Here is a 144179-nt window from a genome sequence, read left to right as displayed (position 1 = left end):
TGTCTTGGTGTGTTTGGACCATGATAGTTTGTTGGTGATGTGGACACCTAGGAACTTGAACCTCTCAACCTGTTCCACTACAGCCCTGTCGATGAGAATGGGGGCGTGCTCAGTCCTCTTTTTTTCCTGTAGTCCACAAACATCTCCTTTGTCTTGATCACGTTGAGGGAGAGTTGTTATCCTGGCACCACACGGCAAGGTTTCTGACCTCCTCCCTATAGGCTGTCTCATCGTTGTCGGTGATCAGGCCTAAAACTTTTGTGTCGTCGGCAAATTTAATGATGGTGTTGGAGTCGTGCCTGGCCATGCAGTCATGGGTGAACAGGGAGTACAGGAGGGGACTGAGCACGCATCCCTGAGGGGCCCCTGTGTTGAGGATCAGCATGGCAGATGTGTTGTTACCTACCCTTACCACCTGGGGGCGGCCCGTCAGGAAGTCCAGGATCCAGTTGCAGAGGGAGGTGTTTAGTCCCAGGGTCCTTAGCTTAGTGATGAGCTTTGAGGGCTCTACGGTGTTGAACGCTGAGCTGTAGTCAATGAATAGCAATCTCACGTAGGTGTTCCTCTTGTCCAGGTAGGAAAGAGCAGTGTGGAGTGCAATTGATATTGCATCATCTGTGGATCTGTTGGGGCGGTATGCAAATTGGAGTGGGTCTAGGGTTTCTGGGATAATGGTGTTGATGTGAGCCATGACCAGCCTTTCAAAGCACTTCATGGCTACAGACGTGAGTTCTACGGGTCGGTAGTCATTTAGGCAGGTTATCTTAGTGTTGTTGGGTACAGGGGCTATGGTGGTCTGCTTGAAACATGTTAGTATTACAGACTCAGTCAGGGACATGTTGAAAATGTCAGTGAAGACGTCCTGGTAATCCGTCTGGCCCTGCGGCCTTGTGAATGTTGACCTGCTTAAAAGTCTTACTCACATCGACTACAGAGAGCGTGATCACATAGTCATCCGGAACAGCTGATGCTCTCATGCATGCTTCAGTGTTGCTTGCCTTGAAGTGAGCATAGAAGTGATTTAGCTTGTCTGGTAGGCTTGTGTCACTGGGCAGCTCACGGCTGTGCTTCTCTTTGTAGTCTGTAATAGTTTTCAAGCCCTGCCACATCCGACGAGCGTCAGAGCCAGTGTAGTACGATTCAATTTCAGTCCTTTAGTGACTCTTTTCCTGTTTGATGGTTCGTCGGAGGGCATAGCGGGATTTATTATAAGCGCCCGGGTTAGAGTCCCACTCCTTGAAAGCGGCAGCTCTACCCTTTAGCTCAGTGCGGATGTTGCCTGTAATCCATGGCTTCTGGTTGGGGTATGTACGTACGGTCACTGTGGGGACGACGTCATCGATGCACTTATTGATGAAGCCAGTGACTGATGTGGTGTACTCCTCAATGCTATCGGAAGAATCCTGGAACATATTCCAGTCTGTGTTAGCAAAACAGTCCTGTAGCTTAGCATCTGCGTCATCTGACCACTTCCTTATTAACCAAGTCACTGGTGGTTCCTGCTTTAGTTTTTGCTTATAAGCAGGTGTGGTGTCCGAGACAACGATGCCGATTTATGCTGTGATGATAAGAATTCCGCTGATGCTGTACTTTGATTATAAAGATGTATTATTTCAAAGGATTCCAGCGTCAATTTACAGACATCTGCAGATATCTGGAGAATAACCGGACCCAAATCTCTGATAGGTTATTTCTCCCCGTCCTTTGTTCAAAACATGGTATTTATCCTATGTAACATAAGATGGGTGGTTTTTGACAGACCAATCCCCGGCTTCCACATATCTCCAAATGTCCTCTATTCCAAGAAGCCTATGTAGTAATGCTTTCCAGATGTTTCAGCAAAGCAGAGTAGAGTTCATCCATTACACCATTTGCAAATGTCAGCAAAATCATAGACCTTCAGACACTACACAGGAATCAGGAGGAAAGAGTTATGGTCAGATTTGTCAAATGGAGGGCGAGGGAGAGCTTTGTATGCGCCTCTGTGTGTGGAGTAAAGGTGGTCAAGAGTTTTTTTTCCTCTGGTTGCACATTTAACATGCTGGTAGAAGTTAGGTAGAACGGATTTAAGTTTCCCTGCATTAAAGTCCTTGGCCACTAGGAGCGCTGCCTCTGGATGAGCATTTTCCTGTTTACTTATGGCCTTATACAGCTCATTGAGTGCAATCTTAGTGCCAGCATCGGTTTGTGGTGGTAAATAGACAGCTACGAAAAATATAGATGAATATTCTCTTGGTAAATAATGTGGTCTACAGCTTATCTTGAGATACTCTACCTCAGGCGAGCAAAACCTAGAGACTTCCTTTGTATTAGATTTTATGCACCAGTTGTTGTTTACAAATATACACGACCACCACCCCTTGTCTTACCGGAGTCAGCCGTTCTATCCTGCCGATGTAGCGTATATCCTGCCAGCTGTATGTTATCCATGTCGTCGTTCAGCCACGACTCGGTGAAACATAAGAGATTACAGTTTTTAATGTCCCGTTGGTAGGATAACCTTAATCTTATGTCATCCAATTTATTTTAAAATGATTGAACATTGGCTAATAGGATTTATGGAAGAGGCAGTTTACTTGCTCGCCGTCGGATCCTTACAAGTTTAAATTCTATTTATCATAATATGTTTGTAAACTTACTGTCACGATCGTCTGAAGGAGGAGACCAAAGCGCAGCGTGTTGAGCGAACATCGTAGACTTTATTTAATTAAAGAAACCACGATAAAACAACAAACCAAATAAGACGAAAGTGAAGTTCTATACTGAATACGACTAACAGCAACAAAGAAACAAAAACCCACAAACACAAGGTGAAAAACACACAGAATATATATGGCTCCCAATCAGAGATAACGAGCCGACAGCTGACACTCGTTACCTCCGATTGGGAGTCATTGACCAATCACCACTAAACACAAACAAAATGAAACTCACCCATCCCCAACACCACCAAATGAAATACACCCTGGCTCTAACACACAGTCCCGGAGCCAGAGTGTGACAGTACCCCCCCCCAAAGGCGCGGACTCCGACTAACCCAAAAAATGGGGAGGGCTGGGTGGGTGTTGCTCCTCGGAGGCGGCTCTGGCACTGGTCGTGGTCCCCACCCCACCATAGTCACTACCCGCTTTAGTAGCCTCCTCCATTTGACCACCCTACAACCTAACCCACCTGGATTAAGGGGCAGCACCGGACTAAGAGGCAGCACCGGACTAAGGGGCAGCACCGGACTAAGGGACAGCACCAGGATAAGAAGCAGCACCGAGCTAAGGGGCAGCACCAGGATAAGGGACAGCACCAGGATAAGGGACAGCACCAGGATAAGGGACAGCACCGAGCTAAGGGGCAGCACCTGACTAAATGGCGGATCCTGGCTGGCTGGCTCTGGCGGATCCTGGCTGGCTGGCGGATCCTGGCTGGACGGCTCTGGCGGATCCCGGCTGGACGGCTCTGGCGGATCCCGGCTGGACGGCTCTGGCGGATCCCGGCTGGACGGCTCTGGCGGATCCTGGCTGGACGGCTCATGGCTGGCTGACGGATCTGGCTGCTCATGGCTGGCTGACGGATCTGGCTGCTCATGGCTGGCTGACGGATCTGGCTGCTCATGGCTGGCTGACGGATCTGGCTGCTCATGGCTGGCTGACGGATCTGGCTGCTCATGGCTGGCTGACGGATCTGGCTGCTCATGGCTGGCTGACGGATCTGGCTGCTCATGGCTGGCTGACGGATCTGGCTGCTCATGGCCGACTGACGGATCTGGCTGATCCTGTCTGGCGGAAGGCTCTGGCTGATCCTGTCTGGCAGAAGGCTCTGGCTGATCCTGTCTGGCAGAAGGCTCTGGCTGATCCTGTCTGGCAGAAGGCTCTGGCTGATCCTGTCTGGCAGAAGGCTCTGGCTGATCCTGTCTGGCGGAAGGCTCTAGCGGCTCCGGTCTGGCGGACGGCTCTGATGGCTCATGGCAGACGGGCGGCTTTGCAGGCTTTGGGCAGACGGGCAGTTCAGGCCCCGTTGGGCAGACGGCAGACTCTGGCCGTCTGAGGCGCATCGTAGGCCTGGTGCGTGGTGCCGGAACAGGAGGTACCGGGCTGAGGACACGCATCTCAGGGCTAGTGCGGGGAGAAGCAACAGGGCATGCTGGACCCTGGGGACGCACCGTAGGCCTGATGCGTGGTGCCGGAACTGGAGGTACCGGGCTGAGGACACGCATCACAGGGCTAGTGCGGGAAGCAGCAACAGGGCATGCTTGGCCCTGGGGACGCACCGTAGGCCTGATGCGTGGTGCCGGAACTGGAGGTACCGGGCTGAGGACACGCATCTCAGGGCTAGTGCGGGGAGTCGGAACAGGGCATGCTGGACCCTGGGGACTCCCATAACGCCTAGTGCGGGGAGCCGGAACAGGGCATGCTGGACCCTGGGGACTCACCTCACGCCTAGTGCGGAGAGCAGGAACAGGCCGGGCTGGGCTGGCGACGCGCACCGTAACCCTGGTGCGAGTGGCCGGAACAGGCCGGGCCGGGCTGGCGAAGCGCACCGTATCCCTGGTGCGTGGAGTAGGAACAGGCCGGGCTGGGCTGGCGACGCGCACCGTACACTTGGTGCGGATGGCAGGAACAGGCCGAACCGGGCTAGCGACGCGCACCGTACACCTAGTGCGAGGGACCGGAACAGGCCGGGCTGGGCTGGCGACGCGCACCGTACACTTGGTGCGGGTGGCAGGATCAGGCCGAACCGGGCTGGCGACGCGCACCGTACACTTAGTGCGAGGGGCCGGAACAGGCCGTACCGTACGGGGAACACACACTACTGGCTTCAACCGAGGATCAGGAACGGGCCGGACCGGACTGGCAACACACATCAGTCCTTCACGCCGTGCCACACACACTTCCCTCCTTCTACTCGCCAATAGCCCCCTTGACCTGGTAGCCTCCTGAATCCGTCCCTTCTCTGCCTCCGTCAGCCCCCTTAACCTGGCAGCCTTCTGACTCTGCCTTGTGGCAGCTTCCTGCTGCTCAGTCGCCCAAGCCATGTGCCCCCCCAAAAAAATTTATTGGGGTTGCCTCTCGTCCTTCCGACGTTGGCTCTGCCGACGCCGTTGCTCCTCTCTCCGTCGCCTCTCCTCTGTCTCGCTCCATGGACGGCGATCCATGCCATCCAGGATTTCTTCCCACGTCCAGGACCCTTTACCGTCCAAAAGCTCTTCCCATGTCCAGACCCTCGGCTCCTGGACACGCTGCTTGGTCCTTTGATGGTGGGTTTTTCTGTCACGATCGTCTGAAGGAGGAGACCAAAGCGCAGCGTGTTGAGCGAACATCGTAGACTTTATTTAATTAAAGAAACCACGATAAAACAACAAACCAAATAAGACGAAAGTGAAGTTCTATACTGAATACGACTAACAGCAACAAAGAAACAAAAACCCACAAACACAAGGTGAAAAACACACAGAATATATATGGCTCCCAATCAGAGATAACGAGCCGACAGCTGACACTCGTTACCTCCGATTGGGAGTCATTGACCAATCACCACTAAACACAAACAAAATGAAACTCACCCATCCCCAACACCACCAAATGAAATACACCCTGGCTCTAACACACAGTCCCGGAGCCAGAGTGTGACACTTACCATTAAAAAGTACCATAATGTTTGAGTGTTTATATAGCTGTACCATGATATTTGAACTGTTACTGAGTAAACCTCAAATTTTTCTCCTCAGTTCCACCCGCTTAAACCTCACCGCATCAATTATTGTGATTCATCCCATATTGTCCCTAACATCATTACCCCATATCAACTACTGTGGGATACATACACACACACACACTCATACACACTCCCCACCCCACAAACAACCACAAGCTTAGATGTTCAACAGTTGTTCCATCCCTGAGCCCAACTCAAGAAAATACTTGATGTGTGAATGTATATACAATTGTAGCTGTTTGAGAAGGCATGCAAAATTGAGCAAGAATGGGGAGATTTGATTAACCAATATCAACTCCTAGCTGATGGAGCTCAGATACATCACTTTCCCCTGAAACACACACACACTGGTCCCCCGTTGTGACCATTTTCCCAAGCATCTCTGTGCAGTCAGACCTTTTGATTATGTTGTGCCAACAGGGCCACAATAATTTGCCCCCTCTCTGATTATACGTGTGACCCCCTCCCCATGGGTTACTGCAGCTAGTGTTGCCAGCACAGCCACTACCTGGGTGGGGGCACCCCACCGGAATTTCTACTGGCTAGGTACAAGGTCGTCAAGGATCTCATTAGCAGCTTTGATAAATTCCTTGTATATTATGCTCACCCATCCGGGGGCTTTGTTGAACCAACCCTGTCAGGCAGGCTCAGACTCTTGAGTGGGTCTCTGCTTTAGTGGGTCTCTGACTGCGTTTATCTTTCTGTCTTGGCTGTGTATAGGCTACTTGCAGTAGGCCCATAAAACAGATAAGGACTTCTCCTTAGGGTCGCTCAGGTGGGTGTCTAGGGTATAGGGTTGGGGACCGTTCCATCATGATAGGACAGTAAATAAATAATATATTTATAATTTACTTAAACATGTTTATCCCATATCTGCACAAAATTTAAAGCGTTCTCTGTCATAACTCCTGCTCGCAGACACACATGGACACTGGCATTTGCAACCATTTTCCTTTTCACTCACTTAACTCCATACTTTTCCAAACACAAAAACACACACCCCATCTTCTATCACAATACACCCGCACATACCCACATACTGTGCCTTCGATGTCCTCTGTTTGCTGTGTTTTTATCCCTACCATGTTGATTCCTACCTAATTTCGGGCTTTTGAGCACTTTTGTGTTCCAGTTCCTTATATTTGAAGATGTATTATTTCAATAATGATCCTTTCTTCTAATGCTGTCTTTTATCTATTTATAAATACTATAAATAGAAAGTTGAATACTAATTATTTTACAACATTCCCTATGTTGAATGGTATAGTGTATTTGTAGTTCATTTCTTTATCAATTTTTGTATTTTATTGTTCTCCTGTTTTTTTTAATTACAATCCCTACCATGGATAGTATTGGGTGTTCAATTATTCGACTCCTCTATGGGAACTTTGTATTATTTAGAATAGCCATGGAGTAGTCTTGGTGTCTCGATACAGTTGGTTATCAATGTACAGTTTATCGACTACAAGAGCTACACGTTTCCCTTTTAGTCTATTCACCTTGAAGAGTGGGTACAAAACTTTGCGCCGTTCTGCAATTTCCTTCGGGAACTGATCATTCATGCCTATTTTCGTGCCAGCGAGTCTTTTGCCCAGGCTTTTAACCATTATTTTATCTTTAAAGAATGCAAATTCGGCAATGACTGGGCGCGCGTGTCGCTGTCCTCTCTGTCCGAAACTGATTTTGTCACTGAGAAAATCAAAAGAAATCAGCCAAGACCTCGACAAGTCTGGTTCATCCTTGGGAGCAATTTCCAAACGCCTGAAGGTACCACGTTCATCTGTACAAACCATAGTACGCAAGTATAAACACCATGGGACCATGCAGCCCTCATACCGCTATGGAAGGAGACGCGTTCTGTCTCCTAGAGATGAACGTACTTTGGTGCAAAAAGTGCAAATCAATCCCAGAACAACAGCAAAGGACCTTATGAAGATGCTGGAGGAAACAGGTACAAAAGTATCTATATCCACAGTAAAACTATATCGACATCAACCTGAAAGGCCGCTCAGCAAGGAAGAAGCCACTGCTCCAAAACCACCATAAAAAAGCTAGACTACGGTTTGCAACTGCACATGGGGACAAAGATTGTACTTTTTGGTGTAATGTCATCTGGTCTGATGAAACAAAAATAGAACTGTTTGGCCATAATGACCATTGTTATGTTTGGAGGAAAAAGGGGGCTGCTTGTAAGCCGAAGAACACCATCCCAACCGTGAAGCACAGGGGTGGCAGCATCATGCTGTGGAGGTGCTTTGCTGCAGGAGGGACTGGTGCACTTCACAAAATAGATGGATTCATGAGGAAGGAAAATTATGTGGATATATTGAAGCAACATCTCAAGACATCAGTCAGGAAGTTAAAGCTTGGTCGCAAATGGGTCTTCCAAATGGACAATGACCCCAAGCATACTTCCAAAGTTGTGGCAAAATGGCTTAAGGACAACAAAGTCAAGGTATTGGAGTGCCCGCTTGACCCTATCCCCTCCTCTCTTCTCCAGACCATTTCTGGAGACCTTCTCCCTTACCTCACCTCATTCATCAACTCATCCTTGACCGCTGGCTATGTCCCTTCCGTCTTCAAGAGAGCGAGAGTTGCACCCCTTCTCAAAAAACCTACACTCGATCCCTCTGATGTCAACAACTACAGACCAGTATCCCTTCTTTCTTTTCTCTCCAAAACTCTTGAGCGTGCCGTCTTTAGCCAACTCTCTTGCTATCTCTCTCAGAATGACCTTCTTGATCCAAACCAGTCAGGTTTCAAGACTGGTCATTCAACTGAGACTGCTCTTCTCTGTGTCACGGAGGCTCTCCGCACTGCTAAAGCTAACTCTCTATCCTCTGCTCTCGTCCTTCTAGACCTATCTGCTGCCTTTGATACTGTGAACCATCAGATCCTCCTCTCCACCCTCTCCGAATTGGGTATCTCCGGCGCGGCTCACTCTTGGATTGCGTCCTACCTGACAGGTCGCTCCTACCAGGTGGCGTGGTGAGAATCTGTCTCCGCATCACGTGCTCTCACCACTGGTGTCCCCCAGGGCTAAGTTCTAGGCCCTCTCCTATTCTCACTATACACCAAGTCACATGGCTCTGTCATATCCTCAAATGGCCACTCCTATCATTGCTACGCAGACGACACACAATTAATCTTCTCCTTTCCCCCTTCTGATAACCAGGTGGTGAATCGCATCTCTGCATGTATGGCAGACATATCAGTGTGGATGACGGATCACCACCTCAAGCTGAACCTCGGCAAGACGGAGCTGCTCTTCTTCCCGGGGAAGTACTGCCCGTTCCATGATCTCGCCATCACGGTTGACAACTCCGTTGTGTCCTCCTCCCAGAGTGCAAAGAGCCTTGGCGTGACTCTGGACAACACCCTGTTGTTCTCCGCTAACATCAAGGCGGTGACCCGATCTTGTAGGTTCATGCTCTACAACATTCGCAGAGTACGACCCTGCCTTACAAAGGAAGCGGCACAGGTCCTAATCCAGGCACTTGTCATCTCCCGTCTGGATTATTGCAACTCGCTGTTGGCTGGGCTCCCTGCCTGTGCCATTAAACCCCTACAACTCATCCAGAACGCCGCAGCCCGTCTGGTGTTCAACCTTCCCAAGTTCTCTCACGTCACCCCGCTCCTCCACACACTCCACTGGCTTCCAGTTGAAGCTCGCATCTGCTACAAGACCATGGTGCTTGCCTACGGAGCTGTGAGGGGAACGGCACCTCCGTACCTTCAGGCTCTGATCAGTCCCTACACCCAAACGAGGGCATTGCGTTCATCCACCTCTGGCCTGCTGGCCCCCCTACCTCTGCGGAAGCACCGTTCCCGCTCACCCCAGTCAAAACTGTTCGCTGCTCTGGCACCCCAATGGTGGAACAAGCTCCCTCACGACGCCAGGACAGCGGAGTCACTCACCACCTTCCGGAGACACTTGAAACCCCACCTCTTTAAGGAATACCTGGGATAGGATAAAGTAATCCTTCTACCCCCCCTACAACCCCCCCCCCCCCCCCCCCCCCCCCCCCCAAAAAAAAAAAGTAAAGTGGTTGTCCCACTGGCTATCATAAGGTGAATGCACCAATTTGTAAGTCGCTCTGGATAAGAGCGTCTGCTAAATGACGAAAATGTAAATGTAATGTAATTGGCCATCACAAAGTCCTGACCTCAATCCTATAGAACATTTGTGGGCAGAACTGAAAAAGCATGTGCGAGCAAGGAGGCCTACAAACCTGACTCAGTTACACCAGCTCTGTCTGGAGGAATGGGCCAAAAATGTATTGTGGGAAGCTTGTGGAAGGCTACCCGAAATGTTTGACCCAAGTTAAACAATTTAAAGGCAATGCTACCAAATACTAATTGAGTGAATGTAAACGTCTGACCCACTGGGAATGTGATGAAAGAAATAAAAGCTGAAATAAATAATTATCTTTACTATTATTCTGACATTTCACATTCTTAAAATAAAGTGGTGATCCTAACTGACTTAAGACAGGGAATTTTTACTATAATTAAATGTCAGGAATTGTGAAAAACTGAGTGTAAATGTATTTGGCTAAAGTGTATGTAAACTTCCAACTTCAACTGTAGGTGATAGTTAGAAATTCCTAGGTGTGAATATGTATATGTTGACTTGGTGATAGGATTTAGGTCAAATCCAACTATAAAGCCAATGGTTATATGATTGAAGGCCTGTAATTGTGTACTCCAGAGTGATAGGACGGTAAAGGAGAAGTTTGTCCTGGTTATTGATTGTGGGACGGTAAAAGAAACGTTTGTCCCTGTGTAATACTTATTGAATGTATTATGTTATCCTTTAACATGACTATTGATTAATGGCTGGATGGTGGGCTGAAAACTCCTGTTTGAAGAAAGGGTGTTTCATTTGTGGAGTGGACTTTTAGTAACAACGGACATCAGGCTAGGTGTGCCGCATTAGATCTTGATTTACATGCTAAAAAACTGTTATAGAAACTAACGACTTTAGTTATAGGTTGTCCTTGTCTGTATTGAGTGGAACTTCTTTTGAAACTGTTTTAGGGCCATTTCCAAACAAGAATTTGCCTGAAGAAGTTAGAATAATAATACAGACTAAACCTACTACTTCCCCAGTCCCTGTGTTTGTTGAGCCTTTTACCTTAGCCTGGCTGGCTAATGGCTGTAATACTGTTAAATTATCTGTTCGCTTAGACTGCATTCAGTTTAAAGTAATTTACCACCCTGTTTGTATGGGGATGGTGAGACATAGAACATGAAGCATTATACTGGTGTATACACTGTTTTTGCACCTTCTGTTTTCTTACCCCAAACTATTAATAGAGGTAGTAGTAGGTAGATAGTGTTAGGCACCCACTGATATAGGAAATACATTTGTATTTTAGCCCACATTACATGTAGGATGACCCCAATAAAAACTAGCAATCATGGCAGACAACATGGTTCCCACTCACATGCCCTCGGGACCCACACCAATGAAGCCTGTTACCCCTGTTGAGTATTTAACCCAACAATATCCAGCCCTCCAGAGAGATCTCATATGGATATTTAAGAATTGGCATGAATGGACAATTAGTCACAGGGAATTTCGGTTCCCCAAAGATGGGTCTTTTGACAATAATCGATTTAACATCGTCCATGATATAGTGGAGAAGAGAAAACAAGACAAGAAAAAGGCAGAGAAAAAAGCCACACTGGTATCTGTAACTGTTTTACAACTACTCCGGTCAGAGGGAACCGTGTTTTGGGCACGATCCAGGAAACCATCTACAGACTGTAGTCAAAATGGAAGAAGTAAATAAGGAGACGCCAGAAGAAAAATCTGAAAAGAAGCCCTATAAAAAATAATATCATGCCCTCCCAATAGAACCACCACCACCTGCCCCATTTGATGATTGTTCCGGATATAAAGGAGGTGCATTCCCTCTGAGACAAGCTGGCATGGAACCAGAACCACAAATAAAAACAGTCATTATTAGGGTCACCCTGGAAGAAACTGGAGAGGGAGAAGGGAGTTCCACAAACCCAGGGCCAGGACCCTCAGTGACAACCAAGCTAACAACTGAATTGAATAAGTTGAACTTGGATGCTAGAACCAAACCACTCCCAGCTACCAAACCGAAGTATCCGTATGTAAGGACAGGATGGTCGGTGATGGGAGAGCAACAAGAGGACCGGAGAAGAGAACAAGAGAGAAGGGAAGTACTGAAAGAAAGTGAAGCAAGATGGCAGAAAAATAAAGAATTGTTTGAGAAGGAGGATGAAAGACGTAGAGATAGAGAAAGAGAGGATGAAGAGAAAAGGCAGAGAAGAGAGAGGGAATACGAAGAGGAGAAATTGAGAAAAGACAGTGAATACAAGATAAGGTGGAAAGAAGACACAGAAGGCGCCATCTCCCCAGAAGCCCAACAAGACATGGAGGAAAGAATAGCAGCTGAAGAGATGGCGCTTCGATATAAATACTATGATGATCTGGACAAAATTAAGAAACTAGAACAGATGAAGCAGAAACTCCAGGAGGAACTTGCAAGGTCATTTAAACCCCAACGCTCTAGCAGTAGGTCCTCTTTCAGTAGTCCTCCAAAGCATGGAGTTTTGGAGATCTGGAGGCAGCTGCTAAACAGCTCCCCAGACTCAGCAAGGGTGCGGATGCATGGATATCTGAAGTAAAATCAAAGATCTGTGCCTCCAACACCCTATGTCTCGGAGACATGTCTTCACTCCTGGGAAAGGCACTGACACCGGGACAACACAAATCCCTGATAGCGAAAGCAGGGCTGGATGTCCAACCACTGGAGTTAGCCTTCAGATGTTGCAGAGGTGAACTCTATAAACAACTGAGAGAAATGTTCCCAACCACCAGGGATATCTCCAGGCTTGAAGACTACAAACTGGGACCTGAGGATGAGTTCGTTGTTTGGCTAGACAAAATGAAAACAGAATGGGGAAATGAGACTGGTGAAAGGTATAATAACACCCTAACCACTGAGGAACTATTCTATGATAGAGCCTGCCGAAACCTACCAGAAGTGGTACAACTGAAACTGAAAGAAGTGGTTGGTTGGGACCGCAAAGATGGCCCTGAAAAAATAACTACATGAGACACCACTGCAAATTCTGGAAGAAAACAAAGACAGAGGAGAGATTGAAGAAAACAGGCCTGCAGGCTCAACTGCAGAAGGCACAATTGGCAGCATTGGAGAAGAATAACAAACTAGACACAATGATGCTGAGCACCCCAGCCCAAGCACCTGTCCCACAGCCCTGGCCTCCCGCAGCAGCTCCAATCACACAGGTACAGTTCCCGCCTCAAACATATGGTAATCCACAACCATTCCAGTCCTATCAACCCTACCAGAGGAAACCTCTAGGCGAGCCTCTAGTCTGCTGGGGATGTGGTATAGCTGGACATATGAGACACCAGTGCCCTACTGCCATGGACCAGGGACACCATGGGCACCACAGCTGGGTTTCAGAAGAGGCAGAGGTGGAACAGGTTACCAAAACAGAGGAGGCCAACAAAGGACTTACCAACCAAGATCTTACAATCAAGTTGCCACCCATGCAGCAGCCACAACAATACCGACCCCAGCAACAGCAACTCCAACAAGGCAATGGGAGAGGCCAGCCCTGGCCCCAAGGTAATCAGAACACAAATGATTGCTGGTTCCCTCCCAACAACAACCAGGCCTGATGTGGCCCTGATCCCCTCCTCCAGTGTCCCCAGTACGTATTCCAGGATGGGCATGAGTAGCCTATAGTTGACTTGATGATTAATGGCACTTCCATCCCTTTTCTAATTGACACTGGAGCTCACAGTTCTTGCCTTGGCTCACCTGTAAAACACTTAAAGGTGAAGCTGATAAAGAAATCTGTAAATACCGTGGGGGTTATGGGACTACCTAGTTTTTTGTACTGGACTGAACCACTGGAGGTGACCATGGAGGGTGGTAAGACATTCTCCCTGCCATTTTCTAACACGTCTGTTAACCTACTAGGTAGAGATTTGCTGAACCAGATGAATGCAACTCTCTCATTTGTAAATGGAACTCTAGTTGCTAACATCCCAGGGGCCACACCAATCTTATGCCCCATTATGTACAACTCAACTCAGACTCCAACCACAATTGACCTCTGTTACCAGCTAAGGCTCCTTAATCTTTAAACCATAGCAGACTGGTTACAACCATTCTCAAATGTAATTGACACCTCAGCCTTCAAGTGCTTCATTGCACCATGAACTATGACACTGTGGGTGATGATGACTACAAGGTAGACTGGAATGATTATACGGCTGGAACACACCCCTACCTCATCATTGAGGGCTGCTACATAGAGCCTGAAGATGTAGCGCTGAAGATGAAACTCGATAAAACTGTTTGGCCGTTCTACCGCTTGGGGGAAACATCAACACCCCATGTAACACTGCTTGTCAACCCTGGATTTGAAGACCAAGACCTGGGTCCGATGGTGAAGAGACTCTCCAGAGACAGGACCTGGGTAAAAAGTGATCAACAATTCTCAGTAAGTAAACTTCATGAGAATCAAGACGGATGTTGGAAAATTGAAATTGAAAATGACTACACCTGCATCCCCTGTGTCCCTAAAGTAATTGCTTACCAAAGACCAGCCATGCATGTAATGCCTCTGACAGTACTAGAGGAAGAAGACTTATCCTCAGTACCAGGTTCTCTCTGGTCCCAGGAGGGACATGACATCAGCCTGATCAGATCAGCTGAACCTGTGGTAATACAATTAAAACCAGGCCTGGGTGGGCCTAGACAAAAAAAGTACGCAATGACAGCTGAAGGTGAAGAGGGAATTGCAACAACCATAGGGGAACTGAACTATGGAGGGGTGATCTTTCCTTGCATCAGCCCATATAACACCCCAATTCTCCCGGTAAAAAAACCAAGTGGGAGTACAGGATGGTTCAGGATTTCAGGCCCCTCAACAAAGTGGTGGATTCTGAATTTCCAGTGGAACCAGACCCTTCTACTATCCTGTCTAACATCCCTCCAACAGCCAAATGCTTCTCTGTGATTTACCTCTGTGGAGCATTTTTCTCTGTTCCCCTGCACCCATCGTGTAGTAACCTGTTTGCCTTCACATTCCGGGGAGTCCAGTACTCCTACAATTGACTTCCACAGGGTTATTGTGACAGCCCATCAATCTTTAACAGAGTCCTCCAGAAGGATCTAGAGGATATTTCTCTTCCTGGAGGGAGTACTCTCATTCAATATGTGGATGACCTACTTGTGGCGTCACCCTCAGCAGAAGCATGCAAACAAGATACCCTGCACCTGCTGAGGCAACTAGCAGTGAAAGGCCACAAAGTATCCAAAGATATTTCATACCAAACCAAGACACTCTCTGCTGAGAGAAAATAAGCAATCCTAGGAACGGAAAATCCTAAGAATGTGAAAGGACTAATGTCATTCCTAGGGTGCACCTCAGACCCCTTGTGAGACCATATGCTGGTGCGGTTGGCCCTGGGTTCCTCCTAATGCAAGACAATGCTAGACCTCATGTGGCTGGAGTGTGTCAGCAGTTCCTGCAAGAGGAAGGCATTGATGCCATGGACTGGCCCACCCGTTCCCCAGACCTGAATCCAATTGAGCACATCTGGGACATCATGTCTCGCTCCATCCACCAACGCCATGTTGCACCACAGACTGTCCAGGAGTTGGCGGATGCTTTAGTCCAGGTCTGGGAGGAGATCCCTCAGGAGACCTTACGCCACCTCATCAGGAGCATGCCCAGGCGTTGTAGGGAGGTCATACAAGCACGTGGAGGCCACACACACTACTGAGCCTCATTTTGACTTGTTTTAAGGACATTACATCAAAGTTGGATCAGCCTGTAGTGTGGTTTTCCACTTTAATTTTGAGGGTGACTCCAAATCCAGACCTCCATGGGTTGATCAATTTGATTTCCATTGATAATTTTTGTGTGATTTTGTTGTCAGCACATTCAACCATGTAAAGAAAAAAGTATTTAATAAGATTATTTAATTAATTCAGATCTAGGATGTGTTGTTTAAGTGTTCCCTTAATTTTTTTGAGCAGTGTATATATACATATATACATTCATACATGCATATACATATCCTTTAAAAAAATATATATATTCCCCTTTATTACTTTCCAACCCCGCCACCCTTTCCCCACTTGGAGTAAACTAGTGAACAACAACGCCTAGGCCTCTACTTCCAGCCCATACCCACTATCTACATTTTATGGACACAGTCATTTTTACAGTAATTACATTTTGTTTGTTCTTTCTCCTGAACTTCTTCTACTCTCAACCTCTCCGATCATTTTCATGATGTCCATCCGGTTTGCTTCTATATGCCATATCTTTCTAACTGTGCTCCTTCACAAAAGCTCCCAACCTACAACCAATACACTTATTATGGACACAGCGTGCCTACATAATTAGTTATCTTGTTATTGTTTGTTGTTAGTTGTTATTAGTCCCATCCTTCAATTCCATTCAACACCTCCCATCTATCTTTTAACACCATCCATATAGGATTTCTATTTGCCATATATATTTCAACTGTACTGTGATGTCTTACAAAAGTTCTGAACCTTTCTATTCTCATTGTTTCTACAGATTGTGAATTGAAAATAAACATTTTTGCTAATAGTATTATAATGTTATTGATCGATTGACTATGACTTTTCAGATCACCCAGTAATGCTATCTGCAGGGTTAGCTCCAGGTAAATATTGCAATCCTTTAGCCATTCCTGGACCTGTGTCCAAAAACAAGCTACAAATGGACAGTACCAAAACAAATTATCTAATGATTCTGTCTCTTCGCAGCAAAATCTGCAGAGCTGGGAAGATTGTATCCACCATATAAATAACATTCTAATGGTAGCAAGAATTTTATATAATAATTTAAATTGACAGATTCTAAGTTTTGAATCCGGTGTCGTTTTCCGTATCAGTTCATAAACACTATGCCATGGGATCGGTACGTCAAAAATCTCTTCCCAACTATTTTGCAATCTATATGGGACAGCTGTCATTCCTTTGGTCCTTAAATGAAACTGATATACCTTTTCATTTATCACACTTTTCCTTAACCAATTATGTTCATTAATGCAAGGCCGACAGACAAGTTCCTTACTTTCTCCTCCTTCCACTTTCCTCTTCCATTTTTGCGGTAAGGCTGCAATTATTTGGTTGTAATTTTGGGTAGAGCAGACATTTCCATATGTTTTTGTTAGCTGCATGTGCGACATAACTCCACCAGTCCTACCTATGATATTATTTACAAAGATTCTACCTTTTTTAAACATTTTGTCCCCAAAATTTTTTGTTGTTGTCAATTAGTATATTTCAGTTTAACCACAATATTTGTTGCATTATTTGTTCTGTCGTTTCTGGAGGATTAAATTGAAATTGCAACAGACTTTCTATGGCTTGTTTTAGAAATAGTGATATCTGGGTGTCAGGTGTTGAGTGTGGATGCGGTGAGGGAATCAAGCGCAGGAAACACGGGCGTTCGTCAACAGACTTTAGTAAACAAAAATGCAGCACCAAACAGGCGAACAGCCAACCCAACCGGGAAGCAAAGTACTAAATTACGCACAACACACACAGTGCGTAAAAATGAATAAAGCGCACACAGTGCGGACTCTCGGGAAAACAACAAACACGAGAGTATACAACAGAGCAACAGCTTGACAATGAACAATCACACATAACACCTGACCCAACACACGATAACTAAATAGGAAACAAAATCAAACACTAACAAGGGACAGGTGTACAACTAGACAAAACCAAACAAACATGAAACATCGAACGGTGGTAGCTAGTACTCCGGGGACGACGACCGCCGAAGCCTGCCCGAACAAGGAGAAGGAGCAGCCTCGGCCGAAACCGTGACAGTACCCCCCCCTTGACGCACGGCTCCAGCCGTACGCCGATCCCGGCCTCGGGGACGACCAGGACGACGCGGAGCAGGGCGCGTAGGATGACCCCGATGGAACTCGGTCAGCAGGGACAGGTCTAATATGTCCCTCCTCGGCACCCAGCACCGCTCCTCCGGGCCGTACCCCTCCCACTCCACGAGATATTGGAGACCCCCCATCCGGCGTCTCGAATCAAGGATGGACCTCACAGTGTACGCCGGAGCCCCCTCGATGTCCAACGGGGGCGGAGGAATCTCCTCTATCTCATAATCCTGGAGTGGACCAGCTACCACCGGCCTGAGGAGAGACACATGAAACGAGGGGTTAATATTCCTGTAATCAATAGGCAGTTCTAACCTGTAACACACCTCGTTCAACCTCCTCAGGACTTTAAATGGCCCCACAAACCGCCGACCCAGCTTCCGGCAGGGCAGGCGGAGGGGCAGGTTTCTGGTCGAGAGCCAGACTCGATCTCCAGGTGCGTACACAGGCCCCTCACTGCGGTGGAGATCGGCGCTCGTTTTATGCCGACGGATGGCCCGCTGCAGATGAACGTGGGCAGCGTTCCACGTCTCCTCCGAGCGCCGCACCCACTCATCCACCGCAGGGGCCTCGATCTGGCTCTCGTACCAAGGTGCCAGAACCGGCTGGTACCCTAACACACACTGGAAAGGGGTTAGTTGGGTGGAGGAGTGGCGGAGAGAGTTCTGCGCCATCTCGGCCCACGGAACGTATCTCGCCCACTCCTCCGGCCGGCCCTGGCAATAAGACCTCAGAAACCTCCCCACATCCTGGTTGACACGTTCAACCTGCCCATTACTCTCCGGGTGGTAACCCGAGGTAAGGCTCACCGAAACCCCCAACCGTTCCATAAACGCTCTCCACACTCTGTCAGGTGTTGAGTGTGGATGCGGTGAGGGAATCAAGCGCAGGAAACACGGGCGTTCGTCAACAGACTTTAGTAAACAAAAATGCAGCACCAAACAGGCGAACAGCCAACCCAACCGGGAAGCAAAGTACTAAATTACGCACAACACACACAGTGCGTAAAAATGAATAAAGCGCACACAGTGCGGACTCTCGGGAAAACAACAAACACGAGAGTATACAACAGAGCAACAGCTTGACAATGAACAATCACACATAACACCTGTCCCAACACACGATAACTAAATAGGAAACAAAATCAAACACTAACAAGGGACAGGTGTACAACTAGACAAAACCAAACAAACATGAAACATCGAACGGTGGTAGCTAGTACTCCGGGGACGACGACCGCCGAAGCCTGCCCGAACAAGGAGAAGGAGCAGCCTCGGCCGAAACCGTGACACTGGGAGATGATTTCCTTTTCAAATGAAAGTGAGTGGTTGTAATCTGAATAAAGGGAAAAAGCCATTCTTGAACATTGGGTGAGACAATCTTACTAATTTGCTAGAGAACCAGTTCGGATTTAAGTATAACTTTTGTATGACTGAAGCTTTTAGTGATAGGTCTAATGCTTTAATATTTAATAATTTCTGTCCTCCGAATTCATATTCATTATATAAATAGGCCCATTTAATTTTGTCTGGCTTGCCGTTCCAAATAAAATGGAATCTTTTTTTTCATATAATTAAAAAAACTGTTCGCAAGACCATAAGCAAATAGGTAAACTGGGATAATACTAAAGAGTTAATCAGGGTGATTTTTCCACAAATTGACAGGCACCCACCTTTCCATGGTAGCAAGATCTTATCTATTTTTGCTAACTTTCTATTATAATTTATTGAAGTGAGATCATTTATTTCCTTTGGGATATGTATTCCGAGTATATCCACATCACCAACAGACCATTTTATTGGTAAACTACATGGCAATGTAACATTTTTATTTTTTTATTGATCCAATACGTAATATAGTACATTTGTCATAATTTGGTTGTAATCCAGAGAGGTTAGAAAATATATCTAGATCCTCTATGAGGCTGTGGAGTGATTCTAGTTGTGGATTTAAAAGAAAACATGAATCATCAGTGCACAATGACACCTTTGTTTTTAAGCCCTGGATTTCTAATCCCCTGATATTATTGTTGGATCTGATTTTAATAGCTAACATCTCGATGGCCACAATAAATAGATAGTGGACAACCTTGTTTCACTCATCTTGATAGTTTAAAACTTTCTGAGAAATAGCCATTATTTACTATTTTACACCTAAGGTTACTATACATGATTTTGACCCATTTTATAAGAGATTCACCAACATTGAAATGCTCCAGCCATTTCTATATAAACCCCAGTCGTACTTTATCAAATGCCTTTTAGAAGTCTGCTATGAATAGCAGGCCTGGTTTCTCAGATTTTCCATAATGTTCTATTTTTTCCAATACTTGCTTTATATTATCTCCAATGTATCTTCCATGTAAAAAACCTGTCTGATTAGAATGAATAATATCCAACAATACCTTTTTAATTCTATGCGCTATACATTTTGCTAGAATTTCTGCATCACAACACTGAAGTGTAAGGGGTCTCCAATTTTTTTAATGGACTGGATCTTTATATTTTCCACTTTTATCCTGTTTCAGTAATAATGAGATCAGACCTTCTTCTTGAGTGTCAGATAATCTACCATTTACATAGGAGTGGTTAAAACATGCTAATAGCGGTCCTCTTAGTACATAAAAAAAGGTTTGGTATACTTCGACTGGTATGCCATCCAACCCTGCAGTTTTCCCAGACTTAAAGTCTTTAATTGCATCCAGAAGTTCCTCCTCTGAAATTTCACCTTTGTCTTTCTGTTTGGTTGTTAATTTTACATTATCAGTAGAAAAAAAATCTCTACAATTAGCTTCAGTTAGAGGAGATGGAGGCGACTGAAACGAAAACATATGCTTAAAGTACCTTATTTCCTCCTTCAAAATATAATTTGGTGAATCATGGGTGACTCCGTCAATTGTAACCAATTTCATTAAATTATTTTTGGTAGCATTCCTATGTTGAAGATTAAAAAATAATTTGGTGCATATTTCCCCATATTCCATCCAGTTTGCTTTATTTTTTATAATATATTACACTTGATCTTTCTTGAATAAGTTTCTCCATTTCTTTTTGTTTTTCCTCTAATTTATTCTGAGCCTTTATGTTACAGTTTTTATTGCCATCTATCTGTTCTATTAGACTTTCTATTTCCTTTCTTAGTATAAACTCTTTTGACCTAAATTGCTTTTGTTTTCGAGATGAGTACTGAATTGCATGGCCTCTAAAGGCACATTTAAAGGTGTCCCATACAATAAGGGGATTTGCTGTACCTATGTTATGTCGGAAAAAGTGAGTTATAAATTCCTTTGTCCTAGTAAAAAATTAATTATCATCCAATAAGCTTTGATTAAATCTCCAATATCCTCGCCCACGTGGAAATTCAGTAAGAGTAATGTATATGCCAATGATATGATGGTCCGACCGCATTCTGTCCCCTATCAACACTTTTTAAACTTTTGTCGTCAAGACGACTAGCTTGATTGGGTCTCCGCCATGTATATCTCACTCGATCAGGATATTTAAGCCTCCATATATCTACTAGTTCTAATGTATCCATGACATTCACGATTTCCTTAAGAGCATGTGGATGATTGTTTGTGGGTTGGGGTTCGATGTTGTGGGTTCGATTCCCACGGGGGGCCAGTATAAAAATAATAATATGTATTCACTAACTGTAAGTCGCTCTGGATAAGAGCGTCTGCTAAATGACTAAAATGTAAATGTAAATGTTTGTGGTGTGATTTCCTTTTCGGTCCATTGAGCTATTTAAAAGAGTATTATAATCCCCCACCATAATAATATTGTCTTGAATTGCTTGCAGGGTTGATAATTTATTATATATATTGTCAAAGAAGTGTGGATCATCATTATTTGGTCCGTAAATGTTAATGAGCCATATCTGTTTATTGTCCAATAACATATTTAAAATAATCCATCTACCATGCGTATCTATTTGGACAATTTGCACATTCGGATCGAAATTACTATTAATTAATATCATCACCCCTTTTGAATTTCTTTGCCCATGGGAGAAGTATATTTCACACAGCACACAGTGCCATGCACAAAACAGAAGCAGATTAACTGCCAAAAGCATTTCCAATGCTGTCACCTCTATATATAACTATTTAAAAATATATATCTATTCAAATATCTTGCATATCTTATTTTCCATCATTATCAATTCAAATGCGTACAGTGAGGGAAAAAAGTATTTGATCCCCTGCTGATTTTGTACGTTTGCCCACTGACAAAGAAATGATCAGTCTATAATTTTAATGGTAGGTTTATTTGAACAGTGAGAGACAGAATAACAACCAAAAAATCCATAAAAACGCATGTCAACATTTTTAGAAATTGATTAGCATTTTAATGAGGGAAATAAGAATTTGACCCCCTCTCAGTCAGAAAGATTTCTGGCTCCCAGGTGTCTTTTATACAGGTAACGAGCTGAGATTAGGAGCACACTCTTAAAGGGAGTGCTCCTAATCTCAGCTTGTTACCTGTATAAAGGACACCTGTCCACAGAAGCAATCAATCAATCAGATTCCAAACTCTCCACCATGGCCAGACCAAAGAGGAAGTCAGGGACAAGATTGTGGACCTACACAAGGCTGGAATGGGCTACAAGACCATCATCAAGCAGCTTGATGAGAAGGTGACAACAGTTGGTGCGACTATTTTGCAAATGGAAGAAACACAAAAGAACTGTCAATCTCCCTCGGCCTGGGGCTCCATGCAAGATCTCACCTCGTGGAGTTGCAATGATCATGAGAACGGTGAGGAATCATCCCAGAACTACACGGGAGGATCTTATCAATGATCTCAAGGCAGCTGGGACCATAGTCACAAAGAAAACAATTGGTAACACACTACGCCGTGAAGGACTGAAATCCTGCAGCGCCCGCAAGGTCCCCCTGCTCAAGAAAGCACAACCAAGTAATGTTTTGCAGAGGGGTCTTATTTCCCTCATTTCCCTCATTAAAATGCAAATCAATTTATAACATTTTTGACATGCGTTTTTCTGGATTTTGTTGTTGTTATTCTGTCTCTCACTGTTCAAATAAACCTACCATTAAAATTATAGACTGATCATGTCTTTGTCAGTGGGCAAACGTACAAAATCAGCAGGGGATCAAATACTTTTTTCCCTCACTGTAATAATGTCGGCAGTTCATACGTAGGATTTTAACATATAACCCGGATTGCCATTGTATTACATTTAATTTATTGACAAGCAATTATTATCCTAGCAAATAATTACCGTGGTCCATCCTGTACCTACCCCCAACATCCCCACCCCCCCACAACAGATACCGGACAAACACACACGCACATACTCACATACTCCAACACACTCATCCCCCCTCCTCCACAATCCACCATGAAATCAGATACTCAATGGTTGTTATATCCCAGAGCCCAACTCAAGAAAGGACCTGATTTACGAGTGCACATACAGTTACAGCTGATTGAGAAAGCATGCAAGATTGAGCAGAAATTGACAACAATGTCAGATTTGATTAATCTACTTAATCTATGTCAAGTCCTAGGTGATGGAGATCAGATCCACCCTCTTCACCTGAGACACAAACACCCTGGTCCCCTGTTGTAACCATTTTCCCCAAACATCTCAGTGCAGTCAGACCTTTGATTATTTTGTGCCACCTGGGCCACAATGATAAACCCCCTCTCTGATTGTCCGAGTGTGACCCCCTCCCCATGGGTTACTGCAGCCAGTGTTGCCAGCACTGCCACTACCTGGGTGGGGGTACCCCACCGGAATCCCCACCGGCTAGGTTCAAAGGTCGTCAAGGTTCTCATTAGCAGCTTTGAGAATTTCCTTGTATATAATGCTCTCCCACCAGGGGGCTCTGGCTTTTTAGGACCAACCCTGCCAGGCAGGCTCAGAATCTTGAGGGGGCGGTGCTGCTCAGGTAGGTCTCTGACCGCATTTATTTCTCTGTTTAGGCTGCATACTCACAGCAGGTCCATAAAAGAGATGGGAACTTCTCTTTGGTGTATGGGTCACTCAGGTGGGTGTCCATGATATAGGGTTGGGGATCTCTCCATCATGATAGGACAGTAAAACATTTGATTAGATCTATACTATATAAAAAAAATTTATATCCCTCATCTACACAAAATTGAAAGCTCTCTCTCACTACCCCTGCTCATAGATACCCGTCGACTCTCACTCAATTAACGCCGCACCTTTCCAAACACAAAAATGCACACCACATGGTTGACTGCGGAGGAAATGGGCCGAGCGTGCAAACGCACCCACTTCCCACACCTGCCGCAAGGGGGAAAGGACGCCAGGGAGAACACAGGACCAACCCCAACAACCGTCCGCCAAAACAACAATTGCCCGCCAAAAAAGCCATATTCTAATTAGTTGTATTTGAAGATGTATTATTCTGCTTGTTATCTTTTCTTGTTATATCGTTTTATCCTTTTTTAAATACTATAATTACTATAAATGTTATTTAATATACCAATCCCTATCATTGCTATTATTGGGTGTTCCATTATTCAACTCCTCTATTACAACTTTTAGAATAGCCATGGTGTAGTCTTTGTGTCTCTGAACATTTGGTTGTCAATATATAGTTTATCGACCACAAGTGCCACACGTTTCCCTTTTAATCTATTTTCCTTGAAGATTGGATACACTCTTTGTTGTTCTCTTGCTCAGTGTTAAGTACACCTTTACATTGTTGATTCCTGTGTCTGTGTCCTGCCTCTTCGTATCCTCAGTACTTGTCACAACACATAGAGCAGTCCCTTCCTGACCATTTCTCTGCACAACAAGCATAGTTACTAGCTCTCACCACAGCTTGTGAGGCTGCTGAGGGAAAAACAGCTAACATTTACTCAGACTCTGCCTACGCAATTGGTGTATGTTTATCATGTGCAGGTTTTTGGAAGGCTAGAGATTTCACCAATGCATCAGGGACTCCTATTAAGAACAAATCATACGTTTTGGCTCCTATTTCGGCTATGAAACTTCCTGCTAAATTGGCCATTATTAAAGTCCAGGCCCATACGGGTAACCAAGATGAGGCCAGTAAAAGGAAATGACCTTGCAGACATTGCTGCTAAAGCTGCTGCTGCAAGGTGTCACACCCATGCTGTGTATCTGGCTTCTGCTGTGGCCTCCCCTGTTGTTGATTTGCAACAACAACAGGCGACTGACCACATGTCTCACTCCCTTTGGGAGGCCAGAGGTTGCTCCCGGGGCCCTGATGGCCTCTGGAGACAACACCTTTCAGGTAAACCTGTGTTGCCAACACAGCTTATCCCGTCAGTTTACCGAATGGCACATGGGATGTGTCATTCGTCAAGAGGGTATATGGTAACCAAGATTTCACAAGATTGGTTTTGCCCAAATTTAACAGAACATGTGAAACAACACATTTTAAATGCATCACGTGCATACAATACAACATTGCCAAGGGGACACCACTTAAACCTGGTCATTTCCCCTCACCTAGTGGCCCATTTACACACATTGCAATGTATTTTATTGATATGACTGAAAGAAAGGAGAGAAAGCGCTATTGTTTAGTAATAATTTATTCACAAGATGTCACTAGAGGCATTTCCTACTACCCACTGTGATGCTAAAACAGTAGCTAAAATTCTGGTAAGGGAAATATTCCCTAGATTCGGAATCCCAGAAACCTTGTCCCAAAACCATAGCCCAAATTGCCCTTATGCTGGGGATAGATCAGAAATGTGTCTGTATCTATCACCCACAAAGCAATGGGGTTACTGAAAGAGCCAACCAGAACCTCAAAGGAGGACTGGCAAAGGCCTGCCACTCGACAGGTAAAACCTGGGTAGAGTGCGTACCTCTGGTGCTGATGAAAATGCGAAGCAGCCCCAACAGAGGCACTGGGTATTGCCCTCATGAGATGTTAACAGGCCATCCCATGAATGTCCCATCTCATAGGCCAAAGAATGACAAACAGACTGATCTGACTAGACTGGAAGATGACCTGTTAGGATATATGAAGGAACTAACCTCTACTGTTAGGTCTCTGTATTCTCACTCTAGGAAAGCCCAGGAGGTGCCAGACCGAGAGGACATAGATGAAATCCCTATCCAAATCGGTGACTGGGTGAAACTGAAGGTTCACAAGTGAAAATCGAACCAGGCCACCCCGACGGCTGTCAGAGTGACCGAGAGACAGGGATGGCATCACCTGTCCCACTGCCAGAAGATGAAGAACCATCCACCAAAAGCGTGAAAGGAGACCAGAACCGGCAATCTGATGAAGACCTCGCAATCCTATATGACCAGCACGGAAACAGAATGAGAAAATACCGTGAGCCACACCCACTGGGCCATGAATGTGCTGTGTTATTTTTAATAATCTGTACTCTGCTTGCATCTTCTGTCTCGGGGGTGGAGATACAGAACAACCAGATGAAGTCAACCAATACCTGGGTTAATATGCTGCAGGGCCTGTGAAGGAGGGCAACACCAAATGGGTCCAGAATAATGATGTTCCCCAGAACCTTCTTCAGCAGGTGAGCTATTTGGTACTATGGGAAAACCTCTATCAGAGGACGATATTACATGTGGATATCTCCACTTTATGCGACGAGATAAAGTTAACCAGGCATATTTATATATATTGCCACTGATATGGATAGTAACAGAGCAACTATCCTAGGGAGACTCTCTAACAATGTACAAGTCCCACACATTAAAGCTGATAACAAAACGAGGTATGAGGAATCTACATTTCGGCCAACCAGGGGAAATGGGAGGGGTAGGACAGCAGCCACATATACAGACTCTCAGGCAGCAGAGTGCCCTTACCCCACGAAACACCAATGGGCCACTCATTTGGGTAGAGGGACTATAGAACCTGTGGTGACGGGGATAGTACCAGCACATAGCCCACCACTATGCATCTGTAACCAAGGGAATGTCCCTATAGGAAAGTCACAGAGTTGTTTAAACTATGCAGGACTTCTAGATGAGACAATCAGAAAACAAAATGACTGAGTGGCATATCTTACAATTTGGATTCCCCATGGCCACATGTGGAGGAAATGGATACCTCCAGCTTCCGCTTAACTGGCAGAGGTGTTGTTATCTGGGAGGAACTATGCTCCCTATTACCTCAATCCCCCTTCATGACATGCTAGAAGCCAGAGAAAATATGACTAAAAGGACCACAGCTAAAAGAAGTGTTCCTGATAATGATAAAGCTTATGGCCATGTTCTTAAACCGGGGGAGATTGTGGGAATGGCACTGTTCCCAGGAGTTGGTGTTGCTATCCTGTCCAAATGGGTGAATAACATTACCTATTCTCTGCAAGTACATATGAAATTGACTGTTAAAGGTTTCACCCAACTCTCCCTTGATGTACAGAACTTAAAAGCTGTGGTAGCTCGGCAGGAAATGGCTTTAGTCTATCTCTTGGCATACCAGGGGGGATATTGCTCGGCATTGGGGCTAATCGTTAGTGGACAGTGTGTAATACTGCTCCCTGATTCATCTGACAACATGACTGAAATAATTAATGAAATAAACAATTTGGCTGATACATTAGCACCAAGCAAAAATGATTGGTTCTCTTCCTGGTTGACTTCCACCTTTGGGGAATGGGGAAACAAACTGCTCACCTGGCTGTTACCAATCCTTCTTCCCCTGTTTTTACTCCTTATTGGTGTTTGTGTTTTGTGTTGTATGGGAAAATGTATAATTAACAAATTTGTCCCTGGCCTTATGGTCCTCCACATAAACTCAGCAAAAATTGAAACGTCCCTTTTTCAGGACCCTGTCTTTCAAAGATAATTCATAAAAATACAAATAACTTCACATATCTTCATTATAAAGGGTTTAAACACTGTTTCCCATGCGTGTTCAATGAACCATAATCAATTAATGAACATGCACCTGTGGAACGGTCGTTAAGACACTAACAGCTTACAGACGGTAGGCAATTAAGGTCACAGTTATGAAATCTTAGGACTCTAAAGAGGCCTTTCTACTGACTCAGAAAAACACCAAAAGAAAGATGCCCAGTGTCCCTGCTCATCCGTGTGAACGTGCCTTAGGTATGCTGCAAGGAGGCATGAGGACTGCAGATGTGGCCAGGGCAATAAATTGCAATGTCCGTACTGTGAGATGCCTAAGACAGCACTACAGGGAGACAGGACGGACAGTTGATTGTCCTCGCAGTGGCAGACCATGTGTAACAACACCTGCACAGGATCGGTACATCTGAACATCACACCTGCGGGACAGGTACAGGATGGCAACAACAACTGCCCGAGTTACACCAGGAATGCACAATCCCTCCATCAGTGCTTAGACTGTCCGCAATAGGCTAAGAGAGGCTGGACTGAGGGCTTGTAGTCCTGTTGTAAGGCAGGTCCTCACCAGACATCACCGGCAACAACGTCGCCTATGAGCACAAACCCACCGTCGCTGGACCAGACAGGACTGTCAAAAAGTGCTCTTCACTGACGAGTCGCGGTTTTGTCTCACCAGGGGTGATGGTCAGATTTGCGTTTATCGTTGAAGGAATGAGCGTTACACCGAGACCTGTACTCTGGAGCGGGATCGATTTGGAGGTGGAGGGTCCGTCATGGTCTGGGGCGGTGTGTCACAGCATCATTGGACTGAGCTTGTTGTCATTGCAGGCAATCTCAATGCTGTGCGTTACAGGGAAGACATCCTCCTCCCTCATGTGGTACCCTTCCTGCAGGCTCATCCTGACATGACCCTCCAGCATGACAATGCCACCAGCCATGCTGCTCGTTCTGTGCGTGATTTCCTGCAAGACAGGAATGTCAGTGTTCTGCCATGGCCAGCGAAGAGCCCGGATCTCAATCCCTGTTGGATCGGAGGGTGAGCTCTAGGGCCATTCCCCCGAGAAATGTCTGTGAACCTGCAGGTGCCTTGGTGGAAGAGTGGGGTAACATCTCACAGCAAGAACTGGCTGAGATGCACTGTAATACTTAATGCAGCTTTTGGCCACACCACATACTGACTGTTACTTTTGATTTTGACCCCCCCTTTGTTCAGGGACACATTATTCAATTTCTGTTAGTCACATTTCTGTGGAACTTGTTCAGTTTATGTCTCAGTTGTTGAATCTTGTTATGTTCATACAAATATATACAAATGTTAAGTTTGCTGAAAATAAACACAGTTATCAGTGAGAGGATGTTTATTTTTTTGCTGAGTTTAGATCAACAGGTTGAGTTGAATTACTATGCTGAGACCTCTGGGCCTCCTTTGGTCCCTTCTGCCCACCTCTATGGGGACTCGGATGAATGGTGGTAAGACAACTGATATTTATATGGAATGATGTTGTTTTCACTGGATGGTTTTAAAATTCCTAGATTCTGTTGAGACTTAGATGTCTCAAAGAGGGGAATGATGGGGAATATATTATATATTATGCACATTTGCTTACATTATTAAAAACTATGGAGGCCTTGAAAGCAAAAAGTTCTCAGAAACCTGCAACCACAATTGCCACATTGTCTTTAGACATGTCTCATTTTATTGTCTGACACCTCACCCCCCGATATTGAGTTTGTGGGAAGACAGGATTAGGAAGAATACTTTGTTGTTGCTAGGACAAGTTCAGGGTCAGGGGTAAACATCACGCTATGGGAAGGGAGTGCTAATATAAAAATACACTTTGCAGAACTTTTGAAGAGCTAGATTTGGCTGTTGTCTCTGTATTAACTTCTGTCTGCAATTGCATTACTAAAGGTTTTTACATATATTTGGAAGTCGTATGTGTCATTTTCTTATCTTAAAGTCTGTTTTAATAACAAGAATCAGCACTGTGCAAAGAATCATCAACACAATCGAGGGCCTCTTTCTCAGGGAGAGCCTTCCCGGTCTGTTCTCACCCTGCCTCCCCCTCCTCCACCACTCCCTCCCAGTCATGTTGGTTAAACGTTAGCTAGCTAACTAGGTAGCTTCTAGCTGCCGCTAACCTAGCTTGCCCAATCAATAGCCTGCTTTAATAACAGAAGACCAAACTACCTACTTCAATTTCAATATTGAAATCATAGTTGATTCCCTTGGTTGGTTAAGGTTCTCTACTGAAAAACGATAGAGCTTACCTTTTTTCTAATTAATATTTTGTGCAGTAATGATGTTCTGCTATCTTGCTCGAAAAAACAATTATTAGGAATTGTTAATCATCAATTACCATGTGAATTGTTTCACAACCTTGAAGAGATTTGTTAAAAGGTGTACGTTTTTAACCAGTCCAATAAAATGTAATATTCAGTACCAGTCAAAAGTTTGGATACACCAACTCATTCAATGGTTTTTCTTTATTTTTACATTGTAGAATAATAGTGAAGACATTAAAAATATGAAATAACACATATGGAATCATGTAGTAACCAAAAAAAGGGTTAAACAAATCAAAATATATTTTATTTGAGATTCTTCAAATAGCCACCCTTTACATTGATGACAGCTTTGCACACTCATGGCATTCTCTCAACCAGCTTCACCTGGAATGCTTTTCCAACAGTCTTGAAGGAGTTCCCACATATGCTGAGCACTTGTTGGCTGCTTTTCCTTCACTCTGCAGTCGACTCATCCCAATTTGGCTGAGGTCGGGGGATTGTGGAGGCCAGGCCATCTGATGCAGCACTCCATCACTCTCCTTCTTGGTAAAATAGACCTTACACAGCCTGGAGGTGTGTTGGGTCATTGTCCTGTTGAAAAACAAAAGATAGTCTCACTAAGTGCAAACCAGATGGGATGGCGTATCTCTGCAGAATGCTGTGGTAGCCATGCTGGTTAAGGTTGCCTTGAATTCTAAATAAAACACTGTCACCAGCAAATCACCCCCACACCATAACACCTCCTCCATGCTTTACGGTGGGAAATACACGTGGAGATCATCCATTCACACACACTGTCTCACATAGACATGGCGGTTGGAACAAAAAATCTCAAATTTGGAGAAATTTCCACCGGTCTAATGTCCATTGCTCGTGTTTCTTGGCCCAAGCAAGTCTCTTCTGCTTATTGGTGTCCTTTAGTAGTGGTTTCTTTGCAGCAAATCGACCATGAAGGCCTGATTCACACAGTCTCCTCTGAACAGCTGATGTTGAGATGTGTCTGTTACTTGAACTCTGTGAAGCATTTATTTGGGCTGCAATTTCTGAGGCTGGTAACTAATGAACTTATCCTCTGCAGCAGAGGTAAATCTGGGTCTTCCTTTCCTGTGGCAGTCCTCATGAGAACCAGTTTCATCATAGCGCTTGCTGGTTTTTGCCAGCACTTGAAGAAACTTTCAAAGCTCTTGAAATGTTCCATATTGACTGACCTTCATGTCTAAAAGTAATGGACTGTCGTTTCCCTTTGCTTAATTGAGCTGTTCTTGCCATAATATTGACTTGGTCTTTTACCAAATAGGGCTATCTTCTGTATACCCCCCCTACCTTGTCACAACACAACTGAATGGCTCAAATGCATTAAGAAGGATCGAAATTCCACAAATTAACATAAGGCACACCTGTTAATGGAAATGCATTCCATCACTGCCAGCAAATCTGCCATCAAGGCAAAGGGTGGCTATTTGAAGAACCTCATAAAATATATTTTGAATTGTTTAACACTATTTTAAACTACATGACTCCATATGTGTTATTTCATAGTTTGTCTTCACTATTATTCTACAATGTAGAAAATAGTAAAATTAAAGAAAAATCCTTGAATGAGTAGGTGTTCTAAAACTTTTGACCGGTAGTGTACGTGTGTGTAGAGTGCGTGTGCTATTGCTTGTGTGCATATGCATATCTGTACCTGTGTGTGTGTCTGTTTACAGTCCCTGTTGTTCCATAAGGTGTATTTTTACCAGTTTTTAAAATCTGATTCCACTGCTTTAATCAGGTATCTGATGTGGAATAGACTTCCATGTAGTCATGGCTCTATGTAGTACTGTACACCTCCCATAGTCTGTTCTGGACTTGGGAATTGTGAAGAGACCTCTGGTGGCATGTCTTGTGGGGTATGCACGGGTGTCCGAGCTGTGTGGTAGTAGCTCAAAACAGACACCTCGGTACATTCAGCTTGTCAACACTTCTTACAAAAACAAGCAGTGATGAAGTCAACTCTCTTCCACTTTGAGCCATGAGAGATTGACATGCATATCATTAATGTTAGCTCCCCGTGTACTTTTAAGGGTCGTGCTGCCCTGTTCTGAGCCAATTGTAATTTTCCTAAGTCCCTCTTTGTGGCACCTGACCACACTACTGAACAGTAGCCCAGGTGCGACAAACCTAGGGCCTGTAGGACCTGCCTTGTTGATAGTGTTGTTCAGAAGGCAGAGCTGCGCTTTATTATGGACAGACTTCTCCCCATTTTAGATACTGTTGTATCAATATGTTTTGATTATGACAGTCTACAATCCAGGATTACTTAAAGCAGTTTAGTCACCTCAACTTGCTCAATTCACACATTTATTACGAGATTTAGTTGAGGTTTAGGGTTTGGTGAATGATTTGTCCCAAATATAATGCTTTTAGTTTCAGAAATATTTTGGACTAACTTATTCCTTGCCACCCATTCTGAAACTAACTGCAGCTCTTTGTTAAGTGTTGCAGTTATTTCAGTCGCTGTAGTAGCTGACGTGTATAGTGTGCAGTCATCCGCATACATACAGTGGCTTGCGAAATTATTCACCCCCCTTGGCATTTTTCCTATTTTACTGCCTTACAACCTGGAATTTAAATGTATATTTTTGGGGTTTGTATCATTTGATTTACACAACATGCCTACCACTTTGAAGATGCAAAATATTTGTTATTGTGAAACAAACAAGAAATAAGACAAAAAACTGGAAACTTGAGCGTGCGTAACTATTCACCCCCCCCCCCCCCAAAGTCAATACGTTATTAGAGCCACCTTTTGCAGCAATTACACCTGCAAGTCTCATCTAGTCTCATCTAGCCACTGGGATTTTTGCCCATTCTTCAAGGCAAAACTGCTCCAGCTCCTTCAAGTTGGATGGGTTCCGCTGGTGTACAGCAATCTTTAAGTCATTCCACAGATTCTTAATTGGATTGAGGTCTGGGCTTTGACTATGCCATTCCAAGACATTTAAATGTGTCCCCTTAAACCACTCAAGTGTTGCTTTAGCAGTATGCTTAAGGTCATTGTCCTGCTGGAAGGTGAACCTCCGTCCCAGTCTCAAATCTCTGGAAGACTGAAACAGGTTTCCCTAAATTTAGCGCCATTCCTTCAATTCTGACCAGTTTCCCAGTCCCTGCCAATGAAAAACATCCCCACAGCATGATGCTGCCACCACCATGCTTCACTGTGGGGATGGTGTTCTCGGGTTGATGAGAGGTGTTGGGTTTGCGCCAGACATAGCGTTTTCCTTGATGGCCAAAAAGCTCAATTTTAGACTCATCTGACCAGAGTACCTTCTTCCATATGTTTGGGGAGTCTCCCACATGCCTTTTGGCGAACACCAAATATGTTTGTTTCTTTAAATCAATGGCTTTTCTGGCCACTCTTCCGTAAAGCCCAGCTCTGTGGAGTGTACGGCTTAAAGTGGTCCTATGGACAGATACTCCAATGTCCGCTGTGGAGCTTTGCAGCTCCTTCAGGGTTATCTTTGGTCTCTTTGTTGCCTCTCTGCTTAATGCCCTCCTTGCCTGGTCCATGAGTTTTTAGTGGGTGGCCCTCTCTTTGCAGGTTTGTTGTGGTGCCATATTCTTTCAATTTTTTAATAATGGATTTAAATGGTGCTCCATGGGATGTTCAAAGTTTCTGATTTTTTTTTTTACCCAACCCTGATCTGTACTTCTCCACAACTTTTTTCCTGACCTGTTTGGAGAGCTCCTTGGTCTTCATGGTGCCGCTTGCTTAGTGGTGTTGCAGACACTGGGGCCTTTCACAAGAGGATATATATACACACACAGAGATCATGTGACACTTAAATAAAGTCCACCTGTGTGCAATCTAACTAGTTATGTGACTTCTGAAGGTAATTGGTTGCACCAGATCTTATTTAGGGGCTTCATAGCAAATGGGGTGAATAAATATATAGGCACCACTTTTATTTATTTTATTGAATTTTTTGAAACAAGTTATTTTAATTTCACTTCACCATGTTGGACTATTTTGTGTATGTCCATTACATGAAATCCAAATAAAAATCAATTTAAATGACTAGTTGTAATGCAACAAAATAGAAAAAACACCAAGGGGGCTTATTGGTCGGCTACTTGAGCCAGTAAAGGGGGCTTTACTATTCTTAGGTAGCTGAATTACTTTTGCTTCCCTCCAGGCCTGAGGGCACACACTTTCTAATAGGCTTAAATTGAAAATATGGCAAATAGGAGTGGCAATATCGTCCACTATTATCCTCAGTAATTTTCCATACAGGTTGTCAGACTCCGGTGGCTTGTCATTGTTGATAGACCATTTTCTCACCTCTTCCACACTCACTTAACAGAATTCAAAAACAACAATGCTTGTCTTTCATAATTTGGTCAGATATACTTGATGTGATGTCAGCGTTGGTTGCTGGCATGTCATACCTACATTTTCGAATCTTGCCAAAAAAATAAATAATAATTAGTTGGCAAGTGGTTTTCGTGATGAATTAGCCATCTGATTCAATGAATGGAGCAGAGCTTGCCTTTTTCCCCCCCAACATTTCATTTAAGGTGCTCTAAAGCATTCTTTATCTCATTTCTTTATTTAGTTTAGTCACATCTCAATTTGCAGTACGTTTGCCAATCGGTTGAGCTGCCAGACTTATTTGCCATGCATTTTGCCTCATCCCTCTCAACCATATAATTTAATTCCTCATCAATCCCAGGGGATTTAACAGTTCTACAGTCATTTTCTTACATGGGTGCATTGTTGTTAGTTACTGGAATAAGCAATTTCATAAGTGTCAAGTGCAGCGTCTGGTTGCGCCTCATTACACACCACAGACCAGCAAATATTATTTATATCACCATAAGAATCACTACCAAACTTATTGTATGACCTCCTACACTATATTAGGCCCAGCCTGTGGAACTTTGCTTTTCCTAGATATGGCTACTATATTGTGATCACTACATCCTATGGATTTGGATACTGCTTAAAAGCAAATTTCTACAGCATTAGTAAAGATGTGATCAATACATGATTTCATTTTGTAAGTACCCTGGTAGGTTGACTGACAACCAGAACCAGGTTGCAGGCACCGGTTACAGTTAGATGTTTTTTTCCTTGAGTGGGCAGCTTGCTGAAAGCCAGTCAATATTTAAAGATCACCCAGAAAATATGAAGAGCACACCTCCCTCTACTAATTGCTTAGGAGAAACCACTCCCTTTAATAAAACAAATTGACCTGCCCCTTGAGCCTGGTTGACGTGTCAATCTGCAAGTTATGAGTAGTCAGCAGTTCTCACACCCCATACATTTTATTTTCATGATTATTTTCCAAATGGGAAGGAACAGCGCAATATTTTTGTGACACTCAAATCAATAACCTATAGTCACATCATGCAGCCCTTATGTTTGATTTAAGATTTATAATTCAACTAAAAGTTGCCAAATAACTAAATCTAGCGTATAGGTTCTGTTTAAAATTCACTTAGGTCCAATTTCAGAGAAAGTGCGCATCTTTTTTATTCAGCTAAATTCAATTATATTCTTAGTATAAAATAAATGGCACAGAACTAATTACATCAATTCCATTTCAATTCAGGAAGTAAACTAAAATTCCAAATTTCTCAGTAACCACATTTATCCATTGTATAATTTGGTACCATTTTTTAAATGCAGACAATTATCGTTCGACATGTGAGACCCTTTTGACGGTAAAATTAATTAAGCAAGAAATTGTGGAGGAAACGCCTTTACGAGCAAATATTGATTATAACCACCACATTAAAGTAACATGATATGGTGTGTAGTGACTCGGGAAGCAATGCAGTTTATTAGGCTACAGATTAATTTAGGAACTTCACAGGGTGGTGGATGTGCACTGATGAGCTTGATGCTGCTTTCCAATAAATTATCGAGGGTATTAATATGATGATCGATGTGGAAAGTACAAATATTCTCACTCTTACCCATAATCTCATGTAGACTAGACAACCTGCACAGCATCTGCCAGCTGTTTGCTAGAGCACAGGTGCCAAGACCATAGGCACATTTGCTATTTAAACGCAACAGTTGACAGAACTATTGGTAGTTGAACACATTGAACTTTAAGTTCTCATGTACCGAATAAACTAAGTGAAAAAAAATACATTGTGTGCACCAAGTCATCATGCAGTGATTTTATCCACTAGTCAGTTTGGTGCCAACACCACTGGTGGGAAAATGCACATATGTTCTTAGCTTTTTTTTAATAGTCTCATGAAAACATAAATTGGATGGAAACCAAGCTAGTGGGAAGTATCAAGGAAAGTTTTAATTTCAGTTGACAATGACCAACACTGCTGCACTCCCTGGGGCCTGCATCCAACCACAGCCCTGTCCATGGACCTGCAGCTCAGTATCACTGCCATGCTGGCCTCACTTCGGCAAACCATCTGCTATAACATTGAGTCAGTTCTTCCTACAGGACATTGTAAAGCTTTTGTTTTGATACCAATTGTTTCTCTGGTAGTAGTTACTTTGTCCTAGACGGGAAATTGGTGCGCAACACTTACATCTGATTGCTTAACTCAGGTGGATGGTTCTGAGTTTACAGTTCCATGCTTACAAAAGGGTTGATTGATACACGTCAGATGACAAGCCTTGGTGTTAAACGCAAATAAAACATACAATTAAGGTAGCTCCAATGGTTATGATCAATGAGAACATTTGATCACATGCCTCTAGTTTGTTGCTAAGTCAGGAGTTATTTTGACATGCAAGTAAAGCAAACTGAATTGTTATATAGAACACTTTATTTGACATGTTGGAATAAAACACTACACCCAAAGAATGTAACCAGAAGAAACATTTAAATGATGCTCCTCAAATAGGTCTTTGACATGTCTTTGACCTGTTGAGAGAAAACCTATTAGTTCAGTTATGGGTCTAGGTTTGACAGTGACTGAAAATCTTTTTTTTTTTTTTTTTTTAAACATGCCATACCTCTTTTCGGGTTGTCCTGAGTCACACATTGTCCACTACAGGGGCCGCCAGAGGGACTACTGGCATCACAGATGACCACATCACAATGGACAAAGACCTAGGAATCAAATAGATTTGATCGTGTCAGATAAAAATAAATAAAGGGATGATTGCCACTCAAACATTAACCAATAAAAGAGTGTGAACTTTGTTACCCGTCCACTCGGGTCATCTGCCTCCTTGGTGAAGGAGAACATCTGGACCTCGAAGCGTTTGACGTGAGAGGGGAAGTGGACCCTGGCATCAGCTACCACCGGGTGAAAGACCACAAGGTACGGATCCGCCGGGTTTGCACAGCTGCCAGTGTACAAAGGGACCATGTTAGGAACAAGAAACGCTTTAACCACAACCCCCTTGTGTACGAAGTCTTATGGTGGTGTGTTGGTTTTATTTTCTGTCCGCTCTTCAGAAACAGCCTGATCAGGCTGGCTCGATCTGGCCGTGTCAAAATGTTGACAATAAACATTGTCCATTATGTCCCCTTGTTATGAGATCTACCGTATACATGTGGATGGAACTATTTCAGATTTAAAATAAATGTGCTGCTCAAAACAACACTTATCCCTTTAACAGACTTCAGCTGTGTTTAGACAGGCAGCCCAATTCTGATTTTATTTTTTACCAATTGGTCTTTTGGCCCATTAGATCAGCTCTAGAAAAATCTGATGTAGTAAAAAAAATTAGTTGGGCTGCCTGTGTGAACTCAGCCTTTTTCAAAAAAATTCAAATTAAATTCCTATTACTTACTCAACGCCCTTCATATATAAATAATTTCAACAACAGGGGGTCAAACTAGCAATGCCATATTAGAATGGCAATTTGCATAGCATTTTTACTCAACATAAAACATTACTTTAGATCTACTTCAATGGCTTTTATAGATAGGTAAGCATTGTTAAAATGAGGACTGTCAAATTTCAAACTGTACTTTGTATGTCCAACATGAATATTCAAATTACTTTGCCCAAAATGCATTTATGTGGTGTATAGTGCAATGTCCCTCAAAATGGTTCTTAAAATTCAAAATGATCCAGGTTCTTCTAGACTGTTTCCCACATGTTCCAACTAGCGGGTAGCTACTGGTAACTTTTTGCAACTGTGGTTAATTGTCTCCAATGTTACTTCATGCTTAAGAGTACCTGTGATTGAGCCAGCTAGCTGCTACCATTCAGCTGTTTTTCTAACCTCATCCGAGGCATTAACGTTAGGTGGTTGGTAGCTGCTGCACTTAATTACGGCTACTGATTGCAGTCTGCCAGTTTGGCTTTATACATAGTTTAAGCCTTACTCGACAAAGCCCAAGCTATGTATTTAGATTGTAGTTAGGTACTATAGGTAGGCATCGTGGGCTGTATATTATTAAGTAGTATAGGTAGGCATCGTGGGCTGTTGTGGGTAGCTGTTGTGTAGTTATTGTAGGTTACTTTTGTATTCGGCGGTGCCGGATGTAGCACGAAGCTAGCTAGCTAACTCACCTCCTGGATTAGCTGGCGAGTTGCTATTAGCAACGGTTGCAACTAAAAACAATATCCTTTTAGCCAGCTACATTCGTTCGCAGCGACGCCGTTTTCAAACAAAGTCAACACAGTAGCCATTGCTAGCCAGCCAACACTACCAGCTGGCTGTACTGTGGTAGCTAAATACAGTATCTTTGTGCTAGCTACCCAACGTTTAATCATTGCTGCGTTATGAAAGGTAAGCTTGGCTTCTTATATGGTGTTGAGTTAAGCTTAAACCATGTATTTAGATTGTAGGTAGGTATTGTAGTTTGGTATTATAGGTAGCTTACTCAGGTAGTTATTGAAGGTTATTGTAGGTAATTATTGTAGGTAAGGACTGTATTCGGCGGACTCCGGCGAAGCACGAGGCTAGCCTACCCACTACTTGGACCAACAAAGCTAGCTAGCTAGCGGGTAGCTACTGGTAACTTTTTGCAACTGTGGTTAATTGTTTCCAATGTTATTTCATGCTTAAGAGTACCTGTGATTGAGCCAGCTAGCTGCTACCATTCAGCTGTTTTTCTAACCTCATCCGAGGCATTAACGTTAGGTGGTTGGTAGCTGCTGTACTTAATTACAGCTACTGATAACAGTCTGCTGTAGTTTACAACAATTCTAATTTCTAAAGTGGAAGTTGGGAGAGTTTTACTCGGGTGGTTCAGTGAAACAATTATAGTTTCTGAGGTGGAAGTTGGGAGAGATATATATATATATATATTTTTTTTTTTTTTGGTGAGGGAGGCCTGCTCTCTCCTTTCCCTGATGTTTAGTTTATTTCATCCCGATCCTCTGCATTATTGTAGCCATCTGCTGCAGCCTGTCAACTATGCCTCTGCCTATCCCTGTTCTCTCCTCTCCGCACAGGCTACACAAACGCCTCACACCGCGTGGCTGCTGCCTCTCTAACCTGGTGGTCCCTGCACGCACCACACACCTGGAGTTCCAGGTCTCAGGCAGCCTCTGGAACTGCCGTTCTGCCGCCAACAAGGCTGACTTCATCCCAGCCTATGCTACCCTCCAGTCCCTCGACTTCCTGGCTCTGACGGAAACATGGATTACCACTGAAAACACTGCAACTCCTACTGCTCTCTCCTCGTCTGACCATGTGTTCTCGCATACCCCGAGAGCATCTGGTCAGAGGGGTGGTGGCACAGGAATCCTCATCTCTCCCAAGTGGTCATTCTCTATTTTTCCCCTAACCCATCTGTCTATCTCCTCATTTGAATTCCACGCTGTCACAGTCACTAGCCCATTTAAGCTTAATATCCTTGTCATCTATCGCCCTCCAGGTTCCCTTGGAGAGTTCATCAATGAGCTTGACGCCTTGATAAGTTCCTTTCCTGAGGATGGCTCACCCTTCACAGTTCTGGGGGATTTCAACCTCCCCACGTCTACATTTGACTCATTTCTCTCTGCCTCCTTTCCTTTCCACTCCTCTCCTCTTTTGACCTCACCCTCTCACCATCCCCCCCCACTCACAAGGCAGGCAATACGCTTGACTTCATCTTTAGATGTTGCTCTTCAACTAATCTCACTGCAACTCCCCTCCATGTCTCCGACCACTACTTTGTATCCTTTTCTCTCTCGCTCTCCTCCAACACTACTCACTCTGCCCCTACACAGATGGTAACGCGCCGCCGCAACCGTCGCTCTCTCTCTCCCACTACTCTCTCCTCTTCCATCCTATCATCTCTTCCCTCTGCTCAATCCTTCTCCCTCCAATCTCCTGATTCTGCCTCCTCACCTCCCTTTCTGCATCCTTTGACTCCCTGTGTCCCCTATCCTCCCGGTCGGCTCGGTCCTCCCCTCCAGCTCTGTGGCTTGATGACTCATTGCGAGCTCACAGAACAGAGCTCCGGGCAGCTGAGCGGAAATGGAAGAAAACTAAACTCCCTGCCGACCTGGCATCTTTTCACTCCCTCCTCTCTACATTTTCTTCATCTGTTTCTGCTGCTAAGGCCACTTTCTACCACTCTAAATTCCAAGCATCTGCCTCTAACCCTAGGAAGCTCTTTGCCACATTCTCCTCACTGCTGAATCCCCCCCCCCCCCCCCCCCCCCCCCCCCCTCTCTGTGGATGACTTTGTCAACCATTTTGAAAAGAAGGTTGACGACATCTGATCCTCGTTTGTTAAGTCTAATGACACTGCTGGTCCTGCTCACACTGCCCTACCCTATGCTTTGACTTCTTTCTCCCCTCTCTCTCCAGATAAAATCTTGCGACTAGTGACTGCAGGCCGCCCAACAACCTGCCCGCTTGACCCCATCCCCTCCTCTCTTCTCCAGACCATCTCCGGTGACCTTCTCCCCTACCTCACCTCGCTGATCAACTCATCCTTGACCGCTGGCCATGTCCCTTCCGTCTTCAAGAGAGCGAGAGTTGCACCCCTTCTCAAAAAACCAACACTCGATCCCACTGATGTCAACAACTACAGACCAGTATCCCTTCTTTCTTTTCTTTCCAAAACTATTGAGCGTGCCGTCTTTAGCCAACTCTTGCTATCTCTCTCAGAATGACCTTCTTGATCCAAACCAGTCAGGTTTCAGGACTGGTCCTTCAACTGAGACTGCTCTTCTCTGTGTCACGGAGGCTCTCCGCACTGCTAAAGCTAACTCTCTCTCCTCTGCTCTTGTCCTTCTAGACCTGTCTGCTGCCTTTGATACTGTGAACCATCAGATCCTCCTCTCCACCCTCTCCGAGCTGGGCATCTCCGGCGCGGCTCACTCCTGGATTGCGTCCTACCAAGTGGCGTGGCGAGAAGCTGTCTCCGCACCACGTGCTCTCACCACTGGTGTCCCCCAGGGCTCAGTTCTAGGCCCTCTCCTATTCTCCCTATACACCAAGTCACTTGGCTCTGTCATATCCTCACATGGCCTCTCCTATCATTGCTACGCAGACGACACACAACTAATCTTCTCCTTTCCCCCCCTTCTGATAACCAGGTGGCGAATCGCATCTCTGCATGTCTGGCCGACATCAGTATGGATGACGGATCACCACCTCAAGCTGAACCCTGGCAAGACGGAGCTGCTCTTCCTCCCGGGGAAGGACTGCCCGTTCCATGATCTCGCCATCACGGTTGACAACTCCGTTGTGTCCTCCTCCCAGAGTGTGAAGAGCCTTGGCGTGACCCTGGACAACACCCTGTCGTTCTCCGCCTACATCAAGGCGGTGACCCGATCCTGCAGGTTCATGCTCTACAACAGTCAGAGAGTACGACCCTGCCTTACACAGGAAGCGGCACAGGTCCTAATCCAGGCACTTGTCATCTCCCATCTGGATTACTGCAACTCACTGTTGGCTGGGCTCCCTGCCTGTGCCATTAAACCCCTACAACTCATCCAGAATGCTGCAGCCCGTCTGGTGTTCAACCTTCCCAAGTTCTCTCACGTCACCCCCCTCCTCCGCACACTCCACTGGCTTCCAGTTGAAGCTCGCATCCGTTACAAGACCATGGTGCTTGCCTATGGAGCAGTGAGGGGAACGGCACCTCCGTACCTTCAGGCTCTGATCAGTCCCTACACCCAGGCGAGGGCATTGCGTTCATCCACCTCTGGCCTGCTGGCTCCCCTTCCTCTGCGGAAGCATAGTTCCCGCTCAGCCCAGTCAAAGCTGTTCGCTGCTCTGGCACCCCAATGGTGGAACAAGCTCCCTCACGACGCCAGGACAGCGGAGTCACTCACCACCTTCCGGAGACATTTGAAACCCCACCTCTTTAAGGAATACCTGGGATAGGATAAAGTAATCCTTCTACCCCCCCCCCCCCCGAAAAAAAATAAATAAATTGTAAAGTGGTTATCCCACTGGCTATAGGGTGAATGCATCAATTTGTGAGTCGCTCTGGACTAGAGCGTCTGCTAAATGACGTAAATGTGCCCTTGAGCAAGGCACTTAACCCTAATTGCTCCTGTAAGTCGCTCTGGATAAGAGCGTCTGCTAAATGACTAAAATGTAAATGTAAAAATGTAGATGAGCCAGACAGCCTCGTGTCCACTTGGCCGCCTGAGGCATGGAGCAAATTTTAGCTAGTCTGTATTAAAATATATACACTGACTGTACAAAACATGACAGACTGACCAGGTGAGAGCTATAATCCTTTTTGATGTCGCTTGTTAAAAATCAACTTCAAAAATCAAACTAGATGAAGGTGAGGAGACCGGTTAAAGGATTTGAGCCTTTAGACATGGATTGTGTTTGTGACTGGGCAAGACAAAATATTTAAGTGCCTTTGAACGGGTTACGGTAGTAGGTGCTAGGCGCACTGGTTTGTGTCAAGAACTGCAAAGCTGCTGGGTTTCACACGCAACAGTTTCCCGTGTGTATCAAGAATGGGCCCCCATCCCTGTGGGCCCCCATCCCATGCCCAGATAAATTGAGGCTGTTCTGAGGGCACAACTCAATATTGGGAAGGTCTTCCTAATGTTTGGAATACACACCCACTTCATAAATATATGGTATAATTGCGTGATAGCATTTTCCAAACCCTGTCACCCAGATGAATGGTTTTGACCACTAAAGTTGTGTCACTACACTGCTTAGTGTAACATTAGCTGGAAACCACAAGTGTATCCAGATAATGAAAAGGCACCCGTGAAAAAATATTCAAGGAATGTAGTTGCATGTCTTTTGCAGCATGCATAATCATGGCCAAAGTCATTGTAGCCCATCATTTCACTTCTCCCGAGAGAAGTATGAGCACAGGCTGACTTGGCTTTGCTGTACCGCAGCCTAACTACCAAAGGTTGCAGTGTCCATTACAACGTAGAAATACAGTCATCTTTCAATAGTTATCCAATTTATGGAGGATGCCAAAATGCTAGATACTAAGATGGCGAAGTTAAAGGCCAGTGGTTTCCATCTGTAGCAAAGTTTCCCCCTAAAATCAATGCTTATGACAAATCCAGCTCACTAATCTTTTGAATACAGTGTAGTAAAAATATATTTAAAGCTAAAGACAACATTAGCTAGCTAAATAAGGTTAGCAAGATAGCTAGCTACACTTGAGCGGCATTGGTCATGTTAATCACCTCCAGGTGGAGGTTCCCACACCCAATTATTTATATAAATAATAGTAGCATTCATTCTTCGAGGTGGAAATTAAAAATGCATTTCCTCTAGGACAGGAAATTACATCGCAAGTGGCATCAACTTCCTCTGGGGGGGCCTTTAAACCGATCTTATTCACGTTTCAAACATTAAGTGCCATGCTGCACAGGTGTGAGTCATCCTTTAGGTTTAGTGCAATACTGTGTTTTAACACGAGGTCACTGTTATGCCTGAACTCAACCCAAAACCAACAAGTAGTATTCAGTCAGTGTTAAGAACAGTTGTATGAAACCAATCAGAAAGTCAAGCAAAGCTCTCAACCGTGCCAGCCATTCTTAATTTCTAGTCGACTGACCAGCAGTTCGGCATCTGAACTGTGCGTTAGATTGGCACAACACTGAACTGCAGCAAACCAACAGGATAACATTTGGAATACAACACCAAAGTGTCTTAACCTTCACATGCGTGTCCCAAATATCTTTGTCGCCCCAGTGTGAGTTTTTTTTTTTTTTTATGCGTGTGATGTCAGAATGCACTCACTGTTCCAAAACGTGATTGTTAAGCAGGACACTTAACCCGCACTGCCCTCAAACCAAGGCACACTGCCTGATAATTATCTATAGTCTGTTTCAACTTGCCAATTTCTAATTATCTATGTTTTATTTTCAAATGTGTCGCCTCATTAATTCACATAAGTAGCCCATTTCACTGTTGCAGACTATTTATGTTTGAGGCTTTAAATGAGCCGGACAAACTTCTCTTCGAAGAAAGTCCAAGCACTTCCCCAGATAAAGTGTGCAGACATTTGCACAGCTAGTCAGAACTCGCAAACTCTTTCCCCTGGTGCCCGCATTGCGTTCCTATTAAAGTGCCTTATTTTCTGTATAGCATGTTGTCGTTTCTACTGTAGCATACCGTATGTATGGAGTATAATGTATTTACTGTTTTATTCAAGTTTAAGTACTTGTGACAAATCATGCATGCCGATTCTTGCATATATTGTAATGACACGTGTGAAATACTTGAAGGTTGTACTGATTATGAGCTAATGCTAAGCTATTTGCGACTCCCAACGCATTCTGGTTATCACATAAGCGTCTGTCAGACCAAAGATATTAGGTGAAGGGATGTTCACTTAACTGACTTATGGTGTTTAAGACAACTGGGATCTCAGAGTAGCCAATTGTCTTGAATGCACTTTGTTGTTTCAAATTGTTTGATCATCTTGCAACCCTGTTCAGCTTTCGTGCTATGTTAGGCTAGGCAGTAGGCTTGTATTTGGGGTGATGACTATTTGCATTGTGATTAGTTTAACACTGTAAACGACTAGTCAAGTCACGTGCTCCGGATCTTGTAGACGCCGTAACAAGTATATATCAAAGATATGTAATATGCTGAAGAGTGCCCAGAATCTCCCATAAGTGTTCAGTTGGGTTGAGATCTGGTGACAGCATATGGCTTACATTGTTTTTATGCTCAACCCATTGTGACCGGTGGATGGGGCTTTGTCATCTTGTGGTGGCATAGCCATGGTAGCCAAAGGAAAAGGCCAAAATCCAACAAGTTACCCATTAATGATGAGATTCCATCTGGGTCGGGAGTCGCGGTCCTCGTTGAGGGTGGCCCAGCAGTGGTCAAGCACCAGCGCTACCTGGGGGTCAGTGGAACTGGTCAGCTCCGCCTCGAAGTGCAGAGGCTGTTTCAGGTACCTCACCAATGGATAGTCCTCCTCCTGGTGGAACGTGTTATAGGAGGCATCTGGAACACAGAACGAGACAACCGGATAGTGTTCAGTGGGCACAAAACAGGAAGGTACCATCTGAACTTGTCCATTAAGAAATGCTCGTTTTGGGATACTGTTGTGCCCCAATAAACACAACCCATTTATAGCTAACGCTATCCCAACTAGAGGCTGACGAATTCCCAAATCAACTCCTAGCCACACCTGTAGATCTAAGATTGTTGGATAAATGGACACAATATGGATTGGAAACATTTCCACCAAGCCAATCAGAATGCAAGAGTAACATACCATAATAATGCTTACATTTTGGGAATGGTTTTGTACAATTTATCAATGTACCAAAGGAGACCTTCCAAGTTCTCCAATATTATATTCAATTTTCAGGAGTTACTAGAATTTAGAGGTAAAGTTGAAATTCTGAATTTGTGCACTCTTACCCTGCGCGAGTCTCATTCTGACCATTATTCGACCGGTCCCAGTCTCGGCAACAGGCTCGTTGTGCAGCCTAGTACGGAAGGCCAATGTGTGAGTGATGTTGACCACATAGTAGCAGGAAATCTTTAACCTAAGAGGGATGGTAGACAACGTCAATAGGGGAAACATCAAGCAGTGAGTGGACACAGGCCTACACTGGTAGAAGAGGCACATTTGCCCTGTATACAAAGTTAAAGTATTGAGCAATTAGTTTAAAAAAAAATCTATTAGCTACAATTGTGATGTGTAATGCACTTACTGATATTCTTCCGCTGAAGAAGTATTGGAGTTAATCTTCACCTCAAGTTCATCTGGCAAGGAGATTTCGTTCTCATACAGCATGACATTGTTGATAAACTATGTAATAGAGGGGCATTGACTTATTACAGCCTGCAGAAGCAAACAGTCTGTAAATACAGTACCCATCACCTCAGGGTAATACAGTAATTTTACCTTCCTGGTGGTGCCACACGAGTTAACAGTGAAGTGGAAGTAGGCGAAGCGGTCGTCGCTGTAGGTGGGGCCACAGGCAGGGTCGCTCAGGGTCAGCAGACCGGGGTTCAGACTGGGAGCAGTCTCCACCTTCACCGCCAGCGCAGTCATCGTCCCGTTAGAGAAACACTCTTGGGGGGGGCAAAGGACAGGTAGCTATCAGACCTGGGTTCAAATAGTATTTGTTTATTGCCAATACTTAATTGAGCTTACCTAGCACAATAGAACAGCACCCAAAGTGCAAATCATGGCCATCTGGCACTATTAGTCTCAAACAGTAATTGGAAGGAACCCAGGTTTGGTAGCCATATCATATGACTAGTTATCTGAATTAATTGTTTGAGAACCAACCAGTCAGTGTTTTGAGGAAGCTGCAAGCCAGGGAAAAGTATTTGAGGGTCATGTTGTTGTAAGGATTCAAGAGAGCCACATCCAGTCTGCTCCTGACAGAGGACGAGTGAACCGACTGAGAACCGATGGGAGAGTTCATTAGTATGCATGTATACAGGGTAAGTAAAGCGAGGCTAGTTGCGTCAATTTGGTTAACATGTTGTTTTGGGAGAGCATCGTACCTCAAACACTGCGTCCGGCGAAGAGAAGGGTAACGTGATGGTGAAGTTTGCGTCGCCCTCTGTTAAATACTGTTGAGCAAGCTCATTGCTAAGCAGCCGCTTGCCAACCAAGACCACGAAAAAGGGCTCTTGGTTCCTGTAGTCCACGGTGATGTAGAAGTTCTCCTGATCACAGTTGCCAGTGACTGAGGGTGGCACTACAAGGACAAACAGGGTTGTGTTCATTAAGCACAAAAAACATGGAGGTACTACTTGAACTTGTCCAAGAAGAAACCCTTGTTCTCAGTTGAAAATGTTTTGCTATGGTGTGACTAAATGACCACGATCCTGGCAAATCAGGAACAGGACACTGGGTCCAAATACTCTAAAGCTTAATACTGTCTTTGAAGAGAACGCATAGGAAAAAACCTACGGTATGGCTAGTTGGGCTTTTAAGTCAACCATCTGGCTTTCACTGCCAATTTCCTTTCAGATTAATCATTAAACGAGAGGAAACCATTCAAGAGTAGTTTAGCGTAGTCCAGAGACCACAGTTAGATACCAATGTCCAGCAGTACAGCATCCACAACAGCAGAGTGAGAGAAAGTGGTGTACTCTGGCAAGATGACCAGGCCGTAGATCAGCTGTAGAGTGAAGGTTGTGACACCTTGTTCCGGCCTTTTCTGTAGTGAAGTTAAGAGCATTGGTCAATTGATAACAGAACTCTATTCAACAGCAAGTGATAACTAAGTACATATGGGGACTATTAAAAACGATATACTACAAAAAGTAATGTTGCCCTCATTCCTCTAACTTGTAGATCTATCATAAAATCAAGCACTATTGGCAAGTGAAAACGCATACTACTGCCAAAATAATGGAAACACTTGAGTAAATGAGGGATAGAAAGTATTTTTGGTACATTCTCTCCATTATTTATATTTTGTTGTTCACCCACTTTAGGGCATGCACAAATTACTGCATGTGACTTTGCTTTTACAGAAACACACCTCCTGAAAGACCACCGGGTCTGAGAAGGGCACCTCCATCCTGAAGGTCTTCAAGGTGTTGTCCAGGGATCGCTGCTCCTGAACATTGAAGCCTCTGGCGTTGCACTCTGCAACAGTTAGCACCACGGTGGGAAAGGTGATGTTCAGCAGCGCCACATCAAGGTTGAAGGTCCCCAACTCAAACACAAACACTGCCTGCTCAGGAACTGCGTCTAAGGGCGTGTCTGTTCAGTGGCAAACAAAAGAAAACATTTTGAATTGAGTTACAATGGAATTCGAAAATGAGCATTTGTTATTGGAGAAGTCCGGGTAAGGCCTCCCCGTTTCAATACATTTTCTTCAGTTGTGCCTAATGAACGACCCAGGCGTCCCAACTTCCCGTAGGCCCAAAAGCACCATTAAACTAAACTCACAGTTGCGAACTTGTGGCGGCCTGGCCATCGGAGGTGTTGTGATAGGGAAGAGGACTTTGTATCTGGTGTCCTCGTGTGCCACCTCCTCGATCCACAACAACTCAAGCATGGGCTCAATGGTGTAAGTGACAAAGTACTGGTTATCCTGAATATGGCTCTGTACGGGAGAGACAAGTGATGCATTTAGGAATGTCTGATCAAAATCAGGCTGTAATACACAATTGAGTGCAACATGTAAAATGTTCCTCATAAGCCAGAATGTTAAATAAAATTTAGAAGCTTACTCTACCGGTTATCTGTGTGGTTTGTCCTTCAGCCTCTCGTAATTTAAGACAAAATATCCAAAGGAAAGTATTGTTTACCAGACTTGAGGTGGTAGGTATATGTTGTCGGCTTGTATTTTCAGTCAACGGACTCACAAAGTAAATACTTGCACAATATGTAAATAGCAGAGCGTAACCGAACGTTGCTTGCATTCAGCGGCAAACCTACCAGCTCTAAAAAGTTGGGTCAACAATACTTTCCTGTGGATATTTTCTCAAATTTCAAGCGGCCGCATGACAAACTGCACAGACAAGCGGTAGAGTAAGTTTTAGTCAACTTTCTGGCTTGTAAGGAACATTTACACGATTTTGCAATCCAACGTGTCAGGCTGTATATACCAATTGTGTATTAGCCTGATTAAATCAGACAATTAGTAATTTTGCGCAAGAAACATTTTACACAAGACAATGTTTCTAGGAGTTTCCCCATCTCTCATGGGAAAAGGGTTACCGCAAAGCACTGACAACTGCTGCTGTAAAAAGGGCTATATAAATAAGATTTGATTGATTTACAATTAACAGAACATTCGTCATCCCATGCTGACCTTGAAATAGCCGCCAACCGCCCCCACCGGAATTTCAACAATAATATGAGCCTCCGTGACTAAAACCGAGTAGTTTCTGGCAGCCATTTCCTCAGTGTCCAGCCTCTTAGCGTCAATTCCCATGTAGACCTCCAACATGGTGAAGGCATCAGAGGAGATAAGTGGGTCTATGTGCCTGGGCATGTACCAGGTGATCACTTCTGGGGTAAATTCCACTGCCCCTGCAGTGAAACAAGAAGCCAAGGTCATGTTCAGTAGGCCAGTGCACATGTAACAGAACATTTTGCAACTGAAAACAAATGTGCCCCAATTGGAAAAATTGTTAGTTCCTCCCCATTTCAAAACATTTTCCCCACTGAACAATACCCAGATACTGACAGAAACTACATAAAACACAAATGAAAGTCTTGTCTAGAGCCAATTAATAACAGGATCGTAATTCTCCCCAAGTTCCGCCATTATTTCACACTCAACCTGGTGTTGGACAAACAGCCGTTGCATCTACTCGAGTAACCAGCCACTTCTGCGCAAAGAAGGTTGAGGTTGAGAGCACCCTCATCGGAACCCCAGCTACCTGTTCAGGGGGCAACCACACCAGGGCCGTGTTCAGTAGGGCACACCGTATTAAAATATGTTGCAAAAAAGTTGGTTCTTTATCAAGTTCAGGTAGGGCCACTGTTTCCAAATGGTCTCTCTACTGAACATGACCCAGTTATAAAACCAGGGTGGGGGGGGGGGGAGCTCATGGAAGAAGTCATCTTACATTCTGGAGGTACGTCTCCTCTGCATTATGGGGGCTTCTTAACACTAGCCTTGTGGGAGTGTTGGCTATTGCATAGCCCTTTCTTTGGACCTCATCCACCTTCATGACCTTCTTGCTAGGACTAAAGACCACTGCTGTCATTTTGTATCCTGAAGCAACAGCCTGTCTCAAGAAATTGAAACAAATTGTCAACAAACAAATTCTGTTCAGCGCCATCCTTACATTTTTGTAGTGAAATTACAGATACTGAAATATGGCTACCTCAGCTCCTCTCCGGAGGTCGCCGCTCCTTGCTTTCGGGCCTCCAATTGGCTGCTCAGGGAAGGTTTGGATGTCTGGAAGAGTCCTTCTGACAGACACCTAGGGGAGAAAGGCCATTATTCCCTAACCATTTTCTCCCTCCCGTACAATAAGAAATCAAGTCAAAGGCCATTTCTCAATCTGTGTCCACTCTCCTCAAATGCATTGAGAATAGGCCAAGAGTCCTCTCCTCTAAAGTTGTCCTATGTGCAGTTTGAAGAGGCGAGCAGAATCAAGGACACACAGTTGAGAAAGGGCCAAGGCCTCTACTTTGTTTCATAGAAGCAGACTAAATTAAACACTGGAGAGTTATAGGTCTAGACAGATCATTCATACAGGCAGTTAGGACAAGCTCGACTGGAAACATCTCCATTGGGGCATGCTCTGCTCACTTGCCTCCATGTAGTTGCGGTCGCACAGAATCTCTCGGGAGGACCAGCGGGTGTAGCTACAAGTTTTGCCCACTCTATACACAGGGTCTTCAGTCAAGTGGTTTCCTGGCAGCCTAAACTGTATGACCAAGCTGAACATCTTATCATCCTAAAATGAAGGAAATGCCTTTCATTATATAGCAGAAAATAAATAATTCAGTTGACATTCATGCCAGTTATAGACTATGGCAAAATTGTCTATGAACGCAGCTGCCACTGTATTGAAGCAACACTACACTTTACTATGGGAGATGGGCTCAGTAGTACACATCACTGCATTCTGTATCAGAAAGTAGGCTGGCCCTATGAAGTCTCATATCAATACATTGTACTGTTTTTAGAGTGCTCCTCAATACACTTCCGCTGTACTTTACTGTTAACTTACAGGTACGAGATACCAGACCCAGTCTCAGGGATGGCTAACTACGGAGATCATGTCGATAGCCAGGGTTAAGTAAATCTGCTAAAATGTTTTTGCCACCTTACTTGTGGAATAATCTAAGGCTCTAAAATTTGATGAATTAGTGCCTCTACAGCAATTCAAAAGGCTGATTGAGGTCCTTTTTACTGAATAATGTCTTTGTTTTCAATGATTGTTTTTCTTGTATTGATGTGAATATTGAGGTGTCTCTAGGGCTCATCTGTAAAAGAGAGCTTGGTCTCAGCATGACGCCATGTCAAAATAATGTTAAATAAAATGGTTGCAATTGCAGTGAAATTGCAACAAAATGTCAATTTGAAGTTCAAGCAAACACTAGTGTTTATAGTATTACCATGTTTCGGGAAAAGCAGTTTTGAAGAGAAGCAAAAAACATGGCATTCCCCATGGGGTCGAATTTAAAGCTGAATCCACACTGAGTAGCAAGTCCGGGCGTCAGGTGTAGGATTTTCGTGTTATCTGTTAGGGATGAGATGGTGTGAAAACAATAGTTAACAAACAAAATCAAACCATGAATTAGGAAAGATTCATAAAAGAGAGTCAAACTCACTAAAAACAGCATCAACTTCAAACTCTTCTTCAAAATGAGGAGCCACACTCAAACGTATAACGTTACCCAGGCATTCAGCATTGAGGTCATCTGGAACGGGAAAAGTTAGTCAATCAAAACAAATATTGTCCAACGTTTAGTGCTTGAATATGCCGGGTGCAAATTGCATACTTATAGAAGATGTCTGAAGTGGTTGTATGCCCACAGCTACCATCAACAGGGAAAACAACCTGTAAGGCATTAAAAAAATATTAAGATTGATTTAAAGGAGGAAGGACACACACAATTCAGATGTTTGCATCGCATAAGACTAGTCTAGGCTTGTTACTACTTACCCTGAGGCAAAAAAACAAACCATTGTAGATTTGTTTCGATAAAATACACAGCTACAGAACCTAATATTTGACAGATGCCCAGGGGTATTCAACTCTTACCCTACGACAGGGTTGCCCAGACTAAGTTCTCTGGACCCCAAGCGGTGCACGTTTTGTTTGTTTTCCCCTAGCACTACACAGCTGATTCAAATAATCAACTAATCATCAGCTTTGATAATTTGAATCAGCTGTTTAGTGTTAGGGCAAAAACCAAAACGTACACAAAGTTTGGGAAACGCTGTTCTACGAGGTCTGGAGCCTGCTGGTTTTCTGTTCTACCTGATAATTAATTGCACCCACCTGGTGTCCCAGGTCTACATCAGTCCCTGATTAGAAGAGAACAACGAAGAAAGGCAGTGGAACCGGTTTTGAGATCCAGAGTTGAGTTTGAGGGCTATAGCCAATCCTGCTCACCCGATACAGAACCAATCAGTCGGTTTAATCGAGAACAATCATCAGAAATCACGCAATATGAATCAGACAGTGGGGCGCCGCCTGACCACTAGATGGTCAGAAGGTTCAAATCAACGTTTCATATCGTAATTTCCGAGTAGGCAAAAAGCATAAACCACGGCTGTTATTACACCCCATATACGTTGGTGGCAGTAATGACAATTTGTATTGTGCTGTAACTAAAACTAGAAGAAGATCTTCTGACGTCCTTTCCATTCGTCAAAGGTACTTAATCGTAGTATATATATATTTTTAAAACTGTGATTTAAGGGCAGCGATATGGTATACATAGAAAATACAAACAGACAATACAAACAGAAAATATATATACAGTGCGTGTGAATGTAGTAAGTTATGGAGGTAAGGCAATAAATGGGCCATAGTGCAAAATAGTTACAATTTCGTATTAACACTGGAATGATAGATGTGCAAAAGATGATGTGCAAATAGAGATACTGGGGTACAAAATAAATAACAATATGGGGATGAGGTAGTTGGGTGGGCTAATTTCAGAATGGCTGTGTACAGGTCCAGTGATCGGTAAGCTGCTCTGACAACTGACACTTAAAGTTAGTGAGGGAGATAAGAGTCTCCAGCTTCAGAGATTTTTGCAGTTCGTTACAGTCATTGGCAGCAGAGAACTGGAAGGAATGGCGGCCAAAGGAGGTGTTGGCTTTGGGGATGACCAGTGAGATATACCTGCTGGAGCGCAGACTACGGGTGAGTGTTGCTATGGTGACCGGTGAGCTAAGGTAAGACAGAGATTTGCCTAGCAGTGATTTATAGATGACCTGGAGCCAGTGGGTTTGGTGACGAATATGTAGTGAGGGCCAGCCAACAAGAGCGTACAGGTCACAATGGTGGGTAGTATATGGGGCTTTGGTGACAAAACGGATGGCACTGTGATAGACTACATCCAATTTGCTGAGTAGAGTGTTGGAGGCTATTTTGTAAATGACATCAACGAAGTCAAGGATCGGTAGGATAGTCAGTTTTACGAGGGCATGTTTGGCAGCATGAGTGAACGAGGCTTTGTTACGAAATAGGAAGCCAATTCTAGATCTAACTTTTGATTGGAGATGCTTAATGTGAGTCTGGAAGGAGAGTTTACAGTCTAACCAGACACCTAGGTATTTGTAGTTGTCCACGTACTCTAGGTCAGACCCGCCGAGAGTAGTGATTCTAGTCGGGTGGGCTGGTGCAAGCAGCGTTCGGTTGAAGAGCATGCATTTAGTTTTACTAGTGTTTAAGAGCAGTTGGAGGCTACGGAAGGAGTGTTGTATGGCGTTGAAGCTCGTTTGGAGGTTTGTTAATACAGTGTCCAATGAAGGGCCAGATGTATACAAAATGGTGTCGTCCGCATAGAGGTGGATCCGAGCTTCACCAGCAGTAAGAGCAACATCATTGATATACACAGAGAATAGAGTCGGCCCGAGAATTGAACCCTGTAGCGCCCCCATAGAGAAGGCCAGAGGTCCAGACAACAGGCCCTCCGATTTGACACATTGAACTCTATCTGAGAAGTAGTTGGTGAACCAGGTGAGGCAGTCATTAGAGAAACCAAGGATATTTAGTACGCCAATAAGAATGCAGTGGTTGACAGAGTCGAAAGCCTTGGCCAGGTCGATGAAGACTGCTGCGCAGTACTGTCTTTTGTCTTGAGCGTGGCTGAGGTGCACCCATGACCAGCTCGGAAACCGGATTGCATAGCGGAGAAGTTACGGTGGGAATCGAAATGGCCGGTGATCTGTTTGTTAACTTGGCTTTCAAATACTTTCGAAAGGCAGGGCAGGATGGATATAGGTCTGTAACAGTTTGGATCTAGAGTGTCACCCCCTTTGAAGAGGGGGATGACCGCGGCAGCTTTCCAATCTCTGGGGGATCTCAGACGTTACGAAAGACAGGTTGAACAGGCTAGAAATAGGGGTTGCGACAATTTCTTCTGCTAATTTTAGAAAGAAAGGGTCCAGATTGTCTAGCCCAGCTGATTTGGTGGCCGGGGTAGTGGTAGCCAGGTGGAATGCATGGCCAGCCGTAGCAAAATGCTTGTTGATATTCTCGATTATTGTAGATTTATCGGTGGTGACAGTGTTTCCTAGCCTCAGTGCAGTGGGCAGTTGGGATCTACAGTGAAATAGTACAATAAGAAATAACCGAAACAGCAATAAGCAAGGCATATTGAAATGGGAGAGAGGCATAAAGCAATCACAGGTGTTATTCGAGAGCTAAGACAACAGCTGGTAATGGCGACAAAGTTTGGGCTGAGGCTGAACATAAACAGGATGCGGTACCGTATAAAGGAACAGTCCAGCAGGCATTAGCTGTATAGCTGAGTTATCATAAGGTCCGGTGAACAGCAATAGGAGAGTTTGGAGGTAGTTCGGGGGCTGCTATAGCACTAGCGAGCAAGAGGCCAAGGCTAGCATGTGCTAGCGGGCCGGGGCTAGCAGATTGATCTTCGTGGTCGACGTCGTAACTGGAAACCTTTTGTAATCACATCAGACGATTTTGTCGGCAGACCAGTCGTGTTGGATCGGCGGGGCTCCGTGTCAACACAAGGAGGTCCAGTCCGGTTGACAGAGAGGTAGATAGCTGGGAGAAGGCCCTGGCTCGCGGCTGATTAGCCAACAACAACGTCCATTTGATTACAGCTATCTAGCTACGATGATCCGGTGATAAAGGTCCAGTGAATCAGTGAGTCCGGCAGAAAAAACGATATGTTCTGGGTCGATAATGCGCTGTGCAGACAGTGCAGACTGGCGGATAATGGTCCAGGCTAGAGCTGGCTGGTAGGTAGTGCAGGCCACGGACAATGGTGAGAAACCGCTAGCGGTGGCTAATGGCAAGTAGCTAGTTAGCTGGCTACTCCCGTCCGGTAGACAGAGAGGTAGATAGCCGGGATATGGGCCTGGCTCAAGGCTAACTGGTGCTTGCTTCAGGGGCAGTGGTGATTAGCCAAACAGCAACATCCAATTCGGTTGGGGCTAGCTAGTTGCGATCCGGTGTTAATGTCCAGTGATTCAGTTATTCCGGCAGAAAATCCGATGTTCTGGGTGAAAACTGCTAACGGTGGCTAATAGCAAGTAGCTAGTTAGCTGGCTAGCTGGTATCAACTGGAGATTCTAGATAAAAGGTAAGTCAATAATAGAATCCGTTCCACATTGAGTGAGGCGGGTTGCAGGAAAGTATATTTTGTAGAAGGATGAAAAGTGTGATAGGGAAATATGTACAAAAAAATACAAAAAACAGGCTATTTACACAGACACACAACCAAGAACACGACCGCACTGCTATGCCATCTTGGAAGTGGAAGATGGCCAAGTGATAGAACATTTGATAGAAAATAAAGATCTGGTGTGCCTGAATGATGGCCGACGGACCAGGATTGATGTAGCCACAGGGAAAGAGTCTGCCTTGGACCTCACTCTGGTATCTAGTGCGATGGCAGGAATATGTGAGTGGGAGGTATGGGAGGAGTCGACAGTAGGGAGTGATCATTAACCCATTGTATTCACAGTAGGCCGGAGGGAGGAGGAGGTGTTAGTGGATGGAGTAGGCAGGTGGGTGTTTGGAAGGGCAAAGTGGGATCAGTTTCAGGAGCTGAGTGAGCAGGTGATGGCTCAGGTGGATATGAGAGGGGATGTAGATAGTATGAATAACTGGGTGAGAACAGCGTTAGTGGGGGCAGCTACTGATGCTATACCTAAGAGTTCAGGGAGGAGGAGGAGGAGGAGGAAAGCAGTCCCATGGTGGACGGAGGAATGTGGGGCAATGGTGAGGATTAGGAACAGTGCATTTAGAATATTGAAAAGGACGCATAACTTCCAACATCTGATTCAGTATAAGCAGGCCCAGGCCCTGGTGAGGAGATCTATCCATCAGGCAAAGAGGTCATGTTGGCATCGGTTCTGTGACACCATTGGAAGGGCGACACCTGTGGGAGAAGTGTGGGGGATGATTAAGAGGATGAATGGGATTATCCAGTGTTGATGAGTGGGGAGGATGTGGCAGTAACAGATGAGGAGAAAGCAGAGATGATGGCCAAAGCATTTGTCCAAGTGCATAGCTCTGCAAATCTGTCAAAGGAGGGGCAGAGGGGGAAAGAGAACACAAGAGATGAGCATCCTGGAGTGCTGGAAAGGAGGGAGGATGTAAATTATGCGTTGAATGCACCATTTACCAGGGCTGAGGTGAAAAGAGCAATAGGTAAGGGTGGGTTAACTTCACCTGGGAAAGATGAGGTGTGCTATGTTATGTTGGCCGATCTTAGTGATGAGGCACTGGATAAGGTATTGGTGTCGTACAATAGAGTGTGGGAGGAGGGGAACTACCAGGCAGTTGGAAGGAGGCAGTAGTGGTACCAATCCGGAAGCCCGGGAAGGATCCAACGAAGCCAACAAGCTATCGGCCAATAGCTTTAACATCATATGTACAGTGGGGAGAACAAGTATTTGATACACTGCCAATTTTGCAGGTTTTCCTACTTACAAAGCATGTAGAGGTCTGTAATTTTTTTATCAAAGGTACACTTCAACTGTGAGAGACGGAAGTTAAAACAAAAATCCAGAAAATCACAATGTATGATTTTAAAGTAATTAATTTGCATTTTATGGCATGACATAAGTATTTGATACATCAGAAAAGCAGAATTTAAAGGTTTCTGTACCAAATATTGTTTGCAATTACAGAGATCATACGTTTCCTGTAAGTCTTGACCAGGTTTGCACACACTGCAGCAGGGATTTTGGCCCACTCCTCCATACAGACCTTCTCCAGATCCTTCAGGTTTCGGGGCTGTCGCTGGACAATACAGACTTTCATCTCCCTCCAAAGATTTTCTATTGGGTTCAGGTCTGGAGACTGGCTAGGCCACTCCAGGACCTTGAGATGCTTCTTACGGAGCCACTCCTTAGTTGCCCTGGCTGTGTGTTGTTTCGGGTCGTTGTCATGCTGGAAGACCCAGCCACGACCCATCTCCAATGCTCTTACTGAGGGAAGGAGGTTGTTGGCCAAGATCTCGCAATACATGGCCCCATCCATCCTCCCCTCAATACGGTGCAGTCGTCCTGTCCCCTTTGCAGAAAAGCATCCCCAAAGAATTATGTTTCCACCTCCATGCTTCACGGTTGGGATGGTGTTCTTGGGGTTGTACTCATCCTTCTTCTTCCTAATAGTGAAGACATTACAAATATGAAATAACACATATGGAATCATGTAGTAACCAAAAAAGTGTTAAACAAATCCAAATATATTTTATATTAGAGATTCTTCAAATAGCCACCCTTTACATTGATGACAGCTTTGCACACTCATGGCATTCTCTCAACCAGCTTCACCTGGAATGCTTTTCCAACAGTCTTGAAGGTATTCCCACATATGCTGAGCACTTGTTGGCTGCTTTTCCTTCACTCTGCAGTCGACTCTTCCCAAACCATCTCAATTCTGTTGAGGTTGGGGGATTGTGGAGGCCAGGTCATCTGATGCAGCACTCCATCACTCTCCTTCTTGGTAAAATAGACCTTACACAGCCTGGAGGTGTGTTGGGTCATTGTCCTGTTGAAAAACAAATGATGGTCTCACTAAGTGCAAACCAGATGGGATGGCGTATCCCAGCAAATCACCCCCACACCATAACACCTCCTCCATGCTTTACGGTGGGAAATACACGTGGAGATTCACACACACTGTCTCACCAAGACATGGCGGTTGGAACAAAAAATCTCAAATTTGGAGAAATTTCCACCGGTCTAATGTCCATTGCTCGTGTTTCTTGGCCCAAGCAAGTCTCTTCTGCTTATTGGTGTCCTTTAGTAGTGGTTTCTTTGCAGCAATTCGACCATGAAGGCCTGATTCACACAGTCTCCTCTGAACAGTTGATGTTGAGATGTGTCTGTTACTTGAACTCTGTGAAGCATTTATTTGGGCTGCAATTTCTGAGGCTGGTAACTAATGAACTTATCCTCTGCAGCAGAGGTAAATCTGGGTCCTCATTTCCTGTGGCGGTCCTCATGAGAACCAGTTTCATCATAGCGCTTGCTGGTTTTTGCCAGCACTTGAAGAAACTTTCAAAGCTCTTGAAATGTTCCATATTGACTGACCTTCATGTCTTAAAGTAATGATGGACTGTCGTTTCCCTTTGCTTATTTGAGCTGTTCTTGCCATAATATTGACTTGGTCTTTTACCAAATTGGGCTATCTTCTGTATACCCCCCTACCTTGTCACAACACAACTGATTGGCTCAAACGCATTAAGAAGGATAGATATTCCACAAATTAACATAAGGCTGTTAATGGAAATGCATTCCATCACTGCCAGCAAAGCTGCCATCAAGGCAAAGGGTGGCTATTTGAAGAACCTCAAAATATATTTTGAATTGTTTAACACTATTTTAAACTACATGACTCCATATGTGTTTCATAGTTTGTCTTCACTATTATTCTACAATGTAGAAAATAGTAAAATTAAACAAAAATCCTTGAATGAGTAGGTGTTCTAAAACTTTTGACCGGTAGTGTACGTGTGTGTAGTGCGTGTGCTATTGCTTGTGTGCATATGCATGTCTGTACCTTTTGTGTGTGTCTGTTTACAGTCCCCGTTGTTCCATAAGGTGTATTTTTACCTGTTTTTAAAATCTGTTTCCATTGCTTGCATCAGGAATCTGATGTGGAATAGAGTTCCATGTAGTCATGGCTCTACGTAGTACTGTACACCTCCCATAGTCTGTTCTGGGCTTGGGAATTGTGAAGAGACCTCTGGTGGCATGTCTTGTGGGGTATGCATGGGTGTCCGAGCTGTGTGGTAGTAGCTTAAAACAGACACCTCGGTACATTCAGCTTGTCAACACTTCTTACAAAAAGAAGCAGTGATGAAGTCAATCTCTCTTCCACTTTGAGCCATGAGAGATTGACATGCATATCATTAATGTTAGCTCCCCGTGTACTTTTAAGGGTCGTGCTGCCCTGTTCTGAGCCAATTGTAATTTTCCTAAGTCCCTCTTTGTGGCACCTGACCACACTACTGAACAGTAGCCCAGGTGCGACAAACCTAGGGCCTGTAGGACCTGCCTTGTTGATAGTGTTGTTCAGAAGGCAGAGCTGCGCTTTATTATGGACAGACTTCTCCCCATTTTAGATACTGTTGTATCAATATGTTTTGATTATGTCAGTCTACAATCCAGGATTACTTAAAGCAGTTTAGTCACCTCAACTTGCTCAATTTCCACATTCATTATGAGATTTAGTTGAGGTTTAGTGAATGATTTGTCCCAAATACAATGCTTTTAGTTTCAGAAATATTTTGGACTAACTTATTCCTTGCCACCCATTCTGAAACTAACTGCAGCTCTTTGTTAAGTGTTGCAGTTATTTCAGTCGCTGTAGTAGCTGACGTGTATAGTGTGCAGTCATCCGCATACATACAGTGGCTTGCGAAATTATTCACCCCCCTTGGCATTTTTCCTATTTTGTTGCCTTACAACCTGGAATTAAAATTGATATTTTGGGGGTTTGTATCATTTGATTTACACAACATGCCTACCACTTTGAAGATGCAAAATATTTGTTATTGTGAAACAAACAAGAAATAAGTCAAAAACAGAAAACTTGAGCGTGCATAACTATTCACCCCCCCCCCCAAAGTCAATACGTTATTAGAGCCACCTTTTGCAGCAATTACACCTGCAAGTCTCATCTACTCTCATCTAGCCACTGGGATTTTTGCCCATTCTTCAAGGCAAAACTGCTCCAGCTCCTTCAAGTTGGATGGGTTCCGCTGGTGTACAGCAATCTAAGTCATACCACAGATTCTTAATTGGATTGAGGTCTGGGCTTTGACTATGCCATTCCAAGACATTTAAATGTTTCCCCTTAAACCACTCAAGTGTTGCTTTAGCAGTATGCTTAAGGTCATTGTCCTGCTGGAAGGTGAACCTCCGTCCCAGTCTCAAATCTCTGGAAGACTAAAACAGGTTTCCCTCAAGAATTTCCCTGTATTTAGCGCCATTCCTTCAATTTTGACCAGTTTCCCAGTCCCTGCCAATGAAAAACATCCCCACAGCATGATGCTGCCACCACCATGCTTCACTGTGGGGATGGTGTTCTTGGGGTGATGAGAGGTGTTGGGTTTGCGCCAGACATAGCGTTTTCCTTGATGGCCAAAAAGCTCAATTTTAGACTCATCTGACCAGAGTACCTTCTTCCATATGTTTGGGGAGTCTCCCACATGCCTTTTGGCGAACACCAAACATGTTTGTTTCTTTTTTTCTTTAAATCAATGGATATTTCTGGCCACTCTTCCGTAAAGCCCAGCTCTGTGGAGTGTACGGCTTAAAGTGGTCCTATGGACAGATACTCCAATGTCCGCTGTGGAGCTTTACAGCTCCTTCAGGGTTATCTTTGGTCTCTGTTGCCTTTCTGCTTAATGCCCTCCTTGCCTGGTCCATGAGTTTTGGTGGGCGGCCCTCTCTTGGCAGGTTTGTTGTGGTGCCATATTCTTTCCCTTTTATAATAATGGATTTAATGGTCCTCCGTGGGATGTTCAAAGTTTCAGATATTTTTTTTATAACCCAACCCTGATCTGTACTTCTCCACAACTTTGTTCCTGACCTGTTTGCCGCTTGCTTAGTGGTGTTGCAGACTCTGGGGCCTTTCAGAACAGGTGTGTATATATACACTGCTCAAAAAATTAAAGGGAACACTAAAATAACACATCCTAGATCTGAATGAATGAAATAATCTTATTAAATACTTTTTTATTTACATAGTTGAATGTGCTGACAACAAAATCACACAAAAATAATCAATGGAAATCAAATGTATCAACCCATGGAGGTCTGGATTTGGAGTCACCCTCAAAATTAAAAGTGGAAAATCACACTACAGGCTGATCCAACTTTGATGTAATGTCCTTAAAACAAGTCAAAATGAGGCTCAGTAGTGTGTGTGGCCTCCACGTGCCTGTATGACCTCCCTACAACGCCTGGGCATGCTCCTGATGAGGTGGCGGATGGTCTCCTGAGTGATCTCCTCCCAGACCTGGACTAAAGCATCCGCCAACTCCTGGACAGTCTGTGGTGCAACGTGGCATTGTTGGATGGAGCGAGACATGATGTGCCAGATGTGCTCAATTGGATTCAGGTCTGGGGAACGGGCGGGCCAGTCCATAGCATCAATGCCTTCCTCTTGCAGGAACTGCTGACACACTCCAGCCACATGAGGTCTAGCATTGTCCTGCATTAAGAGGAACCCAGGGCCAACCGCACCAGCATATGGTCTCGCAAGGGGTCTGAGGATCTCATCTCGGTACCTAATGGCAGTCAGGCTACCTCTGGCGAGCACATGGAGGGCTGTGCGGCCCCCCAAAGAAATGCCACCCCACACCATGACTGACCCACCGCCAAACCGGTCATGCTGGAGGATGTTGCAGGCAGCAGAATGTTCTCCACGGCGTCTCCAGACTCTGTCACATCTGTCACGTGCTCAGTGTGAACCTGCTTTCATCTGTGAAGGGCACAGGGCGCCAGTGGCGAATTTGCCAATCTTGGTGTTCTCTGGCAAATGCCAAATGTCCTGCACGGTGTTGGGCTGTAAGCACAACCCCCACCTGTGGACGTCGGGCCCTCATACCACCCTCATGGAGTCTGTTTCTGACCGTTTGAGCAGACACATGCACATTTGTGGCCTGCTGGAGGTCATTTTGCAGGGCTCTGGCAGTGCTCCACCTGCTCCTCCTTGCACAAAGGCGGAGGTAGCAGTCCTGCTGCCGGGTTGTTGCCCTCCTACGGCCTCCTCCACGTCTCCTGATGTACTGGCCTGTCTCCTGGTAGCGCCTCCATGCTCTGGACACTACGCTGACAGACACAGCAAACCTTCTTCCCACAGCTCGCATTGATGTGCCATCCTGGATGAGCTGCACTACCTGAGCCACTTGTGTGGGTTGTAGACTCCGTCTCATGCTACCACTAGAGTGAAAGCACCGCCAGCATTCAAAAGTGACCAAAACATCAGCCAGGAAGCATAGGAACTGAGAAGTGGTCTGTGGTCACCAACTGCAAAACCAGTCCTTTATTGGGGGTGTCTTGCTAATTGCCTATAATTTCCACCTGTTGTCTATTCCATTTGCACAATAGCATGTGAAATGTATTGTCAATCAGTGTTGCTTCCTAAGTGGACAGTTTGATTTCACAGAAGTGTGATTGACTTGGAGTTACATTGTGTTATTTAAGTGTTCCCTTTATTTTTTTGAGCAGTGTATATACTCTGAGATCATGTGACACTTAAAGTCCACCTGTGTGCAATCTTACTAATTATGTGACTTCTGAAGGTAATTGGTTGCACCAGATCTTATTTAGGGACTTCATAGCAAATGGGGTGAATAAATATACGCACCACTTTTATTTATTTTTTCGAATTTTTTGAAACAAGTTATTTTAATTTCACCTCACCAAGTTGGACTATTTTGTGTATGTCCATTACATGAAATCCAAATAAAAATCAATTTAAATGACTAGTTGTAATGCAACAAAATAGAAAAAACACCAAGGGGGATGAATACTTTTGCAAGGCACTGTACACACTGGCTTTACTCAGTGGCATGTCGTTAGTAAAGATTGAAGGGGCCTAAACAGCTGCGCTGGGGAATTCCTGATTCTACCTGGATTATGTTGGAGGCTTCCATTAAAGAACACCCTCTGTTCTGTTAGACAGGTAACTCCTATCCACAACATAGCAAGTGGTGTAAAGCCATAACACAAGTTTTTCCAGCAGCAGACTATGATCGATAACATCAAAAGCCGCACTGAAGTCTAACAAAAGTCCCCACAATCTTATACATTTCTCTCAGCCAATCAGTCATTTGTGTAAGTGCTGTGCTTGTTGAATGTCCTTTCCTATAAGCGTGCTGAAAGTCTTGTCAATTTGTTTACTGTATAATAGCATTGTATCTGGTCAAACGCCATTTTTTCCAGAAGGGTTGGTAACAGGCTTATTGGTCGGCTACTTGAGCCAGTAAAGGGGGCTTTACTATTCTTGGGTAGCTGAATTACTTTTGCTTCCCTCGAGGCCTGAGGGCACACACTTTCTAATAGGCTTAAATTGAAAATATGGCAAATAGGAGTGGCAATATCGTCCACTATTATCCTCAGTAATTTTCCATACAGGTTGTCAGACTCCGGTGGCTTGTCATTGTTGATAGACCATTTTCTCACCTCTTCCACACTCACTTAACAGATTTCAAAAACAACAATGCTTGTCTTTCATAATTTGGTCAGATATACTTGATGTGGTGTCAGCGTTGGTTGCTGGCATGTCATACCTATATTTTCGAATCTTGCCAAAAAAAAAAAAAGTAGTTGGCAAGTGGTTTGTGATGAATTAGCCATCTGATTCAATGAATGGAGCAGAGCTTGCCTTTTTTCCCCCCAACATTTCATTTAAGGTGCTCTAAAGCTTTTTAAGATCATTCTTTATCTCATTTCTTTATTTAGTTTAGTCACATCTCAATTTGCAGTACGTTTGCCAATCGGTTGGGCTGCCAGACTTATTTGCCATGCATTTTGCCTCATCCCTCTTAACCATATAATTGAATTCCTCATCAATCCAAGGGGATTTAACAGTTCTACAGTCATTTTCTTACATGGGTGCATTCTTGTTAGTTACTGGAATAAGCAATTTCATAAGTGTCAAGTCCAGCGTCTGGTTGCGCCTCATTACACACCACAGACCAGCAAATATTATTTACATCAACATAAGAATCACTACCAAACTTATTGTATGACCTCCTACACTATATTAGGCCCAGCCTTTGGAACTTTGCTTTTCCTAGATATGGCTACTATATTGTGATCACTACATCCTATGGATTTGGATACTGCTTAAAAGCAAATTTCTACAGCATTAGTAAAGATGTGATCAATACATGATTTCATTTTGTAAGTACCCTGGTAGGTTGACTGACAACCAGAACCAGGTTGCAGGCACCGGTTACAGTTAATGTTTTTTTCTTGAGTGGGCAGCTTGCTGAAAGCCAGTCAATATTTAAAGATCACCCAGAAAATATGCAGAGCACACCTCCCTCTACTAATTGCCTAGGAGAAACCACTCCATTTAATACAGCAACAAATTGACCTGCCCCTTGATCCTGGTTGACGTGTCAATCTGCAAGTTATGAGTAGTTAGCAGTTCTCACACCCCATACATTTTATTTTCCAAATGTGAAGGAACAGCGCATTATTTTTTTTGTGACACTCAAATCCATAACCTAGTCACATCATGCAGCCCATATGTTTTGATTTAAGATTTATAATTCAACTAAAAGTTGCCAAATAACTAAATCTAGCGTATAGGATCTGTTTAAAATTCACTTAGGTCCAACTTCAGAGAAAGTGCGCATCTCTTTTATTCAGCTAAATTCTATTATATTCTTAGTATAAAATAAATGGCACAGGACTAATTACATCAATTCCATTTCAGGAAGTAAACTAAAATTCCAAATTTCTCAGTAACCACATTTATCCATTGTATAATTTGGTACCATTTTTTAAATGCAGACAATTATCGTTCGACATGTGAGACCCTTTTGACGGTAAAATTAATTAAGCAAGAAATTGTGGTGGAAACGCCTTTACGAGCAAATATTGATATAACCACCACATTAAAGTAACATGATATGGTGTGTAGTGACTCGGGAAGCAATGCAGTTTATTAGGCTACAGATTAATTTAGGAACTTCACAGGGTGGTGGATGTGCACTGATGAGCTTGATGCTGCTTTCCAATAAATTATCGAGGGTATTAATATGATGATCGATGTGGAAAGTACAAATATTCTCACTCTTACCCATAATCTCATGTAGACTAGACAACCTGCACAGCATCTGCCAGCTGTTTGCTAGAGCACAGGTGCCAAGACCATAGGCACATTTGCTATTTAAACGCAACAGTTGACAGAACTATTGGTAGTTGAACACATTGAACTTTAAGTTCTCATGTACCGAATAAACTAAGTGAAAAAAATACATTGTGTGCACCAAGTCATCATGCAGTGGTTTTATCAACTAGTCAGTTTGGTGCCAACACCACTGGTGGGAAGATGCACATATGTTCTTAGCTTTTTTTTTTTTTATAGTCTCATGGAAACATCAATTGGATGGAAACCAAGCTAGTGGGAAGTATCAAGGAAAGTTTTAATTTCAGTTGACAATGACCAACACTGCTGCACTCCCTGGGGCCTGCATCCAACCACAGCCCTGTCCATGGACCTGCAGCTCAGTATCACTGCCATGCTGGCCTCACTTCGGCAAACCATCTGCTATAACATTGAGTCAGTTCTTCCTACAGGACATTGTAAAGCTTTTGTTTTGATACCAATTGTTTCTCTGGTAGTAGTTACTTTGTCCTAGATGGGAAATTGGTGCGCAACACTTACATCTGATTACTTAACTCAGGTGGATGGTTCTGAGTTTACAGTTTCATGCTTACAAAAGGGTTGATTGATACACGTCAGATGACAAGCCTTGGTGTTAAACACAAATAAAACATACAATTAAGGTAGCTCCAATGGTTATGATCAATGAGAACATTTCTGATCACATGCCTCTAGTTTGTTGCCAAGTCAGGAGTTATTTTGACATGCAAGTAAAGCAAACTGAATTGTTATATAGAACACTTTATTTGACATGTTGGAATAAAACACTACACCCAAAGAATGTATCCAGAAGAAATATTTAAATTATGCTCCTCAAATAGGTCTTTGACATGTCTTTGACCTGTTGAGAGAAAACCTATTAGTTCAGTTATGGGTCTAGGTTTGACAGTGTCTGAAAATCATTTTTTTTTTTTTTAAACATGCCATACCTCTTTTCGGGTTGTCCTGAGTCACACATTGTCCACTACAGGGGCCGCCAGAGGGACTACTGGCATCACAGATGGCCACATCACAATGGACAAAGACCTAGGAATCAAATAGATTTGAACGTGTCAAAAAGGGATGATTGCCACTCAAACATTAACCAATAAAAGAGTCTGTGAACTTTGTTACCCGTCCACTCGGGTCATCTGCCTCCTTGGTGAAGGAGAACATCTGGACCTCAAAGCGTTTGACGTGAGAGGGGAAGTGGACCCTGGCGTCAGCTACCACCGGGTGGAAGACCACAAGGTACGGATCCTCCGGGTTTGCACAGCTGCCAGTGTACAAAGGGACCATGTTAGGAACAAGAAACGCTTTAACCACAACCCCCTTGTGTACGAAGTCTTATGGTGGTGTGTTGGTTTTATTTTTCTGTCCGCTCTTCAGAAAACAGCCTGATCAGGCTGGCTCTATCTGGCCGTGTCAAGATGTTGACAATAAACATTGTCCATTATGTCCCCTTGTTATGAGATCTACCGTATACATGTGGATGGAACTATTTTAGATTTAAATAAATGCGCTGCCCAAAACAACACTTATCCCTTTAACAGACTTCAGCTGTGTTTAGACAGGCAGCCCAATTCTGATTTTATTTTTCACCAATTGGTCTTTTGGCCCATCAGATCAGCTCTAGAAAAATCTGATGTAGTAAAAAAATGGAGTTGGGCTGCCTGTGTGAACTCAGCCTTTTTGAAAAAAATTCAAATTAAATTCCTATTACTTACTCAAAGCCCTTCATATATAAATAAATCATTTCGTCAAACTATATATGCCATTTAGCAGACGCTTTTATCCAAAGCGACTTACAGTCATGCGTGCATACATTTGTGTATGGATGGTCCCGGGGATCGAACCCACTACCTTGGCGTTACAAGCGCCGTGCTCTACCAGCTGAGCTACAGAGGACCAAAAAAATAAAAATAAAATAATAATAATAATAATAAAAACTAGCAATGCCATATTAGAATGGCAATTTGCATAGCATTTTTACTCAACATAAATTACTTTAGATCTACTTCAATGGCTTTTATAGATAGGTAAGCATTGTTAAAATGAGGACTGTCAAATTTCAAACTGTACTTTGTATGTCCAACATGAATATTCAATAACTTTGACCAAAATGCATTTATGTGGTGTATAGTGCAATGTCCCTCAAAATTGTTCTTAAAATTCTAAATGATCCAGGTTCTTCTAGACTGTTTCCCACATGTTCAGACTATATTGTCATATTCTCAAAATGCAGCTAATTACCATTATAGGCACCCTTTAGTCTGAATATTGATTAATTGACCGCATGGCTCATGAAATGTGGTTTAACCAACGGTGCCGAATATACAGTAGGCATCACCAAAATAAGTACTTCATTTTAATTAATAATTTCATGCAGTGCGCCAGAGCAGTTCTTCCACCGTCAGAAAAGTTGACATATACACATAAAATAAATATCAAGCAAAAAGTTGCTTGGCTGCCACACCAACAGATGCACAATCATGGCCTCAGATACGCACGTGGAGGACTTGAGGGGAGTGGCTCGACTATTACACACCGAAGTAAATTAAAAATAGCCTATGCATTGACAGTTTACGCCTACTTTTTATTTGTCATAGATGTTTGATTTGCATCTTTGTGACATTAAATGTACTGTTCAACTGCCAGATATTAGCAAAAAGGATTTGTGAAATCTGAAGACATGTTACGTTAACCGAGACATTAAAACACCCACACCAGTAGAAATCCACTGTCGAGCTGAAAGACGATGGCCAGAGCTTTCTCATGTTGCACAACAATTTAAGTCAAGTAATTGTTTGTCAATGTATGATATATTTGCACTTGAAGTGTTAAATCCGAACTGCCCACTTCGTGCAAATGTGGTGCCTTTTCCTATGATATACAAAACATTTGCCCGTTTTTCTATTTTAGGGCTGGGTTTTATTTGAATGTTACCACCCACCAGCATGACATTGTTTATCTAAATCAGAAACAGCTGCAAAGTTATTCCCGTGACAGATGAGCCAAACAGCCTCGTGTCCACTTGGCCGCCTGAGGAATGGAGCAAATTAAAATAGAGGGTGCAAATGTAGTTTTTTGCACCGCCACGGTTTATAATCCATTGAATATCAATTCACTAAATTTGAGCTAGTCCGTATTGTGAGAGATTTATTATTTTCATAATTGATGGGATGACTAACTAAGAAAGAATGCATTCTGGACTGTGCTAATGTAGGTTGTGACACCTGGCAAGCTGTGATTGATGTGAAGAGCTGTTTTAGGGGGTAAAATGAGATAGGGATTTGTGTCTCCAGATACTGGAATATACTGGTTCTTTGTGATCTGTGAACCTTCCTTGGACGTAGGAATGGTGTCTAAGGGGGCTGGCTCTTCTCACTATGACAGGTTGTTATGATATGGACTTATGCCTGGCAACAGGGGTGCATCAACGGATTGGCTGAGTAAGTCTAAACCACGCTCAAGTCTCTACTCTAATTGGCCAGCAGAGAGGTGGGAAACTGTCAGAGTATTTGAGGAAGAACATGTAAACAATGGATTTAGTTCTGTCTGCCCTGCGAGGTTTTTCAGTGAGCCCGTATACGAACCAACATACATACATTTTGCATATAATAAATTTAGCTTGGATTGAAGATCTCTTGATTCTTATTCCAATACCAGATTTGAATTACGCAATTTCTAACAGTATTAAAATATACACCGACTGTACAAAACATGACAGACTGACCAGGTGAAAGCTATAATCCTTTTTGATGTCGCTTGTTAAAAATCAACTTCAAAAATCAAACTAGATGAAGGTGAGGAGACCGGTTAAAGGATTTGAGCCTTTAGACATGGATTGTGTTTGTGACTGGGCAAGACAAAATATTTAAGTGCCTTTGAACGGGTTAGGGTAGTAGGTGCTAGGCGCACTGGTTTGTGTCAAGAACTGCAAAGCTGCTGGGTTTCACACGCAACAGTTTCCCGTGTGTATCAAGAATGGGCCCCCATCCCTGTGGGCCCCCATCCCATGCCCAGATAAATTGAGGCTGTTCTGAGGGCACAACTCAATATTAGGAAGGTGTTCCTAATGTTTGGTATACACACCCACTTCATAAAATGGTATAATTGCGTGATAGCATTTTCCAAACCCTGTCACCCAGATGAATGTTTTGACCACTAAACTGCTTAGTGTAACATTAGCTGGAAACCACAAGTGTATCCAGATAATGAAAAGGCACCCGTGAAAAAATATTCAAGGAATGTAGTTGCATGTCTTTTGCAGCATGCATAATCATGGGCAAAGTCATTGTAGCCCATCATTTCACTTCCCCTGAGAGAAGTATGAGCACAGGCTGACTTGGCTTTGCTGTACCGCAGCCTAACTACCAAAGGTTGCAGTCTCCATTACAACGTAGAAATACAGTAATCTTTCAATAGTTATCCAATTTATGGAAGATGCCAAAATTCTAGATACTAAGATGGCGAAGTTAAAGGCCAGTGGCTTCCATCTGTAGCAAAGTTTCCCCCTAAATCAATGCTTATGACAAATCCAGCTCACTAATCTTTTGAATACGGTGTAGTAAAAATATATTTAAAGCTAAAGACAACATTAGCTAGCTAAATAAGGTTAGCAAGATAGCTAGCTAGCTACACTTGAGCGGCATTGGTCATGTTAATCAACTCCAGGTGGAGGTTCCCACACCCAATTATTTATATAAATGCCTTCATTCTTCCGAGGTGGAAATTAAAAATGCATTTCCTCTAGGACAGGAAATTACATTGCAAATGGCATCAACTTCCTCTGGGGGGGGCCTTTAAACCGATCTTATTCACGTTTCAAACATTAAGTGCCATGCTGCACAGGTGTGAGTCATCCTTTAGGTTTAGTGCAATACTGTGTTTTAACACGAGGTCACTGTTATGCCTGAACTCAACCCAAAACCAACAAGTAGTATTCAGTCCAATGAAACCAATCAGAAAGTCAAGCAAAGCTCTCAACCGTGCCAGCCATCCTTAATTTCTATTCGACTGACCAGCAGTTCGGCATCTGAACTGTGCGTTAGATTGGCACAACACTGAACTGCAGCAAACCAACAGGATAACATTTGGAATACAACTGCCAAAATAAAGGAAACACCAAAGTGTCTTAACCTTCACATGCGAGTTCCAAATATCTTTGTCGCCCCAGTGTGAGTTTTTTTTTTTATGCGTGTGATGTCAGAATGCACTCACTGTTCCAAAACGTGATTGTTAAGCAGGACACTTAACCCGCACTGCCCTCAAACCAAGGCACACTGCCTGATCATTATCTATAGTCTGTTTCAACTTGCCAATTTCTAATTATCTATGTTTTATTTTCAAATGTGTCGCCTCATTAATTCACATAAGTAGCCCATTTCACTGTTGCAGACTATTTATGTTTGAGGCTTTAATGAGCCGGACAAACTTCTCTTCGAAGAAAGTCCAAGCACTTCCCCAGATAAAGCGTGCAGACATTTGCACAGCTAGTCAGAACTCGCAAACTTTTCCCCCTGGTGCCCGCATTGCGTTCCTATTAAAGTGCCTTATTTTCTGTATAGCATGTTGTCGTTTCTACTGTAGCATACCGTATGTATGGAGTATAATGTATTTACTGTTTTATTCACGTTTAAGTACTTGTGACAAATCATGCATGCCGATTCTTGCATAGATTGTAATGACACGTGTGAAATACTTTTGAAGGTTGTACTGATTATGAGCTAATGCTAAGCTATTTGCGACTCCCAACGCGTTCTGGTTATCACGTAAGCATCTGTCAGACCAAAGATGTCATAAAATGAGGTGAAGGGATGTTCACTTAACTGACTTATGGTGTTTAAGACAACTGGGATCTCAGAGTAGCCAATTGTCTTGAATGCACTGACGTCTGAGATGAGTGGATTTGAACACGGCATCAGATTGTAAACTATGATACCGCAGGGTTGCCAGATCAGACCACCCATTTCCAGGGGTTTATTTGTATTTAGCTTATAAAAACATTGTTTAACCCCCAATTATTGATAAATCTCATCTCAGTAATATTTCCTGCATCATCCTCTCCACAATACCTTCCCCCTGGACTTGAAATCCTCCCACAAAAGTGAACCCTCAAATTGTTTCATCATCTTGCAACCCTGTTCAGCTTTCGTGCTATGTTAGGCTAGGCAGTAGGCTTGTATTTGGGGTGATGACTATTTGCATTGTGATTTGTTAAACACTGTAAACGACTAGTCAAGTCACGTGCTCCGGTTCTTGTAGACGCCGTAACAAGTATATCAAAGATTAGTAATATGCTGAAGAGTGCCCAAATCAAGTTAATATTTCAGGCAATGGGCGCAGCCATCGGCCTTTGAGTCTTATAGTGAATGGCGTTCTGGGATTAGGGAGTTTGCTTGTCAAACCCGGCTGCCATCCAAGAATTTAGCTGTTAGCTTACCCAACATCCCTTTTCTAAACAAGATTCCATTTCTCCCTTGTGCTCACCATTGTGGTACATTGTAAACAAGTCTAGCTGTTAGGTCTCTAACTTTTGGTCAGAGCAACCTGTTATTTAGGCTGGTTTGTGGAATGAGTTTAGCTGTGGATGTGTTCCGTGATGCTTGGATGATAGTTAGCATTTATTTTATAGGCAAAGGTGAAGTTGAGGAATAAAGTTGTGTAGACCTTAATTTCCCCATCAGTACAAAACCTTAAGACACTTTTCAGACAATGCTGTTTAAACGTGTGAATTTGATCGTACGCGTAAAAAGGTTAGTGCGTTGGGCCACCACAAACCAGAACAGCTTCAATGCACCTTGGCATAGATTCTACAAGTGTCATGAACTCTATTTCAAATCATGGCCTGCCAAGCATGATGGGTTCTTAATTAAGCAATTAACTCAGGAACCACACCTGTGTAGAATAACTTGGTGAAACAATTGGCCAAAATGCAACAAGTTACCCATTAATGATGAGATTCCATCTGGGTCGGGAGTCGCGGTCCTCGTTGAGGGTGGCCCAGCAGTGGTCAAGCACCAGCGCTACCTGGGGGTCAGCGGAACTGGTCAGCTCCGCCTCGAAGTGCAGAGGCTGTTTCAGGTACCTCACCAATGGATAGTCCTCCTCCTGGTGGAACGTGTTATAGGAGGCATCTGGAACACAGAACGAGACAACCGGGATAGTGTTCAGTGGGCACAAAACAGGAAGGTACCATCTGAACTTGTCCATTAAGAAATGCTCGTTTTGGGATACTGTTGTGCCCCAATAAACACAACCCATTTATAGCTAACGCTATCCCAACTAGAGGCTGACGAATTCCCAAATCAACTCCTAGCCACACCTGTAGATCTAAGAGGGTTGGATAAATGGACACAATATGGATTGGAAACATTTCCACCAAGCCAATCAGAATGCAAGGGTAACATACCACAATAATGCTTACATTTTGGGAATGGTTTTGTACAATTTATCAATGTTTATGAATGCACCAAAGGAGACCTTCCAAGTTCTCCAATATTATATTCAATTTTCAGGAGTTACTAGAATTTAGAGGTAAAGTTGAAATTCTGAATTTGTGCACGCTTACCCTGCGCGAGTCTCATTCTGACCATTAGTCGACCGGTCCCAGTCTCGGCAAAAGGCTCGTTGTGCAGCCTGGTAAGGAAGGCCAATGTGTGAGTGATGTTGACCACATAGTAGCAGGAAATCTTTAACCTAAAGAGAGGGATGGTAGACAACGTCAATAGGGGAAACATCAAGCAGTGAGTGGACACAGGCCTACACTGGTAGAAGAGGCACATTTGCCCTGTATACAAAGTTAAAGTATTGAGCAATTGGTGAAAAAAATTACTTTATAAAAAATCTATTAGCTACAATTGTGATGTGTAATGCACTTACTGATATTCTTCCGCTGAAGAAGTATTGGAGTTAATCTTCACCTCAAGTTCATCTGGCAAGGAGATTTCGTTCTCATACAGCATGACATTGTTGATAAACTATGTAATAGAGGGGCATTGACTTATTACAGCCTGCAGAAGCAAACAGTCCGTAAATACAGTACCCATCACCTCAGGGTAATACAGTAATTTTACCTTCCTGGTGGTGCCACACGAGTTAACAGTGAAGTGGAAGTAGGCGAAGCGGTCGTCGCTGTAGGTGGGGCCACAGGCAGGGTCAGCAGACCGGGGTTCAGACTGGGAGCAGTCTCCACCTTCACCGCCAGCGCAGTCATCGTCCCGTTAGAGAAACACTCTTGGGGGGGGGGGGGGGGCAAAGGACAGGTAGCTATCAGACCTGGGTTCAAATAGTATTTGTTTATTGCCAATACTTACACTTAATTGAGCTTGCCTAGCACAATAGAACAGCACCCAAAGTTCAAACCATGGCCATCTGGCACTATTAGTGCAAGTAATTGGAAGGAACCCAGGTTTGGTAGCCATATCATATGACTAGTTATCTAAATTAATTGTTTGAGAACCAACCAGTCAGTGTTTTGAGGAAGCTGCAAGCCAGGGAAAAGTATTTGAGGGTCATGTTGTTGTAAGGATTCAAGAGAGCCACATCCAGTCTGCTCCTGACAGAGGACGATTGAACCGACTGAGAACCGATGGAAGAGTTCATTAGTCTATTTAGTATGTATGTATACAGGGTAAGTAAAGCGAGGCTAGTTGCGTCAATTTGGTTAACATGTTTTGGGAGAGCATCGTACGTCAAACACTGCGTCCGGTGAAGAGAAGGGCAACGTGATGGTGAAGTTTGCGTCACCTTCTGTTAAATACTGTTGAGCAAGCTCATTGCTAAGCAGCCGCTTGCCAACCAAGACCACAAAAAAGGGCTCTTGGTTCCTGTAGTCCACAGTGATGTAGAAGTTCTCCTGATCACAGTTGCCAGTGACTGAGGGTGGCACTACAAGGACAAACAGGGTTGTGTTCATTAAGCACAAAAAACATGGAGGTACTACTTGAACTTGTCCAAGAAGAAACCCTTGTTCTCCGTTTGAAAATGTTTTGCTATGGTGTGACTAAATGAGCACGATCCTGGCAAATCAGGAACAGGACACTGGGTCCAAATACTCTAAAGCTTAATACTGTCTTTGAAGAGAACGCATAGGAAAAAACCTACGGTATGGCTAGTTGGGCTTTTAAGTCAACCATGTGGCTTTCACTGCCAATTTCCTTTCAGATCAATCATTAAACGAGAGGAAACCATTCAAGAGTAGTTTAGCGTAGTCCAGAGACCACAGTTACATACCAATGTCCAGCAGTACAGCATCCACAACGGCAGAGTGAGAGAAAGTGGTGTACTCTGGCAAGATGACCAGGCCGTAGATCAGCTGTAGAGTGAAGGTTGTGACACCTTGTTCCGGCCTTTTCTGTAGTGAAGTTAAGAGCATTGGTCAATTGATAACAGAACTCTATTCAACAGCAAGTGATAACTAAGTACATATGGGGACTATTAAAAACAATATACTACAAAAAGTAATGTTGCCCTCATTCCTCTAACTTGTAGATCTATCATAAAATCAAGCACTATTGGCAAGTGAAAACGCATTCTGCCAAAATAATGGAAACACTTGAGTAAATGAGGGATAGAAAGTATTTTTGGTACATTCTCTCCATTATTTATATTTTGTTGTTCACCCACTTTAGGGCATGCACAAATTACTGCATGTGACTTTGCTTTTACAGAAACACACCTCCTGAAAGACCACCGGGTCTGAGAAGGGCACCTCCATCCTGAAGGTCTTCAAGGTGTTGTCCAGGGATCTCTGCTCCTGAACATTGAAGCCTCTCGCGTTGCACTCTGCAACAGTTAGCACCACGGTGGGAAAGGTGATGTTCAGCAGCGCCACATCAAGGTTGAAGGTCCCCAACTCAAACACAAACACTGCCTGCTCAGGAACTGCGTCTAAGGGCGTGTCTGTTCAGTGGCAAACAAAAGAAAACATTTTGAATTGAGTTACAATGGAATTCGAAAATGAGCATTTGTTATTGGAGAAGTCCGGGTAAGGCCTCGCCGTTTCAATAAATGTTCTTCAGTTGTGCCTAATGAACGACCCAGGCGTCCCAACTTCCCGCAGGCCCAAAAGCACCATTAAACTAAACTCACAGTTGCGAACTTGTGGCGGCCTGGCCATCGGAGGTGTTGTGATAGGGAAGAGGACTTTGTATCTGGTGTCCTCGTGTGCGACCTCCTCGATCCACAACAACTCAAGCATGGGCTCAATGGTGTAAGTGACAAAGTACTGGTTATCCTGAATATGGCTCTGTAAGGGAGAGACAAGTGATGCATTTAGGAATGTCTGATTAAAATCAGGCTGTAATACACAATTGAGTGCAACATGTAAAATGTTCCTTATAAGCCAGAAAGTTAAATTAAATTTAGAAACTTACTCTACCGGTTATCTGTGTGGTTTGTCCTTCAGCCTCTCGTAATTTAAGACAAAATATCCAAAGGAAAGTATTGTTTACCAGACTTGTGGTAGGTATATGTTGTCGGCTTGTATTTTCAGTCAACGGACTCACAAAGTAAATACTTGCACAATATGTAAATAGCAGAGCGTAACCGAACGTTGCTTGCGTTCAGCGGCAAACCTACCGGCTCTAAAAAGTTGGGTAAACAATACTTTCCTGTGGATATTTTGTCTCAAATTTCAAGCGGCCGCATGACAAACGGTAGAGTACGTTTTAATGTAATTTTAGTCAACTTTCTGGCTTGTAAGGAACATTTACACGATTTTGCAATCCAATGTGTCAGGCTGTATATACCAATTGTGTATTAGCCTGATTAAATCAGACAATTAGTAATTTTGCGCAAGAAACATTTTACACAAGACAATGTTTCTAGGAGTTTCCCCATCTCTCATGGGAAAAGGGTTACCGCAAAGCACTGACAACTGCTGCCGTAAAAAAGGCTTTATAAATAAGATTTGATTGATTTAGAATTAACAGAACATTCGTCATCCCATGCTGACCTTGAAATAGCCGCCAACCGCCCCCACCGGAATTTCAACAATAATATGAGCCTCCGTGACTAAAACCGAGTAGTTTCTGGCAGCCATTTCCTCAGTGTCCAGCCTCTTAGCGTCAATTCCCATGTAGACCTCCAACATGGTGAAGGCATCAGAGGAGATAAGTGGGTCTATGTGCCTGGGCATGTACCAGGTGATCACTTCTGGGGTAAATTCTACTGCCCCTGCAGTGAAACAAGAAGCCAAGGTCATGTTCAGTAGGCCAGTGCACATGTAACAGAACATTTTGCAACTGAAAACAAATGTGCCCCAATTGGAAAAATTGTTAGTTCCTCCCCATTTCAAAACATTTACCCCACTGAACAATACCCAGATACTGACATAAACTACATAACACAAATGAAAGTCTTGTCTAGAGCCAATTAATAACTGGTTTATAGGATCGTAATTCTCCCCAAGTTCTTCCATTATTTCACACTCAACCTGGTGTTGGACAAACAGCCGTTGCATCTACTCGAGTAACCAGCCACTTCTGCGCAAAGAAGGTTGAGGTTGAGAGCACCCTCATCGGAACCCCAGCTACCTGTTCAGGGGGCAACCACACCAGGGCCGTGTTCAGTAGGGCACACCGTATTAAAATATATTGCAAAAAAGTTGGTTCTTTGTCAAGTTCAGGTAGGGCCACTGTTTCCAAATGTTCGCTCTACTGAACATGACCCAGTTATAAAACCAGGGTGGGGGGGGGAAGCTCATGGAGGAAGTGGAGAAAGTCATCTTACATTCTGGAGGTACGTCTCCTCTGCATTATGGGGGCTTCTTAACACTAGCCTTGTGGGAGTGTTGGCTATTGCATAGCCCTTCCTTTGGACCTCATCCACCTTCATGACCTTCTTGCTAGGACTAAAGACCACTGCTGTCATTTTGTATCCTGAAGCAACAGCCTGTCTCAGGAAATGGAAACATGAATTAAACAAATTGTCAACAAACAAATTCTGTTCACCGCCATCCTAACATTTTTGTAGTGAAATTAGATACTGAAATATGGCTACCTCAGCTCCTCTCCGGAGGTCGCCGCTCCTTGCTTTTGGGCCTCCAATGGGCTGCTCAGGGAAGTTTTGGATGTCTGGAAGAGTCCTTCTGACAGACACCTAAGGGAGAAAGGACATTATTCCCTAACCATTCTCTCCCTCCCGTACAATAAGAAATCAAGTCAAAGGCCATTTCTCAATCTGTGTCCACTCTCCTCAAATGCATTGAGAATAGGCCAAGAGTCCTCTCCTCTAAAGTTGTCCTATGTGCAGTTTGAAAAGGCGAGCAGAATCAAGGACATACAGTTGAGAAAGAGCCAAGGCCTCTAATTTGTTTCACAGAAGCAGACTAAATTAAACACTGGAGAGTTATAGGTCTAGACAGATCATTCATACAGGCAGTTAGGACAAGCTCGACTGTAAACATCTCCATTGGGGCATGCTCTGCTCACTTGCCTCCATGTAGTTGCGGTCGCACAGAATCTCTCGGGAGGACCAGCGGGTGTAGCTACAAGTTTTGCCCACTCTATACACAGGGTCTTCAGTCAAGTGGTTTCCTGGCAGCCTAAACTGTATGACCAAGCTGAACATCTTATCATCCTAAAATGAAGAAAAAGCCTTTCATTTACATTTTAGTCATTTAGCAGACGCTCTTATCCAGAGCGACTTACAGTTAGTGAGTGCATACATTCATTTTTTTTTTATACTGGCCCGCCATGGGAAACGAACCCACAACCCTGGCGTTGCAAATGCCATGCTCTACCAACTGAGCTACATCCCTGCCGGCCATTCCCTCCCCTACCCTGGACGACGCTGGGCCAATTGTGCGCCGCCCCATGGGTCTCCCGGTCGCGGCCGGCTACGACAGAGCCTGGATACGAACCAGGATCTGTAGTGGCACAGCTAGCACTGCGATGCAGTGCCTTAGACCACTGCGCCACTCGGGCATTCATGCCAGTTATAGACTATGGCAAAATTGTCTATGAACGCAGCTGCCACTGTATTGAAGCAACACTACACTTTACTATGGGAGATGGGCTCAGTAGTACACATCACTGCATTCTGTATCAGAAAGTAGGCTGGCCCTCTAGAAACAATGCAATGTTTTGATATGAGACTTCAGAGTGCTCCTCAATAAACTTCTGATGTACTTTACTGTTAACTTACAGGTAGGAGATACCAGACCCAGTCTCAGGGATGGCTAACTACGGAGATCCTGTCGATAGCCAGAGTAAGTAAAGTTAAGTAAATCTGCTAAAATGTTTTTGGCACCTTACTTGTGGAATAATCTCCAAAGCTCTAAAATTTGATGAATTAGTGCCTCTACAGCAATTCAAAAGGCTGCTTGAGGTCCTTTTTACTGAATAATGTCTGTTTTTCTTGTATTGATGTGAATATTGAGGTGTCTCTAGGGCTCATCTGTAAAAGAGAGCTTGGTCTCAGCATGACACCATGTCAAAATAATGTTAAATAAAATGGTTGCAATTGCAGTGAAATTGCAACAAAATGTCAATTTGAAGTTCAAGCAAACACTAGTGTTTATAGTATTACCATGTTTCGGGAAAAGCAGTTTTGAAGAGAAGCAAAAAAACATGGCATTCCCCATGGGGTCGAATTTAAAGCTGAATCCACACTGAGTAGCAAGTCCGGGCGTCAGGTGTATGATTTTCGTGTTATCTGTTAGGGATGAGATGGTGTGAAAACAATAGTTAACAAACAAAATCAATCCATGAATTAGGAAAGATTCATAAAAGAGAGTCAAACTCACTAAAAACAGCATCAACTTCAAACTCTTCTTCAAAATGAGGAGCCACACTCAAACGTATAACGTTACCCAGGCATTCAGCGTTGAGGTCATCTGGAACGGGAAAAGTTAGTCAATCAAAACAAATATTGTCAAACGTTTAGTGCTTGAATATGCCGGGTGCAAATTGCATACTTATAGAAGATGTCTGAAGTGGTTGTATGCCCACAGCTACCATCAACAGGGAAAACAACCTGTAAGAAAATTATTATGAAAAAATTATAAAAATTATTATGATTGATTTAAAGGAGGAAGAACACACACAATTCAGATGTTTGCATCGCATAAGACTAGTCTAGGCTTGTTACTACTTACCCTGAGGCAAAAAAACAAACCATTGTAGATTTGTTTCGATAAAATACACAGCTACAGAACCTAATATTTGACCGATGCCCAGGGGTATTCAACTCATACCCTACGACAGGGTTTCCCAGACTAAGTTCTCTGGACCCCAAGCGGTGCACGTTTTGTTTGTTTTTCCCCTAGCACTACACAGCTGATTCAAATAATCAACTAATCATCAGCTTTGATAATTTGAATCAGCTGTTTAGTGTTAGGGCAAAAACCAAAACGTACACCAAGTTTGGGAAACGCTGTTCTACGAGGTCTGGAGCCTGCTGGTTTTCTGTTCTACCTGATAATTAATTGCACCCACCTGGTGTCCCAGGTCTACATCAGTCCCTGATTAGAGGAGAACAACGAAGAAAGGCAGTGGAACCGGTTTTGAGATCCAGAGTTGAGTTTGAGGGCTATAGCCATTCCTGCTCACCCGATACAGAACCAATCAGTCGGTTTAATCGAGAACAATCATCAGAAATCACGCAATATGAATCAGACAGTGGGGCGCCGCCTGACCACTAGATGGTCAGAAGGTTCAAATCAACGTTTCACATCGTAATTTCCGAGTAGGCAAAAAGCATCAACCACGGCTGTTATTACACCCCGTATACGTTGGTGGCAGTAATGACAAATTGTATTGTGCTGTAACTAAAACTAGAAGAAGATCTTCTGACGTCCTTTCCATTCGTCAAAGGTACTTAATCGTAGTATATATATATTTTTAAAACTGATTTAAGGGCAGCGATATGGTATACATAGAAAAGAGAAAATACAAACAGAAAATACAAACAGAAAATATATATACAGTGTGTGTGAATGTAGTAAGTTATGGAGGTAAGGCAATAAATGGGCCATAGTGCAAAATAGTTACAATTTCGTATTAACACTGGAATGATAGATGTGCAAAAGATGATGTGCAAATAGAGATACTGGGGTGCAAAATAAATAACAATATGGGGATGAGGTAGTTGGGTGGGCTAATTTCAGAATGTCTGTGTACAGGTGCAGTGATCGGTAAGCTGCTCTGACAACTGACGCTTAAAGTTAGTGAGGGAGATAAGAGTCTCCAGCTTCAGAGATTTTTGCAGTTCGTTCCAGTCATTGGCAGCAGAGAACTGGAAGGAATGGCGGCCAAAGGAGGTGTTGGCTTTGGGGATGACCAGTGAGATATACCTGCTGGAGCGCAGACTACTGGTGGGTGTTGCTATGGTGACCGGTGAGCTAAGGTAAGATAGGGATTTGCCTAGCAGTGATTTATAGATGACCTGGAGCCAGTGGGTTTGGTGACGAATATGTAGTGAGGGCCAGCCAACAAGAGCGTACAGGTCACAATGGTGGGTAGTATATGGGGCTTTGGTGACAAAACGGATGGCACTGTGATAGACTACATCCAATTTGCTGAGTAGAGTGTTGGAGGCTATTTTGTAAATGACATCAACGAAGTCAAGGATCGGTAGGATAGTCAGTTTTACGAGGGCATGTTTGGCAGCATGAGTGAACGAGGCTTTGTTACGAAATAGGAAGCCAATTCTAGATCTAACTTTTGATTGGAGATGCTTAATGTGAGTCTGGAAGGAGAGTTTACAGTCTAACCAGACACCTAGGTATTTGTAGTTGTCCACGTACTCTAGGTCAGACCCGCCGAGAGTAGTGATTCTAGTCGGGTGGGCTGGTGCAAGCAGCGTTCGGTTGAAAAGCATGCATTAAGTTTTACTAGTGTTTAAGAGCAGTTGGAGGCTACGGAAGGAGTGTTGTATGGCGTTGAAGCTCGTTTGGAGGTTTGTTAACACAGTGTCCAATGAAGGGCCAGATGTATACAAAATGGTGTCGTCCGCATAGAGGTGGATCCGAGCTTCACCAGCAGTAAGAGCAACATCATTGATATACAGAGAATAGAGTCGGCCCGAGAATTGAACCCTGTAGTGCCCCCATAGAGAAGGCCAGAGGTCCAGACAACAGGCCCTCCGATTTGAAACATTGAACTCTATCTAAGAAGTAGTTGGTGAACCAGGTGAGGCAGTCATTAGAGAAACCAAGGATATTTAGTCTGCCAATAAGAATGCAGTGGTTGACAGAGTCGAAAGCCTTGGCCAGGTCGATGAAGACGGCTGCGCAGTACTGTCTTTTGTCTTGAGCGTGGCTGAGGTGCACCCATGACCAGCTCGGAAACCGGATTGCATAGCGGAGAAGGTACGGTGGGATTCGAAATGGCCGGTGATCTGTTTGTTAACTTGGCTTCCAAATACTTTCGAAAGGCAGGGCAGGATGGATATAGGTCTGTAACAGTGTGGATCTAGAGAGTGTCACCCCCTTTGAAGAGGGGGATGACCGCGGCAGCTTTCCAATCTCTGGGGGATCTCAGACGTTACGAAAGATAGGTTGAACAGGCTAGAAATAGGGGTTGCGACAATTTCGGCGGCTAATTTTAGAAAGAAAGGGTCCAGATTGTCTACCCCAGCTGATTTGGTGGCCGGGGTAGTGGTAGCCAGGTGGAATGCATGGCCAGCCGTAGCAAAATGCTTGTTGATATTCTCGATTATTGTAGATTTATCGGTGGTGACAGTGTTTCCTAGCCTCAGTGCAGTGGGCAGTTGGGATCTACAGTGAAATAGTACAATAAGAAATAACCGAAACAGCAATAAGCAAGGCATATTGAAATGGGAGAGAGGCATAAAGCAATCACAGGTGTTATTCGAGAGCTAAGACAACAGCTGGTAATGGCGACAAAGTTTGGGCTGAGGCTAAACATAAACAGGATGCGGTACCGTATAAAGGAACAGTCCAGCAGGCATTAGCTGTATAGCTGAGTTATCATAAGGTCCGGTGAACAGCAATAGGAGAGTTCGGAGGTAGTTCGGGGGCTGCTATAGCACTAGCGAGCAAGAGGCCACGGATAGCATGTGCTAGCGGGCCGGGGCTAGCAGATTGATGTTCGTGGTCGACGTCGTAACGGGAAACCTGTTGTAATCACATCAGACGATTTCGTCAGCAGACCAGTCGTGTTGGATCGGCGGGGCTCCGTGTCAACACAAGGAGGTCCAGTCCGGTTGACAGAGAGGTAGATAGCCGGGAGAAGGCCCTGGCTCGCGGCTAGCTCGAGGCTGATTAGCCAACAACAACGTCCATTTGATTGCAGCTATCTAGCTACGATGATCCGGTGATAAAGGTCCAGTGAATCAGTGATTCCGGCAGAAAAAACGATATGTTCTGGGTCGATAATGCGCTGTGCAGACAGTGCAGACTGGCAGATAATAGTCCAGGCTAGAGCTGGCTGGTAGGTAGTGCAGGCCACGGACAATGGTGAGAAACCGCTAGCGGTGGCTAATGGCAAGTAGCTAGTTAGCTGGCTACTCCCGTCCGGTAGACAGAGAGGTAGATAGCCGGGATATGGGCCTGGCTCAAGGCTAACTGGTGCTTGCTTCAGGGGCAGTGGTGATTAGCCGAACAGCAACATCCAATTCGGTTGGGGCTAGCTAGTTGCGATCCGGTGTTAATGTCCAGTGATTCAGTTATTCCGGCAGAAAATCCGATGTTCTGGGTGAAAACCGCTAACGGTGGCTAATAGCAAGTAGCTAGTTAGCTGGCTAGCTGGTATCAACTGAGATTCTAGATAAAAGGTAAGTCAATAATAGAATCCGTTCCACATTGAGTGAGGCGGGTTGCAGGAAAGTATATTTTGTAGAAGGATGAAAAGTGTGATAGGAAATATGTACAAAAAAAATACAAAAAACAGGCTTTACACAGACACACAACAAAGAACACGACCGCACTGCTATGCCATCTTGGAAGTGGAAGATGGCCAAGTGATAGAACATTTGATAGAAAATAAAGATCTGGTGTGCCTGAATGATGGCAGACGGACCAGGATTGATGTAGCCACAGGGAAAGAGTCTGCCTTGGACCTCACTCTGGTATCTAGTGCGATGGCAGGAATATGTGAGTGGGAGGTATGGGAGGAGTCGACAGTAGGGAGTGATCGTTACCCCATTGTATTCACAGTAGGCCGGAGGGAGGAGGAGGTGTTAGTGGATGGAGTAGGCAGGTGGGTGTTTGGAAGGGCAAAGTGGGATCAGTTTCAGGAGCTGAGTGAGCAGGTGATGGCTCGGGTGGATATGAGAGGGGATGTAGATAGTATGAATAACTGGGTGAGAACAGCGTTAGTGGGGGCAGCTACTGATGCTATACCTAAGAGTTCAGGGAGGAGGAGGAGGAAAGCAGTCCCATGGTGGACGGAGGAATGTGGGGCAATGGTGAGGATTAGGAACAGTGCATTTATAATACTGAAAAGGATGCATAACTTCCAACATCTGATTCAGTATAAGCAGGCCCAGGCCCTGGTGAGGAGATCTATCCATCAGGCAAAGAGGTCATGTTGGCATCGGTTCTGTGACACCATTGGAAGGGCGACACCTGTGGGAGAAGTGTGGGGGATGATTAAGAGGATGAATGGGATTATCCAGTGTTGATGAGTGGGGAGGATGTGGCAGTAACAGATGAGGAGAAAGCAGAGATGATGGCCAAAGCATTTGTCCAAGTGCATAGCTCTGCAAATCTGTCAAAGGAGGGGCAGAGGGGGAAAGAGAACACAAGAGATGAGCATCCTGGAGTGCTGGAAAGGAGGGAGGATGTAAATTATGCATTGAATGCAACATTTACCAGGGCAGAGGTGAAAAGAGCAATAGGTAAGGGTGGGTTAACTTCACCTGGGAAAGATGAGGTGTGCTATGTTATGTTGGCCGATCTTAGTGATGAGGCACTGGATAAGGTATTGGTGTTGTACAATAGAGTGTGGGAGGAGGGGAACTACCAGGCAGTTGGAAGGAGGCAGTAGTGGTACCAATCCGGAAGCCCGGGAAGGATCCAACGAAGCCAACAAGCTATCGGCCAATAGCTTTAACATCATATGTACAGTGGGGAGAACAAGTATTTGATACACTGCCAATTTTGCAGGTTTTCCTACTTACAAAGCATGTAGAGGTCTGTAATTTTTATCAAAGGTACACTTCAACTGTGAGAGACGGAAGTTAAAACAAAAATCCAGAAAATCGCAATGTATGATATTTAAGTAATTAATTTGCATTTTATGGCATGACATAAGTATTTGATACATCAGAAAAGCAGAACTTAAAGGTTTCTGTACCAAATATTGTTTGCAATTACAGAGATCATACGTTTCCTGTAAGTCTTGACCAGGTTTGCACACACTGCAGCAGGGATTTTGGCCCACTCCTCCATACAGACCTTCTCCAGATCCTTCAGGTTTCGGGGCTGTCGCTGGACAATACAGACTTTCAGCTCCCTCCAAAGATTTTCTATTGGGTTCAGGTCTGGAGACTGGCTAGGCCACTCCAGGACCTTGAGATGCTTCTTACGGAGCCACTCCTTAGTTGCCCTGGCTGTGTGTTGTTTCGGGTCGTTGTCATGCTAGAAGACCCAGCCACGACCCATCTTCAATGCTCTTACTGAGGGAAGGAGGTTGTTGGCCAAGATCTCGCAATACATGGCCCCATCCATCCTCCCCTCAATACGGTGCAGTCGTCCTGTCCCCTTTGCAGATAAGCATCCCCAAAGAATTACGTTTCCACCTCCATGCTTCACGGTTGGGATGGTGTTGTTGGGGTTGTACTCATCCTTCCTCTTCCTAATAGTGAAGACATTAAAAATATAAAATAACATATGGAATCATGTAGTAACCGAAAAAGTGTTAAACAAATCCAAATATATTTTATATTTGAGATTCTTCAAATAGCCACCCTTTACATTGATGACAGCTTTGCACACTCATGGCATTCTCTCAACCAGCTTCACCTGGAATGCTTTTCCAACAGTCTTGAAGGTGTTCCCACATATGCTGAGCACTTGTTGGCTGCTTTTCCTTCACTCTGCAGTCGACTCATCCCAAACCATCTCAATTCGGTTGGGGGATTGTGGAGGCCAGGTCATCTGATGCAGCACTCCATCACTCTCCTTCTTGGTAAAATATACCTTACACAGCCTGGAGGTGTGTTGGGTCATTTTCCTGTTGAAAAACAAATGATAGTCTCACTAAGTGCAAACCAGATGGGATGGCGTATCCCAGCAAATCACCCCCACACCATAACACCTCCATGCTTTACGGTGGGAAATACACGTTGAGATCATCCATTCACACACACGGTCTCACAAAGACATGGCGGTTGGAACAAAAAATCTCAAATTTGGAGAAATTTCCACCGGTCTAATGTCCATTGCTCGTGTTTCTTGGCCCAAGCAAGTCTCTTCTGCTTATTGGTGTCCTTTAGTAGTGGTTTCTTTGCAGCAATTCGACCATGAAGGCCTGATTCACACAGTCTCCTCTGAACAGTTGATGTTGAGATGTGTCTGTTACTTGAACTCTGTGAAGCATTTATTTGGGCTGCAATTTCTGAGGCTGGTAACTAATGAACTTATCCTCTGCAGCAGAGGTAAATCTGGGTCTTCCTTTCCTGTGGCGGTCCTCATGAGAACCAGTTTCATCATAGCGCTTGCTGGTTTTTGACAGCACTTGAAGAAACTTTCAAAGCTCTTGAAATGTTCCATATTGACTGACCTTCATGTCTAAAAGTAATGATGGACTGTCGTTTCCCTTTGCTTAATTGAGCTGTTCTTGCCATAATATTGACTTAGTCTTTTACCAAATTGGGCTATCTTCTGTATACCCCCCCTACCTTGTCGCAACACAACTGAATGGCTCAAACGCATTAAGAAGGAGTGAAATTCCACAAATTAACATAAGGCACACCTGTTAATGGAAATGCATTCCATCACTGCCAGCAAAGCTGCCATCAAGGCAAAGGGTGGCTATTTGAAGAACCTCATAAAATATATTTTGAATTGTTTAACACCATTTTAAACTACATGACTCCATATGTGTTATTTCAAAGTTTGTCTTCACTATTATTCTACAATGTAGAAAATAGTAAAATTAAAGAAAAATCCTTGAATGAGTAGGTGTTCTAAAACTTTTGACCGGTAGTGTACGTGTGTGTAGAGTGCGTGTGCTATTGCTTGTGTGCATATGCATATCTGTACCTTTGTGTGTGTCTGTTTACAGTCCCTGTTGTTCCATAAGGTGTATTTTTACCCGTTTTTAAAATCTGATTCCACTGCTTGCATCAGGTATCTGATGTGGAATAGAGTTCCATGTAGTCATGGCTCTATGTAGTACTGTACACCTCCCATAGTCTGTTCTGGACTTGGGAATTGTGAAGAGACCTCTGGTGGCATGTCTTGTGGGGTATGCACGGGTGTCCGAGCTGTGTGGTAGTAGCTCAAAACAGACACCTCGGTACATTCAGCTTGTCAACACTTCTTACAAAAACAAGCAGTGATGAAGTCAATCTCTCTTCCACTTTGAGCCATGAGAGATTGACATGCATATCATTAATGTTAGCTCCCCGTGTACTTTTAAGGGTCGTGCTGCCCTGTTCTGAGCCAATTGTAATTTTCCTAAGTCCCTCTTTGTGGCACCTGACCACACTACTGAACAGTAGCCCAGGTGCGACAAACCTAGGGCCTGTAGGACCTGCCTTGTTGATAGTGTTGTTCAGAAGGCAGAGCTGCGCTTTATTATGGACAGACTTCTCCCCATTTTAGATACTGTTGTATCAATATGTTTTGATTATGACAGTCTACAATCCAGGATTACTTAAAGCAGTTTAGTCACCTCAACTTGCTCAATTTCCACATTCATTACGAGATTTAGTTGAGGTTTAGGGTTTAGTGAATGATTTGTCCCAAATATAATGCTTTTAGTTTCAGAAATATTTTGGACTAACTTATTCTGAAACTAACTGCAGCTCTTTAAGTGTTGCAGTTATTTCAGTTGCTGTAGTAGCTGACGTGTATAGTGTGCAGTCATCCGCATACATACAGTGGCTTGCGAAATTATTCACCCCCCTTGGCATTTTTCCTATTTTGTTGCCTTACAACCTGGAATTAAAATTTATATTTTTGGGGTTTGTATCATTTGATTTACACAACATGCCTACCACTTTGAAGATGCAAAATATTTGTTATTGTGAAACAAACAAGACAAAAAAAACTGGAAACTTGAGCGTGCATAACTATTCACCCCCCCCCCCCCCCCCCCCCAAAGTCAATATGTTATTAGAGCCCCCTTTTGCAGCAATTACACCTGCAAGTCTCATCAAGTCTCATCTAGCCACTGGGATTTTTGCCCATTATTCAAGGCAAAACTGCTCCAGCTCCTTCAAGTTGGATGAGTTCCGCTGGTGTACAGCAATCTAAGTCATACCACAGATTCTTAATTGGATTGAGGTCTGGGCTTTGACTATGCCATTCCAAGACATTTAAATGTGTCCCCTTAAACCACTCAAGTGTTGCTTTAGCAGTATGCTTAAGGTCATTGTCCTGCTGGAAGGTGAACCTCCGTCCCAGTCTCAAATCTCTGGAAGACTGAAACAGGTTTCCCTGAATTTAGCGCCATTCCTTCAATTCTGACCAGTTTCCCAGTCCCTGCCAATGAAAAACATCCCCACAGCATGATGCTGCCACCACCATGCTTCACTGTGGGGATGGTGTTCTCGGGGTGATGAGAGGTGTTGGGTTTGCGCCAGACATAGCGTTTTCCTTGATGGCCAAAAAGCTCAATTTTAGACTCATCTGACCAGAGTACCTTCTTCCATATGTTTGGGGAGTCTCCCACATGCCTTTTGGCGAACACCAAACATGTTTGTTTCTTTTTTTCTTTAAATCAATGGCTTTTTTCTGGCCACTCTTCCGTAAAGCCCAGCTCTGTGGAGTGTACGGCTTAAAGTGGTCCTATGGACAGATACTCTAATGTCCGCTGTGGAACTTTGCAGCTCCTTCAGGGTTATCTTTGGTCTCTTTGTTGCCCCTCTGCTTAATGCCCTCCTTGCCTGGTCCATTAGTTTTGGTGGGCGGCCCTCTCTTGGCAGGTTTGTTGTGGTGCCATATTCTTTCCATTTTTTTTTTTTAGAATGGATTTAAATGGTGCTCCATGGGATGTTCAAAGTTTCTGATTATTTTTTTTTACCCAACCCTGATCTATACTTCTCCACAACTTTGTTCCTGACCTGTTTGGAGAGCTCCTTGGTCTTCATGGTGCCGCTTGCTTAGTGGTGTTGCAGACACTGGGACCTTTCAGAAGAGGATATATACACACACACACACAGAGATCATGTGATCGATCATGTGACACTTAGATTGCACACAGGTGGACTTTATTTAACTAGTTATGTGACTTCTGAAGGTAATTGGTTGCACCAGATCTTATTTAGGGGCTTCATAGCAAATGGGGTGAATAAATATATACGCACCACTTCTATTTTTTTGAATTTTTTCCAAGTTGCACTATTTCGTGTATGTCCATTACATGAAATCCAAATAAAAATCAATTTAAATGACTAGTTGTAATGCAACAAAATAGAAAAAACACCAAGGTGGATGAATACTTTTGCAAGGCACTGTACACACTGGCTTTACTCAAAGCCAGTGGCATGTCGTTAGTAAAGATTGAAGGGGCCTAAACAGCTGCGCTGGGGAATTCCTGATTCTACCTGGCTTATGTTGGAGGCTTCCATTAAAGAACACCCTCTTCTGTTAGACAGGTAACTCTTATCCACAATATATTAAGTGGTGTAAAGCCATAACACGTTTTTCCAGCAGCAGACTATGATCGATAACATCAAAAGCCGCACTGAAGTCTAACAAAACAGCCCCCACAATCTTATCAATTTCTCTCAGCCAATCAGTCATTTGTGTAAGTGCTGTGCTTGTTGAATGTCCTTCCCTATAAGCGTGCTGAAAGTCTTGTCAATTTGTTTACTGTATAATAGCATTGCATCTGGTCAAACGCCATTTTTTCCAGAAGGGTTGGTAACAGGCTTATTGGTCAGCTACTTGAGCCAGTAAAGGGGGCTTTACTATTGTTGGGTAGCTGAATTACTTTTGCTTCCCTCCAGGCCTGAGGGCACACACTTTCTAATAGGCTTAAATTGAAAATATGGCAAATAGGAGTGGCAATATCGTCCACTATTATCCTCAGTAATTTTCCATACAGGTTGTCAGACTCCGGTGGCTTGTCATTGTTGATAGACCATTTTCTCACCTCTTCCACACTCACTTTACAGATTTCAAAAACAATGCTTGTCTTTCATAATTTGGTCAGATATACTTGATGTGGTGTCAGCGTTGGTTGCTGGCATGTCATACCTATATTTTCGAATCTTGACAAAAAAAAAAAAAAAGTAGTTGGCAAGTGGTTTGTGTGATGAATTAGCCATCTGATTCAATGAATGGAGCAGAGCTTGCCTTTTTTCCACAACATTTCATTTAAGGTGCTCTAAAGCTTTTTACGATCATTCTCTCTCATTTCTTTATTTAGTTTAGTCACATCTCAATTTGCAGTACGTTTGCCAATCGGTTGGGCTGCCAGACTTATTTGCCATGCATTTTGCCTCATCCCTCTCAACCATATAATTTAATTCCTCATCAATCCAAGGGGATTTAACAGTTCTACAGTCATTTTCTTACATGGGTGCATTGTTGTTAGTTACTGGAATAAGCAATTTCATAAGTGTCAAGTGCAGCGTCTGGTTGCGCCTCATTACACACCACAGACCAGCAAATATTATTTACATCAACATAAGAATCACTACCAAACTTATTGTATGACCTCCTACACTATATTAGGCCCAGCCTTTGGAACTTTGCTTTTCCTAGATATGGCTACTATATTGTGATCACTACATCCTATGGATTTGGATACTGCTTAAAAGCAAATTTCTACAGCATTAGTAAAGATGTGATCAATACATGATTTCATTTTGTAAGTACCCTGGTAGGTTGACTGACAAGCAGAACCAGGTTGCAGGCACCGGTTACAGTTAGATGTTTTTTTCCTTGAGTGGGCAGCTTGCTGAAAGCCAGTCAATATTTAAAGACCACCCAGAAAATATGAAGAGCACACCTCCCTCTACTAATTGCCTAGGAGAAACCACTCCCTTTAATACAACAAATTGACCTTCCCCTTGAGCCTGGTTGACCTGTCAATCTGCAAGTTATGAGTAGTCAGCAGTTCTCACACCCCATACATTGCCATACATTTTATTTTCATTATTATTTTCCAAATGGGAAGGAACAGCGCAATATTTTTTTGTGACACTCAAATCAATAACCTATAGTCACATCATGCAGCCCTTATGTTTGATTTAAGATTTATAATTCAACTAAAAGTTGCCAAATAACTAAATCTAGCATATAGGATCTGTTTAAAATTCACTTAGGTCCAATTTCAGAGAAAGTGCGCATCTCTTTTTTATTCAGCTAAATTCAATTATATTCTTAGTATAAAATAAATGGCACAGAACTAATTACATCAATTCCATTTCAATTCAGGAAGTAAACTAAAATTCCAAATCTCAGTAAACACATTTATCCATTGTATAATTTGGTACCATTTTTTAAATGCAGACAATTATCGTTCGACATGTGAGACCCTTTTGTCGGTTAAATCAATTAAGCAAGAAATTGTGGTGGAAACGCCTTTACGAGCAAATATTGATATAACCACCACATTAAAGTAACATGATATGGTGTGTAGTGACTCGGGAAGCAATGCAGTTTATTAGGCTACAGATTAATTTAGGAACTTCACAGGGTGGTGGATGTGCACTGATGAGCTTGATGCTGCTTTCCAATAAATTATCGAGGGTATTAATATGATGATCGGTGTGGAAAGTACAAATATTCTCACTCTTACCCATAATCTCATGTAGACTAGACAACCTGCACAGCATCTGCCAGCTGTTTGCTAGAGCACAGGTGCCAAGACCATAGGCACATTTGCTATTTAAACGCAACAGTTGACAGAACTATTGGTAGTTGAACACATTGAACTTTAAGTTCTCATGTACCGAATAAACTAAGTGAAAAAATACATTGTGTGCACCAAGTCATCATGCAGTGATTTTATCCACTAGTCAGTTTGGTGCCAACACCACTGGTGGGAAAATGCACATATGTTCTTAGCTTTTTTTTAATAGTCTCATGAAAACATCAATTGGATGGAAACCAAGCTAGTGGGAAGTATCAAGGAAAGTTTTAATTTCAGTTGACAATGACCAACACTGCTGCACTCCCTGGGGCCTGCATCCAACCACAGCCCTGTCCATGGACCTGCAGCTCAGTATCACTGCCATGCTGGCCTCACTTCGGCAAACCATCTGCTATAACATTGAGTCAGTTCTTCCTACAGGACATTGTAAAGCTTTTGTTTTGATACCAATTGTTTCTCTGGTAGTAGTGACTTTGTCCTAGACGGGAAATTGGTGCGCAACACTTACATCTGATTACTTAACTCAGGTGGATGGTTCTGAGTTTACAGTTCCATGCTTACAAAAGGGTTGATTGATACACGTCAGATGACAAGCCTTGGTGTTAAACGCAAATAAAACATAATTAAGGTAGCTCCAATGGTTATGATCAATGAGAACATTTGATCACATGCCTCTAGTTTGTTGCTAAGTCAGGAGTTATTTTGACATGCAAGTAAAGCAAACTGAATTGTTATATAGAACACTTTATTTGACTTCGTTGACATGTTGGAATAAAACACTACACCCAAAGAATGTATCCAGAAGAAACATTTAAATTATGCTCCTCAAATAGGTCTTTGACATGTCTTTGACCTGTTGAGAGAAAACCTATTAGTTCAGTTATGGGTCGAGGTTTGACAGTGTCTGAAAATCATTTTTTTTTTTAAACATGCCATACCTCTTTTCGGGTTGTCCTGAGTCACACATTGTCCACTACAGGGGCCGCCAGAGGGACTACTGGCATCACAGATGGCCACATCACAATGGACAAAGACCTAGGAATCAAATAGATTTGATCGTGTCAGATAAATAAAAGGGATGATTGCCACTCAAACATTAACCAATAAAAGAGTCTGTGAACTTTGTTACCCGTCCACTCGGGTCATCTGCCTCCTTGGTGAAGGAGAACATCTGGACCTCAAAGCGTTTGACGTGAGAGGGGAAGTGGACCCTGGCGTCAGCTACCACCGGGTGGAAGACCACAAGGTACGGATCCTCCGGGTTTGCACAGCTGCCAGTGTACAAAGGGACCATGTTAGGAACAAGAAACGCTGTAACCACAACCCCCTTGTGTACGAAGTCTTATGGTGGTGTGTTGGTTTTATTTTCTGTCTGCTCTTCAGAAACAGCCTGATCAGGCTGGCTCCATCTGGCCGTGTCAAAATGTTGACAATAAACATTGTCCATTATGTCCCCTTGTTATGAGATCTACCGTATACATGTGGATGGAACTATTTCAGATTGAAATAAATGTGCTGCCCAAAATAACACTTATCCCTTTAACAGACTTCAGCTGTGTTTAGACAGGCAGCCCAATTCTGATTTTATTTTTCACCAATTGGTCTTTTGGCCCATCAGATCAGCTCTAGAAAAATCTGATGTAGTAAAAAAATGGAGTTGGGCTGCCTGTGTGAACTCAGCCTTTTTGAAAAAAATTCAAATTAAATTCCTATTACTTACTCAAAGCCCTTCATATATAAATAAATAATTTCAACAAAAGGGGGTCAAACTAGCAAGGCCATATTAGAATGGCAATTTGCATAGCATTTTTACTCAACATAAAACATTACTTTAGATCTACTTCAATGGCTTTTATAGATAGGTAAGCATTGTTAAAATGAGGACTGTCAAATTTCAAACTGTACTTTGTATGTCCAACATGAATATTCAATTACTTTGCCCAAAATGCATTTATGTGGTGTATAGTGCAATGTCCCTCAAAATGGTTCTTAAAATTCTAAATGATCCAGGTTCTTCTAGACTGTTTCCCACATGTTCAGACTATATTGTCATATATTCTCAAAGTGCAGCTAATTACCATTATAGGCACCCTTTAGTCTGAATATTGATTAATTGACCGCATGGCTCATGAAATGTGGTTTAACCAACGGTGCCGAATATACAGTAGGCGTCACCAAAATAAGTACTTCATTTTAATTAATAATTTCATGCAGTGCGCCAGAGCAGTTCTTCCACCGTCAGAAAATTTCACATATATACACATAAAATAAATATCAAGCAAAAAGTTGCTTGGCTGCCACACCAAAAGATGCACAATCGTGGGCTCAGATACGCACGTGGAGGACTTGAGGGGAGTGGCTCGACTATTACACACCGAAGTAAATTAAATAGCCTATGCATTGACAGTTTACGCCTACTTTTTATTTGTCATAGATGTTGGATTTGCATCTTTGTGACATTAATTTACTGTTCAACTGCCAGATATTAGCAAAAAGGATTTGTGAAATCTGAAGACATGTTACGTTAACCGAGACATTAAAACACCCACACCAGTAGAAATCCACTGTCGAGCTGAAAGACGATGGCCAGAGCTTTCTCATGTTGCACAACAATTTAAGTCAAGTAATTGTTTGTCAATGTATGATATATTTGCACTTGAAGTGTTAAATCCGAACTGCCCACTTCGTGCAAATGTGGTGCCTTTTCCTATGATATACAAAACATTTGCCTGTTTTTTTATTTTAGGGCTGGGTTTTATTTGAATGTTACCACCCACCAGCATGACATTGTTTATCTAAATCAGAAACAGCTGCAAAGTTATTCCCGTGACAGATGAGCCAAACAGCCTCGTGTCCACTTGGCCGCCTGAGGCATGGAGCAAATTAAAATAGAGGGTGCAAATGTAGTTTTTTGCACGCCACGGTTTATAATCCATTGAATATCAATTCACTAAATTTGAGCTAGTCTGTATTAAAATATATACACTGACTGTACAAAACATGACAGACTGACCAGGTGAGAGCTATAATCCTTTTTGATGTCGCTTGTTAAAAATCAACTTCAAAAATCAAACTAGATGAAGGTGAGGAGACCAGTTAAAGGATTTGAGCCTTTAGACATGGATTGTGTTTGTGACTGGGCAAGACAAAATATTTAAGTGCCTTTGAACGGGTTAGGGTAGTAGGTGCTAGGCGCACTGGTTTGTGTCAAGAACTGCAAAGCTGCTGGGTTTCACACGCAACAGTTTCCCGTGTGTATCAAGAATGGGCCCCCATCCCATGCCCAGATAAATTGAGGCTGTTCTGAGGGCACAACTCAATATTAGGAAGGTGTTCCTAATGTTTGGTATACACACCCACTTCATAAAAATGGTATAATTGCGTGATAGCATTTTCCAAACCCTGTCACCCAGATGAATGGTTTTGACCACTAAAGTTGCGTCACTAAACTGCTTAGTGTAACATTAGCTGGAAACCACAAGTGTATCCAGATAATGAAAAGGCACCCGTGAAAAAATATTCAAGGAATGTAGTTGCATGTCTTTTGCAGCATGCATAATCATGGGAAAAGTCATTGTAGCCCATCATTTCACTTCCCCTGAGAGAAGTATGAGCACAGGCTGACTTGGCTTTGCTGTACCGCAGCCTAACTACCAAAGGTTGCAGTGTCCATTACAACGTAGAAATACAGTCATCTTTCAATAGTTATCCAATTTATGGAAGATGCCAAAATGCTAGATACTAAGATGGCGAAGTTAAAGGCCAGTGGTTTCCATCTGTAGCAAAGTTTCCCCCTAAATCAATGCTTATGACAAATCCAGCTCACTAATCTTTTGAATACGGTGTAGTAAAAATATATTTAAAGCTAAAGACAACATTAGCTAGCTAAATAAGGTTAGCAAGATAGCTAGCTACACTTGAGCGGCATTGGTCATGTTAATCAACTCCAGGTGGAGGTTCCCACACCCAATTATTTATATAAATGCCTTCATTCTTCCGAGGTGGAAGTTAAAAATGCATTTCCTCTAGGACAGGAAATTACATTGCAAGTGGCATCAACTTCCTCTGGGGGGGCCTTTAAACCGATCTTATTCACGTTTCAAACATTAAGTGCCATGCTGCACAGGTGTGAGTCATCCTTTAGGTTTAGTGCAATACTGTGTTTTAACACGAGGTCACTGTTATGCCTGAACTCAACCCAAAACCAACAAGTAGTATTCAGTCAGTGTTAAGAACAGTTGTATGAAACCAATCAGAAAGTCAAGCAAAGCTCTCAACCGTGCCAGCCATTCTTAATTTCTATTCGACTGACCAGCAGTTCGGCATCTGAACTGTGCGTTAGATTGGCACAACACTGAACTGCAGCAAACCAACAGGATAACATTTGGAATACAACTGCCAAAATAAAGGAAACACCAAAGTGTCTTAACCTTCACATGCGTGTCCCAAATATCTTTGTCGCCCCAGTGTGAGTTTTTTTTTTTTTTTATGCGTGTGATGTCAGAATGCACTCACTGTTCCAAAACGTGATTGTTAAGCAGGACACTTAACCCGCACTGCCCTCAAACCAAGGCACACTGCCTGATAATTATCTATAGTCTGTTTCAACTTGCCAATTTCTAATTATCTATGTTTTATTTTCAAATGTGTCGCCTCATTAATTCACATAAGTAGCCCATTTCACTGTTGCAGACTATTTATGTTTGAGGCTTTAAATGAGCCGGACAAACTTCTCTTCGAAGAAAGTCCAAGCACTTCCCCAGATAAAGTGTGCAGACATTTGCACAGCTAGTCAGAACTCGCAAACTCTTTCCCCTGGTGCCCGCATTGCGTTCCTATTAAAGTGCCTTATTTTCTGTATAGCATGTTGTCGTTTCTACTGTAGCATACCGTATGTATGGAGTATAATGTATTTACTGTTTTATTCAAGTTTAAGTACTTGTGACAAATCATGCATGCCGATTCTTGCATATATTGTAATGACACGTGTGAAATACTTGAAGGTTGTACTGATTATGAGCTAATGCTAAGCTATTTGCGACTCCCAACGCATTCTGGTTATCACATAAGCGTCTGTCAGACCAAAGATATTAGGTGAAGGGATGTTCACTTAACTGACTTATGGTGTTTAAGACAACTGGGATCTCAGAGTAGCCAATTGTCTTGAATGCACTTTGTTGTTTCAAATTGTTTGATCATCTTGCAACCCTGTTCAGCTTTCGTGCTATGTTAGGCTAGGCAGTAGGCTTGTATTTGGGGTGATGACTATTTGCATTGTGATTAGTTTAACACTGTAAACGACTAGTCAAGTCACGTGCTCCGGATCTTGTAGACGCCGTAACAAGTATATATCAAAGATATGTAATATGCTGAAGAGTGCCCAGAATCTCCCATAAGTGTTCAGTTGGGTTGAGATCTGGTGACAGCATATGGCTTACATTGTTTTTATGCTCAACCCATTGTGACCGGTGGATGGGGCTTTGTCATCTTGTGGTGGCATAGCCATGGTAGCCAAAGGAAAAGGCCAAAATCCAACAAGTTACCCATTAATGATGAGATTCCATCTGGGTCGGGAGTCGCGGTCCTCGTTGAGGGTGGCCCAGCAGTGGTCAAGCACCAGCGCTACCTGGGGGTCAGTGGAACTGGTCAGCTCCGCCTCGAAGTGCAGAGGCTGTTTCAGGTACCTCACCAATGGATAGTCCTCCTCCTGGTGGAACGTGTTATAGGAGGCATCTGGAACACAGAACGAGACAACCGGATAGTGTTCAGTGGGCACAAAACAGGAAGGTACCATCTGAACTTGTCCATTAAGAAATGCTCGTTTTGGGATACTGTTGTGCCCCAATAAACACAACCCATTTATAGCTAACGCTATCCCAACTAGAGGCTGACGAATTCCCAAATCAACTCCTAGCCACACCTGTAGATCTAAGATTGTTGGATAAATGGACACAATATGGATTGGAAACATTTCCACCAAGCCAATCAGAATGCAAGAGTAACATACCATAATAATGCTTACATTTTGGGAATGGTTTTGTACAATTTATCAATGTACCAAAGGAGACCTTCCAAGTTCTCCAATATTATATTCAATTTTCAGGAGTTACTAGAATTTAGAGGTAAAGTTGAAATTCTGAATTTGTGCACTCTTACCCTGCGCGAGTCTCATTCTGACCATTATTCGACCGGTCCCAGTCTCGGCAACAGGCTCGTTGTGCAGCCTAGTACGGAAGGCCAATGTGTGAGTGATGTTGACCACATAGTAGCAGGAAATCTTTAACCTAAGAGGGATGGTAGACAACGTCAATAGGGGAAACATCAAGCAGTGAGTGGACACAGGCCTACACTGGTAGAAGAGGCACATTTGCCCTGTATACAAAGTTAAAGTATTGAGCAATTAGTTTAAAAAAAAATCTATTAGCTACAATTGTGATGTGTAATGCACTTACTGATATTCTTCCGCTGAAGAAGTATTGGAGTTAATCTTCACCTCAAGTTCATCTGGCAAGGAGATTTCGTTCTCATACAGCATGACATTGTTGATAAACTATGTAATAGAGGGGCATTGACTTATTACAGCCTGCAGAAGCAAACAGTCTGTAAATACAGTACCCATCACCTCAGGGTAATACAGTAATTTTACCTTCCTGGTGGTGCCACACGAGTTAACAGTGAAGTGGAAGTAGGCGAAGCGGTCGTCGCTGTAGGTGGGGCCACAGGCAGGGTCGCTCAGGGTCAGCAGACCGGGGTTCAGACTGGGAGCAGTCTCCACCTTCACCGCCAGCGCAGTCATCGTCCCGTTAGAGAAACACTCTTGGGGGGGGCAAAGGACAGGTAGCTATCAGACCTGGGTTCAAATAGTATTTGTTTATTGCCAATACTTAATTGAGCTTACCTAGCACAATAGAACAGCACCCAAAGTGCAAATCATGGCCATCTGGCACTATTAGTCTCAAACAGTAATTGGAAGGAACCCAGGTTTGGTAGCCATATCATATGACTAGTTATCTGAATTAATTGTTTGAGAACCAACCAGTCAGTGTTTTGAGGAAGCTGCAAGCCAGGGAAAAGTATTTGAGGGTCATGTTGTTGTAAGGATTCAAGAGAGCCACATCCAGTCTGCTCCTGACAGAGGACGAGTGAACCGACTGAGAACCGATGGGAGAGTTCATTAGTATGCATGTATACAGGGTAAGTAAAGCGAGGCTAGTTGCGTCAATTTGGTTAACATGTTGTTTTGGGAGAGCATCGTACCTCAAACACTGCGTCCGGCGAAGAGAAGGGTAACGTGATGGTGAAGTTTGCGTCGCCCTCTGTTAAATACTGTTGAGCAAGCTCATTGCTAAGCAGCCGCTTGCCAACCAAGACCACGAAAAAGGGCTCTTGGTTCCTGTAGTCCACGGTGATGTAGAAGTTCTCCTGATCACAGTTGCCAGTGACTGAGGGTGGCACTACAAGGACAAACAGGGTTGTGTTCATTAAGCACAAAAAACATGGAGGTACTACTTGAACTTGTCCAAGAAGAAACCCTTGTTCTCAGTTGAAAATGTTTTGCTATGGTGTGACTAAATGACCACGATCCTGGCAAATCAGGAACAGGACACTGGGTCCAAATACTCTAAAGCTTAATACTGTCTTTGAAGAGAACGCATAGGAAAAAACCTACGGTATGGCTAGTTGGGCTTTTAAGTCAACCATCTGGCTTTCACTGCCAATTTCCTTTCAGATTAATCATTAAACGAGAGGAAACCATTCAAGAGTAGTTTAGCGTAGTCCAGAGACCACAGTTAGATACCAATGTCCAGCAGTACAGCATCCACAACAGCAGAGTGAGAGAAAGTGGTGTACTCTGGCAAGATGACCAGGCCGTAGATCAGCTGTAGAGTGAAGGTTGTGACACCTTGTTCCGGCCTTTTCTGTAGTGAAGTTAAGAGCATTGGTCAATTGATAACAGAACTCTATTCAACAGCAAGTGATAACTAAGTACATATGGGGACTATTAAAAACGATATACTACAAAAAGTAATGTTGCCCTCATTCCTCTAACTTGTAGATCTATCATAAAATCAAGCACTATTGGCAAGTGAAAACGCATACTACTGCCAAAATAATGGAAACACTTGAGTAAATGAGGGATAGAAAGTATTTTTGGTACATTCTCTCCATTATTTATATTTTGTTGTTCACCCACTTTAGGGCATGCACAAATTACTGCATGTGACTTTGCTTTTACAGAAACACACCTCCTGAAAGACCACCGGGTCTGAGAAGGGCACCTCCATCCTGAAGGTCTTCAAGGTGTTGTCCAGGGATCGCTGCTCCTGAACATTGAAGCCTCTGGCGTTGCACTCTGCAACAGTTAGCACCACGGTGGGAAAGGTGATGTTCAGCAGCGCCACATCAAGGTTGAAGGTCCCCAACTCAAACACAAACACTGCCTGCTCAGGAACTGCGTCTAAGGGCGTGTCTGTTCAGTGGCAAACAAAAGAAAACATTTTGAATTGAGTTACAATGGAATTCGAAAATGAGCATTTGTTATTGGAGAAGTCCGGGTAAGGCCTCCCCGTTTCAATACATTTTCTTCAGTTGTGCCTAATGAACGACCCAGGCGTCCCAACTTCCCGTAGGCCCAAAAGCACCATTAAACTAAACTCACAGTTGCGAACTTGTGGCGGCCTGGCCATCGGAGGTGTTGTGATAGGGAAGAGGACTTTGTATCTGGTGTCCTCGTGTGCCACCTCCTCGATCCACAACAACTCAAGCATGGGCTCAATGGTGTAAGTGACAAAGTACTGGTTATCCTGAATATGGCTCTGTACGGGAGAGACAAGTGATGCATTTAGGAATGTCTGATCAAAATCAGGCTGTAATACACAATTGAGTGCAACATGTAAAATGTTCCTCATAAGCCAGAATGTTAAATAAAATTTAGAAGCTTACTCTACCGGTTATCTGTGTGGTTTGTCCTTCAGCCTCTCGTAATTTAAGACAAAATATCCAAAGGAAAGTATTGTTTACCAGACTTGAGGTGGTAGGTATATGTTGTCGGCTTGTATTTTCAGTCAACGGACTCACAAAGTAAATACTTGCACAATATGTAAATAGCAGAGCGTAACCGAACGTTGCTTGCATTCAGCGGCAAACCTACCAGCTCTAAAAAGTTGGGTCAACAATACTTTCCTGTGGATATTTTCTCAAATTTCAAGCGGCCGCATGACAAACTGCACAGACAAGCGGTAGAGTAAGTTTTAGTCAACTTTCTGGCTTGTAAGGAACATTTACACGATTTTGCAATCCAACGTGTCAGGCTGTATATACCAATTGTGTATTAGCCTGATTAAATCAGACAATTAGTAATTTTGCGCAAGAAACATTTTACACAAGACAATGTTTCTAGGAGTTTCCCCATCTCTCATGGGAAAAGGGTTACCGCAAAGCACTGACAACTGCTGCTGTAAAAAGGGCTATATAAATAAGATTTGATTGATTTACAATTAACAGAACATTCGTCATCCCATGCTGACCTTGAAATAGCCGCCAACCGCCCCCACCGGAATTTCAACAATAATATGAGCCTCCGTGACTAAAACCCGAGTAGTTTCTGGCAGCCATTTCCTCAGTGTCCAGCCTCTTAGCGTCAATTCCCATGTAGACCTCCAACATGGTGAAGGCATCAGAGGAGATAAGTGGGTCTATGTGCCTGGGCATGTACCAGGTGATCACTTCTGGGGTAAATTCCACTGCCCCTGCAGTGAAACAAGAAGCCAAGGTCATGTTCAGTAGGCCAGTGCACATGTAACAGAACATTTTGCAACTGAAAACAAATGTGCCCCAATTGGAAAAATTGTTAGTTCCTCCCCATTTCAAAACATTTTCCCCACTGAACAATACCCAGATACTGACAGAAACTACATAAAACACAAATGAAAGTCTTGTCTAGAGCCAATTAATAACTGGTTTATAGGATCGTAATTCTCCCGAAGTTCCTCCATTATTTCACACTCAACCTGGTGTTGGACAAACAGCCGTTGCATCTACTCGAGTAACCAGCCACTTCTGCGCAAAGAAGGTTGAGGTTGAGAGCACCCTCATCGGAACCCCAGCTACCTGTTCAGGGGGCAACCACACCAGGGCCGTGTTCAGTAGGGCACACCGTATTAAAATATGTTGCAAAAAAGTTGGTTCTTTGTCAAGTTCAGGTAGGGCCACTGTTTCCAAATGTTCTCTCTACTGAACATGACCCAGTTATAAAACCAGGGTGGGGGGGGGGGGGGGGGGGCTCATGGAGGAAGTGGAGAAAGTCATCTTACATTCTGGAGGTACGTCTCCTCTGCATTATGGGGGCTTCTTAACACTAGCCTTGTGGGGGTGTTGGCTATTGCATAGCCCTTCCTTTGGACCTCATCCACCTTCATGACCTTCTTGCTAGGACTAAAGACCACTGCTGTCATTTTGTATCCTGAAGCAACAGCCTGTCTCAAGAAATTGAAACAAATTGTCAACAAACAAATTCTGTTCAGCGCCATCCTTACATTTTTGTAGTGAAATTACAGATACTGAAATATGGCTACCTCAGCTCCTCTCCGGAGGTCGCCGCTCCTTGCTTTCGGGCCTCCAATTGGCTGCTCAGGGAAGGTTTGGATGTCTGGAAGAGTCCTTCTGACAGACACCTAGGGGAGAAAGGCCATTATTCCCTAACCATTTTCTCCCTCCCGTACAATAAGAAATCAAGTCAAAGGCCATTTCTCAATCTGTGTCCACTCTCCTCAAATGCATTGAGAATAGGCCAAGAGTCCTCTCCTCTAAAGTTGTCCTATGTGCAGTTTGAAGAGGCGAGCAGAATCAAGGACACACAGTTGAGAAAGGGCCAAGGCCTCTACTTTGTTTCATAGAAGCAGACTAAATTAAACACTGGAGAGTTATAGGTCTAGACAGATCATTCATACAGGCAGTTAGGACAAGCTCGACTGTAAACATCTCCATTGGGGCATGCTCTGCTCACTTGCCTCCATGTAGTTGCGGTCGCACAGAATCTCTCGGGAGGACCAGCGGGTGTAGCTACAAGTTTTGCCCACTCTATACACAGGGTCTTCAGTCAAGTGGTTTCCTGGCAGCCTAAACTGTATGACCAAGCTGAACATCTTATCATCCTAAAATGAAGGAAATGCCTTTCATTATATAGCAGAAAATAAATAATTCAGTTGACATTCATGCCAGTTATAGACTATGGCAAAATTGTCTATGAACGCAGCTGCCACTGTATTGAAGCAACACTACACTTTACTATGGGAGATGGGCTCAGTAGTACACATCACTGCATTCTGTATCAGAAAGTAGGCTGGCCCTATGAAGTCTCATATCAATACATTGTACTGTTTTTAGAGTGCTCCTCAATAAACTTCCGCTGTACTTTACTGTTAACTTACAGGTACGAGATACCAGACCCAGTCTCAGGGATGGCTAACTACGGAGATCATGTCGATAGCCAGGGTTAAGTAAGTCTGCTAAAATGTTTTTGCCACCTTACTTGTGGAATAATCTAAGGCTCTAAAATTTGATGAATTAGTGCCTCTACAGCAATTCAAAAGGCTGATTGAGGTCCTTTTTACTGAATAATGTCTTTGTTTTTCTTGTATTGATGTGAATATTGAGGTGTCTCTAGGGCTCATCTGTAAAAGAGAGCTTGGTCTCAGCATGACACCATGTCAAAATAATGTTAAATAAAATGGTTGCAATTGCAGTGAAATTGCAACAAAATGTCAATTTGAAGTTCAAGCAAACACTAGTGTTTATAGTATTACCATGTTTCGGGAAAAGCAGTTTTGAAGAGAAGCAAAAAACATGGCATTCCCCATGGGGTCGAATTTAAAGCTGAATCCACACTGAGTAGCAAGTCCGGGCGTCAGGTGTAGGATTTTCGTGTTATCTGTTAGGGATGAGATGGTGTGAAAACAATAGTTAACAAACAAAATCAAACCATGAATTAGGAAAGATTCATAAAAGAGAGTCAAACTCACTAAAAACAGCATCAACTTCAAACTCTTCTTCAAAATGAGGAGCCACACTCAAACGTATAACGTTACCCAGGCATTCAGCGTTGAGGTCATCTGGAACGGGAAAAGTTAGTCAATCAAAACAAATATTGTCCAACGTTTAGTGCTTGAATATGCCGGGTGTAAATTGCATACTTATAGAAGATGTCTGAAGTGGTTGTATGCCCACAGCTACCATCAACAGGGAGAACAACCTGTAAGGCATTAAAAAAATATTATGATTGATTTAAAGGAGGAAGGACACACACAATTCAGATGTTTGCATCGCATAAGACTAGTCTAGGCTTGTTACTACTTACCCTGAGGCAAAAAAACAAACCATTGTAGATTTGTTTCGATAAAATACACAGCTACAGAACCTAATATTTGACAGATGCCCAGGGGTATTCAACTCTTACCCTACGACAGGGTTGCCCAGACTAAGTTCTCTGGACCCCAAGCGGTGCACGTTTTGTTTGTTTTCCCCCTAGCACTACACAGCTGATTCAAATAATCAACTAATCATCAGCTTTGATAATTTGAATCAGCTGTTTAGTGTTAGGGCAAAAACCAAAACGTACACCAAGTTTGGGAAACGCTGTTCTACGAGGTCTGGAGCCTGCTGGTTTTCTGTTCTACCTGATAATTAATTGCACCCACCTGGTGTCCCAGGTCTACATCAGTCCCTGATTAGAAGAGAACAACGAAGAAAGGCAGTGGAACCGGTTTTGAGATCCAGAGTTGAGTTTGAGGGCTATAGCCAATCCTGCTCACCCGATACAGAACCAATCAGTCGGTTTAATCGAGAACAATCATCAGAAATCACGCAATATGAATCAGACAGTGGGGCGCCGCCTGACCACTAGATGGTCAGAAGGTTCAAATCAACGTTTCATATCGTAATTTCCGAGTAGGCAAAAAGCATCAACCACGGCTGTTATTACACCCCATATACGTTGGTGGCAGTAATGACAATTTGTATTGTGCTGTAACTAAAACTAGAAGAAGATCTTCTGACGTCCTTTCCATTCGTCAAAGGTACTTAATCGTAGTATATATATATTTTTAAAACTGTGATTTAAGGGCAGCGATATGGTATACATAGAAAATACAAACAGAAAATACAAACAGAAAATATATATACAGTGCGTGTGAATGTAGTAAGTTATGGAGGTAAGGCAATAAATGGGCCATAGTGCAAAATAGTTACAATTTCGTATTAACACTGGAATGATAGATGTGCAAAAGATGATGTGCAAATAGAGATACTGGGGTACAAAATAAATAACAATATGGGGATGAGGTAGTTGGGTGGGCTAATTTCAGAATGGCTGTGTACAGGTCCAGTGATCGGTAAGCTGCTCTGACAACTGACACTTAAAGTTAGTGAGGGAGATAAGAGTCTCCAGCTTCAGAGATTTTTGCAGTTCGTTACAGTCATTGGCAGCAGAGAACTGGAAGGAATGGCGGCCAAAGGAGGTGTTGGCTTTGGGGATGACCAGTGAGATATACCTGCTGGAGCGCAGACTACGGGTGAGTGTTGCTATGGTGACCGGTGAGCTAAGGTAAGACAGAGATTTGCCTAGCAGTGATTTATAGATGACCTGGAGCCAGTGGGTTTGGTGACGAATATGTAGTGAGGGCCAGCCAACAAGAGCGTACAGGTCACAATGGTGGGTAGTATATGGGGCTTTGGTGACAAAACGGATGGCACTGTGATAGACTACATCCAATTTGCTGAGTAGAGTGTTGGAGGCTATTTTGTAAATGACATCAACGAAGTCAAGGATCGGTAGGATAGTCAGTTTTACGAGGGCATGTTTGGCAGCATGAGTGAACGAGGCTTTGTTACGAAATAGGAAGCCAATTCTAGATCTAACTTTTGATTGGAGATGCTTAATGTGAGTCTGGAAGGAGAGTTTACAGTCTAACCAGACACCTAGGTATTTGTAGTTGTCCACGTACTCTAGGTCAGACCCGCCGAGAGTAGTGATTCTAGTCGGGTGGGCTGGTGCAAGCAGCGTTCGGTTGAAGAGCATGCATTTAGTTTTACTAGTGTTTAAGAGCAGTTGGAGGCTACGGAAGGAGTGTTGTATGGCGTTGAAGCTCGTTTGGAGGTTTGTTAATACAGTGTCCAATGAAGGGCCAGATGTATACAAAATGGTGTCGTCCGCATAGAGGTGGATCCGAGCTTCACCAGCAGTAAGAGCAACATCATTGATATACACAGAGAATAGAGTCGGCCCGAGAATTGAACCCTGTAGCGCCCCCATAGAGAAGGCCAGAGGTCCAGACAACAGGCCCTCCGATTTGACACATTGAACTCTATCTGAGAAGTAGTTGGTGAACCAGGTGAGGCAGTCATTAGAGAAACCAAGGATATTTAGTACGCCAATAAGAATGCAGTGGTTGACAGAGTCGAAAGCCTTGGCCAGGTCGATGAAGACTGCTGCGCAGTACTGTCTTTTGTCTTGAGCGTGGCTGAGGTGCACCCATGACCAGCTCGGAAACCGGATTGCATAGCGGAGAAGTTACGGTGGGAATCGAAATGGCCGGTGATCTGTTTGTTAACTTGGCTTTCAAATACTTTCGAAAGGCAGGGCAGGATGGATATAGGTCTGTAACAGTTTGGATCTAGAGTGTCACCCCCTTTGAAGAGGGGGATGACCGCGGCAGCTTTCCAATCTCTGGGGGATCTCAGACGTTACGAAAGACAGGTTGAACAGGCTAGAAATAGGGGTTGCGACAATTTCTTCTGCTAATTTTAGAAAGAAAGGGTCCAGATTGTCTAGCCCAGCTGATTTGGTGGCCGGGGTAGTGGTAGCCAGGTGGAATGCATGGCCAGCCGTAGCAAAATGCTTGTTGATATTCTCGATTATTGTAGATTTATCGGTGGTGACAGTGTTTCCTAGCCTCAGTGCAGTGGGCAGTTGGGATCTACAGTGAAATAGTACAATAAGAAATAACCGAAACAGCAATAAGCAAGGCATATTGAAATGGGAGAGAGGCATAAAGCAATCACAGGTGTTATTCGAGAGCTAAGACAACAGCTGGTAATGGCGACAAAGTTTGGGCTGAGGCTGAACATAAACAGGATGCGGTACCGTATAAAGGAACAGTCCAGCAGGCATTAGCTGTATAGCTGAGTTATCATAAGGTCCGGTGAACAGCAATAGGAGAGTTCGGAGGTAGTTCGGGGGCTGCTATAGCACTAGCGAGCAAGAGGCCAAGGCTAGCATGTGCTAGCGGGCCGGGGCTAGCAGATTGATCTTCGTGGTCGACGTCGTAACTGGAAACCTTTTGTAATCACATCAGACGATTTTGTCGGCAGACCAGTCGTGTTGGATCGGCGGGGCTCCGTGTCAACACAAGGAGGTCCAGTCCGGTTGACAGAGAGGTAGATAGCTGGGAGAAGGCCCTGGCTCGCGGCTGATTAGCCAACAACAACGTCCATTTGATTACAGCTATCTAGCTACGATGATCCGGTGATAAAGGTCCAGTGAATCAGTGAGTCCGGCAGAAAAAACGATATGTTCTGGGTCGATAATGCGCTGTGCAGACAGTGCAGACTGGCGGATAATGGTCCAGGCTAGAGCTGGCTGGTAGGTAGTGCAGGCCACGGACAATGGTGAGAAACCGCTAGCGGTGGCTAATGGCAAGTAGCTAGTTAGCTGGCTACTCCCGTCCGGTAGACAGAGAGGTAGATAGCCGGGATATGGGCCTGGCTCAAGGCTAACTGGTGCTTGCTTCAGGGGCAGTGGTGATTAGCCAAACAGCAACATCCAATTCGGTTGGGGCTAGCTAGTTGCGATCCGGTGTTAATGTCCAGTGATTCAGTTATTCCGGCAGAAAATCCGATGTTCTGGGTGAAAACTGCTAACGGTGGCTAATAGCAAGTAGCTAGTTAGCTGGCTAGCTGGTATCAACTGGAGATTCTAGATAAAAGGTAAGTCAATAATAGAATCCGTTCCACATTGAGTGAGGCGGGTTGCAGGAAAGTATATTTTGTAGAAGGATGAAAAGTGTGATAGGGAAATATGTACAAAAAAATACAAAAAACAGGCTATTTACACAGACACACAACAAAGAACACGACCGCACTGCTATGCCATCTTGGAAGTGGAAGATGGCCAAGTGATAGAACATTTGATAGAAAATAAAGATCTGGTGTGCCTGAATGATGGCCGACGGACCAGGATTGATGTAGCCACAGAGAAAGAGTCTGCCTTGGACCTCACTCTGGTATCTAGTGCGATGGCAGGAATATGTGAGTGGGAGGTATGGGAGGAGTCGACAGTAGGGAGTGATCATTAACCCATTGTATTCACAGTAGGCCGGAGGGAGGAGGAGGTGTTAGTGGATGGAGTAGGCAGGTGGGTGTTTGGAAGGGCAAAGTGGGATCAGTTTCAGGAGCTGAGTGAGCAGGTGATGGCTCAGGTGGATATGAGAGGGGATGTAGATAGTATGAATAACTGGGTGAGAACAGCGTTAGTGGGGGCAGCTACTGATGCTATACCTAAGAGTTCAGGGAGGAGGAGGAGGAGGAAAGCAGTCCCATGGTGGACGGAGGAATGTGGGGCAATGGTGAGGATTAGGAACAGTGCATTTAGAATACTGAAAAGGACGCATAACTTCCAACATCTGATTCAGTATAAGCAGGCCCAGGCCCTGGTGAGGAGATCTATCCATCAGGCAAAGAGGTCATGTTGGCATCGGTTCTGTGACACCATTGGAAGGGCGACACCTGTGGGAGAAGTGTGGGGGATGATTAAGAGGATGAATGGGATTATCCAGTGTTGATGAGTGGGGAGGATGTGGCAGTAACAGATGAGGAGAAAGCAGAGATGATGGCCAAAGCATTTGTCCAAGTGCATAGCTCTGCAAATCTGTCAAAGGAGGGGCAGAGGGGGAAAGAGAACACAAGAGATGAGCATCCTGGAGTGCTGGAAAGGAGGGAGGATGTAAATTATGCGTTGAATGCACCATTTACCAGGGCTGAGGTGAAAAGAGCAATAGGTAAGGGTGGGTTAACTTCACCTGGGAAAGATGAGGTGTGCTATGTTATGTTGGCCGATCTTAGTGATGAGGCACTGGATAAGGTATTGGTGTCGTACAATAGAGTGTGGGAGGAGGGGAACTACCAGGCAGTTGGAAGGAGGCAGTAGTGGTACCAATCCGGAAGCCCGGGAAGGATCCAACGAAGCCAACAAGCTATCGGCCAATAGCTTTAACATCATATGTACAGTGGGGAGAACAAGTATTTGATACACTGCCAATTTTGCAGGTTTTCCTACTTACAAAGCATGTAGAGGTCTGTAATTTTTTTATCAAAGGTACACTTCAACTGTGAGAGACGGAAGTTAAAACAAAAATCCAGAAAATCACAATGTATGATTTTAAAGTAATTAATTTGCATTTTATGGCATGACATAAGTATTTGATACATCAGAAAAGCAGAACTTAAAGGTTTCTGTACCAAATATTGTTTGCAATTACAGAGATCATACGTTTCCTGTAAGTCTTGACCAGGTTTGCACACACTGCAGCAGGGATTTTGGCCCACTCCTCCATACAGACCTTCTCCAGATCCTTCAGGTTTCGGGGCTGTCGCTGGACAATACAGACTTTCATCTCCCTCCAAAGATTTTCTATTGGGTTCAGGTCTGGAGACTGGCTAGGCCACTCCAGGACCTTGAGATGCTTCTTACGGAGCCACTCCTTAGTTGCCCTGGCTGTGTGTTGTTTCGGGTCGTTGTCATGCTGGAAGACCCAGCCACGACCCATCTCCAATGCTCTTACTGAGGGAAGGAGGTTGTTGGCCAAGATCTCGCAATACATGGCCCCATCCATCCTCCCCTCAATACGGTGCAGTCGTCCTGTCCCCTTTGCAGAAAAGCATCCCCAAAGAATTATGTTTCCACCTCCATGCTTCACGGTTGGGATGGTGTTCTTGGGGTTGTACTCATCCTTCTTCTTCCTAATAGTGAAGACATTACAAATATGAAATAACACATATGGAATCATGTAGTAACCAAAAAAGTGTTAAACAAATCCAAATATATTTTATATTTGAGATTCTTCAAATAGCCACCCTTTACATTGATGACAGCTTTGCACACTCATGGCATTCTCTCAACCAGCTTCACCTGGAATGCTTTTCCAACAGTCTTGAAGGTATTCCCACATATGCTGAGCACTTGTTGGCTGCTTTTCCTTCACTCTGCAGTCGACTCTTCCCAAACCATCTCAATTCTGTTGAGGTTGGGGGATTGTGGAGGCCAGGTCATCTGATGCAGCACTCCATCACTCTCCTTCTTGGTAAAATAGACCTTACACAGCCTGGAGGTGTGTTGGGTCATTGTCCTGTTGAAAAACAAATGATGGTCTCACTAAGTGCAAACCAGATGGGATGGCATATCCCAGCAAATCACCCCCACACCATAACACCTCCTCCATGCTTTACGGTGGGAAATACACGTGGAGATTCACACACACTGTCTCACCAAGACATGGCGGTTGGAACAAAAAATCTCAAATTTGGAGAAATTTCCACCGGTCTAATGTCCATTGCTCGTGTTTCTTGGCCCAAGCAAGTCTCTTCTGCTTATTGGTGTCCTTTAGTAGTGGTTTCTTTGCAGCAATTCGACCATGAAGGCCTGATTCACACAGTCTCCTCTGAACAGTTGATGTTGAGATGTGTCTGTTACTTGAACTCTGTGAAGCATTTATTTGGGCTGCAATTTCTGAGGCTGGTAACTAATGAACTTATCCTCTGCAGCAGAGGTAAATCTGGGTCCTCATTTCCTGTGGCGGTCCTCATGAGAACCAGTTTCATCATAGCGCTTGCTGGTTTTTGCCAGCACTTGAAGAAACTTTCAAAGCTCTTGAAATGTTCCATATTGACTGACCTTCATGTCTTAAAGTAATGATGGACTGTCGTTTCCCTTTGCTTATTTGAGCTGTTCTTGCCATAATATTGACTTGGTCTTTTACCAAATTGGGCTATCTTCTGTATACCCCCCCTACCTTGTCACAACACAACTGATTGGCTCAAACGCATTAAGAAGGATAGATATTCCACAAATTAACATAAGGCTGTTAATGGAAATGCATTCCATCACTGCCAGCAAAGCTGCCATCAAGGCAAAGGGTGGCTATTTGAAGAACCTCAAAATATATTTTGAATTGTTTAACACTATTTTAAACTACATGACTCCATATGTGTTATTTCATAGTTTGTCTTCACTATTATTCTACAATGTAGAAAATAGTAAAATTAAACAAAAATCCTTGAATGAGTAGGTGTTCTAAAACTTTTGACCGGTAGTGTACGTGTGTGTAGAGTGCGTGTGCTATTGCTTGTGTGCATATGCATGTCTGTACCTTTTGTGTGTGTCTGTTTACAGTCCCCGTTGTTCCATAAGGTGTATTTTTACCTGTTTTTAAAATCTGTTTCCATTGCTTGCATCAGGAATCTGATGTGGAATAGAGTTCCATGTAGTCATGGCTCTACGTAGTACTGTACACCTCCCATAGTCTGTTCTGGGCTTGGGAATTGTGAAGAGACCTCTGGTGGCATGTCTTGTGGGGTATGCATGGGTGTCCGAGCTGTGTGGTAGTAGCTTAAAACAGACACCTCGGTACATTCAGCTTGTCAACACTTCTTACAAAAACAAGCAGTGATGAAGTCAATCTCTCTTCCACTTTGAGCCATGAGAGATTGACATGCATATCATTAATGTTAGCTCCCCGTGTACTTTTAAGGGTCGTGCTGCCCTGTTCTGAGCCAATTGTAATTTTCCTAAGTCCCTCTTTGTGGCACCTGACCACACTACTGAACAGTAGCCCAGGTGCGACAAACCTAGGGCCTGTAGGACCTGCCTTGTTGATAGTGTTGTTCAGAAGGCAGAGCTGCGCTTTATTATGGACAGACTTCTCCCCATTTTAGATACTGTTGTATCAATATGTTTTGATTATGTCAGTCTACAATCCAGGATTACTTAAAGCAGTTTAGTCACCTCAACTTGCTCAATTTCCACATTCATTATGAGATTTAGTGGAGGTTTAGTGAATGATTTGTCCCAAATACAATGCTTTTAGTTTCAGAAATATTTTGGACTAACTTATTCCTTGCCACCCATTCTGAAACTAACTGCAGCTCTTTGTTAAGTGTTGCAGTTATTTCAGTCGCTGTAGTAGCTGACGTGTATAGTGTGCAGTCATCCGCATACATACAGTGGCTTGCGAAATTATTCACCCCCCTTGGCATTTTTCCTATTTTGTTGCCTTACAACCTGGAATTAAAATTGATATTTTGGGGGTTTGTATCATTTGATTTACACAACATGCCTACCACTTTGAAGATGCAAAATATTTGTTATTGTGAAACAAACAAGAAATAAGACAAAAACTGAAAACTTGAGCGTGCATAACTATTCACCCCCCCCCCCCCCCAAAGTCAATACGTTATTAGAGCCACCTTTTGCAGCAATTACACCTGCAAGTCTCATCTAGTCTCATCTAGCCACTGGGATTTTTGCCCATTCTTCAAGGCAAAACTGCTCCAGCTCCTTCAAGTTGGATGGGTTCCGCTGGTGTACAGCAATCTAAGTCATACCACAGATTCTTAATTGGATTGAGGTCTGGGCTTTGACTATGCCATTCCAAGACATTTAAATGTTTCCCCTTAAACCACTCAAGTGTTGCTTTAGCAGTATGCTTAAGGTCATTGTCCTGCTGGAAGGTGAACCTCCGTCCCAGTCTCAAATCTCTGGAAGACTAAAACAGGTTTCCCTCAAGAATTTCCCTGTATTTAGCGCCATTCCTTCAATTTTGACCAGTTTCCCAGTCCCTGCCAATGAAAAACATCCCCACAGCATGATGCTGCCACCACCATGCTTCACTGTGGGGATGGTGTTCTTGGGGTGATGAGAGGTGTTGGGTTTGCGCCAGACATAGCGTTTTCCTTGATGGCCAAAAAGCTCAATTTTAGACTCATCTGACCAGAGTACCTTCTTCCATATGTTTGGGGAGTCTCCCACATGCCTTTTGGCGAACACCAAACATGTTTGTTTCTTTTTTTCTTTAAATCAATGGATATTTCTGGCCACTCTTCCGTAAAGCCCAGCTCTGTGGAGTGTACGGCTTAAAGTGGTCCTATGGACAGATACTCCAATGTCCGCTGTGGAGCTTTACAGCTCCTTCAGGGTTATCTTTGGTCTCTGTTGCCTTTCTGCTTAATGCCCTCCTTGCCTGGTCCATGAGTTTTGGTGGGCGGCCCTCTCTTGGCAGGTTTGTTGTGGTGCCATATTCTTTCCCTTTTATAATAATGGATTTAATGGTCCTCCGTGGGATGTTCAAAGTTTCAGATATTTTTTTTATAACCCAACCCTGATCTGTACTTCTCCACAACTTTGTTCCTGACCTGTTTGCCGCTTGCTTAGTGGTGTTGCAGACTCTGGGGCCTTTCAGAACAGGTGTGTATATATACACTGCTCAAAAAATTAAAGGGAACACTAAAATAACACATCCTAGATCTGAATGAATGAAATAATCTTATTAAATACTTTTTTATTTACATAGTTGAATGTGCTGACAACAAAATCACACAAAAATAATCAATGGAAATCAAATGTATCAACCCATGGAGGTCTGGATTTGGAGTCACCCTCAAAATTAAAAGTGGAAAATCACACTACAGGCTGATCCAACTTTGATGTAATGTCCTTAAAACAAGTCAAAATGAGGCTCAGTAGTGTGTGTGGCCTCCACGTGCCTGTATGACCTCCCTACAACGCCTGGGCATGCTCCTGATGAGGTGGCGGATGGTCTCCTGAGTGATCTCCTCCCAGACCTGGACTAAAGCATCCGCCAACTCCTGGACAGTCTGTGGTGCAACGTGGCATTGTTGGATGGAGCGAGACATGATGTGCCAGATGTGCTCAATTGGATTCAGGTCTGGGGAACGGGCGGGCCAGTCCATAGCATCAATGCCTTCCTCTTGCAGGAACTGCTGACACACTCCAGCCACATGAGGTCTAGCATTGTCCTGCATTAGGAGGAACCCAGGGCCAACCGCACCAGCATATGGTCTCACAAGGGGTCTGAGGATCTCATCTCGGTACCTAATGGCAGTCAGGCTACCTCTGGCGAGCACATGGAGGGCTGTGCGGCCCCCCAAAGAAATGCCACCCCACACCATGACTGACCCACCGCCAAACCGGTCATGCTGGAGGATGTTGCAGGCAGCAGAATGTTCTCCACGGCGTCTCCAGACTCTGTCACATCTGTCACGTGCTCAGTGTGAACCTGCTTTCATCTGTGAAGGGCACAGGGCGCCAGTGGCGAATTTGCCAATCTTGGTGTTCTCTGGCAAATGCCAAATGTCCTGCACGGTGTTGGGCTGTAAGCACAACCCCCACCTGTGGACGTCGGGCCCTCATACCACCCTCATGGAGTCTGTTTCTGACCGTTTGAGCAGACACATGCACATTTGTGGCCTGCTGGAGGTCATTTTGCAGGGCTCTGGCAGTGCTCCACCTGCTCCTCCTTGCACAAAGGCGGAGGTAGCAGTCCTGCTGCCGGGTTGTTGCCCTCCTACGGCCTCCTCCACGTCTCCTGATGTACTGGCCTGTCTCCTGGTAGCGCCTCCATGCTCTGGACACTACGCTGACAGACACAGCAAACCTTCTTCCCACAGCTCGCATTGATGTGCCATCCTGGATGAGCTGCACTACCTGAGCCACTTGTGTGGGTTGTAGACTCCGTCTCATGCTACCACGAGTGAAAGCACCGCCAGCATTCAAAAGTGACCAAAACATCAGCCAGGAAGCATAGGAACTGAGAAGTGGTCTGTGGTCACCAACTGCAAAACCAGTCCTTTATTGGGGGTGTCTTGCTAATTACCTATAATTTCCACCTGTTGTCTATTCCATTTGCACAATAGCATGTGAAATGTATTGTCAATCAGTGTTGCTTCCTAAGTGGACAGTTTGATTTCACAGAAGTGTGATTGACTTGGAGTTACATTGTGTTATTTAAGTGTTCCCTTTATTTTTTTGAGCAGTGTATATACTCTGAGATCATGTGACACTTAAAGTCCACCTGTGTGCAATCTTACTAATTATGTGACTTCTGAAGGTAATTGGTTGCACCAGATCTTATTTAGGGACTTCATAGCAAATGGGGTGAATAAATATATACGCACCACTTTTATTTATTTTTTCGAATTTTTTGAAACAAGTTATTTTAATTTCACCTCACCAAGTTGGACTATTTTGTGTATGTCCATTACATGAAATCCAAATAAAAATCAATTTAAATGACTAGTTGTAATGCAACAAAATAGAAAAAACACCAAGGGGGATGAATACTTTTGCAAGGCACTGTACATACTGGCTTTACTCAGTGGCATGTCGTTAGTAAAGATTGAAGGGGCCTAAACAGCTGCGCTGGGGAATTCCTGATTCTACCTGGATTATGTTGGAGGCTTCCATTAAAGAACACCCTCTGTTCTGTTAGACAGGTAACTCCTATCCACAACATAGCAAGTGGTGTAAAGCCATAACACAAGTTTTTCCAGCAGCAGACTATGATCGATAACATCAAAAGCCGCACTGAAGTCTAACAAAACAGTCCCCACAATCTTATACATTTCTCTCAGCCAATCAGTCATTTGTGTAAGTGCTGTGCTTGTTGAATGTCCTTTCCTATAAGCGTGCTGAAAGTCTTGTCAATTTGTTTACTGTATAATAGCATTGTATCTGGTCAAACGCCATTTTTTCCAGAAGGGTTGGTAACAGGCTTATTGGTCGGCTACTTGAGCCAGTAAAGGGGGCTTTACTATTCTTGGGTAGCTGAATTACTTTTGCTTCCCTCGAGGCCTGAGGGCACACACTTTCTAATAGGCTTAAATTGAAAATATGGCAAATAGGAGTGGCAATATCGTCCACTATTATCCTCAGTAATTTTCCATACAGGTTGTCAGACTCCGGTGGCTTGTCATTGTTGATAGACCATTTTCTCACCTCTTCCACACTCACTTAACAGATTTCAAAAACAACAATGCTTGTCTTTCATAATTTGGTCAGATATACTTGATGTGGTGTCAGCGTTGGTTGCTGGCATGTCATACCTATATTTTCGAATCTTGCCAAAAAAAAAAAAAGTAGTTGGCAAGTGGTTTGTGATGAATTAGCCATCTGATTCAATGAATGGAGCAGAGCTTGCCTTTTTTCCCCCCAACATTTCATTTAAGGTGCTCTAAAGCTTTTTAAGATCATTCTTTATCTCATTTCTTTATTTAGTTTAGTCACATCTCAATTTGCAGTACGTTTGCCAATCGGTTGGGCTGCCAGACTTATTTGCCATGCATTTTGCCTCATCCCTCTTAACCATATAATTGAATTCCTCATCAATCCAAGGGGATTTAACAGTTCTACAGTCATTTTCTTACATGGGTGCATTCTTGTTAGTTACTGGAATAAGCAATTTCATAAGTGTCAAGTCCAGCGTCTGGTTGCGCCTCATTACACACCACAGACCAGCAAATATTATTTACATCAACATAAGAATCACTACCAAACTTATTGTATGACCTCCTACACTATATTAGGCCCAGCCTTTGGAACTTTGCTTTTCCTAGATATGGCTACTATATTGTGATCACTACATCCTATGGATTTGGATACTGCTTAAAAGCAAATTTCTACAGCATTAGTAAAGATGTGATCAATACATGATTTCATTTTGTAAGTACCCTGGTAGGTTGACTGACAACCAGAACCAGGTTGCAGGCACCGGTTACAGTTAATGTTTTTTTCTTGAGTGGGCAGCTTGCTGAAAGCCAGTCAATATTTAAAGATCACCCAGAAAATATGCAGAGCACACCTCCCTCTACTAATTGCCTAGGAGAAACCACTCCATTTAATACAGCAACAAATTGACCTGCCCCTTGATCCTGGTTGACGTGTCAATCTGCAAGTTATGAGTAGTTAGCAGTTCTCACACCCCATACATTTTATTTTCCAAATGTGAAGGAACAGCGCATTATTTTTTTTGTGACACTCAAATCCATAACCTAGTCACATCATGCAGCCCATATGTTTTGATTTAAGATTTATAATTCAACTAAAAGTTGCCAAATAACTAAATCTAGCGTATAGGATCTGTTTAAAATTCACTTAGGTCCAACTTCAGAGAAAGTGCGCATCTCTTTTATTCAGCTAAATTCTATTATATTCTTAGTATAAAATAAATGGCACAGGACTAATTACATCAATTCCATTTCAGGAAGTAAACTAAAATTCCAAATTTCTCAGTAACCACATTTATCCATTGTATAATTTGGTACCATTTTTTAAATGCAGACAATTATCGTTCGACATGTGAGACCCTTTTGACGGTAAAATTAATTAAGCAAGAAATTGTGGTGGAAACGCCTTTACGAGCAAATATTGATATAACCACCACATTAAAGTAACATGATATGGTGTGTAGTGACTCGGGAAGCAATGCAGTTTATTAGGCTACAGATTAATTTAGGAACTTCACAGGGTGGTGGATGTGCACTGATGAGCTTGATGCTGCTTTCCAATAAATTATCGAGGGTATTAATATGATCGATGTGGAAAGTACAAATATTCTCACTCTTACCCATAATCTCATGTAGACTAGACAACCTGCACAGCATCTGCCAGCTGTTTGCTAGAGCACAGGTGCCAAGACCATAGGCACATTTGCTATTTAAACGCAACAGTTGACAGAACTATTGGTAGTTGAACACATTGAACTTTAAGTTCTCATGTACCGAATAAACTAAGTGAAAAAAATACATTGTGTGCACCAAGTCATCATGCAGTGGTTTTATCAACTAGTCAGTTTGGTGCCAACACCACTGGTGGGAAGATGCACATATGTTCTTAGCTTTTTTTTTTTTTATAGTCTCATGGAAACATCAATTGGATGGAAACCAAGCTAGTGGGAAGTATCAAGGAAAGTTTTAATTTCAGTTGACAATGACCAACACTGCTGCACTCCCTGGGGCCTGCATCCAACCACAGCCCTGTCCATGGACCTGCAGCTCAGTATCACTGCCATGCTGGCCTCACTTCGGCAAACCATCTGCTATAACATTGAGTCAGTTCTTCCTACAGGACATTGTAAAGCTTTTGTTTTGATACCAATTGTTTCTCTGGTAGTAGTTACTTTGTCCTAGATGGGAAATTGGTGCGCAACACTTACATCTGATTACTTAACTCAGGTGGATGGTTCTGAGTTTACAGTTTCATGCTTACAAAAGGGTTGATTGATACACGTCAGATGACAAGCCTTGGTGTTAAACACAAATAAAACATACAATTAAGGTAGCTCCAATGGTTATGATCAATGAGAACATTTCTGATCACATGCCTCTAGTTTGTTGCCAAGTCAGGAGTTATTTTGACATGCAAGTAAAGCAAACTGAATTGTTATATAGAACACTTTATTTGACATGTTGGAATAAAACACTACACCCAAAGAATGTATCCAGAAGAAATATTTAAATTATGCTCCTCAAATAGGTCTTTGACATGTCTTTGACCTGTTGAGAGAAAACCTATTAGTTCAGTTATGGGTCTAGGTTTGACAGTGTCTGAAAATCATTTTTTTTTTTTTTAAACATGCCATACCTCTTTTCGGGTTGTCCTGAGTCACACATTGTCCACTACAGGGGCCGCCAGAGGGACTACTGGCATCACAGATGGCCACATCACAATGGACAAAGACCTAGGAATCAAATAGATTTGAACGTGTCAAAAAGGGATGATTGCCACTCAAACATTAACCAATAAAAGAGTCTGTGAACTTTGTTACCCGTCCACTCGGGTCATCTGCCTCCTTGGTGAAGGAGAACATCTGGACCTCAAAGCGTTTGACGTGAGAGGGGAAGTGGACCCTGGCGTCAGCTACCACCGGGTGGAAGACCACAAGGTACGGATCCTCCGGGTTTGCACAGCTGCCAGTGTACAAAGGGACCATGTTAGGAACAAGAAACGCTTTAACCACAACCCCCTTGTGTACGAAGTCTTATGGTGGTGTGTTGGTTTTATTTTTCTGTCCGCTCTTCAGAAAACAGCCTGATCAGGCTGGCTCTATCTGGCCGTGTCAAGATGTTGACAATAAACATTGTCCATTATGTCCCCTTGTTATGAGATCTACCGTATACATGTGGATGGAACTATTTTAGATTTAAATAAATGCGCTGCCCAAAACAACACTTATCCCTTTAACAGACTTCAGCTGTGTTTAGACAGGCAGCCCAATTCTGATTTTATTTTTCACCAATTGGTCTTTTGGCCCATCAGATCAGCTCTAGAAAAATCTGATGTAGTAAAAAAATGGAGTTGGGCTGCCTGTGTGAACTCAGCCTTTTTGAAAAAAATTCAAATTAAATTCCTATTACTTACTCAAAGCCCTTCATATATAAATAAATCATTTCGTCAAACTATATATGCCATTTAGCAGACGCTTTTATCCAAAGCGACTTACAGTCATGCGTGCATACATTTGTGTATGGATGGTCCCGGGGATCGAACCCACTACCTTGGCGTTACAAGCGCCGTGCTCTACCAGCTGAGCTACAGAGGACCAAAAAAATAAAAATAAAATAATAATAATAATAATAAAAACTAGCAATGCCATATTAGAATGGCAATTTGCATAGCATTTTTACTCAACATAAATTACTTTAGATCTACTTCAATGGCTTTTATAGATAGGTAAGCATTGTTAAAATGAGGACTGTCAAATTTCAAACTGTACTTTGTATGTCCAACATGAATATTCAATAACTTTGACCAAAATGCATTTATGTGGTGTATAGTGCAATGTCCCTCAAAATTGTTCTTAAAATTCTAAATGATCCAGGTTCTTCTAGACTGTTTCCCACATGTTCAGACTATATTGTCATATTCTCAAAATGCAGCTAATTACCATTATAGGCACCCTTTAGTCTGAATATTGATTAATTGACCGCATGGCTCATGAAATGTGGTTTAACCAACGGTGCCGAATATACAGTAGGCATCACCAAAATAAGTACTTCATTTTAATTAATAATTTCATGCAGTGCGCCAGAGCAGTTCTTCCACCGTCAGAAAAGTTGACATATACACATAAAATAAATATCAAGCAAAAAGTTGCTTGGCTGCCACACCAACAGATGCACAATCATGGCCTCAGATACGCACGTGGAGGACTTGAGGGGAGTGGCTCGACTATTACACACCGAAGTAAATTAAAAATAGCCTATGCATTGACAGTTTACGCCTACTTTTTATTTGTCATAGATGTTTGATTTGCATCTTTGTGACATTAAATGTACTGTTCAACTGCCAGATATTAGCAAAAAGGATTTGTGAAATCTGAAGACATGTTACGTTAACCGAGACATTAAAACACCCACACCAGTAGAAATCCACTGTCGAGCTGAAAGACGATGGCCAGAGCTTTCTCATGTTGCACAACAATTTAAGTCAAGTAATTGTTTGTCAATGTATGATATATTTGCACTTGAAGTGTTAAATCCGAACTGCCCACTTCGTGCAAATGTGGTGCCTTTTCCTATGATATACAAAACATTTGCCCGTTTTTCTATTTTAGGGCTGGGTTTTATTTGAATGTTACCACCCACCAGCATGACATTGTTTATCTAAATCAGAAACAGCTGCAAAGTTATTCCCGTGACAGATGAGCCAAACAGCCTCGTGTCCACTTGGCCGCCTGAGGAATGGAGCAAATTAAAATAGAGGGTGCAAATGTAGTTTTTTGCACCGCCACGGTTTATAATCCATTGAATATCAATTCACTAAATTTGAGCTAGTCCGTATTGTGAGAGATTTATTATTTTCATAATTGATGGGATGACTAACTAAGAAAGAATGCATTCTGGACTGTGCTAATGTAGGTTGTGACACCTGGCAAGCTGTGATTGATGTGAAGAGCTGTTTTAGGGGGTAAAATGAGATAGGGATTTGTGTCTCCAGATACTGGAATATACTGGTTCTTTGTGATCTGTGAACCTTCCTTGGACGTAGGAATGGTGTCTAAGGGGGCTGGCTCTTCTCACTATGACAGGTTGTTATGATATGGACTTATGCCTGGCAACAGGGGTGCATCAACGGATTGGCTGAGTAAGTCTAAACCACGCTCAAGTCTCTACTCTAATTGGCCAGCAGAGAGGTGGGAAACTGTCAGAGTATTTGAGGAAGAACATGTAAACAATGGATTTAGTTCTGTCTGCCCTGCGAGGTTTTTCAGTGAGCCCGTATACGAACCAACATACATACATTTTGCATATAATAAATTTAGCTTGGATTGAAGATCTCTTGATTCTTATTCCAATACCAGATTTGAATTACGCAATTTCTAACAGTATTAAAATATACACCGACTGTACAAAACATGACAGACTGACCAGGTGAAAGCTATAATCCTTTTTGATGTCGCTTGTTAAAAATCAACTTCAAAAATCAAACTAGATGAAGGTGAGGAGACCGGTTAAAGGATTTGAGCCTTTAGACATGGATTGTGTTTGTGACTGGGCAAGACAAAATATTTAAGTGCCTTTGAACGGGTTAGGGTAGTAGGTGCTAGGCGCACTGGTTTGTGTCAAGAACTGCAAAGCTGCTGGGTTTCACACGCAACAGTTTCCCGTGTGTATCAAGAATGGGCCCCCATCCCTGTGGGCCCCCATCCCATGCCCAGATAAATTGAGGCTGTTCTGAGGGCACAACTCAATATTAGGAAGGTGTTCCTAATGTTTGGTATACACACCCACTTCATAAAATGGTATAATTGCGTGATAGCATTTTCCAAACCCTGTCACCCAGATGAATGTTTTGACCACTAAACTGCTTAGTGTAACATTAGCTGGAAACCACAAGTGTATCCAGATAATGAAAAGGCACCCGTGAAAAAATATTCAAGGAATGTAGTTGCATGTCTTTTGCAGCATGCATAATCATGGGCAAAGTCATTGTAGCCCATCATTTCACTTCCCCTGAGAGAAGTATGAGCACAGGCTGACTTGGCTTTGCTGTACCGCAGCCTAACTACCAAAGGTTGCAGTCTCCATTACAACGTAGAAATACAGTAATCTTTCAATAGTTATCCAATTTATGGAAGATGCCAAAATTCTAGATACTAAGATGGCGAAGTTAAAGGCCAGTGGCTTCCATCTGTAGCAAAGTTTCCCCCTAAATCAATGCTTATGACAAATCCAGCTCACTAATCTTTTGAATACGGTGTAGTAAAAATATATTTAAAGCTAAAGACAACATTAGCTAGCTAAATAAGGTTAGCAAGATAGCTAGCTAGCTACACTTGAGCGGCATTGGTCATGTTAATCAACTCCAGGTGGAGGTTCCCACACCCAATTATTTATATAAATGCCTTCATTCTTCCGAGGTGGAAATTAAAAATGCATTTCCTCTAGGACAGGAAATTACATTGCAAATGGCATCAACTTCCTCTGGGGGGGGCCTTTAAACCGATCTTATTCACGTTTCAAACATTAAGTGCCATGCTGCACAGGTGTGAGTCATCCTTTAGGTTTAGTGCAATACTGTGTTTTAACACGAGGTCACTGTTATGCCTGAACTCAACCCAAAACCAACAAGTAGTATTCAGTCCAATGAAACCAATCAGAAAGTCAAGCAAAGCTCTCAACCGTGCCAGCCATCCTTAATTTCTATTCGACTGACCAGCAGTTCGGCATCTGAACTGTGCGTTAGATTGGCACAACACTGAACTGCAGCAAACCAACAGGATAACATTTGGAATACAACTGCCAAAATAAAGGAAACACCAAAGTGTCTTAACCTTCACATGCGAGTTCCAAATATCTTTGTCGCCCCAGTGTGAGTTTTTTTTTTTATGCGTGTGATGTCAGAATGCACTCACTGTTCCAAAACGTGATTGTTAAGCAGGACACTTAACCCGCACTGCCCTCAAACCAAGGCACACTGCCTGATCATTATCTATAGTCTGTTTCAACTTGCCAATTTCTAATTATCTATGTTTTATTTTCAAATGTGTCGCCTCATTAATTCACATAAGTAGCCCATTTCACTGTTGCAGACTATTTATGTTTGAGGCTTTAATGAGCCGGACAAACTTCTCTTCGAAGAAAGTCCAAGCACTTCCCCAGATAAAGCGTGCAGACATTTGCACAGCTAGTCAGAACTCGCAAACTTTTCCCCCTGGTGCCCGCATTGCGTTCCTATTAAAGTGCCTTATTTTCTGTATAGCATGTTGTCGTTTCTACTGTAGCATACCGTATGTATGGAGTATAATGTATTTACTGTTTTATTCACGTTTAAGTACTTGTGACAAATCATGCATGCCGATTCTTGCATAGATTGTAATGACACGTGTGAAATACTTTTGAAGGTTGTACTGATTATGAGCTAATGCTAAGCTATTTGCGACTCCCAACGCGTTCTGGTTATCACGTAAGCATCTGTCAGACCAAAGATGTCATAAAATGAGGTGAAGGGATGTTCACTTAACTGACTTATGGTGTTTAAGACAACTGGGATCTCAGAGTAGCCAATTGTCTTGAATGCACTGACGTCTGAGATGAGTGGATTTGAACACGGCATCAGATTGTAAACTATGATACCGCAGGGTTGCCAGATCAGACCACCCATTTCCAGGGGTTTATTTGTATTTAGCTTATAAAAACATTGTTTAACCCCCAATTATTGATAAATCTCATCTCAGTAATATTTCCTGCATCATCCTCTCCACAATACCTTCCCCCTGGACTTGAAATCCTCCCACAAAAGTGAACCCTCAAATTGTTTCATCATCTTGCAACCCTGTTCAGCTTTCGTGCTATGTTAGGCTAGGCAGTAGGCTTGTATTTGGGGTGATGACTATTTGCATTGTGATTTGTTAAACACTGTAAACGACTAGTCAAGTCACGTGCTCCGGTTCTTGTAGACGCCGTAACAAGTATATCAAAGATTAGTAATATGCTGAAGAGTGCCCAAATCAAGTTAATATTTCAGGCAATGGGCGCAGCCATCGGCCTTTGAGTCTTATAGTGAATGGCGTTCTGGGATTAGGGAGTTTGCTTGTCAAACCCGGCTGCCATCCAAGAATTTAGCTGTTAGCTTACCCAACATCCCTTTTCTAAACAAGATTCCATTTCTCCCTTGTGCTCACCATTGTGGTACATTGTAAACAAGTCTAGCTGTTAGGTCTCTAACTTTTGGTCAGAGCAACCTGTTATTTAGGCTGGTTTGTGGAATGAGTTTAGCTGTGGATGTGTTCCGTGATGCTTGGATGATAGTTAGCATTTATTTTATAGGCAAAGGTGAAGTTGAGGAATAAAGTTGTGTAGACCTTAATTTCCCCATCAGTACAAAACCTTAAGACACTTTTCAGACAATGCTGTTTAAACGTGTGAATTTGATCGTACGCGTAAAAAGGTTAGTGCGTTGGGCCACCACAAACCAGAACAGCTTCAATGCACCTTGGCATAGATTCTACAAGTGTCATGAACTCTATTTCAAATCATGGCCTGCCAAGCATGATGGGTTCTTAATTAAGCAATTAACTCAGGAACCACACCTGTGTAGAATAACTTGGTGAAACAATTGGCCAAAATGCAACAAGTTACCCATTAATGATGAGATTCCATCTGGGTCGGGAGTCGCGGTCCTCGTTGAGGGTGGCCCAGCAGTGGTCAAGCACCAGCGCTACCTGGGGGTCAGCGGAACTGGTCAGCTCCGCCTCGAAGTGCAGAGGCTGTTTCAGGTACCTCACCAATGGATAGTCCTCCTCCTGGTGGAACGTGTTATAGGAGGCATCTGGAACACAGAACGAGACAACCGGGATAGTGTTCAGTGGGCACAAAACAGGAAGGTACCATCTGAACTTGTCCATTAAGAAATGCTCGTTTTGGGATACTGTTGTGCCCCAATAAACACAACCCATTTATAGCTAACGCTATCCCAACTAGAGGCTGACGAATTCCCAAATCAACTCCTAGCCACACCTGTAGATCTAAGAGGGTTGGATAAATGGACACAATATGGATTGGAAACATTTCCACCAAGCCAATCAGAATGCAAGGGTAACATACCACAATAATGCTTACATTTTGGGAATGGTTTTGTACAATTTATCAATGTTTATGAATGCACCAAAGGAGACCTTCCAAGTTCTCCAATATTATATTCAATTTTCAGGAGTTACTAGAATTTAGAGGTAAAGTTGAAATTCTGAATTTGTGCACGCTTACCCTGCGCGAGTCTCATTCTGACCATTAGTCGACCGGTCCCAGTCTCGGCAAAAGGCTCGTTGTGCAGCCTGGTAAGGAAGGCCAATGTGTGAGTGATGTTGACCACATAGTAGCAGGAAATCTTTAACCTAAAGAGAGGGATGGTAGACAACGTCAATAGGGGAAACATCAAGCAGTGAGTGGACACAGGCCTACACTGGTAGAAGAGGCACATTTGCCCTGTATACAAAGTTAAAGTATTGAGCAATTGGTGAAAAAAATTACTTTATAAAAAATCTATTAGCTACAATTGTGATGTGTAATGCACTTACTGATATTCTTCCGCTGAAGAAGTATTGGAGTTAATCTTCACCTCAAGTTCATCTGGCAAGGAGATTTCGTTCTCATACAGCATGACATTGTTGATAAACTATGTAATAGAGGGGCATTGACTTATTACAGCCTGCAGAAGCAAACAGTCCGTAAATACAGTACCCATCACCTCAGGGTAATACAGTAATTTTACCTTCCTGGTGGTGCCACACGAGTTAACAGTGAAGTGGAAGTAGGCGAAGCGGTCGTCGCTGTAGGTGGGGCCACAGGCAGGGTCAGCAGACCGGGGTTCAGACTGGGAGCAGTCTCCACCTTCACCGCCAGCGCAGTCATCGTCCCGTTAGAGAAACACTCTTGGGGGGGGGGGGGGGGCAAAGGACAGGTAGCTATCAGACCTGGGTTCAAATAGTATTTGTTTATTGCCAATACTTACACTTAATTGAGCTTGCCTAGCACAATAGAACAGCACCCAAAGTTCAAACCATGGCCATCTGGCACTATTAGTGCAAGTAATTGGAAGGAACCCAGGTTTGGTAGCCATATCATATGACTAGTTATCTAAATTAATTGTTTGAGAACCAACCAGTCAGTGTTTTGAGGAAGCTGCAAGCCAGGGAAAAGTATTTGAGGGTCATGTTGTTGTAAGGATTCAAGAGAGCCACATCCAGTCTGCTCCTGACAGAGGACGATTGAACCGACTGAGAACCGATGGAAGAGTTCATTAGTCTATTTAGTATGTATGTATACAGGGTAAGTAAAGCGAGGCTAGTTGCGTCAATTTGGTTAACATGTTGTTGGGAGAGCATCGTACGTCAAACACTGCGTCCGGTGAAGAGAAGGGCAACGTGATGGTGAAGTTTGCGTCACCTTCTGTTAAATACTGTTGAGCAAGCTCATTGCTAAGCAGCCGCTTGCCAACCAAGACCACAAAAAAGGGCTCTTGGTTCCTGTAGTCCACAGTGATGTAGAAGTTCTCCTGATCACAGTTGCCAGTGACTGAGGGTGGCACTACAAGGACAAACAGGGTTGTGTTCATTAAGCACAAAAAACATGGAGGTACTACTTGAACTTGTCCAAGAAGAAACCCTTGTTCTCCGTTTGAAAATGTTTTGCTATGGTGTGACTAAATGAGCACGATCCTGGCAAATCAGGAACAGGACACTGGGTCCAAATACTCTAAAGCTTAATACTGTCTTTGAAGAGAACGCATAGGAAAAAACCTACGGTATGGCTAGTTGGGCTTTTAAGTCAACCATGTGGCTTTCACTGCCAATTTCCTTTCAGATCAATCATTAAACGAGAGGAAACCATTCAAGAGTAGTTTAGCGTAGTCCAGAGACCACAGTTACATACCAATGTCCAGCAGTACAGCATCCACAACGGCAGAGTGAGAGAAAGTGGTGTACTCTGGCAAGATGACCAGGCCGTAGATCAGCTGTAGAGTGAAGGTTGTGACACCTTGTTCCGGCCTTTTCTGTAGTGAAGTTAAGAGCATTGGTCAATTGATAACAGAACTCTATTCAACAGCAAGTGATAACTAAGTACATATGGGGACTATTAAAAACAATATACTACAAAAAGTAATGTTGCCCTCATTCCTCTAACTTGTAGATCTATCATAAAATCAAGCACTATTGGCAAGTGAAAACGCATTCTGCCAAAATAATGGAAACACTTGAGTAAATGAGGGATAGAAAGTATTTTTGGTACATTCTCTCCATTATTTATATTTTGTTGTTCACCCACTTTAGGGCATGCACAAATTACTGCATGTGACTTTGCTTTTACAGAAACACACCTCCTGAAAGACCACCGGGTCTGAGAAGGGCACCTCCATCCTGAAGGTCTTCAAGGTGTTGTCCAGGGATCTCTGCTCCTGAACATTGAAGCCTCTCGCGTTGCACTCTGCAACAGTTAGCACCACGGTGGGAAAGGTGATGTTCAGCAGCGCCACATCAAGGTTGAAGGTCCCCAACTCAAACACAAACACTGCCTGCTCAGGAACTGCGTCTAAGGGCGTGTCTGTTCAGTGGCAAACAAAAGAAAACATTTTGAATTGAGTTACAATGGAATTCGAAAATGAGCATTTGTTATTGGAGAAGTCCGGGTAAGGCCTCGCCGTTTCAATAAATGTTCTTCAGTTGTGCCTAATGAACGACCCAGGCGTCCCAACTTCCCGCAGGCCCAAAAGCACCATTAAACTAAACTCACAGTTGCGAACTTGTGGCGGCCTGGCCATCGGAGGTGTTGTGATAGGGAAGAGGACTTTGTATCTGGTGTCCTCGTGTGCGACCTCCTCGATCCACAACAACTCAAGCATGGGCTCAATGGTGTAAGTGACAAAGTACTGGTTATCCTGAATATGGCTCTGTAAGGGAGAGACAAGTGATGCATTTAGGAATGTCTGATTAAAATCAGGCTGTAATACACAATTGAGTGCAACATGTAAAATGTTCCTTATAAGCCAGAAAGTTAAATTAAATTTAGAAACTTACTCTACCGGTTATCTGTGTGGTTTGTCCTTCAGCCTCTCGTAATTTAAGACAAAATATCCAAAGGAAAGTATTGTTTACCAGACTTGTGGTAGGTATATGTTGTCGGCTTGTATTTTCAGTCAACGGACTCACAAAGTAAATACTTGCACAATATGTAAATAGCAGAGCGTAACCGAACGTTGCTTGCGTTCAGCGGCAAACCTACCGGCTCTAAAAAGTTGGGTAAACAATACTTTCCTGTGGATATTTTGTCTCAAATTTCAAGCGGCCGCATGACAAACGGTAGAGTACGTTTTAATGTAATTTTAGTCAACTTTCTGGCTTGTAAGGAACATTTACACGATTTTGCAATCCAATGTGTCAGGCTGTATATACCAATTGTGTATTAGCCTGATTAAATCAGACAATTAGTAATTTTGCGCAAGAAACATTTTACACAAGACAATGTTTCTAGGAGTTTCCCCATCTCTCATGGGAAAAGGGTTACCGCAAAGCACTGACAACTGCTGCCGTAAAAAAGGCTTTATAAATAAGATTTGATTGATTTAGAATTAACAGAACATTCGTCATCCCATGCTGACCTTGAAATAGCCGCCAACCGCCCCCACCGGAATTTCAACAATAATATGAGCCTCCGTGACTAAAACCGAGTAGTTTCTGGCAGCCATTTCCTCAGTGTCCAGCCTCTTAGCGTCAATTCCCATGTAGACCTCCAACATGGTGAAGGCATCAGAGGAGATAAGTGGGTCTATGTGCCTGGGCATGTACCAGGTGATCACTTCTGGGGTAAATTCTACTGCCCCTGCAGTGAAACAAGAAGCCAAGGTCATGTTCAGTAGGCCAGTGCACATGTAACAGAACATTTTGCAACTGAAAACAAATGTGCCCCAATTGGAAAAATTGTTAGTTCCTCCCCATTTCAAAACATTTACCCCACTGAACAATACCCAGATACTGACATAAACTACATAACACAAATGAAAGTCTTGTCTAGAGCCAATTAATAACTGGTTTATAGGATCGTAATTCTCCCCAAGTTCTTCCATTATTTCACACTCAACCTGGTGTTGGACAAACAGCCGTTGCATCTACTCGAGTAACCAGCCACTTCTGCGCAAAGAAGGTTGAGGTTGAGAGCACCCTCATCGGAACCCCAGCTACCTGTTCAGGGGGCAACCACACCAGGGCCGTGTTCAGTAGGGCACACCGTATTAAAATATATTGCAAAAAAGTTGGTTCTTTGTCAAGTTCAGGTAGGGCCACTGTTTCCAAATGTTCGCTCTACTGAACATGACCCAGTTATAAAACCAGGGTGGGGGGGGAAGCTCATGGAGGAAGTGGAGAAAGTCATCTTACATTCTGGAGGTACGTCTCCTCTGCATTATGGGGGCTTCTTAACACTAGCCTTGTGGGAGTGTTGGCTATTGCATAGCCCTTCCTTTGGACCTCATCCACCTTCATGACCTTCTTGCTAGGACTAAAGACCACTGCTGTCATTTTGTATCCTGAAGCAACAGCCTGTCTCAGGAAATGGAAACATGAATTAAACAAATTGTCAACAAACAAATTCTGTTCACCGCCATCCTAACATTTTTGTAGTGAAATTAGATACTGAAATATGGCTACCTCAGCTCCTCTCCGGAGGTCGCCGCTCCTTGCTTTTGGGCCTCCAATGGGCTGCTCAGGGAAGTTTTGGATGTCTGGAAGAGTCCTTCTGACAGACACCTAAGGGAGAAAGGACATTATTCCCTAACCATTCTCTCCCTCCCGTACAATAAGAAATCAAGTCAAAGGCCATTTCTCAATCTGTGTCCACTCTCCTCAAATGCATTGAGAATAGGCCAAGAGTCCTCTCCTCTAAAGTTGTCCTATGTGCAGTTTGAAAAGGCGAGCAGAATCAAGGACATACAGTTGAGAAAGAGCCAAGGCCTCTAATTTGTTTCACAGAAGCAGACTAAATTAAACACTGGAGAGTTATAGGTCTAGACAGATCATTCATACAGGCAGTTAGGACAAGCTCGACTGTAAACATCTCCATTGGGGCATGCTCTGCTCACTTGCCTCCATGTAGTTGCGGTCGCACAGAATCTCTCGGGAGGACCAGCGGGTGTAGCTACAAGTTTTGCCCACTCTATACACAGGGTCTTCAGTCAAGTGGTTTCCTGGCAGCCTAAACTGTATGACCAAGCTGAACATCTTATCATCCTAAAATGAAGAAAAAGCCTTTCATTTACATTTTAGTCATTTAGCAGACGCTCTTATCCAGAGCGACTTACAGTTAGTGAGTGCATACATTCATTTTTTTTTTATACTGGCCCGCCATGGGAAACGAACCCACAACCCTGGCGTTGCAAATGCCATGCTCTACCAACTGAGCTACATCCCTGCCGGCCATTCCCTCCCCTACCCTGGACGACGCTGGGCCAATTGTGCGCCGCCCCATGGGTCTCCCGGTCGCGGCCGGCTACGACAGAGCCTGGATACGAACCAGGATCTGTAGTGGCACAGCTAGCACTGCGATGCAGTGCCTTAGACCACTGCGCCACTCGGGCATTCATGCCAGTTATAGACTATGGCAAAATTGTCTATGAACGCAGCTGCCACTGTATTGAAGCAACACTACACTTTACTATGGGAGATGGGCTCAGTAGTACACATCACTGCATTCTGTATCAGAAAGTAGGCTGGCCCTCTAGAAACAATGCAATGTTTTGATATGAGACTTCAGAGTGCTCCTCAATAAACTTCTGATGTACTTTACTGTTAACTTACAGGTAGGAGATACCAGACCCAGTCTCAGGGATGGCTAACTACGGAGATCCTGTCGATAGCCAGAGTAAGTAAAGTTAAGTAAATCTGCTAAAATGTTTTTGGCACCTTACTTGTGGAATAATCTCCAAAGCTCTAAAATTTGATGAATTAGTGCCTCTACAGCAATTCAAAAGGCTGCTTGAGGTCCTTTTTACTGAATAATGTCTGTTTTTCTTGTATTGATGTGAATATTGAGGTGTCTCTAGGGCTCATCTGTAAAAGAGAGCTTGGTCTCAGCATGACACCATGTCAAAATAATGTTAAATAAAATGGTTGCAATTGCAGTGAAATTGCAACAAAATGTCAATTTGAAGTTCAAGCAAACACTAGTGTTTATAGTATTACCATGTTTCGGGAAAAGCAGTTTTGAAGAGAAGCAAAAAAACATGGCATTCCCCATGGGGTCGAATTTAAAGCTGAATCCACACTGAGTAGCAAGTCCGGGCGTCAGGTGTATGATTTTCGTGTTATCTGTTAGGGATGAGATGGTGTGAAAACAATAGTTAACAAACAAAATCAATCCATGAATTAGGAAAGATTCATAAAAGAGAGTCAAACTCACTAAAAACAGCATCAACTTCAAACTCTTCTTCAAAATGAGGAGCCACACTCAAACGTATAACGTTACCCAGGCATTCAGCGTTGAGGTCATCTGGAACGGGAAAAGTTAGTCAATCAAAACAAATATTGTCCAACGTTTAGTGCTTGAATATGCCGGGTGCAAATTGCATACTTATAGAAGATGTCTGATGTGGTTGTATGCCCACAGCTACCATCAACAGGGAAAACAACCTGTAAGGCATTCAAAAAATTATGATTGATTTAAAGGAGGAAGAACACACACAATTCAGATGTTTGCATCGCATAAGACTAGTCTAGGCTTGTTACTACTTACCCTGAGGCAAAAAAACAAACCATTGTAGATTTGTTTCGATAAAATACACAGCTACAGAACCTAATATTTGACCGATACCCAGGGGTATTCAACTCTTACCCTACGACAGGGTTTCCCAGACTAAGTTCTCTGGACCCCAAGCGGTGCACGTTTTGTTTGTTTTTCCCCTAGCACTACACAGCTGATTCAAATAATAAACTAATCATCACGCTTTGATAATTTGAATCAGCTGTTTAGTGTTAGGGCAAAAACCAAAACGTACACCAAGTTTGGGAAACGCTGTTCTACGAGGTCTGGAGCCTGCTGGTTTTCTGTTCTACCTGATAATTAATTGCACCCACCTGGTGTCCCAGGTCTACATCAGTCCCTGATTAGAAGAGAACAACGAAGAAAGGCAGTGGAACCGGTTTTGAGATCCAGAGTTGAGTTTGAGGGCTATAGCCATTCCTGCTCACCCGATACAGAACCAATCAGTCGGTTTAATCGAGAACAATCATCAGAAATCACACAATATGAATCAGACAGTGGTGCGCCGCCTGACCACTAGATAGTGTTAGAAATTGCGTCAATCCAAATCTGGTATTAGGAACAAAAGAGGTCAACACAACTTCTAAGATATACTAGTTATTTTAATTAATGCAAAAACCTTCAATGGTAAATATGATGTTTCGTATATACGGGCTCTCTGAGATGTCTCGCAGGACACCCCAGACAACTAACACATTGTTTCAGATTCAATACTCAAATACTCTGACAGAAGGAATTTCCCACTTCTCTGCTGGCCAATTAGAGTAGAGGACTGAGTGTGGTTTAAACTTTCTCAGCCAATCCGTTGGTTCAGGGGTTGGTCTCATCTCCTCGGCGCCATTTGTTGCACACTTCAGCCAGGCACAAGTTTATCATAACAACCTATCATAGTGAGAAGAGCCAGCTCCCTTAGACATCATTCCTACGTCCAAGGAAGGCTCACAGATCACAAAGAACCAGTATAGTCTAGCATTTGAAGACACGATCCTTATCTTATTTTACCCCCTAAAACAGCTCTTCACATCAATCACAGCCTTGCCAGGTGTCACAGCCTACATTAGCCCAGTCAAGAATGCATTCTTTCTAAGTTAGTCATCCCATCAATTTAGGAGAATAATAAATCCCCAATAATCCCCCTTTTCACACCTAATAAGGTGTGATTCAAAAAATAAGAAAACACATATAGTCCTTCATTATAATACAATACAAACAAAAAATCACACTTTTATTAATAGGCCATAATGATACAAAAAAAGTAAAACCCTCAGTCCATCTACACCCAACTTGCAAATTGTTACCAGTCACCAAGGAACTTCAAACCATCACATAAGAAAAGACAAACATTCACATGATTAACTTGATTAATAAAGCATAAAACACAGGATTAATAGAACACAAAACATAAGACTATTAAAACATAAAACACAAAACAGAGAAGTATATTTTGGCCCCCTTTAGACACCCTCTAGTGTCACTCCACCAAGCCTGGTAGGTCATATCCTCCATTCCTAGGTTGGAGTCCAGGATTGGGCCATATCTCACCATCTGTTGGGAAATCACCTTCTCCATCTCCTTTCTCACCAAACCTCAGACACAGGAAATAAGATAACATCCACAAAGAACAAGTATACCCATAGAGGCTATAACTTCACCCAGAATAGTTACAACAATAGTTTTCCATTTACCAAATATGTTATCAAACCAACTGTTTATGGAGCTATCAATACCAGATCTCTCAGCCAGTTTGTTCGTCAGTGTAGTTACTCCCCTGAAGCTCTTTTGTCACTGACCCGTCCGGTGCTATATTGTTTGAGGATGAAAATACAGCACATAGATCCAAACAGAACACAAACTCCGCCCCTCTCAGCCAAAAGCATATCTAAAGCTATTCTATTCTGCCTTGCCATTAAGATAGTTGCCGCTGTCTGCTCATCTAATCCCTTTATTGCATCACAAGTGTGGTTTATAAATCTTTGCTGGTTATAGTAAATATAATTTATCCAATCTACAGATGGATAAAGCCCAGTCAAGAATGCATTAGCCCAGTCAATAATGCATTCTTTCTAAGTTAGTCATTCCATCAATTTAGGAGAATAATAAATCCCCAATAATGGTCAGAAGGTTCAAATCAACGTTTCAGATCGTAATTTCCGAGTAGGCAAAAATAATCAACCACGGCTGTTATTACACCCCGTATACGTTGGTGGCGGTAATGACAATTTGTATTGTGCTGTAACTAAAACTAGAAGAAGATCTTCTGACGTCCTTTCCATTCGTCAAAGGTACTTAATCGTAGTATATATATATTTTTTAAACTGTGATTTAAGGGCAGCGATATGGTATACATAGAAAAGAGAAAGCTGGTGACGTTCATAGCAGGAGCTATCAATAGCACTGATAAAGTAGAGTCTAAAACGGAGAGGATTAAACTAATAGTGAAAGCTGCTGGGAGACATTTGAGTATGACAGGGTTGACATGGGAAGAGGTTCGAGATGACCTCAATCATCCGATGGTGGAGTCAATTATTACTGGATCTTAGTTATGGTGGTAGTACTACAATGGAATGCTCGAAGCCTGTTGGCTAATGGGCAGGAATTCAAGCAGTTCATTGTTGATATGCTAGCTAAGCCTGATTGTGATTTGTGTGCAGGAAACATGGCTCAAACCGAATGTGGAGTTTATCAAACAGGGATATGTAGTAGTTCGTAGGGACCGAGATATAGGGGGAGGGGGGATGTAACACTTTCATAAAGCAAGGAATTCCCTACAAGATGATAGGCAAAGGTATTGAACAGGAGTATGTGGAGGTGTGGCTGAGAGGAGGGGTGCTAGTGGTAGTGAATTACTATAATCCGTGTCAGATATTGGACATGGAAGTGCTGGAGAGGGTGGAGGGCCAGGAAAGAAGTAAGGGAATATGGTGTGGGGATTTTAACGCCCACAACACGCTTTGGGGGGTAACGGATGGATGGAAATTTGTATTTATTTATTTTACATTTTTTATTTCACCTTTATTTAACCAGGTAAGCCAGTTGAGAACAAGTTCTCATTTACAACTGCGACCTGGCCAAGATAAAGCAAAGCAGTGCGATTAAAAACAACAACAGAGTTACATATGGGGTAAACAAAACAAAGTCAAAAATACAAACAGAAAATATATATACAGTGTGTGTGAATGTAGTAAGTTATGGAGGTAAGGCAATAAATAGCCCATAGTGCAAAATAGTTAAAATTTCGTATTAACACTGAAATGATAGATGTGCAAATAGAGATACTGGGGTGCAAAATAAATAACATTATGGGGATGAGGTAGTTGGGTGGGCTAATTTCAGAATGTCTGTGTACAGGTGCAGTGATCGGTAAGCTGCTCTGACAACTGACGCTTAAAGTTAGTGAGGGAGATAAGAGTCTCCAGTTTCAGAGATTTTTGCAGTTAGTTTCAGTCATTGGCAGCAGAGAACTGGAAGGAATGGCGGCCAAAGGAGGTGTTGGCTTTGGGGATGACCAGTGAGATATACCTGCTGGAGCGCAGACTACAGGTGGGTGTTGTTATGGTGACCAGTGAGCTAAGGTAAGACGGGGATTTGCCTAGCAGTGATTTATAGATGACCTGGAGCCAGTGGGTTTGGTGACGAATATGTAGTGAGGGCCAGCCAACAAGAGCGTATAGGTCACAATGGTGGGTAGTATATGGGGCTTTGGTGACAAAACGGATGGCACTGTGATAGACTACATCCAATTTGCTGAGTAGAGTGTTGGAGGATATTTTGTAAATGACATCAACGAAGTCAAGGATCGGTAGGATAGTCAGTTTTATGAGGGCATGTTTGGCTGCATGAGTGAAGGAGGCTTTGTTGCGAAATAGGAAGCCGATTCTAGATCTAACTTTTGATTGGAGATGCTTAATGTGAGTCTGGAAGGAGAGTTTAGTCTAACCAGACACCTAGGTATTTGTAGTTGTCCACGTACTCTAGGTCAGACCCGCCGAGAGTAGTGATTCTAGTCGGGTGGGCTGGTGCAAGCAGCGTTCGGTTGAAGAGCATGCATTTAGTTTTACTAGTGTTTAAGAGCAGTTGGAGGCTACGGAAGGAGTGTTGTATGGCATTGAAGCTCGTTTGGAGGTTTGTTAACACAGTGTCCAATGAAGGGCCAGATGTATACAAAATGGTGTCGTCCGCATAGAGGTGGATCCGAGCTTCACCAGCAGTAAGAGCAACATCATTGATATAAACAGAGAATAGAGTCGGCCCGAGAATTGAACCCTGTGGCGCCCCCATAGAGAAGGCCAGAGGTCCAGACAACAGGCCCTCCGATTTGACACATTGAACTCTATCTGAGAAGTAGTTGGTGAACCAGGTGAGGCAGTCATTAGAGAAACCAAGGATAGTTGCTAACCTAAAACAGCGCCGGAAGAAGATGGCTGCCGTTTTACAGCCCTCTAACCAATTGTACTATTATGTGTGTTTTTCCGCGTTATTTGTAATTTATTTTGTACATAATGTTTCTGCCATCGTCTCTTATAACCAAAGAGAGCTTCTGGATATCAGGACAGCGATTACTCACCTCGCGTTGGACGAACACTTTTTCTTCAACGAGGCGTTCGCGAAGGATATTCTACAGACTCCCGACAAGGCCCAGATCCCCGTCATTCGCGTGAGGAAGAGACGGAGATATCGTGGACGTAGGTCGGGGTGCCTTGTAAGGATCCGACGGCGAACGAGTAAACTGCCTCTCCCATCAATCCTATTAGCCAACGTTCAAGCTTTGGAGAATAAAATGGACGATTTAAGATTACGGTTATCCTACCAACGGGACATTAAAAACTGTAATATCTTATGTTTCACGGAGTCGTGGCTGAACGACGACAATGATAACATTCAGCTAGCAGGCTATACGCTACATCGGCAGGACAGAACGGCAGACTCGGGTAAGACGAGGGGTGGCGGTCTCTGTATATTTGTAAACAACAGCTGGTGCACCAAATCAAATACTAAGGAAGTCTCAAGGTTTTGCTCGCCTGAGGTAGAGTATCTTATGATAAGCTGCAGACCACACTATTTACCAAGAGAGTTTTCATCTATATTTTTCATAGCTGTCTATTTACCACCACAAACCAATGCTGGCATTAAGATTGCACTGAATGAGTTGTACAAGGCCATTAATCAACAGGAAAACGCTCATCCAGATGCAGCGCTCCTAGTAGCAGGGGACTTTAATGCAGGGAAACTTAAATCCGTTCTACCTAATTTCTACCAGCATGTTAAATGTGCAACCAGAGGGGAAAAAACTCTAGACCACCTTTACTCCACACACAGAGACGCATACAAAGCTCTCCCTCGCCCTCCATTTGGCAAATCTGACCATAACTCTATCCTCCTGATTCCTGCTTATAAGCAAAAACTGAAGCAGGAAGCACCAGTGATTCGGCTAATAAAAAAGTGGTCAGATGACGCAGATGCTAAGCTACAGGACTGTTTTGCTAGCACAGACTGGAACATGTTCCGGGATTCTTCAGACAACATTGAGGAGTACACCACATCAGTCACTGGCTTCATCAATAAGTGCATCGATGATGTCGTCCCCACAGTGACCGTACGTACATACCCCAACCAGAAGCCATGGATTACAGGAAACATCCGCACTGAGCTAAAGGGTAGAGCTGCCGCTTTCAAGGAACGGGACTCTAACCCGGACGCTTATAAGAAATCCCGCTATGACCTCCGACGAACCATCAAACAGGCAAAGAGTCAATACAGGTCTAAGATTGAATCATACTACACTGGCTCTGACGCTCGTCGGATGTGGCAGGGCTTGAAAACTATTACAGACTACAAAGGGAAGCACAGCCGCGAGCTGCCCAGTGACACAAGCCTACCAGACGAGCTAAACCACTTCTATGCTCGCTTCGAGGCAAGCAACACTGAAGCATGCATGAGAGCACCAGCTGTTCCGGACGACTATGTGATCACGCTCTCCGTAGCCGATGTGAGTAAGACTTTTAAGCAGGTCAACATTCACAAGGCCGCAGGGCCAGACGGATTACCAGGACGTGTACTCCGAGCATGTGCTGACCAACTGGCAAGTGTCTTCACTGACATTTTCAACATGTCCCTGACTGAGTCTGTAATACCAACATGTTTCAAGCAGACCACCATAGTCCCCGTGCCCAAGAACTCTAAGATAACCTGCCTAAATGACTACCGACCCGTGGCACTGACGTCTGTAGCCATGAAGTGCTTTGAAAGACTGGTCATGGCTCACATCAACAGCATAATCCCAGAAACCCTAGACCCACTCCAATTTGCATACCGCCCCAACAGATCCACAGATGATGCAATCTCTATCGCACTCCACACTGCCCTTTCCCACCTGGACAAGAGGAACACCTACGTGAGAATGCTATTCATTGACTACAGCTCAGCATTCAACACCATAGTGCCCTCAAAGCTCATCACTAAGCTAAGGATCCTGGGACTAAACACCTCCCTCTGCAACTGGATCCTGGACTTCCTGACGGGCCGCCCCCAGGTGGTAAGGGTAGGTAACAACACATCTGCCACACTGATCCTCAACACGGGGGCCCCTCAGGGGTGCGTGCTCAGTCCCCTCCTGTACTCTCTGTTCACCCATGACTGCATGGCCAGGCACGACTCCAACACCATCATTAAGTTTGCCGACGACACAACAGTGGTAGGCCTGATCACCGACAACGATGAGACAGCCTATAGGGAGGAGGTCAGAGATCTGGCCGTGTGGTGCCAGGACAACAACCTCTCCCTCAACGTGACCAAGACAAAGGAGATGATTGTGGACTACAGGAAAAAAAAGAGGACTGAGCACGCCCCCATTCTCATCGACGGGGCTGTAGTGGAACAGGTTGAGAGCTTCAAGTTCCTTGGTGTCCACATCACCAACGAACTATCATGGTCCAAACACACCAAGACAGTCGTGAAGAGGGCACGACAAAGCCTATTCCCCCTCAGGAGACTAAAAAGATTTGGCATGGGTCCTCAGATCCTCAAAAAATTCTACAGCTGCACCATCGAGAGCATCCTGACTGGTTGCATCACCGCCTGGTATGGCAACTGCTTGGCCTCTGACCGCAAGGCACTACAGAGGGTAGTGCGTACGGCCCAGTACATCACAGGGGCAAAGCTCCCTGCCATCCAGGACCTCTATACCAGGCGGTGTCAGAGGAAGGCCCTCAAAATTGTCAAAGACTCCAGTCACCCTAGTCATAGACTGTTCTCTCTGCTACCGCACGGCAAGCGGTACCGGAGTGCCAAGTCTAGGTCCAAAAGACTTCTCAACAGCTTCTACCCCCAAGCCATAAGACTCCTGAACAGCTAATCATGGCTACCCGGACTATTTGCACTGCCCCCCCACCCCATACTTTTTACGCTGCTGCTACTCTGTTAAGTATTTATGCATAGTCACTTTAACTCTACCCACATGTACATATTACCTCAACTACCTCAACTAGCCGGTGCCCCCGCACATTGACTATGCAACGGTACCCCCCTGTATATATAGCCTCCCTACTGTCACTTTATTCTATTGTATATATAGCCTCCCTACTGTCACTTTATTTTTACTTCTGCTCTTTTTTTCTCAACACTTTTTTTGTTGTTGTTTTATTCTTACTTTTTTTGTTTAAAATAAATGCACTGTTGGTTAAGGGCTGTAAGTAAGCATTTCACTGTAATGTCTGCACCTGTTGTATTCGGCGCATGTGACCAATAAAATTTGATTTGATTTGATTTGATTTAGTCTGCCAATAAGAATGCAGTGGTTGACAGAGTCGAAAGCCTTGGCCAGGTCGATGAAGACGGCTGCGCAGTACTGTCTTTTGTCTTGAGCGTGGCTGAGGTGCACCCATGACCAGCTCGGAAACCGGATTGCATAGCGGAGAAGGTACGGTGGGATTCGAAATGGCCGGTGATCTGTTTGTTAACTTGGTTTCCAAATACTTTCGAAAGGCAGGGCAGGATGGATATAGGTCTGTAACAGTTTGGATCTAGAGAGTGTCACCCCCTTTGAAGAGGGGGATGACCGCGGCAGCTTTCCAATCTCTGGGGGATCTCAGACGTTACGAAAGACAGGTTGAACAGGCTAGAAATAGGGGTTGCGACAATTTCAGCGGCTAATTTTAGAAAGAAAGGGTCCAGATTGTCTAGCCCAGCTGATTTGGTGGCCGGGGTAGTGGTAGCCAGGTGGAATGCATGGCCAGCCGTAGCAAAATGCTTGTTGATATTCTCGATTATTGTAGATTTATCGGTGGTGACAGTGTTTCCTAGCCTCAGTGCAGTGGGCAGTTGGGATCTACAGTGAAATAGTACAATAAGAAATAACCGAAACAGCAATAAGCAAGGCATATTGAAATGGGAGAGAGGCATAAAGCAATCACAGGTGTTATTCGAGAGCTAAGACAACAGCTGATAATGGCGACAAAGTTTGGGCTGAGGCTAAACATAAACAGGATGCGGTACCGTATAAAGGAACAGTCCAGCAGGCATTAGCTGTATAGCTGAGTTATCATAAGGTCCGGTGAACAGCAATAGGAGAGTTCGGAGGTAGTTCGGGGGCTGCTATAGCACTAGCGAGCAAGAGGCCACGGCTAGCATGTGCTAGCGGGCAGGGGCTAGCAGATTGATCTTCGTGGTCGACGTCGTAACGGGAAACCTGTTGTAATCACATCAGACGATTTCGTCAGAAGACCAGTCGTGTTGGATCGGCGGGGCTCCGTGTCAACTCAAGGAGGTCCAGTCCAGTTGACAGAGAGGTAGATGGCCGGGAGAAGGCCCTGGCTCGCGGCTAGCTCGAGGCTGATTAGCCAACAACAACGTCCATTTGATTGCAGCTATCTAGCTACGATGATCCGGTGATAAAGGTCCAGTGAATCAGTGATTCCGGTAGAAAAAACGATATGTTCTGGGTCGATAATGCGCTATGCAGACAGTGCAGACTGGCGGATAATAGTCCAGGCTAGAGCTGGCTGGTAGGTAGTGCAGGCCACGGACAATGGTGAGAAACCGCTAGCGGTGGCTAATGGCAAGTAGCTAGTTAGCTGGCTACTCCCGTCCGGTAGACAGAGAGGTAGATAGCCGGGATATGGGCCTGGCTCAAGGCTAACTGGTGCTTGCTTCAGGGGCAGTGGTGATTAGCCAAACAGCAACATCCAATTCGGTTGGGGCTAGCTAGTTGCGATCCGGTGTTAATGTCCAGTGATTCAGTTATTCAGGCAGAAAATCCGATGTTCTGGGTGAAAACCGCTAACGGTGGCTAATAGCAAGTAGCTGGCTAGCTGGTATCAACTGGAGATTCTAGATAAAAGGTAAGTCAATAATAGAATCCGTTCCACATTGAGTGAGGCGGGTTGCAGGAAAGTATATTTTGTAGAAGGATGAAAAGTGTGATAGGGAAATATGTACAAAAAAAATACAAAAAACAGGCTATTTACACACACACAACAAAGAACACGACCGCACTGCTATGCCATCTTGGAAGTGGAAGATTGCCAAGTGATAGAACATTTGATAGAAAATAAAGATGTGCCTGAATGATGGCCGACGGACCAGGATTGATGTAGCCACAGGGAAAGAGTCTGCCTTGGACCTCACTCTGGTATCTAGTGCGTTGGCAGGAATATGTGAGTGGGAGGTATGGGAGGAGTTGACAGTAGGGAGTGATCATTACCCCATTGTATTCACAGTAGGCCGGAGGGAGGAGGAGGTGTTAGTGGATGGAGTAGGCAGGTGGGTGTTTGGAAGGGCAAAGTGGGATCAGTTTCAGGAGCTGAGTGAGCAGGTGATGGCTCGGGTGGATATGAGAGGGGATGTAGATAGTATGAATAACTGGGTGAGAACAGCGTTAGTGGGGGCAGCTACTGATGCTATACCTAAGAGTTCAGGGAGGAGGAGGAGGAAAGCAGTCCCATGGTGGACGGAGGAATGTGGGGCAATGGTGAGGATTAGGAACAGTGCATTTAGAATACTGAAAAGGACGCATAACTTCCAACATCTGATTCAGTATAAGCAGGCCCAGGCCCTGGTGAGGAGATCTATCCATCAGGCAAAGAGGTCATGTTGGCATCGGTTCTGTGACACCATTGGAAGGGCGACACCTGTGGGAGAAGTGTGGGGGATGATTAAGAGGATGAATGGGATTATCCAGTGTTGATGAGTGGGGAGGATGTGGCAGTAACAGATGAGGAGAAAGCAGAGATGATGGCCAAAGCATTTGTCCAAGTGCATAGCTCTGCAAATCTGTCAAAGGAGGGGCAGAGGGGGAGAGAGAACACGAGAGATGAGCATCCTGGAGTGCTGGAAAGGAGGATGTAAATTATGCGTTGAATGCACCATTTACCAGGGCAGAGGTGAAAAGAGCAATAGGTAAGGGTGGGTTAACTTCACCTGGGAAAGATGAGGTGTGCTATGTTATGTTGGCCGATCTTAGTGATGAGGCACTGGATAAGGTATTGGTGTTGTACAATAGAGTGTGGGAGGAGGGGAACTACCAGGCAGTTGGAAGGAGGCAGTAGTGGTACCAATCCGGAAGCCCGGGAAGGATCCAACGAAGCCAACAAGCTATCGGCCAATAGATTTAACATCATATGTACAGTGGGGAGAACAAGTATTTGATACACTGCCAATTTTGCAGGTTTTCCTACTTACAAAGCATGTAGAGGTCTGTAATTTTTATCAAAGGTACACTTCAACTGTGAGAGACGGAAGTTAAAACAAAAATCCAGAAAATCACAATGTATGATTTTTAAGTAATTAATTTGCATTTTATGGCATGACATAAGTATTTGATACATCAGAAAAGCAGAACTTAAAGGTTTCTGTACCAAATATTGTTTGCAATTACAGAGATCATACGTTTCCTGTAAGTCTTGACCAGGTTTGCACACACTGCAGCAGGGATTTTGGCCCACTCCTCCATACAGACCTTCTCCAGATCCTTCAGGTTTCGGGGCTGTCGCTGGACAATACAGACTCATCTCCCTCCAAAGATTTTCTATTGGGTTCAGGTCTGGAGACTGGCTAGGCCACTCCAGGGGCCTCATGTATCAATCTTGCGTATGCACGAAAACACGGCGTACGCCAGCTTTCACGTTCACGGTCAGATGTACTAACAGTGAAATTAACGTAAGAATGTGCGTTCTTCCACGTAAACTTCAGGCCTGGCGTACGTACATTTTTGTGATGTTTGTCCGTTTGCGACTCATATAGGCAATAAAGTGAAGTGGCAAACATTACACTACGAACTGTTCTATCGCACCTGCCAGATATTGCTTATAATTTGTAATTGATAAATGATTTGCCATATTATTGTCACACGAGTCTTATTAGAATATTCTATTAATTATGCAATTAAGTAAGAACATATATAAAGGATGTGAAAATTGATACAACCCGTCTAGCAATGGCAGCTTTGGCTTTATTAGAAGACATTTTCAATGGACAAATCCGGAGAGAACGAGTTTTTAGGGACCACGGTGATTTTCTGGCCCACGACGATGACTGGCTCATCAGCCGTTTCAGATTTCCAAGGGCTATACTCTTGGAGCTCTGCGCTGAGTTGGGTCCGAATTTGGAAAGAGAGACAGTGAGGAGCCATGCATTACCCGTTCCTTTACAGGTGCTTACTACACTTGGTTTCCTAGCAACCGGTTCTTTCCAAAGAGAACTGGCAGACCGCTCAGGAATAAGCCAGTCGTGTTTGAGCCGTGCAATGCCACCTGTATGGGACGGCATCATCCGCTTGTCTACCAGGTATATAACGTTCCCATACGATGCAGGTGACCAGCCAAACATCAAAGCGCAATTTGCAGCGATAGCCGGATTTTCTCAGATCCCACCGCGTTGACGGCATCAGACAAACTCGCCCACTCTTTTTTCTTTCTTTTGTTATTAATTCCAGAGGACAGATTTCCAAATAAAATATTTTTTCTTGTTTCTACCTCTGATAGTAGCACCTCTAATTCGTTTTCAGTGAAATTTCGTTTCTTGCTTGCTTTAGCCATGTTCTTGCAGGTTTCTTTTGCCAAATTGGACTAATTACCATATTTAAATTGATTTAATTGAGGGAGGAGACAGGGTGTGGTGTGGTGCTCGTGCATGTGCGCTCAATTTCGCGTTGATTGGGATGTACAAAGAGAATGTATGTGGAATGCTGCGTACGCAGAGATTCATACATCAGATTTTTTTGGTGCGTACGCACATTTATGGCTTTGTCCGTACGCAATGTTTTAGTATGAATTCAACGCAAGTCTTTGTACATGAGGCCCCAGGACCTTGAGATGCTTCTTACGGAGCCACTCCTTAGTTGCCCTGGCTGTGTGTTGTTTCGGGTCGTTGTCATGCTGGAAGACCCAGCCACGACCCATCTTCAATGCTCTTACTGAGGGAAGGAGGTTGTTGGCCAAGATCTCGCAATACATGGCCCCATCCATCCTCCCCTCAATACGGTGCAGTCGTCCTGTCCCCTTTGCAGAAAAGCATCCCCAAAGAATTATGTTTCCACCTCCATGCTTCACGGTTGGGATGGTGTTTTTGGGGTTGTACTCATCCTTCTTCTTCCTAATAGTGAAGACATAAAACATATGAAATAACACATATGGAATCATGTAGTAACCAAAAAAGTGTTAACCAAATCCAAATATATTTGAGATTCTTCAAATAGCCACCCTTTACATTGATGACAGCTTTGCGCACTCATGGCATTCTCTCAATCAGCTTCACCTGGAATGCTTTTCCAACAGTCTTGAAGGTGTTCCCACATATGCTGAGCACTTGTTGGCTGCTTTTCCTTCACTCTGCAGTCGACTCATCCCAAACCATCTCAATTCGGTTGGGGGATTGTGGAGGCCAGGTCATCTGATGCAGCACTCCATCACTCTCCTTCTTGGTAAAATAGACCTTACACAGCCTGTAGGTGTGTTGGGTCATTGTCCTGTTGAAAAACAAATGATAGTCTCACTAAGTGCAAACCAGATGGGATGGCATATCCCAGCAAATCACCCCCACACCATAACACCTCCTCCATGCTTTACGGTGGGAAATACACGTGGAGATCATCCATTCACACACTCTGTCTCACAAAGACATGGCGGTTGGAACAAAAAAATCTCAAATTTGGAGAAATTTCCACCGGTCTAATGTCCATTGCTCGTGTTTCTTGGCCCAAGCAAGTCTCTTCTGCTTATTGGTGTCCTTTAGTAGTGGTTTC

At 43.6% G+C, this 144179-nt stretch overlaps 7 protein-coding genes and 2 long non-coding RNA genes across 9 annotated transcripts; all 9 read right to left on the bottom strand.

Moving 5' to 3' along the window:
- Positions 1–36570: 36570 nt before the first annotated feature.
- On the bottom strand, positions 36571–51444 carry LOC311106463 (uncharacterized protein). Its single transcript, XM_084148799.1, has 19 exons — positions 51385–51444; positions 51169–51293; positions 50361–50504; positions 49926–50024; positions 49665–49826; positions 49376–49475; positions 48902–49122; positions 48034–48190; positions 47621–47844; positions 47173–47293; positions 46632–46828; positions 46411–46525; positions 46021–46190; positions 45827–45924; positions 45531–45658; positions 44918–45107; positions 36959–37100; positions 36765–36861; positions 36571–36672 (listed from the first exon to the last, which is right to left on the bottom strand). The coding sequence occupies exons 2-19, from the start codon at positions 51220–51222 to the stop codon at positions 36599–36601; spliced, it is 2493 nt and encodes an 830-aa protein (XP_084004925.1). The 5' UTR covers positions 51223–51293; positions 51385–51444; the 3' UTR covers positions 36571–36598.
- A 6244-nt stretch (positions 51445–57688) lies between these two features.
- Positions 57689–73264, bottom strand: LOC311106885 (zona pellucida sperm-binding protein 2-like). Its single transcript, XM_084149273.1, has 7 exons — positions 73190–73264; positions 72996–73093; positions 72685–72812; positions 72061–72250; positions 66246–66387; positions 66062–66158; positions 57689–57764 (listed from the first exon to the last, which is right to left on the bottom strand). Exons 2-7 carry the CDS (start codon positions 73076–73078, stop codon positions 57757–57759), a joined length of 648 nt encoding a protein of 215 aa, XP_084005399.1. The 5' UTR covers positions 73079–73093; positions 73190–73264; the 3' UTR covers positions 57689–57756.
- A 1076-nt stretch (positions 73265–74340) lies between these two features.
- On the bottom strand, positions 74341–77198 carry LOC311107183 (uncharacterized protein; the record flags this gene model as incomplete). Its single annotated transcript, XM_084149673.1, has 7 exons — positions 77118–77198; positions 76848–77009; positions 76552–76651; positions 76072–76292; positions 75207–75363; positions 74794–75017; positions 74341–74469 (listed from the first exon to the last, which is right to left on the bottom strand). Exons 2-7 carry the CDS (start codon positions 76986–76988, stop codon positions 74341–74343), a joined length of 972 nt encoding a protein of 323 aa, XP_084005799.1. The 5' UTR covers positions 76989–77009; positions 77118–77198.
- A 1487-nt stretch (positions 77199–78685) lies between these two features.
- LOC311106670 lies at positions 78686–79301 on the bottom strand. Its single transcript, XR_014610351.1, has 4 exons — positions 79216–79301; positions 79036–79094; positions 78865–78954; positions 78686–78773 (listed from the first exon to the last, which is right to left on the bottom strand). It is a non-coding gene; the product is annotated as an uncharacterized lncRNA (long non-coding RNA).
- Positions 79302–91777: 12476 nt separating this feature from the next.
- LOC311106884 (zona pellucida sperm-binding protein 2-like) lies at positions 91778–100123 on the bottom strand. Its single transcript, XM_084149272.1, has 13 exons — positions 100100–100123; positions 99738–99894; positions 99325–99548; positions 98877–98997; positions 98336–98532; positions 98115–98229; positions 97725–97894; positions 97531–97628; positions 97235–97362; positions 96622–96811; positions 92208–92349; positions 92017–92113; positions 91778–91931 (listed from the first exon to the last, which is right to left on the bottom strand). Exons 2-13 carry the CDS (start codon positions 99844–99846, stop codon positions 91858–91860), a joined length of 1665 nt encoding a protein of 554 aa, XP_084005398.1. The 5' UTR covers positions 99847–99894; positions 100100–100123; the 3' UTR covers positions 91778–91857.
- A 516-nt stretch (positions 100124–100639) lies between these two features.
- Positions 100640–103309, bottom strand: LOC311107182 (uncharacterized protein; the record flags this gene model as incomplete). The annotated part of the gene is made up of 8 exons (XM_084149672.1): positions 103270–103309; positions 103099–103188; positions 102883–103007; positions 102088–102231; positions 101653–101751; positions 101392–101553; positions 101089–101188; positions 100640–100827 (listed from the first exon to the last, which is right to left on the bottom strand). Exons 3-8 carry the CDS (start codon positions 102934–102936, stop codon positions 100640–100642), a joined length of 747 nt encoding a protein of 248 aa, XP_084005798.1. The 5' UTR covers positions 102937–103007; positions 103099–103188; positions 103270–103309.
- A 6091-nt stretch (positions 103310–109400) lies between these two features.
- On the bottom strand, positions 109401–124985 carry LOC311106571 (zona pellucida sperm-binding protein 2-like). The gene is made up of 7 exons (XM_084148951.1): positions 124911–124985; positions 124717–124814; positions 124406–124533; positions 123782–123971; positions 117967–118108; positions 117783–117879; positions 109401–109476 (listed from the first exon to the last, which is right to left on the bottom strand). The coding sequence occupies exons 2-7, from the start codon at positions 124797–124799 to the stop codon at positions 109469–109471; spliced, it is 648 nt and encodes a 215-aa protein (XP_084005077.1). The 5' UTR covers positions 124800–124814; positions 124911–124985; the 3' UTR covers positions 109401–109468.
- Positions 124986–126062: 1077 nt separating this feature from the next.
- LOC311107181 (uncharacterized protein) lies at positions 126063–128919 on the bottom strand (the record flags this gene model as incomplete). Its single annotated transcript, XM_084149671.1, has 7 exons — positions 128839–128919; positions 128569–128730; positions 128274–128373; positions 127794–128014; positions 126929–127085; positions 126516–126739; positions 126063–126191 (listed from the first exon to the last, which is right to left on the bottom strand). The coding sequence occupies exons 2-7, from the start codon at positions 128707–128709 to the stop codon at positions 126063–126065; spliced, it is 972 nt and encodes a 323-aa protein (XP_084005797.1). The 5' UTR covers positions 128710–128730; positions 128839–128919.
- A 1487-nt stretch (positions 128920–130406) lies between these two features.
- Positions 130407–131415, bottom strand: LOC311106388. The gene is made up of 4 exons (XR_014610320.1): positions 130919–131415; positions 130757–130815; positions 130586–130675; positions 130407–130494 (listed from the first exon to the last, which is right to left on the bottom strand). It is a non-coding gene; the product is annotated as an uncharacterized lncRNA (long non-coding RNA).
- Between the last annotated feature and the right edge of the window lie 12764 nt (positions 131416–144179).

Source organism: Coregonus lavaretus (assembly GCF_964263955.1).
Source record: "Coregonus lavaretus genome assembly, chromosome: 31".
Lineage (NCBI taxonomy): Eukaryota > Metazoa > Chordata > Actinopteri > Salmoniformes > Salmonidae > Coregonus > Coregonus lavaretus.
The sequence above is the reverse complement of the archived record's forward strand: the minus strand, read 5'-3'. Positions and strand labels throughout refer to the sequence as shown.

Bases quoted from the DNA above. Each gene is read 5' to 3' on its own strand.
- LOC311106463 (XM_084148799.1), bottom strand. From the start codon at position 51,222: ATGGGGAATGCCATGTTTTTTGCTTCTCTTCAAAACTGCTTTTCCCGA. The intron at 47,845-48,033 runs GTGAGTTTAGTT...GCCACTGAACAG, and splicing joins GCCGCCACAAGTTCGCAACT to ACACGCCCTTAGACGCAGTT. The intron at 36,673-36,764 runs GTATGGCATGTT...TTCTCTCAACAG, and splicing joins TCAGGACAACCCGAAAAGAG to GTCAAAGACATGTCAAAGAC.
- LOC311106885 (XM_084149273.1), bottom strand. From the start codon at position 73,078: ATGCTGTATGAGAACGAAATCTCCTTGCCAGATGAACTTGAGGTGAAG. The intron at 72,813-72,995 runs GTAAGTGCATTA...CCCTCTCTTTAG, and splicing joins TCTTCAGCGGAAGAATATCA to GTTAAAGATTTCCTGCTACT. The intron at 72,251-72,684 runs GTAAGCGTGCAC...TCTGTGTTCCAG, and splicing joins CAGAATGAGACTCGCGCAGG to ATGCCTCCTATAACACGTTC.
- LOC311106884 (XM_084149272.1), bottom strand. From the start codon at position 99,846: ATGCTTGAGTTGTTGTGGATCGAGGAGGTGGCACACGAGGACACCAGA. The intron at 96,812-97,234 runs GTAAGAGTGCAC...TCTGTGTTCCAG, and splicing joins CAGAATGAGACTCGCGCAGG to ATGCCTCCTATAACACGTTC. The intron at 92,114-92,207 runs GTAACAAAGTTC...TTTGATTCCTAG, and splicing joins CAGATGACCCGAGTGGACGG to GTCTTTGTCCATTGTGATGT.
- LOC311106571 (XM_084148951.1), bottom strand. From the start codon at position 124,799: ATGCTGTATGAGAACGAAATCTCCTTGCCAGATGAACTTGAGGTGAAG. The intron at 124,534-124,716 runs GTAAGTGCATTA...CCCTCTCTTTAG, and splicing joins TCTTCAGCGGAAGAATATCA to GTTAAAGATTTCCTGCTACT. The intron at 123,972-124,405 runs GTAAGCGTGCAC...TCTGTGTTCCAG, and splicing joins CAGAATGAGACTCGCGCAGG to ATGCCTCCTATAACACGTTC.